The sequence below is a fragment of the Anolis carolinensis genome, chromosome 6 (genome assembly GCF_035594765.1).
Source record: "Anolis carolinensis isolate JA03-04 chromosome 6, rAnoCar3.1.pri, whole genome shotgun sequence".
NCBI lineage: Eukaryota > Metazoa > Chordata > Lepidosauria > Squamata > Dactyloidae > Anolis > Anolis carolinensis.
Window position 1 is genome coordinate 34,115,984 of NC_085846.1, and position 144,179 is coordinate 34,260,162.

At 41.0% G+C, this 144,179-nt stretch overlaps 1 protein-coding gene and 1 long non-coding RNA gene across 4 annotated transcripts; both read right to left on the reverse strand.

The window, feature by feature from the left end:
* Positions 1 to 2,212: 2,212 nt before the first annotated feature.
* On the reverse strand, positions 2,213 to 85,303 carry ppp1r1b (protein phosphatase 1 regulatory inhibitor subunit 1B). Of its 3 annotated transcripts, none has more exons than XM_062984062.1 (9): positions 84,769 to 85,302; positions 75,772 to 75,832; positions 67,774 to 67,793; positions 48,950 to 49,025; positions 22,733 to 22,891; positions 18,976 to 19,038; positions 16,950 to 17,021; positions 7,206 to 7,355; positions 2,213 to 3,928 (listed from the first exon to the last, which is right to left on the reverse strand). In XM_062984062.1, exons 1-9 carry the CDS (start codon positions 84,847 to 84,849, stop codon positions 3,825 to 3,827), a joined length of 786 nt encoding a protein of 261 aa, XP_062840132.1. In that variant the 5' UTR covers positions 84,850 to 85,302; the 3' UTR covers positions 2,213 to 3,824. The 3 variants fall into 3 exon arrangements, with proteins under 3 accessions (XP_062840132.1, XP_062840131.1, XP_062840133.1); XM_062984061.1 differs by having other exon boundaries at positions 67,774 to 67,796; positions 84,769 to 85,299; XM_062984063.1 differs by lacking the exon at positions 16,950 to 17,021 and having other exon boundaries at positions 67,774 to 67,796; positions 84,769 to 85,303.
* Positions 85,304 to 127,392: 42,089 nt separating this feature from the next.
* LOC134292453 (uncharacterized) lies at positions 127,393 to 133,378 on the reverse strand. The gene is made up of 2 exons (XR_009999703.1): positions 133,219 to 133,378; positions 127,393 to 131,677 (listed from the first exon to the last, which is right to left on the reverse strand). It is a non-coding gene; the product is annotated as an uncharacterized LOC134292453 (long non-coding RNA).
* Positions 133,379 to 144,179: the final 10,801 nt, after the last annotated feature.

The following is a 144,179-nucleotide window of genomic DNA, read 5'->3' on the forward strand; positions in this document are numbered from 1 at the left end:
TAAAACTCTCCCATTTACTGTGTTTGCACCCCCTTGGTAATACTGCTTACCCCTTTTCTTTGGATGTTTAAAATGTATTTCTAAGTGCTTAACTGAAGTTGAAAGTTATTGCAATGCTAGAAATTGAGGGACTGAAGAAAAAAAATCATTGTGGGACAAAATTCTTATTTGGTGGGACAATGCTGTCAATTTCTCCCCCTGCCACTATTTAAACCCAAATACTAAAACTAGAAAGGATGCTTTGAATCTCCCAACTTATCTAAGGAGAAGATGCTATAGATAAATACATTGAACAGGCATATGCTATGTTTAGCAACTGTTTTAGGTGTCATAATTGTCTGCACCAACCTCCTTATTTAAAAATATAGTTTGGTAAGTATAGTTTTATAATTCTCTACTCAATTCCCATCATTACACTACTAAAGTAAGTATTTGACACGCACTATGTTGCTCTTGAAATGTGGTTTGTACCTTCATTATATCCTCCCTATCAAAAAGTAGCATGTTACAGGTAACACTGTCACTCCCACACATTTCCTTTCACCTATGGCAATGGTTCTCAACCTGTGGGTCCCCAGATGTTTTGGCCTTCAACTCCCAGAAATCCTAACAGCTGGTAAACTGGCTGGGATTCTGGGAGTTGTAGGCCAAAACAACTGGGGACCCACAGATTGAAGAAACACTGCCCTATGGACAAAAGGCATGGGCAAGTTGAAACACATCAGTTTGCCTTCCATCCATGATTGTGCTGCATAATGAGAACAATTAATAAGCCAGTATTAGGCTATATTTCATTCTTAGGACTTTATTGCCACTTTATTACAAGGCACAGTGTGATGGCTAAATGAGAACAAGCTGGTACATGCTCTGACCGGCTCTCCTTGATAGGATCAAGAAATAAGGCAAACTTAATTAAAAGGAAAGGCATGATTGAAGCAGTTAAGAGAGGAATGAGAACAGCCCTTGTCTCCTCCAGTGAGGCAGATGCCAACCAGCTTTACTCACTTCCTTGTAGAAAGCCAAATAGTTGAATGCAAGCAACTCCAAATGCAGTAACAATGACACTCGTTGTGTACAGGGTCCCAGCTGGGAAATGGTGTAAGAAACTAGTTTTGGTAGCAACACAGAGTTGCCCCTCTAAGGAAAGATTTTTTTTTTGTGTACTGAGAGTAGAGCTGGGAAGAAATTAAGTAGAAGATTAAGTTAAGGGGGAAATCCAGATTTCCAGCAGGCACATAGTTCTAAAAATCACATATCTGATAGAAGAAACCAAAGGTGCTTGTTTCAAGAGAGCTAAATGAGTGATTCATAATATAGCTGCCTGCACATCTAATAAGCAAACTGCTTTGATGTGCAACAGTGCCATGCTTTGTTGCAGATATTTTGAAATGTTAATTTCAAAATGTAAATTTTCTTACCATGGTTACCCACGTTCACAATTCAGAACAGGAGTTTGCAAACATTTCATGTCGCCTCATTCTGAAAACATTCAGGTACTCAAGTTAACTTAGAAAATCAGTGAAATCTAATTCTCAAATGAAATTGGCACGACTGTCTTAGTACAAGTGGATTTAAATAAGCTGTGGGATAAGAATGTTTATTTCAAAACAGGCACTGTATGTTGGAATAATGCATAGGCTATTTTCACTTATTCTTTGAACTGAAAACATCAGTATATCACATAGAATATGGGTAAAAAGCCTGCAGCCCTAGAGATGTTGCATTGTATCTCCAACCAGCCGTCACTACCACCTGTTCTATACTGACTAGGACTAATGTGAATTGTAGATCAACAACAGCTGAAGTTGGTTGCCTAACTTTGATATAATTGGAAAAGGTCATTGTGACTGACTGTCCCAGCCCTATCAGGAGTTGCTGATCAAGTGGGAAGTACTCATCATGAAAACAAACCAATATCTTGATAGAGACATTTGAGAACTGGTTTAGCTGGGTTACTTTTTGGTGCCCAGAGTTAAGCTTCTAATGAACATGCAAAAGGGTGAGAACTGTAACCCGTCAATTGGGAGTAATTAGTGACCATGCCTCCTACTCATATGCTTTCACATCTGTGTTCATGCATTCTTGGATAATCTACCAAAAAATAAATCAGTGCCACAGGATTACATAAATCTTAGCTGACATGATAAGGACAAGCTGGCTTACATCATGATGTGGCCAACCTACACTTCCATAAAACACACTTTAAACACTGTTTTTATTTACAAAGCTTTAATAGAGCAGAGAGGCACATGAAGAGGCATTTTCCAATACACAGGAAGAAGGGTGGGGTGGGTAGGAAGTCAAAGGGCTTAGAGAAAAATAACAACTTGGACTGTACAGATTGATTGGATCCTGATTTTCAGCTTTCAAGGAGAGGAACATAACATCTGGGAGAATACAAGAGAGAAACGGACCACGCAGAGCTTTCTTCCAACTTATCAATCTGTGTCTCAAGTTGCCGGTTACTGGAACGACGTGCTTTCTCAAAATGCATCTCTCCCAATTCTAATGCCTTCAGGCCAGAAATGGTTCCATATGAAGCTTTTATTGTGCCATTTCCTTGCCTCATTCACAGAGTTTTACCAAAGATTGAGACAATGACCTCTGATATTAATGCTCTTCTTTCTTTTCCCACCACTTCTATCCTATTTCACACTCCATGACATCCAAAAGACATCTTTTGTTGGTAGCAGTACAACTGTTTTGGAGGAATGTTAGCATCTAAATTATGTGTATGAGAATGTATCCACTGGTCTCAAGTAGCACTGTGGCAAAATCTCAGATCTCAATGGATAAAAGGAGCTGTTAAAAACTAATATCTCTATTGGATGATAGGTGGCCATCTTCTGCAGATCTTGGTGCTACAACCAAAATTCAGCAACATAGAAACTTTGCCCCCATGACCCACGTAAAAGCATAATATATCTCTTAATACAAAACATATGGGGATGTGTATTTTTTTCTTAGCATGATTTTGCTTTAGAATAATTTGAGTACTCCCTGTGCATCCTATTTCACAACTCTTTAATGCCACTGCTAAATTGAAAAGATGCCTTTAAAAAACCCAAGGACAATTCAATTTCAGCAATGTATTGGCCAATTAAAGATGTAAATTGTACCTTTAAACCTGATGAGCTCATGGAGCAGGATGAACTCAGTCAATTTATTGGCAAAGGCTTTCATGGCCAGAATCACTGAGTTGCTGTGAGTCTTTCAGGCTGTATGGTCATATTCCAGAAGCTTTCACTCCTGATGTTTTGCCCACATCTGTGGCAGGCATCCTCAAATGCCACAGATGTGGGTGAAAGGTCAGGTGAGAAAGCTTCTGGAACATGGCCATACAGCCCAAAAGACTCACAGCAACCCAGTAAACTCAGTCAAACTGCACAAAGGTATTGGTTCTCTCTAAAAACCACCCCATATCCAATCCAGCAATGCTACTCTGATTTAGGTCAAGCTCTTCACATAGTGATGAACTTGAAGGGCCCTTCTGGGATTCATACAAGCAAGGCATAGTAGATGCAGCCATCTCGACCACCTGTCTTCAGCTCATGGCCATCAGAGACAGTCTATCTCTGAGTATAGAGGTTTTCTTCCAAGCTTCTCCACCCACCAGTCTTCCTTTCCCTCGTTCCTCCCTTTCTCTCTACTAAATAATTCACTGAACACAAACCAAACACTGCCAAAAGAAAGACAAATTTGGAACAGAAAGTAGGGTAAAAGAGAAAAATAGTTGTTAAAGGAAACAATCTGATGTGGCTTGGTGAAAAATGAGAGTTCTCCATCAAGAGGACAGCTCCCAGCTCAACCCTTCGCTTCTTGTGCTAGGTGGTAGTATGGATCGGAGGAGGGGAGGAACGGTTTTCCAGGTTAACAGCATGAGGAGGTCTCTCTTCCCAACTGGAGTGGCTCACTTCCATGACATGATCTACACCAGGAGAGGAAGGGAGAAAACACACTTTGAACATATTCTCTTCAAATTTAGCATATTTGAATCTCAACAAATGAAAACATGTATTTAATGACTTCAATATAATGATTTGCTTTCAAGAAGAACTTAGAACCACCATTCCATTGAGATATTGAAATTTCAATTGGAAAGATACTCTACCTTTGACAATGTTTCTTATGGTTCATTGATTTGGAACCATAACACTCAAAACTGCTTTGTAAACATGTTAAGTATGTAATTTAGCCTTGCACAGTCCTAGGTTCGGAAGAGTGAGATGGTTGCCATTAAATACAACTCCATTCTAGATTCCTTTACTGTGTCTCCTACCCTATCCAGACCACAAAAAGGTTAGAAGGAACAAATAAGACACACCACATTAAGAAGCTGATGATTTTTTCATAAATCTTTTGTGCAGATGAATTCAAGGCAGTATATGTGGCACTCTCCCTTTCCATTTTATCCATACAACATTCCTATTAGGTAGATCTGGTTGAGTGAGACTGACTGGCCTAAAGCTGGATCTGAAACCTGGATCTTCCAATTCACTATTAATTTCAAAATATAAATTCTGTTTCTGCTACATCCCATTCTAGATGGAGTAAGGAACAGAACCAAGTTCTGCTATAGAAAGAGTGAAGACCACTTCAGCTGCTTTAGTAGGGAGCTCTTTATACAGTAGAACCAAGACTTAAAGTGCGCTTAAGTTGGGAAGCTCTTCAGTTAAGAGCTGTTGGTCAGCCCAGGTTTCTCTTTGACATATGGGCAGCATTTTGAGTTAAGAGGGAGTGTTAGTGTCAGAGGGAGCGTTAGCACCAAAGTACAGGGTTTTAGGGTTTCAAGGGAGCAGCTTCCGTGCCTCAAGCCTCTGTGCCTTGTGCTCTTGTCCACTTTGGGAGATTGCTGTCTGCTTTGCTCTTGTCCACTTTGAGGAACTTTGGGTTAGTTGATTTTGTGTGGTTTTTATTCCTGGTCTGTTTGGCTTCATGAAGACAGAGAGGGAGAGAGAGCATGAGAGGACGGGAAGGAGGCTGGAATGAGTACAGCAGGGGTCCTCAAACTTTTTAAGCCGAGGGCCGGTCCACAATCCTTCAGACTGTTGAGGGGCCGGATTATCATTTGAAGAAAACAAACAAACAAATTCCGATGCACACTGCACATGTCTTATTTGTAGTGCAAAAACAATAACAACAACAATGAAAGAACAATACAATATTAAAAAATAAAAATAATTTTAACCAACATACATTTATCAGGATTTCAATGGGAAGTGTACTCCTGCTTCTGGCCAATGAGATAGTCAAGTTAATTAGGGTTGTTGTTGCGTGCCTTCAAGTCATTTCAAACTTTGGGCGAGCCTAAGTCTAAAATGTATTTATTTATTAATTATTTATTTACTGCATTTATTTACTACATTTGTATCACACCCTTCTCACCCCAAAGGGGACTCAGAGTGGCTTACAAATTATATTATATTATTGGCATAGCACAATATTAGCATTATGTATTACTATATTGAACTATACCACTATACTGTAATATTATTAGTAATATTATATGTAATATAGAATATATAATTAATATTATTATATGGTATTATTATTAGTGTTATATTGTATTATATTATAATATTACTAGCTATGCCCGGCCACGCGTTGCTGTGGCGTTGTCTGGTGGTGTTGGTGAGAACTTGTTGAGGTAGTGGTGGTATTGAATGTCTGTTGTATGGTTGTCCTTATGTTTAGTATGCATTTGGTTGTTTGTGTACTGTGAAAGTGGTGAGGGTAGAGGGGGTCTATGTCCCTGTGTAGTATTGTATAGTATTTATACGTTGTCCATGTGTTCCGAATGCTTGGATTGTGTCCTGCTGCATAGTAGAAAGGGTTGGGCTGGATGGCCCTTAGGGGTCTCTCCAAACTCTTGTGCCTGTCCCCTGGGCTGAGTGGGTTGCTAGGAGACCAAGTGGGTGGAATTTAGCCTTGTAACTGGCAACAACTGGATAAAAACAATTATTGCTCTCCCTCTAATTAGGACTTTATTTTTCTTTTCTTTTTGTTGTATCAACCTAGAGCCGTGGATGATGGGTTGTGTTGTCAAATTTCAAGGTTGGGGGGCCTGTAGTTTTGTTGTTTTGTCCGCTGCCCTGATGCCATCACTCTTTTATATATATAGATTATCAATATTATATGTATATACAATATATTCTATTATAAAACTGAGGGCGGGGGCCAGGTAAATGACCCCGGAGGGCCGCATCTGGCCCCCGGGCCTTAGTTTGGGGACCCCTGGAGTACAGTATGAAGAAAATGATGCTTCAGCCTCTTGTACTTCCTTACTGCAACTTCATGCTTCTCCCATTTTCAAGTTGATCTTTCTTTTTATTGTTACATGTGAATGTGTCTTTATACATTATTTGTTATTTATAAAGTACATTTTCTTATTTAAAGACACATAATAAAAAAAGGCGGGGGATTCGGGCAGCCGGAATAGATTAATAGCATTTCAATGTATTTTAGTGGGAAAATTTACTTTGAAATAAGAGCGATTTGAATTTTACATACAAGGTAAATGGCTTCTCCATATTCTTTTACTGTGTAAATAGCAAGAACAAAACCAAAAAAGGGGGAAATCAGATTGGCCTGCCCCACCAGCTCCCGACAAGTTGCATAAACACAGATCTTTAGATTCTGCCACCCAAAATGAAAATCATAAGAGAAGCAGAGGCTATTGAAAGAAAGAAAAAACCCTTGGATGTCCTCTGAAAATTTTCAAATTTTCTTAAGAAGACTCAAAATGTTTCAGCTTATTTATGCAAGGCTTTCCTGGCCTGGTAGTTTCATGTGACATGCAGACATTGTTAGTTTTGAATTAAAAGTTTCCAGAAACATGCTGATATGCTCCTCAGTTCTTTTGACCTCTGGTCTCAAAGTTTCTGTTAAGGAAGAAAAGCCCAGGATATACCTGTTTTGTTAACTGAGGTACGGTCAGCCGACATTATCCATGGATACTGCACCCCATGGATTAAATCATTCACAGCTTGAAAATATTCAAACAACCCCCCCCCCCCGCCCAACGATTTTGCCATTTTATTGAAATCACACTATTTTACTGTATATCATGGACATCCATGGATTTTGGTATCTATGGGGGCCCTGGAACCAAACCACAGCAGATATCTAGGCATCACTATATGTTTGTACTGGGTTACTAAGCAAGAAAATGATAGATCTCCAACCCCCCCCCCCCCCCAAATTACCTGCCATTGGTGGGTCTCCTTGTTCCCCTTCCACTGCTGCTGCTTGGTTCTGCTGCTCCTGGGATTCTTCTTCCTCGGCTAAAGTTTCTTCTTTCTCCGATTCATTGGGGACCTCCTCCACAGATCCAGCAAAAGATACTTTCTGCCCACCTGGCGGTCAGATTAAAGTTTCATAGTGACAAAAAACAAAGGAAAACATTTTGCCGTTCCAAGAAGCCTGCAGAGAGGACATTGCTGCAGACAGCTGAGGTTAAGCAAGGCCTGTGAGTCAGTATAAGAAAAGAGCTGGCACAAAAGTTCCTTTGTGGGACTACAGCTGCTGGCAGTCTGGGAATTGTAAACTGTAAAAGTAACTTTGCCAAGCTGTGGGAGGCAATCTCTCTTCTCCATTTAAGAGAAATGAAGCTACTTAAAACTGTACTCATGTCTCCAAGCGAATAAAAACGTTTTAAGTGCCAGCCTGAGGTTTTGCTTACTAAACACATTTATACAGATAAAGTTTTTATTTATTTATTTACAGTATTTATACCCTGCTCTTCTCACTTCGAAGGGGACTCGGAGCGGCTTACAGAACACACATACGGAAAACATTCAATTATACACTTATACATTTAACAAGGACAAGGACAAACATCAAAAATATTTCTGGCATCATAAAGGCTGTGTTTGAACCCGGCCACGTGGCAGGGGGCAGGGGGAGTTGCTGTCACTCCATCTTCCATGCCGAGGAGTTTTCCTCCCAATTGATGCCCTTAAGGGTGCCTCTATTACCTCCCTGCTAAAAGCAGTACCCATTTGTCTACTCGCATGTCTGCTTCTGATCTGCTAAGTGGGCAGGTGAACTGGGTCTAATGGTGGGTGTTGAACCCCATCTTGGGCTCAAACTGCCAATCTTTTAATTGGCAGGATTTTTTCGCAGCACAGAAATTAGCTTGCTGTGCTAAGCCTGGCCCCCAACCTTTTCCTGTTGTCAAATTTTAAACTATAGTTTCCATTGTTTTAATATAGTTTCCTTTTGGGAGGGTGTGAAAAATAGATTCGAGAAGTTCCATGGGTAGTTCAATACCCTGGGATGCTGTCCCAAAAGTCATAGAAAAGATTACCTCTCTTCCTCCAATATCAGAAATATCAAATAGCAGAGTTTAAGCATTGTTGGAGCATTCCCACGTTGCATTGTGATTGCCCAAGTCAACTCTCCCAAGTTCTTGAACCAAGAAATGCCTTTTCTTTTTCCTAGACCACCGTTTCTTATACTGTAGGCCAAATGTGATCCCCTTAACTCAATGTTGGGGTCACAAAAACGTGACACAGTAAAAGGTTTGTTGCTTTTTTGGACATTTACATGAATCTGTTGGCAGCCGTGTGCCATGTTTACAATGGACTCTGCAGAAAATGTTTCAGCTGTACTTCATAGAAATGAAAATCAGCCTGTTTAGCAAGCCTCACAAATGCTGAATTGTTATCAGTAAATGTTTGATTTTTATACCAACTTTATATACCCATATACCCGTTGTTGAGTAAAAAAATTATTGGTGGAAAGGAGTTGAGAGCAAGAGTTTAAGAAGCCCTGTCCTAGAAGAAAAGTTATTGGATTTCATAAGCTCGTGATTATTGTGAGTGTTTGGCAAAGTTTAACTTCAATGCAGCTCTGTAATACACAGCGTTGGTTGTGCCCTTTAAAAGCTGTATTCATGAAAAATTATCAAGAAAATCTTTACATCCACATTCTGCAGCAAGTTGTTATTACCACCATACGAATCCCATTTTGATTATCTTTGTCATAGATTGTCTCGTGGTATAAAAACTGTAAGGAACGAGAGACAGAATGGCCTACAACCTTTTTGGAAGGCACTCACTGTTTGTTATTATATAGAGTAAATCTGGGCAGAGATTTCAAGAGATGAAGCCAAAATGAGAAGTCAAAAAACTGAATCACAGCAGCTCTGCTCTCTCATATACACACATACTCTCTCATGCACACACACACACACATAGCAGGACTTCACATGAAAACACAATCCAGGCAGTCGTGATTCACACACATAGATACAGAGCTCCCGTCTCCACCTGCTGTCTTCTGCAGCAGCCAGCAACCTGCTTGGTGATAGCCACTTCGCTTTTGAAAATCTGTCTCTATCTAGCAAGCATTGAGCCTGGCAAGGAGCAGCTGCTCAATCACTTGTCCTCAATCAAATGTCAGAATAACATGGAAATGTTGATATTTGTATGGCAGATTCTTACAATCCAAAGGGGGGCCCACCTGCAATAACACTGACTTTGTAAAAATACAACCGGTCTTCCACATTTGCGTGTTGGACTTTTATGGATTTGATTATCCCCGGGTTTGAATTAAGATGTTTGTTCTCCAGTCTGAAGATGATAACGGCTGATGAAGATTTGTAAACTAATTGAGATGGACAAATTGATTAGGTTGATAAAGGAGAAATGTTTGCCCACCTAGAAATTAATTTATGAATTAATATGCCATAAAAATGACGAGGGGTATTCATCAATCATGGGATTTATGAGCAAGGAGTATGTTGTTAACTGTAGAAGTGTGATTACAGAACATTACTTAAAGACAGTAGATTAGTTAGAATTTTAAAAAACCCATCAGTTAGAGAATGAGAAGTCTGTAGATTAGTTTTATGTTTGTTAGTTCTGTTTCTATGTGTATATCTGTTTTATATTTAATTAAAAAAATAAAAAAAATTTGTTCTCTCTAGGAATCTGTAAGTTCTCTAGGTGGACTCTATGGCCAACTTCTGCCAGAAGTTAATCATAAAGTCTGACTGGAAGTCCTACACCAGGGGTCCCCAAACTAAGGCCCGGGGGCTGGATGCGGCCCTCCAAGGTCATTTACCTGCCCCCCGCCCTCATTTATAATATAATATTTTTATATCAGTTTTAATAATATAATATATTGTATATACATATAATACTGATAATAATATGATAATTTTATACAATATAATACTAATAATAATACCATATAATAATATTAATTATATGTTATATATTACATATAATATTACAGTATAGTGGTATAGTTCAATATAGTAATATATAATTGTGCTATGCTAATAATATAATATATTGTATGTACATACAACTGCTCTGAGTCCCCTTCAGGGTGATAAGAGCGGGATATAAATGTAATAAATAAATGTAGTAAATGACTAAATAAATAATTTTAGACTTAGGCTCACCCAAAGTCTGAAATGACTTGAAGGCACACAACAACAACAATCCTAATTAACTTGACTATCTCATTGGCCAGAAGCAGGCCCACACTTCCCATTGAAATCCTGATAGGTTTATGTTGGTTACAGTTGTTTTCATTTTTAAATATCGTATTGTTCTTTCATTGTTGTTGTTGTTTTGCACTACAAAGAAGACATGTGTGCATAGGAATTTGTTCGGTTTTTTTTCCAAATGATAATTTGGCCCCTGCACAGTCTGAAAGATTGTGGACCGGCCCTCTGCTTTAAAAGTTTGGGGACCCCTGTCCTACACAATCTTAGAGAGAACAATTTTCTGGAAATCTAGGTCTTTCTGTATGATTTTATGGTCAATGCTAGGTGGAAGAGAACTATATGAGATTTTGGCCTGCATAAATAGGAGTATAGTGTCTAGATCAAGGGAAGTCATGTTATCTCTCTATTCTGCCTTGGTCAGACCACACCTGGAATACTGTGTCCAATTCTGGGCACCGAAACTTAAGGGAGATGTTGACAAGCTGGAATGTGTCCAGAAGAGGGTGACTAAAATGATCAAAGGCCTGGACAACAAGCCCTAGGAGGAGCAGCTTAAAGAACTAGCATGTTTAGCCTGCAGAAGAGAAGGCTGAGAGGAGACATGATGGCCATGTATAAATATAGTAGAATCTCACTTATCCAACATAAACGGGCCAGCAGAATGTTGGATAAGCGAAAATGTTGGATAATAAGGAGGGATAAAGGAAAAGCCTATTAAACGTATTACGTTATGATTTTACAAATTAAGCACCAAAATATCATGTTTTACAACAGAAAAAGCAGTTCAATACATGATAACGTTATGTAATAATTACTGTATTTACAAATTTAGCACCAAAACTTTGCGATGTATTGAAAATCTGACTACAAAAACATTGACTACTAAATGGCAAACTGCACTGAATAATACAGAACATTTGATAAGCAAAGGTTGGATAAGCGAGACTCTACTGTATGTGAGGGGAAGTCGCAGGGAGGAGGGAGCAAGCTTGTTTTCTGCTGCCCTGGAGACTAGGATGCAAAACAGTGGCTTCAAACGACAGGAAAGGAGATTCCACCTAAACACTAGGAAGAACTTCCTAACTGTGAGAACTGTTCAACAGTGGAACTCTCTGCCCTGGAGTGGTGGAGGCTCCTTCTTTGGAGGCTTTTAAACAGAGGCTGGATGGCCATCTGCCGGGGATGCGTTGAATGTGATTTTCCTGCTTTTTGGCAGGGGGTTGGACTGGATGGCCCATGAGGTCTTTTCCAACTCTATAATTCTATAGAGTCACATAAAGATCCTAGAAATAGGTTTTCTTGGATTTTTTATTTTTACACTCCCTCCCCTTTTCATAGGGATCCTAGGTCCTTAAACCCATAGAAAGCGAAGGCCCTATTGGAGGATATAAATTGTTCAAATTAGAAATGTAAGGTATTTTCTAGATGCAAATGAAAAGAGTAGGAACTGCAAGATCCCTAGATTGAAACAAACCCAGTAATTAAACTGTTCCAATTCAGCTATTCTTCAGCAACATTTTCTGAAATTTGATGGTACTATTCTCCTCTGTCTACCCAATCCGGGAAGATTCTTCAAACCAAATTACATGCTGCTAGGAAAAATACACTTGACTAAAGCCTAAAATGTAGGCTTTATAAGAAAACTGAGAAAAGACAGCTGCATTAGCTGGACCGCCATTCTCAGGGCTATGTAAATCAATCTTTGACCTCCTCCGTACAATTCTTTGAATCAATCCATCCTTTTCAAATTGTCTGTTGTTGTTACAGGGCCACCCGCTGTGCTGCCATCATAGATGACTCAGTTATCTGTATCTACAGGGACTTTCTATATTTTCTTGTATCTGCTCCAGTTAAATCTCTGCCTCTATTTTACCTTTGTTGGGTGTTTTATTAAAGAGTCCCTAGGCCCTAACTGTATGTTACATTAAATTAGTTCCTGGCAGCACCGTGGGAAGTTTATTTATTTCAAACAAAATCAATAGCAAGCACTCGTGGAGAGTCGATTTTCAGAGTAAAGGAAGGGAAGCTTAAATCCATAGTTTGGAATGTTATTTTTCAAAATACAGCGTTACAAACTCCTGGGAGGATAACGCCAATTGGGGTGACGCATTACGTTGATTGCCTTTTGAGGGAGGACTGATAAGAGAATGGCATTACATTTGAGAAATCCACTCAAAATGTCTCATAAAATTCCCTTTAATACTAGTTTTGGCTAGAAAATATTACTTGTTACCCCTCTTGAAGAACATCATTCTTACTTGTTAAAATGTGCCCTTGATAAGCTTTCTTTGACAATAACAACTGGGTTGTTGTGCGTTTTCCAGGCTGTGTGGCCATGTTCCAGAAGCATTCTCTCCTGACATTTCACCCACATCTAAGCCAGGACATGAAGCTAGCAAGGCCATTAAAGCTAATCAAGGTGATTAATTACAACATTCACACTGGCCTCCAACAGACGAAGAGTTCTTTCTCCCACCCTGGACCTTCCACAGATATATAAACCTCCCTTGTTTAGTTTTTCCAATATATCTCACAACCTCTGAGGATGCTTGCCATAGATGTGGGAGAGAATGCTTCTGGATCATGGCCATACAGCCCAGAAATACCACAACAACCTAGTGATTCCAGCCATGAAAGCCTTCGACAACACAATAACAACAACAATATTTATCTGTTACTTGCTAATAGCTACATTATTTTTGGCTCCTTGATTTCCAAGCTCTCATCTATCCTTTCTCTTCTGTGTGATGAGCCTTGGAGCCCTTTCACACTACACAGTAATGGTGTTACGATTTCACTCTAAATGCCATGGCAACGTTCTATGGGATCTTGAGCTTGGAATTCGTAGGAGGTACTAGAGCTCTCCGGCAGAGAATCCTAAATGACCCCTTCTAAACTGGAAATCCCAGTATGTTGCCATGACAGTTTAAGTGGAATCATAGTGCTATGACTATGTAGTGTGAGATAGACCACCGAAGAACCTTTGGAATTCATCCCATCATACTGGTTGGCCACTATCTCTTTCAGGGCAGGAAGGTAATGGAAGGGCCTCTGTTCTTGGTTGAGCAGTGAGGGCTACATGGACTCCTGCTTGTTTTTGGTTTTTTCTGCATTTATTTTTTTTCATAAAATATCTGAGTTCTCTGCTTTTTATTAGTGCATTATCTCTCTGCAACCTTCATATAGTCCTCCTCCAGAATCATTAGGCTGTCATTCAGCTATGAGTAGGTGGGTGCAGGAAGTCCTAGAGCGAACTGAACTACAGTAATGTGCTCTGAAGTGCACTTTATGACTGAGCTGTCCATAAAGGACAGTGCTTGATGCCTATAGAATATTAGGGTAATTTTTTAAAAAGTACCATCAAGTGGTGTGGGTGAGGGCTATGTTGCTTGGATTGGGAAGAGAATGGCTGCGATTCCTTTCTGAAGAGTAGGCACATGGCAAAACATTGATGCCCCTGTTCCTTCTAGCTAGTTGAATGACTTTAAGTTTGGAAACGTGATGGGGTCGCTTCTGCCTATGTAGAGAATTCCATGTACAAAATGGCATTTAATTTTTTAAAAGTTAGAAGTCCCCCAAAATGCTTGAATGATCCAGGGCTTTTGATCTTCCAGAACGACAGGATTTTGGAAGTACAGAAATGAGAATGTTCAAATCATTGTCTGGATGGAGAACCTCAATGTTCATAATGAAAAGCAAAGACGGGAACTCCTTTTGTTGAAATAAACGTATTTTCTGTCATAGCCTGGATCTACACCACCATACAATCCAGATTATCAAAGCAGATAATCCACATTATCTGTTTTGAACTGGATTATATGAGTCTAAACTGCCATATAATCCAGTTCAAAGAAGATAATCTTGATGTTATATAATAATAACTACTACTACTACTTTATTTTTCTATCCCGCCTCCCCCCACAGGGACTCAGGGTGGCTGACACAGGGCCAAGCCCAAAAAACAAATAATCAAAGTAAAATAAATGTAAAAACAGCATCTTCAACCAAATAAACACATTAAAACCAAGTGATGCAATATAATAACAGTAAAAACTAATTTAAAACATAAAAAGTGACATAGAAGGACAGTGTAGATGTAGCTTCCATTTCCTCTTCCCCAATGCAGGCGTACACACATATACAGTACACTACTCAATAACAGATATGTTAAAATACTGGACTTTTTTTTGGTTTCTTGTAGACAGCTTCAATTTTTACCGTGGGGAGGGAAGGAAGTAGTCTAAAGAAAGTTAGACAAACTGTAGGATTTCTCAACGTTAAGTCTGTGTTTGTGAGAAAGAGAAGATGCAAGGACATGGAAAAAGCTTGAAGCCCTAACAGTTTATAATGCACTAAAGGAGAAATTCCCATGTAAGAATGATACAAAACATCCTATGGAAGAATCTACATGGAGCTGAAAAGTCCCACTGAAGTCTTCCAAGTAGAGGGTGCACAGAAATCAAGTGGAGAGAAGGCAGTGTTTAAAATACAATGCAACACATTACAAAGGAACAGTGTGAAGAGATATTTGAATCTTTGCATATCCATATGATATGTATCTCTCTATAAAAATCAAAGGATATATGCATGTTTATTTGTTGTTGGTTTGTATCACAAAGACTACTACATGGCTTGATAGATTTGGACCAAATTTGGCACACGTACCCTAACTTATCCAGTTAAAAATAACAGAGGGGTTTGAACTAAAAAAAAATTCCACACCTTACAGGCCTACAGACGCAGAAAAGAAAGGGAACAATGTAGATTGGCTGTGGCTAGGTGAAGTGGCCCACTGTCACGTGAAATGAAGAGAGTGAAGGAGATTGGCTGTTGCCCGGGTTATTTTAAAAAGTCACTCTTTTATTTTACAAAATGCATAAGGTTGTGGGTGAACTACAACTTATATCATGCCAGGTTAACCCCTTGAAACTCCATCAGTGGTTAAAATTTGTTATGTTCTGCAAGTGTGCTCTCTAGATGCATCATCATTAGGGTCTCTGTGGTCTCAGGATGTAGGTGAACTACAGCTCCCACCATAGTGAATCAGTTCCCTTCAAACCCCTACAGTAGGTTCAGTTGGCCATGGTGGTTCTGTGTGCCAAATGTGGTCCAGATCAATTATATCTGAGGGTCACAGAGCTCTGACTTGATACAGGGTGAACTACAACTTCCATAATGTGAAGTCAATGCCCCAAACTCCTCCAGTATGTTTAGTTGCTGCTCAGTTCTGCTCTGTTTGTTATGCAAAGAGTAGAAAAGAGTAGAAAAGGGTTAAGGGAAAGGCAGTGGGCAGGGCCATGCAAATTACATACCAATGGAGAGAGTAAGGAACGCTGGAATGTCTGTTGTGGAGGAAAAACCGGAAATCTAGGAGGAAGTTGTCCTTGTATGAAAGCCTTCACTTGGGTAGTGGGCAGTATGGTGTTTGTGGAGGACATTGGCAAGGCTTGGGCTACATGTTCATGGTGCTCGCTATAACCTGAAATGTCATTGGAGGGAGTGCTTTTGGTGGCTCCTCAGCACTATGGGTTATAGCTGTTTGTGGAGGAAATAGCCTGTCTGTGTAAGTGGACACCACCACCACATACACATATACAGATTTTCACTTTTATTATGTGTATAGATAGATAAGAATAAATAAAAAAGTCTCTGGAACATGTTACATGCGTGTGCAGGGGAAGTAATAACAACAACAAAAAACTCCGATTGTGTGATATGACAATACTGGATTCTACCCTAATAAGAAACATGCGTATTACTGGCATGATCCCTTACTGCAGTTTTACACTTGTAAGTGGCTCATAAGATTGGTTTGCTTTTGGACTCACAAAAACAAGTGCAACATGTCAGGGGTTGAACCGGATAAAAAATAAACTGAAGCAGATTCAGAGGAAACTTCTTGATTCTACCTATGACAATCGAACTTCAGACAGTTCTGACCCTTATTAGCGCTAATCAACTGGGGGATCTATTTTTTCCTACATGGTGTTTACTGCTAAATAGCATAGCCTTGGATGATTTCAGAATGTATGGAAATAAAAAGATAAGGGCATCTTCCGCAAGTCCCCCAAAGTGGTACGAGACTTAGATTCCTTTTCTGAGAGACGATTATAGACTGGGGACACATTGAAAAAAAATTGTTGAACAACTCTGCCTACATTTCTGTGTCCATGGCAACAAAAACTGGAAATAGACAAGAAATTTTATAGAGGTTAGAGGACAAAATGTGGTATGAATAGGTGTATTTTCATCCTTTCACTGCTTCCGTTTACCACTTTTGTGTGTTTGCGTAATAATTCAGAAAGCTGTACAATGGTTTGAGTTGTGAAAGCTATTACTGGGCAAATAAAAATGACTGCAACGTGTTGCTTCCGTTCGATTTCAAAACTCTTAAAAATTCTCTTCTGTCTTTCCAGCATTGGAATCCCTTATCTCCTGCCCAAGCAATAAATCCCTCAAAGTGTCACACTGTGACCCCCAAAGTTACCTTTCCGTTTCTGTGATTTGGAGAGAGACGGATAGACAGGACGCTCAGATTCTTTAGGCTTATTTTCCAAGACTTCTCAGAAAGTCATGACAAAGATTGGAAAAGGAAGGTGGGAAGACAGACAGAAAGAGAGGAAGAAGGAGGAAAAATTGAAAGCGCATCTTCTCTCAAACCAACCACTTCCTGTATAGGTAACAATTACACATTTCCTAACAACAGATAATGTGCCTTTTTTTTCTTGCTCTTCCCCAGAAGCATGTCATTTGCTCTCATTCTTCAGCCATTTCTGCAATGCATCCTACCTACAGGTTAACTTCACCGATCTGGATTTTACTTCAGTTTATTTTTTTATTTTTTTTTAGTTTTTCTGGTTACAAAATCCTGTGGCCATTGAGTTATTCTATATGATTGGTTCCCAACCTTTTTTTTTTTTTTTTTTACCAGGGCCCACTTTGACCATGGACCACATTGACTAGACCAGGAATCATTTGAACAGGGACTACTCTCCAACATTAGTACCAAAAGGGTTACGAATAAGTTTTGGGTCAACTTTAGATTCCGTTTCATTACTTGGGGTGCTGATTCAGAAAATTGCATGGGATAGACCACATCAGCTCTAGTTTACAGAACATATGCCATCAAGTAGTCGCTACCTACTCACCCACAAAAAACCACATTTACTAATCTAGAGCTGATATGGTCTATCCAATGCAATGGTCAGCTCTGCGGAAAGGAGCAGAAATTAAATAAACAAATCGAAAGGAGGTTCGCGGATTAGATTTTCATTCTCGTGGCCACTTCTGGGCCATGGTCCACAGGTTGGGAACCAGTATTCTATATCAACCTTTTCTTCTCTCTTGAACATTTTTTCTAAAACCTTAACGTGATTTAAATCCACCTTAAATATTCAAATGATCAAATCTTTTCCTTGACATTTGATACAAAGCTGGTGCCTTCCTTGCTACTGAACCATGTAATGTAGGCTGGGGAGCCTGTGCTGTTCCAAAGATTGTTGAAATATGACAGCCATCTTTTCCAACTAGTAAAAAGGCTGTCTAGAGACAGCATAAGGGTCAGCAACTACAGAGAAGGAAAGGGTCTATCCCCCCCCCCCAATTTTCCCTTGGCAGGTCCTATTGTGACGTTTCAGCATGTTGGAAGGGATGTAATGTTAGTTCTATTTTCAGTCTTTTGGGGTGTTGGAGGAAGCTCTCTGAAAAGGTAAATCACCACATTTGTGATCAGATTGGGGTGTCAATTTGGAATCCAACAACATATGGATGGGCACAGTTTCACAATCTTGATGGAACTCTTCAAAATAAAGCTTAAAATGACTAAATGTAGCAAAAGACAAGGTTACAATACCTTTTACAGTTGTATAGAAGTGGACATTTGAGCACATCCAGTTTTTTGTCTTTGTTTTTCGATCGGGGGTGAAAAGCTCTGCCTGTTGAAATGCTCTCTCTCTGTGTATGTCCTTTCAACCGTTGATTTATAGTGAACCCATGGATTTCATATTATTTTCTTGGGTAAGGAATACCTTAAAAGCACCAGATCCTGTCTGATCATAGCTACTATGCAGGCTCAACCTTGGTTAGTCTTGGACGGGGAACCACTAACAATTTGTAACTATAGCTGGGGATTCATTCCCAGACTTTTCACATAATAGCATTTTCACATAATCCGGAAACCCATTTTTCTCACCTGAAATGTCTTGAACTTCCAGATGAACCATACCATAGAAAGGCTCTGAAGGATTAGAAAATGCTCAGAGAAATGTTTTTTTCTAAGCCTCCAGAGAGATTCTATGGTCCAATTCAGGTGGAACATCTGGCAGAAGTTGACCATAGAATCATACTGGAGAACTAGAGAGAATACTTCTCAAAGCATTTTCTAGGTCCTCCGGAATGACTTCATAGTATTCAAAGCTCTTTGCATCCCATATTCAATAGCCTCATGAAATAAGTGGGTCTACTGTACAACATTAAAGACAACTTCTGTACCTGAAGTACTGCTATTTTCTTACCAGTGCATTGCCTGAGCAAGCCTGTCTTGGAAGCCGTGCCCAGCTGCTTCTGCCCCTGGGACACTGTAAGATAGAACAAAGAAATACAAACCAAGAAAGGATGTAAAAGCTAAGGTACCCATTTTCAAATCTGATGGTCTTAATAAGTGGTGCACTAAGGTGTTTTAATACAGCATTTTGGAGAAAGAAAAAACTCAACTATCCTAATGGCTGCACAGACCAGCATATTATTACAGGCTGAATATTCCTTATTGAAAATGCTTGAGACCATAAGTGTTCTATATTTTGGTTTTTCTTTTTGGATTTTGGAATATTTGCATATGCATAATGATATATCTTAGGCCCCTTCTACACTGTCCTTATATCCCAGAATATGATCCCAGGTTATCTGCTTTGAATTGGGTTATATGAGTCTCCACTACTATGTAATCTGGGATAAAAAGATTATCAGGGCTGTGGTGCAGCTGGTTAGTAGCCAGCTGCAATAAATCACTACTGACCAAGAGGTCATGAGTTTGAAGCCAGCCTGGGTTGGAGTAAGCTCCCGATCATTAATAGTCTAGCTTGCTGTTGACCTATGCAGCTCAAAAGACAGTTGCATCTGTCGAGTAGGAAATTTAGGTACCACTTTATGCGGGGAGGCTAATTTTTAACTAATTTACAACATCATAAAACCTTCCAGCAGCATAAGGAAGAATGAGGAAGTACTCCATCAAGGACTCGGTGTCACAAGTGGACGGTGAAGTGGCAGCTCCCCCTGTGGCCAGAATCGAGCATACCCTCATGAAGCTGGAAGCTGGAATGTTAAATTGCCTCTGTCTGTCTATGTCTTTCTATATATGTCGTATGTCTAATGGCATAGAATGTTTGCCATGTATATGTGCATTATGATCCGTCCTGAGTCCTCTTCGGGGTGAGAACGGTAGAATATAAATACTGTAAATAAATAAATAAATAATCTGGAATCGGATCCTGGGATATAAGGACAATGTAGGGGGGACCTTGGAGATGGGATCCATGTTTAAACACAAAATTCATTTATGCTACATATTCCACATATAGCCTGAAGCTAATTTTATATACAATAATTTTAATAATGTGCATAAAACAAAGCTTGTGTATATGGAACCATCAGAAAGACAGGTGTCCCTATCTTAGTCACCCACTTGGAGTATTTTGCTTTAGGAATGCTTGATCTGTGCTAACATTTATTTTGTAATCTTCCTGGGACTGATTATGGAGTATTTTAGATTCCGAAATTCCGGAAAACGGATGCTCAACCTGTACAAAACTTTCTGTAAATGTTTAAATGAATTCCAGCAATACCTGCATATCAAATTAGCCTTGCCCTTTTTCCCCCCCTCCCTCCAATTGAAAACAGTACACTAATCCTAAATTTCACACATCTCCCAGGAAAACGGTAAGGTTTATTTATAAAGTGCCAGGCATCTCTAGCAACCACTGCAAGTGTCAGCCCTTTGCTCCGGCACAGTAAGAAAAAGTGAATACATGGACAGGGTGACTGGGGGTGGGAGAGAAAAGAATGCCTTGTATAGATGCCATCTCTCCCATCTTGCAGCTTTTTTCCTGCTGAGGAAGAAAGCTAGTTTCCTAGGAGACTGGCAGCTCCCTGTAGTGGGGTAAGGAGCAAAATTGTATGTATGTGTGTGTGTGCTGGAAGGGGAGGAACATGTACAGGCTTCTCCTTGACAGCAGAGGTGCTAAATGAAGGGAAATATATTCAGTACACGCAGTGCACCCCCAGAGAGTGGGATCCGTGGCAAACAGCGGGAGAAAGCCCTTTAAATAGAAGTGCGTCACCACAGTAACAGCCCACCTGCCTGAGAACTACTTGACCTCAGGAATTGGCTCCCCTTTTCCCCGTAACACCTTTTGAGATCTCACCCCAGAATGAAAGCGGTGTACGTATGAGTTTGTTCTATCTATTTATGGTTTGTAAACACACATACATCCTAGGGATGCATCCTTTGTTTTTGTTTTTATCTTGGATTAGAACAACATTTGTTAGGGACTGAGAAAATTATTGGCATCACTATCAAGTAATACAAAACATCTCTACCTCGCTGTCCTTTTGTCCAGATTGGAGTTTCCTAATTCAGAATGTAACGTGCCTCTCATTCCTCAAAAAGAAATGATGGCAGAATTATTTAATATGTTCCATTGCTGAACAGCTCTCAAAGTGAGGAAGTTCTTTCCACCTGAAGATTAGAAATAACTTTCTCACTGTGGGAGCTGTTCAGCAGTGGCACTCTCTGCCCCGGAGTGTGATGGAAGCTCCTTCTTTGGAGGCTTTTAAGCAGAGGCTGGATGGCCATCTGTCGGGGATGCTTTGAATGAGATTTTCCTGCTTCTTGGCGGGGGTTGGACTGGATGGCTCTTCCAACTCTATGATTCTATGAGTCTATGATTAGACCATGGAACTGTTCAACCCAACATCCCATTTTCAACAGAAGATAGGCAGAGGCCACTTCAAATTCAAAATTGGGAGTGTGAAGGTAGTGTCCACTACTTGAGTAATCTGGCTGAGAATTCAAAATACCTCTATGTTGCCATGATTGTTAAAACTCAATCGTAATGCTATAATTGTGTAGCATGCCAAAGTCCTATATTTATTGAACAAGACAAGTACCTGAAAAGAATCATAGAGCTGAAGGAGACCTCAAATATCATCCAGTCCACTTCCTTGCCATGTAGGAATACACAATCAAAGCACTCCCCACAGAAGGTCATCCAGCCTCCACTACACTTTGAGACAGCCTATTTCACTGACGAATAGCTCTAACCACCAGGAAGTTCTTCCTAATGTTTAGGTGGAATCTCTTTTCCTGCAATTTAAATCCATAGTTCCATGTCTTAGTTTCTAGAGCAATGGTTCTCAACCTGGGGTCCCCAGATGTTTTTGACCTACAACTCCCAGAAAGCCCAGCCAGTTTACCAGCTGTTAAGATTTCTGGGAATTGAAGGCCAAAAACATTTTTTAGGGCACATAAAACAACTTCCCCCATTAAGTGTGACATCCTTCCAAATCTGTAAAGGTGGCTTTCATGTCCCCTCTTAACCTTCTCTTCTCAATGCTAAATATGCCCAGTTCCATAAACTTCTCCTCATAGAGCTTGGCTTCCAGACCTTTGACTATTTTGGTTTCCCTTCTCTGGACATCTCCTAGGTTATCAATTTCCTTCTTGAATTGTGGAGCCCAGAATTAATTCAAGTTGATGCTGTGCAGGCAGCAACAGGACAATCCTGGTTATTAGATAAACAACACGGAGGTCATGAAAGAAATTATAATGTAATGGCTTCGGTTGCAAGAGCCTTCTTGAAACTGCCAATTTCTGGAAGACCTAGTGCAAGATGGGAGAGCCCCCTGCTGGCTTCATTGTTTCTATCTATTACTACAGTAGAGTCTCACTTATCCAACGTTCTGGATTATCCAACGCATTTTTGTAGTCAATGTTTTCAATTTATCATTATATTTTGGTGCTAAATTCATAAATACAGTAATTACAACATAACATTACTGTGTATTGAACTACTTTTTCTGTCCAATTTGTTGTATAACATGATGTTTTGCTGCTTAATTTGTAAAATCATAACCTATTTTGATGTTTAATAGGCTTTTTCTTAATCTCTCCTTATTATCCAACATATTCACTTATCCAACGTTCTGCCGGCCCGTTTATGTTGGATAAGTGAGACTCTACTGTATTTCCATTTTTGCTTTAACTACCAAACTTACACAGTCCAGGCATCTCCCTCACGGTGTCATCCGAGTCCTGAGCTTCTTCTTCCTCTTCTTCCTCCTCTTCCTCCTCCTCTTCTTCCTCTTCCTCAGCATACTCTTCTTCCATCCAGGAACGGTTTGATTCCAAATGGCTTTGTGCTAAGCGCTGCACAGCTGTTAATGTATTGAAAGAAGAGGACAAAATTAAACCACGACCCCACTCTGGTTATCCACATGAAGAACGTCATCCATGACCGTCAAAATTTGGAAAAGAACATATGCAAAAGTTATTTTTATTGGGAGCTAATCCGTTTTGCTTTCAACTACTAATTTATTAATTCCATTTATATAATTCCTTCGCTTAAGTCAAGATGATGTGCCTAGCTTTCTTCTTTTCCACTTGATCCTCAATAAACATAGTATGGAAGAGCTCACCTTGTGTGACTTGAACCTTGATTAAGTCTAAATTCAATACCCTAAGCCAGAATAGCAGATAGAAAAAATGCTCAAAGAGCCATTTACAACCTTAGGGTCTTTGCATGTGCCAATAAAAGATCATAGTATAGACAAAACAGTTAAAATGTCTTTTCAAAGCAAGCTTAACTTTATGTTCCTACTACGAGTTAATAGATTAGGCGTTGCTAAGCACAATGAAGGAAATAATACTTGAGTAATCAAGGAAGGCAGGGGAATAATTGTCAGTTAAAATCTCAATCAGATAAAAGGAAACCTCATTTGACAGAATGATGAACATTTCTGGATTAACTTTTTAATAACTTTTCAACAGAAACTTCATGAAAAACTATTCTTAAAAGAACTTATTACCAAAGCCCACAAAAATGATGTCACTTTAAGAAATGATTCACTTTATTACAATTTTCTCCATTCTGTGTGCCCAGGGGGGAGTTTCTCATCTGGTATCAGCCACTGATTGAGGTTCTCGGTTTTAGCCTGCCACTTTTAGACTCTCTCTTGCTGAGGTGTTCCTGCGAGTATCTCTGTAGGTCTTAGGAAGTTATTTCTTGATTTAAGGTGTTGGTGTATTCAGCAGCAGAGTAGCAAAGCACAAGGGAAGACAGAAGACTGGGTGACTTGGAAGGTGCTGAACAGACTGCACTCTGGCACCATAAGATGCAGAGCCAACCTTAAGAAAGTGGAGTCCACGGCATGCGAGTGCAGAGAAGAACAAATCACAGACCACTTACAATGCAGTCTGAGCACCACCACATGCACAATGGAGGACCTTCTTACAGCGACACTAGAGGCAGTCCAAGTGGCCAGCATTGATCAAAGGACATTTAGTATAATGTCAAGTTTTTAACTTTGTTTGTGGTTTTATTTTTCATTTAAAATTGATTGTTTACTTCATCTTTTAATTTTGAATTATATTTATTAGAAGGTTAACATATATTCATATATATGTTCAAAGCAAATTAGAAGATCTATAGGTAAACCAGTGGGTTATAAATTGGGCATAGTAAGAAATGAATGCATGAATATAGCCACTTTGGGTACCAACCCTGGTGGTGGTGGTGATGATGATGATGATGTTCAGGTGAGGGAGAAAAGAAGAGCTTAATAAACAGGGCATCTTCCAATCTGGTCCTTACAATACATATCTCATTTGTTTCTTAATCTTATATGTATGCATGTAAATGCCTTGTAGAAGAGAAAATGGTATAGCTATCTGTACACTCTGCTCCCCTGGATGGCAGCTTACCAATGACCAAAGAAAACAGAAGAAAATGAAATGCATCATTAATATCAAAGACGATGGATTTGCATATGATGTGTGCATGACAATTAAATGAATGGATGTCAACTCAGAAATATAAACATCATAGAAGAAAGTGGAGAAATTTGGTATCATGTGATTTGTGTATATATGTGCTTGCTATCCAAGTCTGTTATTCATCTGCTAATTGTGGGCTGGCCCTGGAGCGCTAAGCTGCACTTGGACTGAATAGACCTTCAGAAAGAGGAAGTCTTACAAAGGAGCATCCTCTGAAAACAAGGACATACTGAATGTTCCTCCGTGTTTTCTTTAGTTTGTATATGGAACCTTGGCAGAGTTCCTGTTTCCCATGTCATCTCCAAGGCCTCAGGATGGAACCTTGTGGTGGGGCAAAATCAGTTTATCAAGGACAATGATGCAGATGGCCTTCCTTCTATGTTCTTGATGCCATTGGCTTATTCTTTGCAGAATGACAAGTCTGATTGGATCTCTTTGTTTTACAAGCCAAGAATGGCAAAACATGCTATAGATTCCCACTTGGCACCATACCCACCTTACTTCCTTTGCCTACCAAACTTTCCAGCCTGTTTTGTAAAACAGAAGAGTCTGCAGTGATGAATCTGGAATAGATTTAAGCTTGAATAAGAGTGATCCAAATTGATGAATCTATTAGAACTGGGGTGGGTGATGGTTTCAGCATATGGATTTAACGTTTAAATTAAACTCCAGACCAGATTCTTCACCCTACAGATATTTGAGTCCCTAGCCAACATTGAAAATCTGTTTGTTCAAATCAACTGGAAAAGGGAATGAAGGTAATGGGGCAACTGCTTCTGCATCATTTCTAGTTGCAAGTATCTTGAAGCCAAATGATAAATAGAATCTCTGCCCTCCTGTCCTCGCTGTTACCCCAAAATGCCAAGAGCATCCAAGTATTTCTGTTCCTTTGTTGTCATATATTCTCAATTCAAAACTGACTTATGGAGCCTCAACCATAGAGTCTTCTTGGCAATATATAACCAGAGGAGGGTTCCCCTTGCCATTTTGTGAGACTGAAGGCAAAATTCCTATGATTCCATAGCATTGAGCCATCGTAGTCATAATTAATAAAGGTAAAGGTTAAGGCAAAGGTTTCTCCTTGACATTAAGTCAGACTCTGGAAAGTGGTGCTCATCTCCATTTCTAAGCCGAAGAGCCGGCATTGTCTGTAGATGCCCCCTAGGTCATTTGGCCAGCATGACTGCATGGAGAGCTGTTACCTTCCTGCCTAAGTGATACCTATTGATCTACTCATATTTGCATGTTTTCGAACAGCTAGGTTAGCAGAAGCTGGGGCTAACAACAAGAGCTCACCCTGTCCCACGGATTCGAACCACCAACCTTTCGGTCAGCAAATTCTGGAGCTTAGCAGTTTAACCTGCTGTGCCACAGACCCCTAAATCCAGGGCCGGCCGGAGATATTTTTTGATGTAAAGCGGGGGTGCTGAAAAGCGCCCCCGCCACCGGCGCCCTGGCCCCGCCCAGCGTGCCCTGGCCCCGCCTCCCACGCTGCGTGGGAGGCGGGGCCAGGGCGAATAGTGAGGGGGCGGGGCCAGAGTTGGCCCCGCCCCCCGTGCCCTGGCCCCGCCTCCCACGCAGCGTGGGAGGCGGGGCCAGGGCACGCTGGGCGGGGGGGCGGGGCCAGAGTTGGCCCCGCCTCCCACGCTACCCCCGCTCGCCCGTCTGGCCTTTTGTAGCAGGCCAGACTCAGCGGAGGTTTCTCCAGGCCGCGATTGCGGCCTGGAGGAACCTCCGCTGAGTCTGGCCTGCTATAAAAGGCCAGACGGGCGAGCGGGGGTAACGTGGGAGGCGGGGCCAGCTCTGACGCCGCTCCCCCCCCCCCGCCCAGCGTGCCTTGGCCCTGCCTCCCACGCAACGTGGGACGCGGGGCCAGGGCACGCTGGGCGGGGGGGGCGGCGTCAGAGCTGGCCCCGCCTCCCACGTTACCCCCGCTCGCCCGTCTGGCCTTGTGTAGCAGGCCAGACTCAGCGGAGGTTTCTCCAGGCCGCGATTGCGGCCTGGAGGAACCTCCGCTGAGTCTGGCCTGCTACAAAAGGCCAGACGGGCGAGCGGGGGTAACGTGGGAGGCGGGGCCAGCTCTGACGCCGCTCCCCCCCCCCCCCGCCCAGCGTGCCTTGGCCCTGCCTCCCACGCAACGTGGGAGGCGGGGCCAGGGCACGCTGGGCGGGGGGGCGGCGTCAGAGCTGGCCCCGCCTCCCACGTTACCCCCGCTCGCCCGTCTGGCCTTGTGTAGCAGGCCAGACTCAGCGGAGGTTTCTCCAGGCCGCGATTGCGGCCTGGAGGAACCTCCGCTGAGTCTGGCCTGCTACAAAAGGCCAGACGGGCGAGCGGGGGTAACGTGGGAGGCGGGGCCAGCTCTGACGCCGCTCCCCCCCCCCCCGCCCAGCGTGCCTTGGCCCTGCCTCCCACGCAACGTGGGAGGCGGGGCCAGGGCACGCTGGGCGGGGGGGGCGGCGTCAGAGCTGGCCCCGCCTCCCACGTTACCCCCGCTCGCCCGTCTGGCCTTGTGTAGCAGGCCAGACTCAGCGGAGGTTCCTCCAGGCCGCAATCGCGGCCTGGAGAAACCTCCGCTGAGTCTGGCCTGCTACAAAAGGCCAGACGGGCGAGCGGGAGTAGCGTGGGAGGCGGGGCCAGCTCTGACGCCGCTCCCCCCCCCCCGCCCAGCGTGCCTTGGCCCCGCCTCCCACGCTGCGTGGGAGGCAGGGCCAAGGCACGCTGGGCGGGGGGGGGGAGCGGCGTCAGAGCTGGCCCCGCCTCCCACGCTACTCCCGCTCGCCCGTCTGGCCTTTTCTAGCAGGCCAGACGGGCCAGGGCGCACTGGGCGGGAGGCGGGGCACCGTCAGGGCGGTGCCCCGCCTCCCGCCCAGCCTGACGGCGCCCCCCCGGGCCTGCGCCCGAGGCGGCGGCGTCAGCTGCCGCATTAGTGGGGCCGGCCCTGCCTAAATCATATTTACTATACTGCATACATTCTGCAGTTTAGATGCATCCCAAAAAACCTACACTTAAATCACCTCCTGTTCCTCCTAGTCAGTGCAATATTTTCTTCTATTAAAACTGACCTTTCAATTGTCACAGAGATATTCCATTATTTGTTTGCATTATGTTGCTGACAACTTTACTCAAACCAATTAAACCATCTCTAAACATACGTAGCTTGGGAAGTATGCTAATCACCAAGGCATTGAAACATACACATACACTGGCTTATCAGGGCAGTTGAGACTCTGTGGGGAATCACATTGAACATTTCCTGTAATAAATACAACATAGCATTTGACAGACAAAAACACCACTGACAAGATGAAAAGATCATTAACAGAAGTTTATTTATAAACAAGAGACTAGCAGCTTCTAGATAGTGCAGGTGTTTAGAGGGTATGGCAGGAATTTTTCTCACAGCATTACAAACAGCTTACAGTTTGACTGAAATGTTTGCACAAAGGAGAAAAATAATTTCCTTGTTCAATAAATTTGGCAAGGACGTAGTCCACAGTGAGGAATGCAATTTGCCTTGTTTGAAGAAGAAGAAGAAAACCACAAAGGAGAGAGGGAGACAATATCTTTCTTGTTGAGAGGTCGTGATATATTTGATAGTGTCAACCTCTTTCTCGAATACCCTCTAGCCTCTCCGCAGCCACACCTTGCAAATAAAAAAGTCCCATTCTCCTTGTTTACCAAAGGTCAAATGTCTTTTAAATCTCATCTTTCACTCTGCTTTCAGCTTTATCTTACGTCAGCAAAGATTTTATAGGGAAGTTTTATGTCGGCAATTTGAAAGCAGAGCTTTATATGCATATTGAAGTATAAAGAACGCATAGGATTCTTTCAAATGGCACAATTACAATGCTATGATCCCACTTTAACTGCTCTGGCAACATCCTATGGCATCCCGAGGCTGGTAGTTTAAAGAAGGGGCATCTTGAATTCCGAAGCAGGGAGTTGCAGTGGCTCATCAAACTACACAATCTAGCATTCCTTAGGAGGCAAGCAATGCAGTTTAAGTGGAATCACACTGCTATAATTGTGCTGTTTGAAAGGGCCCCTAGTTATCAGAGGAGGTAACTCTTTCTACAAATCTTTAAAAAGGTATGTACAAGAATGGAGTTCTGTAAGCACCATTAGTAAGGTAAGAATGAAAGAAGTTGATGCTCTTGGAAATTCCTACTTTCGCACATTTAGCAAAGGGCACAAGATCCTGTCCTTGCTTTCACAACATTATCTTCTCAGCCCAAGACAATGTTCTACCTGAGGAAAAAAATAAGGTGGTGGTTTCTCCACTCTATACTTACAAGCTGACATACAGGTGAGTCTTGCTTCAATAAAGACATCAAGACAATAATAATAATAACAACAACAACAACCACCACCACCACCTTATTTTTGTATCCCGCCTCCATCTCCCCGAAGGGACTTGGGGCGACTCACGTGGGTACAAGTCCAAGAACACAAGTTAAACACATAGAGCCATCAATTTAAAACATTATAACTACATAAAACAATAAAACACATCAATGGAATTAAAACCAAGACAATAATAATAACTAAACATTCAGAGGGTAAAATTGTATAGAACTCTGAATAGGGCTCCTAGGAGGTATAAGGGCGATCAAAACTAGGGGCGGAGGAGCAATCTCAGTAAACACTAAAACCATAAAGAGTAAGGAACAGTGATAAAGTGCAATAACTCATAATGAGTTGTAAGAGGGCATAGTATCTGGTGGGACTACTTACTCACAAGTGCACCAGAACATCCACGTCTTTAGGTCTTTGCGAAAGGTGGGCAGGGTAGGTGCCAGTCTGATCTCCCTGGGGAGACAGTTCCAGAGCTGATGGGCCACCACTGAGAAGGCCCTCTCCCTTGTCCTCATCATTCGCGTTTGAGACAAAGGCGGAAGCGAGAGAAGGGCCTCCCCGGCAGATCTTAAGACCCGCGTGGGTTGGTAAGGGAGGAGGCAATTGCAAAGATAATCCCCCTTTTTTTGTAGAAGATGGAGCAGAATTTCCGAAACTCTGATCTTACAGGTATTTTGTACTTCAGTTCTTCAGAACTGAAGTCCAAAACAACTGCAGGATGAGAGTTTGGGAACAACTGGATTAGTGGTACGGGACAGGTTCTGTGATCCATACAGCTCCCGTCCTTCTTGAACCAACAATGGCTTGAGAGGAACAGGTTCACTATCGTTTTGCCCCAACATCTGTTGTTTAAGGCAGTTGGATCCTTCTGTCAAATGACAGGGATGGTCTTATAACTGTGTGAACAAAGCAGACAGCAGGATGTCAGAATCTAGCTGTTCTTTAACATCACACAATGAAAACACCCCACTATAGCAGTGTAGGTTCAGGAGAAATGTGTGTTCTAAATGGTACTCAGTGCACTCAGAGCCTGAACAAATAACATTTGTAGAGTGCAATTGCCAGAATCTCCCCCAGGCTCCAGTCCGGCTAGTTTCTAGTTTTAATAATATAAGGCAGAGCTTTCCTGTGGTCAGAGGGCTATTACATACTGGTCATCAAGGAGAAATCCCTGACCGTTCAGCAGCTCACTGTGAAGAATTTGGAAGGCACTTTGCAGATAAAGTCATTCAGATCAGTTCCGCCTTAGATGCTGTTATCGATACAGTTCCAATGGATGGAACTTTGGCTCCTGCTTGTCCAGTGTTGATATCTTTCAATTGTGCAGCCTGAGGATGTGGACAGGATCCTTGGAGAGGTGAGTTCTATTCCAAAGTATTCTAGATCCTTGCCCTTCCTGGCTGATCAAACAGGCCGGAGTGGTAGAGTGGGGGAATGTTCCAATGTCTCCTTGGAACAAGGCAAAATTCCAGCTACTTAAAGGAGGCAGTTGTATGGCCTATACTAAAAAAGCGATCCCTGAACCCCTGAACAATTATCAGCGAGTGTCCAGCCTTCCCTTTCTAACCAAGGTTTAGGAGCATGTGGTGGCTTCCCAACTCCAGAGATTTGTGGATGCAACAGATTATCTAAACCAATTTCAATCTGATTTCAGGCCTGGCTGTGGAACAGAGACAGCTTTGGTTGCCTTGATGGATGACCTACGCAAAAAGCTAGAAAGGGGGAGTGTGTCCCTGTTGGTTCTCTTGGATCTCTCAGCGGCTTTTGATACCATTGACTATGGTATCCGTCTGGATCGTCTTGCTGAAATGGGACTGGGAGGCACTGTCTTACAGCGGCTCCAATCTTTCTTGGAGGGCTGTACCCAGAAGGTGGTGCTGTTCAAACCCCTGGCCGTTGACCTGTGAGGTTCCTCAGGGCTCCATTTTGCCCTCCTGAGAGGTCATCTGATGTTTTGGAGTACGGTGCCATCTGTATGCAGATACCACCCAGATTTTCCACCTAATGCCAAGGAAGCTGTTCCTAAACCAGTGCCTTCATTCTCTGTCTAGCTGAAAGATCTTTAGCTGCATCAGCTTTGGAGTATGAGAAAATGGGCTGAAGAAACACAGAATTTCAGTGTCAGGTTGCAGCTTTCTATAGTAAACACTAAATCTTTTTTGGGAAAATCTGGATTCATCTCTAGCCAATCTTAATGTAGCTGATGTTTGTCTGCATCCAACAAGCCACACTAACAACAGTTGTCCCCAGTAGCACTTACTGAGCAAACATGATGAGCAAAACAGAAAGAAGAGAACAGAAAAGCCCACCTTCACTAGCTTGACCCAGCATATTAAAAACAAGTATAGAAAGTTTGGTCATCAAAATTGACATCTTAGGAAAATAAGACACTCATGAAAGAAAATTTCCCTTGTGCACATAGTTAGTTTTTTTGTAGTGCAGGAACCTTTCCCTATTTTTTCCATGTTCTTCTTGCCACTGGTGCCAATTTTCTCTCTCTTAAGGTCTCATCAACTGTTCCAAAGTATTCTAATGTTTTATTAAATTTTGGTCAACATGTTGGAAAATACAGAATTCTCGGTGTTCCCATAATCGTATGTGTGGACAGAAGTATTGTGTGTGGGGCTGAGAATTGCAGAAAATAATCCTTCAAATTTCTACCATTTCCATTATCTTAAAACTTCAGTTGAGGATTTAGAAATACAATTTAGGCATCTAAAGAGGAGTAGCTCTCAAAGTTCCCAAATAAATGTAAGCACAGCAAATGTAAGATTTCTAGGTGTTAATGATTTTCACAGTCTCGCTTCCTGCAAAACGAGAAAGTTGGAGAATGAAAGAAAATAGCATCCAGGAGGGCATATTAATTCTGATTTGTAAGAGTTATACCATCATTCTGCCTCTCATGGAACTACACTCCGCTGTGTACGTTTGAGCACGTTGACCATCAGTAGCTGTATCACTCAGTATCCAAGTTTTTGAAAATGGCTTAAAGTCAGCTTTTACCTTACAAGCCAAATAAATAAACATAAAACACACAGCTTTGGCTAAGAAACAAGGAAAGGGCGGTGGCAGCTTTGATTTTGCAAAGAACCAGTCTGTTTATGGAAAACATATTCTAGCAGAGGAGAAAAAAGGGTGCAGTCCAACAGTTTATTAACCCTGACAATGCTAAAATATATTTGCTGTTCTAGCAAGTTGAGGTCGCAGCCTTTTTCCCCCAAAGAGGCATGCTTATCTGAATGAATGTTTACAAGTTTAAAACTTGGATGATGGGAAGGCAGAAGGCTTGTTTGTGGATTAGACAGGAAGGCGAAGTCACAACTCAGCATTCCAATCCAGGGCTTCTTAAACTGTTTCCACTTGTGACCCCTTTTTGCTCAATACATGTTTACATGTGACCCTGGGTATATAGGTATGTGAAATAGGAATAAAAATCAAGCATTTACTGATAACAAATCAGCATTTACAAGGTTTGCTGAACAGGCTGATTTGCCTTTTTATGGAGTACAGCTAAAGCATTTTCTGCAGAGTTGACTGTAAACCCTGCAAGTTTTTGCAAACATATTCATATAAATTGATGGCATGCCTACTTTTTCAGGACCCCAACATTGAGCTGTGGGTCAGGAGCCACAGTTTGAGAAGCAGTGTTCTAGTTCAACTTATATTCCAACAGAGGGCACACATTGAACATTTATATTTTTATCAATCCTCTCACTTGCCTTTTTGTTCCTTAAACGTGGGGCGGATTTACAATTCAAGAAGATTATCACTAACAGTGTAGAATGAAATTAAGTTTAAAATTATTCAAAACCTGTGTGTACCAAAAGGTTTAATTTTGCTAACTGCTGTCAAGGAAATTTTAAAAAATGTGCAGCCATTTTAACACTCACATTACTGTGTACTGTTTTCATGACGATCAAAACAAATTGGGGAATAATCCAACATTTGCTTGATTTTGCTTGCAAATTCCAGGATATAGTTCCCAAAGAGCTTGGCCCCATCACTGACAACACAAGGAGAGTTGCTAGACCACATGGTATGAGTAAGAGCTATTTCTTACAAGTGAACGATTGTATGATTAAATGGACTCAAAATATAGATACACAGATTTGGTTGGAACAATGAGAGGAAGGTCCAGGTGAAGACTTGGAAATTTTGAAGTTCTTACCATGGCAGTAAGAACCATCCTGGGCCAATTAGCAGCTTGACATTCTGGATTGGCCTTGGAATAAATGTCCGCATAGAACCTCCCTAGCTTATCTGTTAAGCTCGAAGTTTTCTTATGTAATGGGACAGTTTAATTCATTTTTAAACTAAATTTACTATTTTGCATTTGGATTTCTGCATTGGGATTAATTAATCTATTAATTAATTTCTAATAACTGAAATGAAAGAAAAATATATATGAATATATTGCATCTCCCAAGGGGTACTTTATCCAAAATCCTCTTCTCAGATTTTTTCTAAGCAATGTCTGACTTTGTGTTAGCTAGCTACTCTAGGGTTGGGAAACTACAGTATTTAGGAAAACAGGATCCAAACTGCTTCTTTTATTTCACGATTAGAATGTTTATTTAGGTAATCCCACAGTCATTTTTTTTCATATCCACAGACTGTAAGCGCAGCTTGACATGGACTTTACACCCTGATATTCTCTTGTGTCTGCTACCAGACATCATGTTGAAACTCTTCATCTATTTTAGGAAACTGAATTTTGAAGCTCTTAACCTTTAAGCCATTGTAAGGACCCAAGTGGGAATCAGTAAACAAAAGAAAGAGTGGGGTAAGGAGAGAGATTAGAAGAAATGGAGGGAAAAGCAAGAGGAGAGGGAGGGGGAAGAAGAAGAGAAAGAGGAAGAAAAATAGGGGAAGAAAAAGAAGAGGAGAAGGAAGGCAGAGGAAGAACTGAAGAAAGGAGGAGGAGGAAAACGAGAAATTCACCATCTTCCCATAAAGTTTTCATTCATAACTAAAAATGTGCATACATTAAATGAGGGCCCTTCCACACTGCCCCTTTATCCTGAGCCCCTTTAGGGATAGAGGGCGGGTTATAAATAAAGTTTGTTGGGAGTTGTAGAAATAAATAAATAGAAGCTTTATCACAGTTTCTGAAGCAAGATAAACCCTGCAGTATAATAAAATGTCACCCAGGTTTGTGTAACAAGTAAGAGTATCTTTACTTCTGTTCAAAAGTTCAAACAGGTCAACAAAATATATAGCCGCCTTTCTGAATTCACACAGAGAACATAGGGAATAAACAGTCTTTAAATATGCCTCATTTGCCTTATAAATAATCAGGCTTCGGAGAGTATGACAGTCATTTCCTTCCTGACCATTTCCAGTCAGCTGCTCTCCTCCCTCTCCGAGATGAAAGTGGCAGTTAAAACTGTTTGTTTCCGCACCAAGCTAGAGACAGCAGCCAATCAGAATTCTGGCTCCTGGTTGGCTCAGCCAATCAGCTGTCACCACATGCCTTTTCAAGTTAACTCACCACATCATGGTGCCTCTATAACGAATCCTCACAAATAATAATAATAATAATAATAATAATAATAATAATAATTATTATTATTATTATTATTATTATTATATCCCAAGATCTGATCCCAGATTATCTGTTTATCGCAAGTTATCTTGCAGTGGGGACTCATATAATATAGTTCAAAGAAGATAATCTGGGATCAGATCCTGGGATAAAGAGCTGTGTGGAAGGGCCCTGAAACTACCAGGTCAGATAATCCATTCTTTATGACTTCAAGTTTTATTGCAATTTATTACAGATAATGTTTCTGCAACTTGACACTGAAAGCATGTGTTTCTCCAGCCCTACTTCACAATCTTCGCAATGCTAATGCTGCTAAGAACATCCAGCTCGACAAAGGAGAAGGAGGAAATGTGGAATGGGGCTGCTGGACAACCTTTGAAAAAGAGAAAATTTTCACTGACAAATACTACCGTGTTTCCCTGAAAATAAGACATTGATTTGCTTGGGCAGGAAGGAGGGCGTGCTGGTGTGAGCTGGTAAGTCGGCCGTGGCAGAGGGAAAGGGCAGCTGCTTTCTTTACCACTCCGTGCCAGCACGCTGCAAAGTCCTACTATCACTAGGTCATATTTTCAGGGTATGGGTTATATTGTGCAAATGCTTAGAAATCCTGCTACGGCTTATTTTATGAGTATGTCTTATTTTCGGGGAAACACGGTAGGTAACCAATACTGAAGTGATGCTGCCCAGCTAAAAATGCCCAAAATTGCTGTGACTTAATATCTTTTAAATCCATGCCTGAAGGTTGGTCAGTATATCTTAGAAAAAACACTTCTCTAGGCATTTTGTAGGCATCCAATGAAAGTCATGCTGGAGGGTCTACCCATTCTGAGGGATGGGTTTTCTAAGGGAAATGGAATAAGTTTTTATTAGCAGTGTTTTGCTTTAGTAGGGGTACCGTGCCCCAACTAAATCACAGTGAATGTAGAAAGCTTAACTGTAGTTGATTTTTTCTCCCTTCTATCATAAATACAACCCAACTAGATTTTTTAAAGTTTCTTAAAACTAGCTCAATAGGCAAACCTATGTCTACTATCCTATCTCTGAACATGGCTGTGGCAGTACCTGAACTAGTCCTCACTCATTGGGATTAGAGAACAGGCAGAAGTGCTTCATAAGAGACTTCAGGACCACTTTTTTCTCCTGCGATTAATCATTTATTTTATGTCCCCATGAAACTGCACAAGTAGTCAGTTCCAGCTGTGCACAACTGCAGCTCAACAGGCACACAACGCTCTCTTGGTTACACACGTATGAAGGAGAAAGAGAGAAAGAGAAACCCTTTAAAAGCAACAGCGATGGAACAATATAAAAGCTTCAGGCCTGTGTGGGAAGGCAAAGTGCCAACTCCCCCTCGGAAGATCAAACAGCTGTAGAAAAACAAAGAATTACAGAAAGACAGGTATGAACAATAGGTGCGGGGGCGTGATGATGAGCGCAAAACCTGACGGGGGAAAAAGAAGAGTGAAGAAGCAAGTGTGACAGTGAGTGTTACTGTTGGAAAAGGAAGATTGTTACTTTTTGCTAGCATGCATATGAGAAACTGAGAAACAGAGAGGACTGATTCCCTCATTACATGTGCCTTAAAAGACTGACACACATTGCTGATTCTCTCAAGGAAGGCTACTAGTCTTCTCCATCAGCTAGTCACATACAGTACAGCTCCCGTATCTGTAGGAAGGGGACCCATGGTTTGATTCACTCATGCCTGGCAAAATATTATTTTTTCAGGCATTATGGAGGTCCTTCTGCTGTATATTTACCAAAAAGTCATGCTGGAGGGCCTAGTGATACTTACCTACAGTGGTATCTTCTCTAGGCATTTCCTAGGTCATCCAACAAGATTATATGGCAGGATGTCCAATTCATTTTCATTGAGGTCCAAATCAGCCGTATGGTTGACTTCAAAGGGCCGTTGAATCCATGGATGGAGGATCCGTGGATACAGAGGGCCAACTATAATTTGTTTACATAGTGGTTAAAGCTCTTTAGCTTTTAACCAGTTTGAGTCCCCAGATGTTATTGAATGACAAGTCCCTTCAATTTTGATTATACACCATGTGGATTGGGAATAATGGGAATTACAAACCAAAAGCACTTGTGGCTCTAAGACAGGGGAAAGGTGAAAGGACATTTTAAAGTTTGACATCATATCCACAAGCCTTGTATCTAAATTCAAACCCCATCCTCCTGACTAAAAAGAACAAGGTGCAGCCTTCCAGATGTAGCTGTATCACAACTCCCATCAGCTCTAGTCATGATGTCTAATGATGAGAAATATAGGAGTTGTGGTTCAGCATCTGGAGGGTCATATAAAATGGCATAGTGGGCCAAATTCGGCTGGTGGACTTTGAGTTTGACACATGCACTCTAAGTTATGAGTCCATCAAAAGTCATTCATTCAATAAGGTTCACTATTACCTGCAGTTTCTTGGATCCATGCAAAATCCTGGAACATAACCATTTACGGATATGGAGGCCATACTGCATAAGATTTTTTTTCTTGTAGTGCTATAGCTTTATACTAAGAGTTTACTAAAGGATGAGTCTTTGCAATACTTGTCAGTGGTCAGGTAAAAAAGGTAAAGCTTTCCCCCTGATGTTAAGTCCAATCATGTCTGACTCTGGGGGTTGGTACTCATCTCCATTTCTAAGCCAAAGAGCCGGCGTTGTCTGTAGACACAAGGTCATGTGGCTGGCATGACTGCATGGAGCGCCGTTACCTTCCCGCCGGAGTGGTACCTATTGATCTACTCACATTGGCATGTTTTCAAACTGCTAGTTGTTAGTGCTGCAAAAAAGCATCTATAAAAGGCTGCACATCTATACACATAATAAGTGAAAATATGTATGTGTGTATGTGTCTGGGGTGTCCACTTCCACAGACAGGTTCCCACTTCCACAAATAGCTATAGCTAACACTATGCAGAAGACACCAATGGCCCTCACCCAATGACATTGCAGGTAATAGCAAGTGCCGTAAACATGTACAACCCCTGCCAGTGTCCTCCACAAACACAAGACTGCCCACTACCCAAGTGAAGGCTTTCATGCGGGGACAATTTAATCCTAGATTTTATGTGTTTCCTCCACCACAGACATCTCAGTATTTCTCAGTCTCGCAATTGGTGTGGAATTTGCATGACACCACCCACTGCCTCTCCCATAACCCTTTCCTACTCTTTTCTATGGTGCACAGAAATTGGGGCAGAATTTATCAGCAACTGAACATACTGGAGGGGTTTGGGGGATGAACTCAACATGATGGAAGCTGTAGTTCACCCTGCATCAAGACAGAGCACTGTGACCCCCACCAGCAATGGACTTGGACCACATCTGGCACACAGAACCCCCATGATGAAAAATACTCGATAGGTTTGTGGGCAATAGACCTTGATTTATAGGAGTTGTCATTCACCTACATTCAGAGAGCACTGTGAACCCAAAGAACAATGGATCTGGACCAAACTTGGCATGTATGCCCCATATGCCCAAATTTGAATACTGGTGGGTTTGGGGGGGGATTGCCCTTGACATTTGGGAGTTGGAGGTACTGAGATTTAAAGTTCACCTGCAATCAAAGAGCTTTCTGAACCTCACCAAAGATGGACCTGGATTTAATTTTGCACACAGAACCCTCACAGCCAACAAAAAATACTGGAGGGCTTTGGGGGGAATTCACCTTGATTTGTGGGGGAGTTGTAGCTCATCTATATCCAGAGACCACCATAAAATTAAACAACAATGCATGCAGGTTTATACACCCAATTTTGAATACTGGAGGGGTTTGGCAGGGACAGACCCCAATTTCTGGGAGTTGTAGTTCACCTACAACCTGAGAAACTGTGAACCCCACCAGCGATTGACCTGGATCAAACTTAGCACACAGAACCATCATGACCAATTGAATATACTGGAGAGGTTTGGGGGATGGAGCTGATCTTCATTTCTGGAAGTTGTAGCACACTGACATCCAGAGACACTGTGACCATCACCGATGATGGATCTGGACCAAACTTGGCATACAGAACCCCATGACCAACTGAACCTACTGGAGGGAATTGAGGGAGACTGACTCACCATGGTGGGAGCTCTAGTTCATCCTGCAGCCAGAGAGCACACTGAACCCCACCAATGATGCATTCATAGAAAACTACCCCAACACAACAAGCTTTAACTACAGGTTTCAGGGGGTTAACCTGGCATGATGTGAGTTGTAGTTCACCCACAACTTTATGCATTTTGTAAAATAAAAAAAATGACCCTTTTCAAATAACCCGGGCAAAACCGAGTACCCAAGCTACTGTTCGAATAAAACAAAGTTCCCTTTTCCAACAATGACACCTGCTGTATCACACCAAAGAGTTTCATACAGTACTTCTTTCAGATTTGCAATTTAATATTTAGTTCAATCATATTAACTTCGGGACAGATAGTGCCTCTCTGCTTAATTCTCCCTGAAGGGTTGATTTGAAGATAAAATGGTGTATTTGTTTATGAAAGCATGAATGTCACCCTCAGCTCCTTAGAGGAAAGACGGATTATGTAATGATGTAGTAACTACCTCATATATTTCATAGAAACAGAGAGCTGGAAGCAACTACAAGGGCCATTCAATGCAACCCCCTGCCATGAAGTGTACATTCATCTTTTCTGGCATAATTTCTATTAAGCAATACAGGCTCATTTATTTGTACTAAGAAAGAGTTTCTTTGTATTAAGAAAACAAAATGAATGATAGATAATTTACATAACTTTAAGGCAGATCACGGAAGACATCAAAATAATCAAATGGTTTCTATACCTTGACTCGGTTATTAATCAAAATGTCAAGAAATCAAAAAATGACAATGACTTTGAAGGACAACTAAAAAGGAAATCAATAAGAATCTCAAGTGTAAATAATTGAATAACAATGTCAGGATGGTAGATGTCTTAGTATGTCTTATTCTGATATATAGTTGCGAAAGCTAGACGGTGAAGAAAGCTGACAGCAAAACAAATGTATTTGAAATGTTTGACTGATAAGTATTCTCCTAATTCCACAAAAATATAAAACGACAAACAAATGGGTCTTAGGGAAAATCAAGTCTGAACTCTCACTAGAAGTGAAGACGACTAAACTGAGGCTGTCACGCTTTGGACATACCATATCATGAGTCAACGTGACTCATTGGAAAACATGATAACCCAGTGATTCCGGCCATGAAAGCAACACATTTTCCCCAAATTCCACCAGTGTTCACATTTGGGCATATTGAGTATTCATGCCAAGTTTGGTCCAGATCCATCATTGGTTGAGTCCACAGTGCTCTGGATGTAGGTGAACTACAACTCCAAAACTCAAGGTCAATGCCCACCAAACCCTTTCAGTATTTTCTGTTGATCATGGGAGTTCTGTATGCCAAGTTTGGTTCAATTTCATTGTTGGTGGAGTCCAGAATGCTCTTTGATTGTAGGTTAGCTATAAATCCCAGCAACTACAACTTCCAAATGACAAAATCAATTCCCCCCAACTCCACCAGTATTCAAATTTGGGCATATCAGGTATTTGTGCCAAATTTGGTCCAGTGAATGGAAATACATCCTGCATATCAGATATTTATATTATGATCCATAATAGTAGCAAAATTACAGTTATGAAGTAGCAACGAAAATAATTTTATGGTTGGGGGTGACCACAACATGAGGAACTGTATTAAGGGGTTGCAGCATTAGGAAGTTTGAGAACCACTGCAGTAGACTGTGATATTGGGTAGGAATTCTGCAGCCCTCTAGATGCTGTTGTGCTACAATTCCTAGCAGCCTTAGCCCACATAGCCAATTGTGAGGAATGCTGGGATTTACAGGTTAGAAATATCTGGAGGTCCACATGAGTCCCATATATGCATGCACACATGCAGAGACAAAACATACTATGTTACATACATCAACATGACTGACAAAATTACTACATATCATAGTGGAATATCACCTTAGCCTTCCTTGTTTTTAATATTTTGCATTAATACACTTTTGTGAAACTTGCAGCAAATCCGGAAATTATGTTCTGTATAGTGAAAAGCAGAGACATCACACTGGCAACGAAGGTCCGCATAGTGAAAGCAATGGTACTCCCCATAGTAACCTATGGATGTGAGAGCTGGACCATAAGGAAGGCTGAGCAAAGGAAGATAGACGCCTTTGAACTCTGGTGCTGGAGGAAAATCCTGAGAGTGCCTTGGACCACAAGAAGATCCAACCAGTCCATCCTCCAGGAAATAATGCCCGGCTGCTCACTGCAGGGAAGGATATTAAAAGCAAAGCTGAAGTATTTTGGCCACATCATGAGGAGACACGATGATTGGAAAAGATCACGATGCTGGGGAAAATGGAAGGGAAAAGGAAGAGAGGCCAACCAAGGGCAAGATAGATGGACGGTTTCCTTGAAGTGACTGGCTTGACCTTGAAGAAACTGGGGGCGGTGACGGCCGACAGGGAGCTCTGGCGTGGACTGGTCCATGAGGTCACGAAGAGTAGGAAACAACTGAACGAGTGAGACGACGACGATGTTCTGTATGAATTTATTGTGTTTTTAAGCACTTATATTTTGTCACTGGGTGGGCAAATGTATCTCTGGGGCACATGCAGTCTAACAGTGCTACATGTGGCTTTCAACCTATTTGGACTGTCTATTTTATAGGGAGAAAAAAGAAATTCCCTGTCCTGTAAGCCTTCAAGAGCAGCAATTCCAGGGTTTTTTTAAGATGGAAGAGGAATCATGTATTGTTCAAAACCAAAAACATTAGCAAATCCAAAAGTTGACTTCCAGCCTATTCTGGTTTTGTTGGTTTGTTTATTTGTTTTCAAGCACATTGTTCAGAAAAAAATGGTCCTTGGCTCCATCATAGTTTCTTATCTCTACTTCATGGGAAAATCTACATTCATTTCAGTCATCCTTTCAACTAGTTGTATTTTCCTGGCATACCACTGGTGGTCCAGAATGGAATGGATACAGTTAGGGATTGACAGAACATTAAAAATATTAGGAAAATGTTCAACATACAATATTATCTCAAATGTTGGAAAACCATGATGAGGAGAACTCTAGACTGAGGAGAATCTTTAGTTTGGAAATTGTGCTATGCAAAAATTGTACACTTTTAGTGCAGAATAGAGTATTTATGTTTATTAGTATTATTTCCTGTGTAGAAAATGCTTTTTTATATGCATCAACAACAAAATAATGTATACATTTTGCACAGAATAAATTCCACACTGCAAATAGATTTCTGAAACTTTTTTTGTGATTGTTTTCAAAGACAGTCTAGCTCCAGAAATAAAAATGCTAAAATTGCTTGTTGCTTCCTCTAAGAATGAAATTATATCCCTAGACTCAGTATCCCTGACGGAGCCTAAACTTGGTCTTGTTCAATAATACCAGTTCCCTCTTTTCTGCTCTTCTCTCAGCCCCTTTCAAAATGGTTTCAATTCCCATTACAGCTGCTGTGTTTTTGGGACAAAGTTGAGAAATCAGCTGTGGCTATTCCTTTTCTCCTTAGGAAGACCCTCCTTCTGTGGGCTGTCTTTCTCAAACAAACACTCCAGCATTTGGTAATAGTCACACAATGCAAACAACAGATTGTGGGAAATGCATACGGCAGGAAGAGGAGGACTTTGAATGGGGCTTTGTTGGCAAACACATTTGGTCTCCAACTGCCTTGGCACTTCCAACCTCCGTTTGGGAAATTACTCCCAATGTCATGGGGAGGGGGAAAAGGATGTTGTTGTTATCTGTGATGCTAAAATTGGAATATTTAAATAGGTGGATTCAAAGCACTGTATGTATGTGTGCTTATATATATGCATGTGGATGAACACATACTTTGGATCACTGTCTTTCATTTTTCTACTTAACATTGCAAAGCTGAAGAACAAGGATTTGGATTCTGAGCACAAGAGTAATAAAATGCTTGGAGACATCATCATAGCTATAGCTTCTGGAATGCATTAGTTACCATGGTCATGGCCCAAAGGTCTATAGGAAATGTAGTCCAAAAATAACATTTCCAAAATCTGGGTGAGATGGTTTGCTTACAAGGGAAATAATGAAAAATTAAGGATGCAAATGGTGACATAATATTGGGAATGGTCAACAAGGACAGGAGCACATGGTATTGGAGGCATAAGTCTCAAACTGAATGCAATGCTGGGTTGTAACATACTTCTGTAGGGTTTCTTGTGCTCAGCATCACAAACCAGAACATTCTTTTCTGTGTATGCAATATCAGCATGCCAGAGATCCATAGCCTGAAGTTGCTGCTGCTGCTGGTATAGTAACTTCATGTTCAGGTATCAGTACTTGTAAACTTATCATACCAAGAATGTGGAAACCAGGGCCAGCCTCAAGAGAGATCTTGCTGCTTGTGGCAGAGATCAGCCCTTGACTTATACATGATGTTGACCTATACACTGGTATATACAGCAATTTACACTTGTAAGCCTTTCATTATGTCCTAAATCAGCTGCCAGAGGTGGCAGGATGCATTGTACAAACAATGGAAACCTGCCTCGGTAAGTTTTTAATATACTCTGTACTATATTTAAATGGGAAGTTACTCCTATGGTAGTGATGTGGGATGAAAGTTTGGAAAGAACCGCATCCACAGACATGGGATGAAGCACTGGGGAGATCTGCTGGCTGACAGACAAGGAGCAGGAAGGACAACTTGAGCTGCCAAAGAGAAAGGCTCTGTGAACTGAAGCAAATATTTCCAGAAGGATTTCCCCTACATATTGTATTGAGTTGTTTAGTTCCTTAACATTGCAAATTTTTGATGTTAAGTGAGGGATTGTATTTATTAAAAAAAAAACATTCAGAGTTTACAGCTGTCATTCTACAACAGTGTAGACAAAAGGCTTTTAAAATGTATGTGTATTCATTTAAAAAGGGGAAAATATACCACATATACTCCAGAGCTTCCTGTTTGAAATAAAAAAAGTTTGAACTCATTTTGGGCCCCTTCTACACTTCCAGAAAAAAAATCCAGATTATCTGTTTGAACAGGATTATATGGCCATGTAGACTCATATCATCTAGTTCAAAGCAGATAATCTGAATAATTTGATTTCATAATCTGGGTTATATGACAGTGTATAAGGGTCCTTGGTCTTCAATCTGAAGATCAATGGACACATTTAACATATTTGCCTTCTGTTTTTCTCTCTCCTTTTTCTAGTAGTTTATATCTTTGCTTCCTTCTTGCTAATACTGGGTGGGATTTAATGAGTTGTGCGTGGAATTCATTTCCCTCATTTCCTTCATTTCTTTCGTGTCTTTCGGTACTTCAAGAGCACGTAATGGGAACCCCCCCCCTTCCTGGTACAAAAAACTGCTCATCATGAAAGCAAGTGAGAGCCAGTCACAGCTCCTTGGCTGCTTTTTGTGAGCTGCAGCCTCCTTGCCTTGGAAAGTATGTGTAGTGTGCAGGCCTGGAAAGCTCGCAAGTCTGCCAGTTCCTGTAGCCAAGCGCCTCCTCTAGAGTAAGAGGAGCTGCAGGCACTGGCAGGCGCACATGCTTTCTGGGCCCCCCATAATGGACTGATAGAAAATGGATCTTTTGGCGTCCCAGACCAGAAACAGATATCTGTCCTCGCAATTTCGGGAGGCTCCCCAAAAACGGATCGGGGCCCCCACTTAAAGTCGGGACAAGAAACAGGTCAAAGTTTACCTTGAAAGCACAATTCTAGCAGAACCTTGATTTTCACAAGTTTAACTTTAATTTGGATTACACACAAGATTTTTGGTCCTGGGTTATAAATGTCATTTTTTAATTGTTTCTATCATAAAAACATGGGAAAAGTTTATTAAACTGCAAAAACTTTGTTTTTGTGGGACATCCTGCAGCAAGTTTTGCTCTAGTTTTTCAATGAATATTTCATCGATTCTCAACCAATTCAACATAGTTTGTGGCAGCCACAAAAACAAAGTGCTTGCAGTATAACAACAAAGGAAGTATTGCACAATTAAACGGGAAATAACACTTTCAAACCAGGAATAGAAAAAATTCAAATTTTGTTACATAGTGAACTTGTTGTCAAGAATTAAGTATCAACAGTATTAAGACAATCTTAAGTATCAACAGTGTTAAGAGCTTTGAAGTCATATTCGCTGGTGCCTTTGTAACCTCCAACAGTCTCTAAGCCTTTCTGTCTCCAAAAATCTCATTCAATGTCCTCAAGATGGGCACAGTTATTAAATGAGAATTTTGCAGCAACTGGGATCTGTAGACTGTAGTTAGCATCTTTGGGGAAATTTGAGTTTTTTCCACTTTCATGGGGGTCCTGCAACCTTAGCTCCATGAAAGTTGAAGGCCAATTGTATATTGCGGGAGGACTTTCGAGCAAGTTTGAAAGTCATTTTCTAAGGAAACCAAGGAACTTGGTAATTATTAAGGAAGGAAAGTGTCTCTTTAATTTGGTCTATTGACATCAGTAGCAGAAGTAGCACGGGCAACTGGCAAGCATAATTCACTTTTGCATCTTCTGTTTTATGAAAACGTATTTATTTATTCACTTTTACACAAACAATTCAGAATTAAAGTAATGAATATTCAAGGAAAAGGGAAAACAGTAAGGAGAAAAGAAACACACACACACACACATATATCTGAAATTACCCTGTTTTTCCCAAAATAAGACAGGGTCTTATATTAAGTACATCAAACAAAATCTATAACTAAAATACAGTAATAAAACACTAAACTAAAACATGGAACAGTAGCTAACTAAAACACCAATTGACACCCCGCCCACACAGCTGAATAAAATCCCACATTTTCTGCTTTGAACTGGAATATATGACAGTGTGGACTCAGATAACTCAGCTCAAAACAGATATTATGGGATTTCCTGCCTTGATATTCTGGGTTATATGGCTGTGTGGAAGGGCCCTAAGAAAGACACAAAACACTTAATGCCAGGAAACTAAAATGTAAGGAAAGGAGGGGGGGGGGGAATCAAAAAGAATTTTTTTTTTATCATTACGCATTCAAATAAATAATCCTATTAAAATTACTAATAACCATAGTCACAGATTGTTAAATTGCTCAATTTCTTATTGCTCAAAAAGGTCACAAACGGCAAATGGTTTCCAATCTTTCAAAAATCTTTAATTGGTTTGTCCTTTAAAACCTCCCTTTCTAATAAGGGTGGTGGTGGAGAGAATTAAATTGGTTTCCTCATCGTCGTCTCTCATTCTTTATCAGTTTAGTCAAACTTTTATGATGTCAGGGAAGCACATAATATCTATCATTTCCCATCAAATACCCCATATTTTCTATATAACTACCAAAGGTACTTTGGCAGATTTGGAGGTATATGGCTCCCAATACATATCATAGCAAATCTGGATTTTATATGGCAGTGTCATTCCAGTCTTAGGCCCCTTCTACGCTGTCATATAAAATCCAGATTATCTGCTTTGAACTAGATTATATGGCAGTATAGCCTCATATAATCCAGTTCAAAGCATTATCTGATTTGATAATCTGGATTATATGGTTGTATAGAAGGGGCCCCGGAGAAAAGTTTCAAGACAAGACAACCTCAATCAGCAGACTGCAAAATAAATCTTGATCAAATAATCAGGCACATTTAAAGGTATCAATAAAATGTGTATATATGTATATAAAATAAAAATAGTACTTCTGAAGTGAGAAGCATGTGATCATTAAATATTAAAGTGTGAAATATTTTAATGATATTTGTAAATGCTTAATAAACATTATTCAGTGGGAAAGAAAAAAGACATTTCCTGACAAAAATTCCAAAAAATCAAACCTTGATCTTGCCATTTTATATAAGGGACACCATTGTACTATGTCACTGTATACAATATTACTTCATCATCATAGATTTTGGTATCCTTGGGAGATCCTGGAACCAAACTCCAGCAGATACCAAGGACCCACCGTAGATTTTGCTATTAGCAATTTTATAAGTATTTGCATAAAGTGTTTTAATATCCACAGAGGGAGATAGAGATTAATTAACCAGGGCAGCATCTTAATATGTTAGAAAGTATTGTAATTAAGATAACAAATTAATCAATTAAATGTTACATCTTGTTTTGAACTCACTGTTACTTAAATTAACTTTTTGGAAGAAACTAGACCTTTACATTCACGTCATTCCAATTAATAGTTGTATGGCTTGATAAAGAATGGAGGGAAATATATTAGACACACACACACACACTATACTGTGAGTCATCTCCCTAGAATCTTGCCACTTTCTAAAATGAATGTATTTAATGCAAACTAATGCAAAAATTGTTTCATGCATAATACACACCTACACATATCCACTCTCCCCTCCCCTTCTCTTCATGTCTCCAAGATCATCTTCGCTCTTGCAGAATGGCTAGCTTTGAAACAGATGGACTTTTCAACTTTATGAAAAAATATAAAAATAAGAGTGTAGGGCGGGAAGAGAGGGCACCTGACACATTCAAATTAAGTGTACGGAAAGTCTGTTTCCTTAGAATGGCAAGTTCCCAAAGAGCTGAAAAAATAGCAGCAAAGGAGTTTCATACAAGCGTGAGAAAGACAGGTGATGAAGATGGCGGCATTCGTAGCAAAGGTATCTGAGGGTATTGTGTATGCTTTGAAAAGCAAGGAGATAATGTTGCAACCAGAATTCTTTAATTAAAAGAAATTAAGTCAGTTTTCAATTTCTCGTGCGGGTTTTTGTTATCTTTTCTAGTTCAGCTCATCAATATGAGAGGGACAGTAAGTAGAATTTGGAGTTTTGGGGACAGATTATGGTATGGGGTGACTTCAAAAGGCATACAGATCTTTTAGGGGAAGTTGATGGATCAGTGGTACCTCTAGGAGTTTTGGGGCTCTTGGTATGGTTCAGCGAAGTGATGGAAACTATTCTCTGGTTTAATATGAACTTTAAAGGAAGCTTGACAACAGATCCGTCACCTGCTATTGCCTAAATTGGACCACTTAAGCAGAAGAGGCCAATATGTTGTCACCAATCTTGACTCTTTCATATCAAGGAACTCAACTGGCTCTTTATGACACTTGAATCCTCACTTGGGCCTTAGTAAATGACCAAGCTATCCACCAGTTAGAAATCAGTCAGGTCTTCACCAATGGGAAGAATTTGTGTAGGAACAGGATGAATAAAATGTAATGTGTGTGTGTGTGTGTGTGTGTGCTGGATCCTGATCATAAGGCAATCCATTACTGAAGGTGTTGAAGGCTAAAGCTCATCTGGAAACTGCCCCAATCGCTGGTACATTCTCTGTTTTCCCTCCACAATCTAACAAGAAATCGCTTCTACAGATGCTCCTGAAAATGGAGGATACAGGAACTGCAGAATCCATATCCCTGGTTTCACTTACCAATGCTTAGGATCTCATTAGGAATTTGCTAGGTCTTCCAGACAATTTGATGGCATACTTCCCTCAGATGTTATCACAAAAAAGCATTGGATGATCTAGCAAGTTTTTAGAGAGGATGCCTCTCTATGAATTTCTAGATCCTCCTATGCAACTTTATGGTGCAACTGAATATTAGATAATTTAATGGCATTGAGTCATATCCACAGTTTCACATAACTGTGGTCAAGATAATGTATTCCCCTTTGGATATGGCGGGGCTTACAGTACTTTCCTGATTCATGTATCTATATGCAACTCGTATTGGAGTATACCTGAACAGAATATTGGCTCAATATAAACCATTTATATGGAAAAGCAGAGATAGTCTGGTTGTCTACTTCTAACAATTTTACAATGACTATTTTAAAAGTCCATTGTACATTACTAGAAATTCTAACAAATGTCAAAGATAAACATACAATTTTTACTTCACACTGCAAGTTAATCTATAAAAGGAATTACTGTAAAGATATTCAGTGTGTTAACTGAGTTGTTGCTATTATCAAAATTTGGGGGGGAAATGACTTGTCTGGATTACAAATACAAAAATTAAGTAGCCAGCCTGGCCAGTGGTTATACTGAATAGGGATTCTTGAACTGTCATCTAAGGCTGGATCCAGGCCTGTAGCGAGGGGGGGGGGGGGGAGGGTTAGGTGTTCAACCCCCCCCCCCCCCCCCAAAATTTTTCAGGTTATAAAAAAAACCTGGTTTACTCATGAATTTTAACTGGTTAACCAAATCCCCATGCTAAGTCTATGAGACACAAAACATTAAGAGTCCCTCCAGGCACTATTTCAAGCAGATATTGAAAGGTTTGTAGTGGGGAGGGGTGTGTGCTAGGGGTTAAACCCCCCCCCCCAAATTTTCAAAACCCCTCCCAAAAATTTTTTCTGGCTACGGCCCTGGCTGGATCTACATTGCCCTATACCACAGGATCAGACTATGTTCTTTGAACTGGATTATATGAGTCTCAGATCTTGGGCTATAGGGCAGTATAGATCCATACTTAAAAGGAGATCACAGCAAATACTGTGAGGCAGATAAACCTGCCTGCCTTTCTGCATTACTGTATTACCTAAAAACTGGAAACCAATTTGAAAGGTGTCTTACCTTTAAGAGAAGGAGGAGTGTAGACACAGGGGGAGTTCCTTTTGTTTTTAAGGTGGTAGCCTTCACCCAAAGCTCTCTGGGGAGAAAAAGAAAAGGAAATAACAGCCAACAGTTCAAAAGTAGAACAGTTTTCCAAAGATTTCCCAGCAGACCTATGAGTGGGGAATGTGACTTGAAATATGAAAAACCAGGAAAGCAATTAGAATCACTTGTAAAATTAAAGCACTGGCTTTGATCCAAGGAAATCTTTTGTAAGTGTACATTAGGTTTTGTTCTATGCCTAGCCTGAGTTCTTTCTTCTTTTAACCTTCCCGTTCCTTCCCAACAGCTGCTCCCTTGCACCCCGACACTAGAATCGGCTTCTGAAACATGTGAGGTTCCAGGCAGGGCTCTAACCTAATTAAATAAATCTTTGCTAATAAACTGTATGCATTTGATTTGATTAATCCATTAATTAAATATGCATGCATTTGCAAATGAATAAAATGATAATTCTGGAAGAAGAAGAAAAATGACTCATACTCTATTTTCTAAATAATGCTCGCAATGTATCACAGCAGCAAGCAAAACCCTACAAGCGGCTTGTAGAGGGATAGAGGGATGAATAGAGGGAGAAAAACAACTTATGACAGTATTGTTTCAGAAGTATTTGTGTTACAAAATAATGCACCAAAACTACACTTAGTGTGCGTCTATACTGTAGAATTAAAGCAGTTTAGCACCACTTTAACTGTCATGGTTCAATGCTATGGAATCATAATAACTGTAGTTTGGTGAGCCATCAGCACTCTTGGGCAGAGAAGAATTAAGACCTTGTAAAATTACAACTCCCATCATTCTATAGCATAAAACTATGGCAGTTGAAGCTAAATTATTTCTATAGTATATATGCTCAATTAATAAGAATTAGAATAGATCCACTGATATCAATGGCACTGAAGGTTCAAGGTAAAGGTAAAGCTTTCCCCCTGATATTAAGTCTAGTTGTATCCAACTCTGAGGTTTGGTGCTCATCTCCATTTCTAAGACAAAGAGCTGGCATTGTCCATAGATACCTCCAAGGTCATGTGGCTGGCATGACTGCGTGGAGCGCCGTTACCTTCTCGCTGGAGCGGTACCTATTGATCTACTCATATTTGCATGTTTTCGAACTGCTAGGTTGGCAGAAGCTGGGACAAATTGTTGGTTTCTATAGATCTGAATGAGATGTGACTAAATCCGGTTCGAACACGTTGTATTTTTAATTTTAAAATTAATTCAATGGCAATGCTTTAGTCCATGTTTCAGGAAATTAGATTGACGCTTGGGCCTAATTTACTTTCTGGGATATTCCCAATGGCTAGTTAATGTCAGGGACAGGCCTTTTCTCTCCTGAACCTCCTCAACTAACAAACTTCCCAGAGTGTCATCCAGCCCAATTTTCCTGCGTAGAGTGATATTAGTGACAACAATGTATAAAAATGCATCACAGAAGGGGCGAAATATATGTGTACGCATTAATATAGGCATGTGGCAAAAACGTGTATCCGTATGTACATTGTATAAGAAATGTCATGGAAAAAGCATATTACTTTTCATGTAGTTTTCCAAAAAAATGCCAACTGACGATTAATTGGGATCAAACTAATATGAAAGTAGAAAAATAGGAAAAATAGGAAATGGAGCCAATCCAAAGCTAATGGATATGTCCACCTTCGCCATATCTCTGTTGCTTTCCATTGCTGCAGAATGGAATCGTGATGGCTTTGGTGAACATCATGTCAACATTATGGGCAACAGCATGATTCACTGACAAGAAGAACAGGACCTTCATTTCAAAAGACACTAAGGTTTCCAATTGAATATCCTCCCCCATACAAACACAGTAATTGGTTACATGAGTGGAAGCAAAGACCATCCTTAAAATCCCCAAATAAGCTTTTAAGGGTCAGAAGTTTACCCGCTACACCATCTTGTTGCTATGTGTAGGAGTTCTCAATGTCCCAATACAACGGAGAGCAAGGAGAACAGTTACAACACTATTTTTAGGTTTCCTCTGAGATCTCCGAAAGCATGTTAAGGTTTTCCTGAATGTATCATTCTTTTGTTTAGTGGTGTTTATTTTGGCTCTTGAAAAGACCTAAAAATGTTCAGGAATTTCTGGATGGTCAGGGAGGAAATGCATCCTTATTGCCCAGGTAACAAGGCTGGACTGTGGGTAGATTTAGTTAAATTTAGCAGGCTAATTAATTCAGTGGGATTTAAATTGGCTGTGACATTCTCATTGGTGGTAGTTCTATTAGAGCAAGTGTCAAACTCAAGGTCTGGAGGGCCAAATTTGGCCTGCCATGTCATTTGATGTGGCCCTCCAGATGCTGGACTATAACTCCTGTATTCCTCATCATTAGAGAACATGACTAGAGCTGATGGGAATTGTGATACAGTAACATCTGGAAGTCTGCAGTTTGTTCTGCTTAGTCAGGAGAATGGGGTTTGAATTTAGATACAAGGCCTGTGGATATGAGGCCTGACTTTAGAATCATAGAGCTTGGAAGAGACCTCATAGGTCATCCAGTCCAACACCCTGCCAAGAAGTAGGAAATCACATTCAAAGCACCCCCGACAGACAGTCATCCAGCCGCTGCTTAAAAGCCTCCAAAAAAAGAGCCTCCACCACACTCTGCAGCAGAGAGTTCCACTGTTGAACAGCTCTCACAGTTAGAAAGTTCTTCCTGATGTTCAAGTGGAATCTCCTTTCCTGTAGTTTAAGCCATTGTTCTTCAAGGCAGCAGAAAACAAGCTTGCTGCCTCCTCTCTATGACTTCCCCTAACATATTTATACATGGCTATCATGTCTCCTCTCAGCCTTCTCTTCTGCAGGCTAAACATGCCCAGCTCTTTAAGCCGCTCCTCATAGGACTTGTTCTCCAGACCCTTGATCATTTTAGTCGCCCTCCTCTGGACACACTCCAGCTTGTCAACATCTCCCTTCAATTGCAGTGTCCAGAATTGGACACAGTTTCCCAGGTGTGGTCTGACCAAGGCAGAATAGAGGGGTAGCATAACTTCCTTGGATCTAGACACTATACTCAGATTTATGCAGGCCAAAATCCTATTGGCTTTTTTAGCTGCCACATCACATTGTTGGCTCATGTTTAACTTGTTGTCCATGAGGACTCCAAGATCTTTTTCATACATACTGCTGTCGAGCCAGGCATCCCCTATTCTGTATCTTTGCATATCATTAAAATGTCCCTAACAGCTTTTAGGCTTCAATTCCCATTATCCCCAGTCTGCATGGTAGATAATCAAAAGTGGTGGAAGTTGTTTTTCAATAACATCTGGGACCAAACTGGGTAAAACAAACTAAACAGCAATGACCACAATGTTATATATATATATATATATATATATATATATATACACTAGTAGTGCCCGACCACGTGTTGCTGTGGCGAAGTATGATGGTATGGGAAATAAAGTACTGAAGTATTCGTGGTAGTTAAGGTAAAGGGTAAAGGTTTTCCCCTGACGGAGCTTAGCCTTCTAACTGGCAGCAATTGGATAAAAACAATTCTTCCTCTCCCTCTAATTAGGACTTTATTTTTCTTTTCTTTTTGTTGTATGAACGTAGAGGCATGGATGAGGGGTTGTGCTGCCAAGTTTAGTGTTTCTGAGATGTGTAGTTTTGTTGTTTTGGCCTAGGCCGAAATTTCATTACCTATATATATATATATATATATATATATATATATATATAAACAAGCCCTCTATATCAATGAATTTTCAATCCATGGATTCAATAGCCCTTTGAAGGTAACCATAAAGCTGCTGTGGGACACTATGAAAATGAATGTGACATCCCTGGTCTAGAGTATAATGTGGCAAGATATAGCTCATTTGGCTTTGGATCCCACCAATGGGAATGCTTTCCCACACACTAGTGGTTCCCAATCTTTGGTTCTCCAGGTGTTTTAGACTTCAGCTCCCACAGTTTCTAACAGCTGGTAAGATGGCTGTGATTTCTGGGAGTTGAAGTCCAAAACATCTGGAGGACCAAAGATTGGGAAATACTACCATGCACCAAAGATGTACAGATACTGAACTTGCAAAATTTGTTTGGCTTTTAAGTAGTACTCAGAAGAGAATCCATGTGGTGTAGTGGTGCAACTGCTGGGCTAGGGTTCTTGGAGGTGATGGGTTCAAATCCTTGCTCAGCCATGTAAATCTACCTTGCGCAATTCATATACCCTCAGCATTTGATAAAGGCTGAGTACATCTTGTCAAGAAAGCCCTATTAGACTCGAGGATCATCATAAGTCAGAGTTAACGTGAAAGCACATCGCAGCAACAAGAAGAACTCAAGAGATCAGCTAGCTGGAAGTGGCACAATAGGCATTAAGTTTTCAAGTAAACAGCAATGTTATCTTACTTCAACATAAGAACGAAACAACGGGAGGATAGGTCTTGCAGCATATTTGAAACTAAATATAATGGTCAGTCTCAAAACTATTGCTAAAACATTAATTCTCTCTTTTCTTTCAGCCTTACATTTCATTAAAGAGTCCCGAGTCCAGCAACGTATTCAAATCACCAGTAACTAACTCACAGTGTGTCCTACTAGGACACACTTTATTTTGGCTATATTATGGTACTTTTAAACTTTGAATTTTTTTTCAACTTGCTTTAGCTTGTTCATCCTATTGAATATTTTTAGCCTATTTAAATCAAGTGTATCCATCTGGAATGTGGTCTTCCTCTTTTCCTACTGCTTACCACTGTATCAAGTATTATCTACTTTCCAGTGGGTCATGTCAGTCTCAATTTAGTCATCTTGGCTTCTAGAGAGCGTTCAGGCTCTAGGATTCATTTACAGTAGAGTCTCACTTATCCAACATAAACGGGCAGGCAGAATGTTGGATAAGTGGATATGTTGGATAATAAGGAGGCATTAAGGAAAAGCCTATTAAACATCAAATTAGGTTATGATTTTACAAATTAAGCACCAAAACATCATGTTATGCAACAAATTTGACAGAAAAAGTAGTTCAACACGAAATAATGCTATGTAGTAATTACTGTATTTACGAATTTAGCACCAAAATATCACGATTTATTGAAAACATCGACTACAAAAATGCGTTGGATAATCCAGAATGTTGGATAAGCGAGTGTTGGATAAGTGAGAGACTACTGTATTTGTCTTTTTGTAATCCACAGTATCCATAGCACTTTCCCCCAGCATCATATCTTAGAGAAATTTGTTTTCTTCCAATCAGCTTTTTGAATTGTACCGCTTTCATAACCATACATAGAAATACATATTTGAAATTATAAAGATAACTTCTTTTTTGGTGTTTTCAGGGAGTTAAGAAAGGCTATGTAGCTGTACCTGGTTCTTTAGCATGGTATATGCACCCTGGGTTATCCTTGTGTATTGGGACATGCATGAAGATAAACGACATCATGAACGTTAAATTATCTATGATTAGCCAGGCTCTGCTCACCTCAATAAACCTCATGGTGAACAAAGGCGTACCAGGAAAGGGACAGGAGGTTCCTTAATTCAAATATTCCCATGAATTGTCAAAAGTGGAAGAGTGTACTGTTCTTTGAAGAAGAATCTATTTCTGCTCTTTCCTCTTCAGTCCTGACTCAAGCTTTATTTTTTGCCTGAAGCGAAGCTCAAATGCTGTCATTCTCCCCAACCCCCCAATTTGGATTCGCTGCCTCCATTTCTCCCTTAATCTTGTTCCTACACACACATGCTGCCAGTGTTGCCTGATTTGGGTTCACTCACTTGCCTCTTTCTTGCTTAACTGATGTACTTTTACCAAGCAAACCAAGTTAAACAGGATTTCTTAACCAAAAACAACACAAGGAAGTTTTAATCAGCCACTTTGAGTCTCCTTGTGAAGAGAAAAAGCAGGGTATTACAACAACAACAACAACAACAACAACAACAACAGCAACAACAGCATTTTATTATAGTCCAAAGACCATAATGTTTGTTGCATGGGCAGACTCTTTCATTGTATGGGGTACCCAGAAATCTCCCTTGTAGTAGTTCAGATGGGAGCACATTACACCTTGCTTTGGAAATCAGGCAACGGTATTTGGGCACAGTCAAATTCTTTAAATAGTTTGCTGTGTGGAAAGGCCCAACATAATGTATGGACAGGGCACTAGGGGAACAAGATACATAAGAACGAGAGTGCAGCTCACAAAGGATAATGTCCCACAGTCTCTGCTTGATTGATTTGAAAGCCATGTCAAAACCCAGAAGTGTTAGGAGGGATGAGGAAAGGCCGATGGAGGAGGCTTTCTTAGAACTGATCTTACACCAACTGCTTGTGTATTCATTCTGGGCTAAGTGATGAATCAAACTGGATTCTAGACTAAAAACTCTAGATGCCCACCACCAGGCTCTTGTTGACAGGGGTACTTCCCCGCATGGTGTCTTATTAATAAACATAAACAAATGCAATTAAGGCCAAGATTGAAAAATCAGCTGATGACCCAACATGCAGACTGTGCAAAGAAACTGACGAAACCATTGATCATATCCTCAGCTGCTGTAAGAAAATCGCACAGACCGACTACGAACAGAGGCACAACTATGTGGCCCAAATGATTCATTGGAACTTATGCTTCAAGTACCACCTCCCAGCAGTAAAGAACTGGTGGGATCACAGACCTGCAAAAGTATTGGAAAATGAGCACGTAAAGATACTGTGGGACTTCCGAATGCAGACTGACAAAGTTCTGGAACACAACACACCAGACATCACAGTTGTGGAAAAGAAAAAGGTTTGGACCATTGATGTTGCCATCCCAGGTGACAGTCGCATTGATGAAAAACAACAGGAAAAACTCAGGACCTCAAGATTGAACTTCAAAGACTCCAGCAGAAACCAGTGCAGGTGGTCCCGGTGGTGAGGGGCACACTGGGTGCCGTGCCAAAAGATCTCAGCCAGCATTTGGAAACAATAGACATTGACAAAATTATGATCTGCCAACTGCAAAAGGCCACCCTACTGGGATCTGCGCACATCATCCAAAAATACATCACACAGTCCTAGACACTTGGGAAGTGTTCGACTTGTGATTTTGTGATACGAAATCCAGCATATCTATCTTGTTTGCTGTGTCATAATAAAACAATAATAAATTATTGGTGGAATTGTTTTGAAGGTAAGGCTGAAATTTTAATTTATGGGGACATTTTGATTTTTCTGGTGTATTATTGTAGTAAAGATGTATTTTTGTTGTTGTCATTGTTGTTAAATGGTTTCCTGCAGAAGTGGCGGTCAGGGGTGCTTATTATCAGCTTTGGTTGACATGCCAGTTGCCCCTTCCTAGAATTAGAAGACCTAAATATGATAGCGCATGTGCCCCAAGATTGGACTTCTGCAATGTGTTGTACATTGGACTACCTCTGCGGCAAGTTTGGAAACTCCAGTTAGCTGAAAACATGGTAGCCTGACTGGTTATGGGCATATTATACCCTACACCTAAATCACTCCACTAGTTGCCAATTAGTTTCTGGGCAAAGGATGAGCATTGGTTATTACCTTTAAAGCCCTACATGGTTTGGGTTCAGGTTACCTACAGGATCACTTTATCCCATACAATCCACCTCAGATCCCTACATCCTCTGAGGGATGCTTACTTCAATCACTCTGAACCTGGATGGCAACTATCTCCCAAACCCAGAGGATCTTTTCATTTCCTAGACTGTAGAATGATCTGCCAGAAGAAATCCGTCAAATGAGCTGTCAGAACCTGAAACACAGTTAAAGACCTATCTCTTCCAGCAGACCTACCCAGGCAATTTTTAACTATGAATTTTACATCTACATTTTATTAGTATTAGTGTTTTAATCTTTATTCTATGTTTGTTAATATATGTATTTTACAACATTTTATCTATGTATTTTATCTATGTATCTAGGCAGGGTAGAGCTGTGAAGAGAGTTAGGTAACAAATAAAATGTAGTTATTATTGAACTGCTAGTTTCCATTTCTTTTAAGATCACTTCTAATATTTAATGTTTTTCAAAAGGTAATGTATAATATGTCAATTTTACAGTTAATCAGTTACTTAATTAATTACTCAAAAAGGTTGATTGATAATTGAACTAAAGACACCGTTATGTAGATTGGTTTACAGTGGAGAATTTGGAGAAGCTTACTTCCCATATCCTGAAAATTACTCTTCATCTATCCCCAGTGGTGCAGTGAGTTAAACCCTTGTTCTGGCAGGACTGATGACTTGAAGGTTGGGTTGCTGACCTGAAGGTTGCCGGTTCAAATCCTACCCAGGGAGAGCGCGGATGAGCTCCCTCTATCAGCTCCAGCTTCATGCGGGGACATGAGAGAAGCCTCCCACAAGGATGGTAAAAACATTAAATACATCCGGGCGTCCCCTAGGCAACGTCCTTGCAGGCAGATAATTCTCTCACATCAAAAGCGACTTGCAATTTTTCAAGCCACTCCTGACACAGAAAAAAAACTATCCAATTTCTCTGGGACACTCCAACTAGTCCTCTGTCATGCCACTTTTTAAAATGCTTTTATCTCGATTTCTCATTCTTCCTCCCACATTCCCCTTTGTCCTCAGCTTATTTCAATTGATGCAAACTGAGTTCAAAGTACAAAAGTAGTTTTGACACTCAGTTAACTAAACAGGGAGAAGGGGAGCAGAGGGGGTGAAACCTTCTCTTCTCTGTAGGTTCTGGCAAAAGCAAACTGATGCAGTCATTCCTAGCTTCGCTGTTCTATCTCATTAATAACTTTGCCATCTTTATACTTTATGATGTAAAAAATTAATGGTTCAAGAAAAATGCAAATAATATAATGTAAATAAATTAATGGCTGAAGAAAAATGTAAATAATATCCAAATATGCAAAATATATTATGCCCTACACTGATATTACAAGGGCTGACAATTAATAGTTGCATTGGACACCTATATATATTTTGTTTGTAAACCAATTTTTTAAAAAATTCCTACATTTATATATCCAGCATTTATCTTGAAACCCGCAAAATAGTTTGCTTTTTGTCCCTGAATGCTATTGTCTGTTGGAAAACTTTGCACAGCGAGCTGATTGAGATTGGGAAACAGGTGGAAAAGTTATGCATTCCATTTGACCTTTGCCAAGGACTTTTACCTTTTTAAAAAAACGCTGCCAAATGGGGAATGGGGGCAGGGAGGCAAGCATTCTCAGGGATTAAAGGGATAATCTGATAAAACAACAGACAAGTCATGGGGTGAGTTTGAAAAGCAGCCAGTCTTTCTCAAAGGCACTAAGCTCCTGGCTCCTGACTTTGCATCCCCAGGTTCCCATTCCAATATAGCACTTTGTCCTGTATTCAAGAGGAATTTGACGCGATTGAAGATCAAGGAGAAGTCATGGAAAAAGGCAGGCAAAAATAAATTCGCTCCACAGGCCTGCAGGGCAGTGAGGGTGGGAGACGTTAACAAGCCAGACTTTGCACCAAGTCCTTTTCGTTTGAGCCAATTCCAAAGTTTAGCACAGAAGAACCGCTTATTACATTGAAGTGAGTAGGCAAAAGGCTGGCAAAGTAGAAATGCAGATTTGGGGTGGAAAATAAGTTTGCTGGATTCTATCATCTATAACCTTTTTACACAAAGAAGGACTCAGTACAGAAGAAACATACCTTGCCTCAAGAATTTGCACATTGGTGAGCTATATGGGACATTTTGGAGAATTAAGGTATGCACAAAAGATGGTTACAAATAAGCACAATTTAAAAAATTGACCCCAAAACATACTGTACTTCAAGGATAGGATGCCTTTTCCTCAAATCCAAGTTTCTTCTGATGTGATAGAATTGGCCGTCTGCAAGGATGTTGCCCAGGGGACGCCCGGATGTTTTGATGTTTTACCATCCTTGTGGGAGGCCTTTCTCATGTCCCTGCATGGGGAGCTGGTTGCTCCTGACACGAAAAAAATTTTTTTTAAAAAAATGGGGAGCTGGAGCTGACAGAGGGAGCTCATTAGCACTTTCTCTGTGTTGGATTTGAACCGGCAACTTTCAGGTCAGCAATCCAACCTTTAAGTCAGCAGTCCTGCCAGCACAATGGTTTAACCCATTGCGCCACCGAGGTAATGTGGGGTAATCTGTACATTTAGTAAAATGAATAAATACATGTACTATATTATGAGGTACTTTGAGTCATAGAATCATAGAGCTGGAAGGACCATTGAGTTCAACCCTCTAGCTAAAGAGATTCTGTATCAGAAAACACTATGATTGGTTCTCCTTAGGCTCCCGGTGGTGGTGCAGTGGATTAAACTCTTGTGCCGGCAGACTGCTGACCTGAAGGTTGGGTTGCTGACCTTAAGGTTGCCAATTCAAATCCATCCCGGGGAGAGCGCGAATGAGCTCCCTCTATCAGCTCCAGCTCCATGTAAGGACATGAGAGAAGCCTCCCACAAGGATGGCAAAAACATAAAAACATCTGGCTGTCCCCTGGGCAACGTCCTTGAAAACGGCCAATTCTCTCACACCAGAAGCGGCTTGCAGTTTCTCAAGTTGCTCCTGACAGGAAAAAAAAACCCTATAAAGTTGAAATGACTTGGAGGTACACAACAATAACAACGTTGTTGTACTTTAACCTATTTCTCCTCTATACTCTCAGAATCTGTGAGATTGCAAGACCAGCTGAAGCCCCAAAATTAACTTTTACTTGCTATGATATACAATAGAGGGAGGATGTGTGGCAGTGTAGTTCTTTCCTTCCCTTTCAAACAGTTTAATAAGTACAAATGCTATGTCAGAGAAACCGGGAGTGATCAACCATCCCCAGAGAGTTAAAAGTGAGTTGTGAGGAGGCAAAATCTGAAGGTTAGCCACTGGGGTGTGGTGTTTGAAACTGATAATGGGCTTCTTCACTCTTTGTCATCTGACTCACTCATCCAATTTTTTTCTTCCTCTAGGTTAAAACTGGAGGCACACTCATCTATGAGCTTCCAAAAAAGACTGGCTGTCAAGAACACATAAGAGGATGATTGACTTGCTTTCTGAGGCACCCACATCCCAAGTTTTTGAATGAATCATGGACCTGAAAATGTTTCCGGATTGGAAGTGATGCACAAGCCTAGCATCAAAAATTGACACTTTCAGGCACTTGCTAGTAACCACAGCTCTTTTGGAGGACCAACAAAGCTCACTGGCCAACTACAACCTTAATAGCAATGCAGCTACATCATGGCAAAGCCCAGAAGCAGATGAAAAGTCCTCTATCCATCCCATCTGCCACAGAGAGAGAAGAAGACACAGACACAACATCATGCCTAAGTCCAGAAGCAGATGGAAAGCCCTCCATCCAACTGCCAGTGCCCTCACCACAGAGGGAGAGAAGAAGAAACTACAGCTGCATCATGCCTAAGCCCAGAAGCAGTTAAAAGGCCCTCAATCTAGCTGCCATTGTCCTGACTAGAGGGAGAGAAGAAACCACGCATGCATCATGCCTAAGTCCAGAAGCAGGTGAAAGGTCCTCCATCTAATTGCCAGTGCCCTAATCACCGAGAGAGAGTAGAAACCACAGATTCATCATGCCTAAACCCAGAAGATGAAAGATTCTCCATCTAACTGCCATTGCCCTGGCTCTGGAGGAAAAACAAAGAGCTCTATCACACTCAGGCCCAGAAGCAGTTTAAAGCCACCATCTCTATCTGTCATGATCTCCAATCTTTGGCATCTCCGGTCGGCTGACAAAGAACAAATGCCAGCCATAAAACGGGCCAGCCATAAAACCTCAATTACCCTCTGGTAAGCGAGAGCCCCTATATAAGTGGGCCAAAGAGAAGGTTCTGGTATTCGGTACAATAAAATCTGTTGGAATCTACCAGCGTGTGTCTTGGTGCTTTTTCCGGTGGAAGATTGAGAGAAGAGAACCCGACACTATCCCAAGGACCACTGCCCTGGCTGCAGAGGGAGAAATGAAGAGTATTTGCTGGACAGAATCCCTTCCCACACTGCCACTGCCTTTTCTGTTTGTGTCAAGTCTTAATTCTAAGCCATGGAACTGTTTTATTGTTCTTTTACTTGTAAAGTTCCATACACTGTGATGGCAATAAATAAATCACATTCACTGCCATGGCAACATCATATCAAATCCTGGGCTCTGGAGTTAAGGGTGAAAAATTACCAATCCCAGGATTCCAGAGGATATTGCCACATAAATTGAAGTGGAATCATAGCATTATAACTGTGGCAACTTAAAAGGGCTCAGCACTAGAGCCTGGATTACTATGATTGACATATGCCATGTTAATTTTCATATTTATGAAATATGAAATGACACATGTTTATTTCTATTAGGGTTGCCAAGTGAAATAAAGAACAGGGATCCTATCCCTTTAACAGTTCTGCAAGAAAAACAAATTACAGCAGGTGCTGCTTCATAATTATTTGTCACAGCAAAAGACAAATGGTTAGAGGCAACCCCAGAGCAAAGTAAGGCTACAGGTAGTGATGTCTTAGGGCAGATTCTTCTAAAATTCCTGTACACATGCCTTTGGTAATATGCAACCGCACCTGTTGCCAGGATGGGGCAAAATTATTCCATCAAATAAAGGCTGCTAGAAGAGACAGTCCAGAACAGTGGAAACATAGTGGGCAGTGCATGAACACTTTGGGCTCACAGGAGCCTCCAAAAGTTTAATTCATTCATTCTCTCACAGATCACTAGGGCACATACTTTGAGAATTCTTCAGCTAATTAGTTTCTGCTTCTTAAGGAATTCTTTCTTTTTAGGCCGCAACTGATCTTGAGGAGTTTAATTTACAGTTACAACCACCTGAAAATATTTTAATTCTGATGGCCCCATCCTATCAATCCTGGGATTCATAGCTTAGTGAGGTACTTAGACCAGGCTTGCCAGGCATCCCGGATTTAAAGGGACTGTTCTTATTTATTTTTATTTTCGTGTCAGAAGCAACTTGAGTCGCTTCTGGAGTGAGAGAATTGGCCGTCTGCAAGGACGTTGCCCAGAGGACGCCCGGATGTTTTGATGTTTTTACCATCCTTGTGGGAGGCTTCTCTCATGTCCCCGTATGGAGCTGGAGCTGATAGAGGGAGCTCATCCGCACTTTCCCCGGGTGGGATTCGAACCTGGCAGCTTTCAGGTCAGCAACCCAACCTTCAAGTCATGAGGCTTTAGTCCACTACGCCATTGGAAATGTAGGAAAGGGTCACAGAATTGTACTGGAGGATTTAAAAATGGTTAGAGCATCGTTTCTCAACCTGGGGGTCAGGACCCCGGGGGGGGGGTCACCAGGGGGGTGTTAGAGGGGTCGCCAAAGACCACCAGAAAACATTGGGTTCCCAGTGCTCTCTGGACGTAGGTGAACTACATCTCCCCTAAATCACTGTCAATTCCTCCTAAATAATTCCAGTATTTTCTGTTGGTCATGGGGGATCTGTGTGGGAAGTTTGGCCCAGTTCTATCATTGGTGGAGTTCTGAATGCTCTTTGATTGTAGGTAAACTATAAATCCCAAACTCTCCAGTGTTAAAAGTTTTTCCCAAACTCCACCAGTGTCAAAATTTGAGCATACTGAATATCCGTGCCAAGTTTGGTCCAGACCCATCATTGTTTGAGTCCGCAATGCTCTTTGAATGTATGTGAACTACAACTCCAAAACTCAAGGTCAATGCTCACCAAACCCTTCCAGTATTCTCAGTTAGTCAAGTTCTGTGTGCCAAGTTTGGTTCAATTCCATTGTTGGTGGAGTTTAGAATGCTCTTTGATTGTAGGTTAGCTATAAATCCCAGCAACTACAACTCCCAAATGAAAAAAACCAACCCCCCCCCCCAAACCCACCATTATTCAAATTTGGGCATATCGAGTATTTGTGCCAAATGTTGTCCAGTGAATGAAAATACATCCTACATATCAGATATTTACATTACAATTCATAACAGTATCAAAATTACAGTTATGAAGTAGCAACAAAAATAATGTTATGGCTGAGGGTCACCACAACATGAGGAACTGTATTAAGGGGTCATGGCATTAGGAAGGTTGAGAACCACTGGCCTAGAGGAATATTCTTTAACAATTTCTAGTTCCTCCAACAATAACATCTAGTCAACTTCAGGCAGAGTCTGACCACAGAGTCATGCTGGAAGACACTGGAGACTGCATTAATCATATCCACAAAAAAATAGACCTACAATTGTGAAGGACCGATTGTACTAGGAAATGTGGGGTTGACTGAAAAACTCCTGACAGTGTGTTTACACTTGGGAAATCTGCCTTACATGTCAGGAACAGTAACAAGCATGTACATTCTAAGAATATCTAAATAATCTTAATTACTAAAAAGTCACAAACTGTAATTATCTAGACTCCAAATGGGGCAGTATGGGTATCTACCACAAGGAGAATCTTTCCATTGGTAGCACCCTAGTTGTAAAATAGGGCTGCCAGGTGAGTAAAGGACAGGGTTCCCATCTCTTCGATGGTAGGGCAGATGAGGAAGTTTCATCAGATGGCAATTTTTTTTATACTTAAAGCAGTTTCTGAAATTCCTAATTCTACACCTTGCACCTGACACCTAAATTGTTGTCTTTGGGAGATAAAGATGCTTTTATCCTCCCAGGCCTTAGAAACTATTTTAATACTTCTCTACCTTTGTGTTATATCAGGCTGCTGGTATTCATTTGGTTTTATGTGCTAAAATGTTTTATTTTCCGTTGCCAGTTTTATCTTGCTTTTACATTCTCCTTCTGTGATCAGTGTTTTGTTATGTCAGCATTGCATTTTATGTTTTTAACAGACTGTAAACTGTGCAGCAAACTTTGCTTAGTACTGTAGGGCAGTTAAAAGTGTAATATATAATAATAGAATCATAGAGTTGGAAGAGACCTCATGGGCCATCCAGTCCAACTCCCTGCCAAGAAGCAGGAAAATCACATTCAAAGCACCCCCGACAGATGGCCACCCAGTCTCTTTAAAAGCCTTCAAAGAAAGGGCCTCCACCACACTCTGTGGCAGAGAGTTCCACGGCTGCACAGTTCTGCAAAATGCTGAACATTAGGAAGTTCTTCCTAATGTTCAGGTGGATTCTCCTTTCCTGTAGTTTGAAGCCATTGTTCTGTGGCAGAAGACAAGTTTGCTCCTCCTCGCTATGACATATTAATACATGGCTATCATGTCTCCTCTTAGCCTTCTCTTCTGCAGGCTAAACATGCCCAGCTCTTTAAGCCATTCCTCATAGGGCTTGTTCTCCAGACCCTTGATCATTTTAGTTGCCCTCCTCTGGACACATTCCAGGTTGTCAACATCTCCCTTAAATTGCAGTGAATATATATATATATATATATCCCATTTGCAGCCATTTCCCTAGGTAAACCTCATAGTTATGTTCATTTTGTCTTCGGTATTCATATCAACCCCATAATAATAATAGTAATAATAATAATAATAATTAATAATAACATGTAATATTGCTAATAATATTGCAATATAGTGGTATAGTAATATATAGTAATATATAATGCTTACGGTATATTGTGCTATGCTAATAATATAATATATTGTATGTACATATAACTTGTAAGCCGCCCTGAGTCCCTTTCGATGTGAGAAGGGTGGGATATAAATGTCACTAATAAATAATACATAATAAGAAGCTATTTCTTACAGAAAGTTTATTTTGGTAACAGCTATGGAAGTTTTATAATATGGACACCCTTTCCATAGACCAGACTATTATTTGAGAGCAGAGAAGTGATCAGGAAAATAGGTGTTTAGTCCTCTTCAAAGCACTTACTGCACTCTTCAATTTTTCCACTGGGATAGAGAGACAAAGAGTTTTTCTTTGCAAATTCTCATTTAGAAGCCTTAAATAACCTAGAGGCATCCCAGCCTCCAGATCTTGGAAGCTGAGCAAGGCCAGCTTTAGTTAGTTAGTACTTGGATGGGACACTGCCAACAAATACCGGGTGCCGAAGGCTATATTTCAGAGGAAGGAACTGACACAACCACTCCTGAATATTTCTTGCCTAAGAAAACCCTATGAAATGGGTTTGCCATAACTCAACAGGCACCTTGAAAGCACATACACACAAGCTCAAGATTTTACTAGGGGAATCATGGGAGGATTTGCTTTGCTATATTTGGTTTTAGTAGCAAGAAATTTTTTTTCTTCCAAAGCCTCTGCTAGCAAAATGAGTGAGAAATAAGCAATCTTCCATTTTGAGAAGTGTTATCCTCTTGTCAACTGATAACCTCTGTAAATAACTATGGCTGCTTCCACACAACCATTTAATCTGATTCGGGATATGGATCAAAGAGATATGGTTCATTTGGAAGCGCCAACACAGGCACCCCAGAAACCAGCTAGAAACTGAGGTGGAGTCCCCACAGATTTGTGGATTAATCTGTAACAAGAAAAACAAAAGATTTCCCTACTTCTTCTACAGCAGCCTATCCAACAAGGATCCACATTACAACATTTCAAGGCAAAGCTAGGAAAGGAAAGGTGGTTTCCTCTTCAGGGGGAAGGTGTTTCTTTACTTTGGTTTCTGTGTCCAAAAGTTCCAGTGCTAGGTCTGTCCTCACATGCACTCCACATGTTGGCCCCAAATTCCAGCTTCAATGGGGTTTGGGGTTGTTTTTTTGACTTTCTGGTGAGTTTTTAACACATTGTTTTGGGCTGGATGTATGTTGGAGAACACACGTACATTTGGTAGGTATCCCAACCTCGAACTGGCTTCAAAGTAGATTATAGTGGCTGTATAGATGGTGCCTATGATTATGTAGTAGTGAAGTAGAGTCTGTTTGGAAACTGCTGTTCAGAGGAACTCCCCTTTGTCAGCTGGAACTAGGATTTCCACATTAAAAACTGAAGTAAACTTATGTAACCTTGAGGGTTGTTTTGGACAAGGCTCTTGTTCATTCAGTGATTGCGCAGAAAACAAATTTCATTACTTGTATGCATGAAATTTCCTCTTAGGCCCCTTTTACATTGCCATATAAAATCCAGATTATCTGCTCTGAACTGAGTTATATGGTAGTGTAGTCACATATGATCCACTTCAAAGCAGATATTGTGTACTATCTGCTTTAATAATCTGAATTATATGGTAGTGTAGAAGGGGCCTAAGAAGGGCAGCAGCTCTGCCCCTTATTTGAATGGGTAAACCTATTATCAAGTGGTTTTCAAAGTATGTTGTGGGGAAATTAGGTTTTTTTCATAATGTTGTCACCATGTCCTCAATAAAATCAGTGCTGAGGAACAAGATTCTTTGAAAGACAGCTGTCCACCAGTCTAAGTTCTCCTTATGCAACATAGCACATTAAAAATGGTGAAGTTATTTATTAAATACCAAAGTTTGAACCATCTGTGCCTTAGCATTTCTGTTTTCTATGTATGGTTGTGAAAGCTAGACAGTGAAGAAAGCTGGCAGGAAGAAAATAAACTCATCTGAAATCTGGTGCTGGAGGAGTTTCTAGGGACACAATGGACTGTCAATAAATACATATATCCAAGAGCAAATTAAGCTTGAACTCTCCTTAAACATGCTTTTCTAATACGATAAAGTTGTCCAAAGAATGAGTCTATTATACTTTGGAAATATCTTGAGATAACATGTTTTATTAGAAAAGTCTATAATGAAGGTTAAAACAGAAGGGAGTAGGAAAAGAGAAATACCCAATTAATGTGGACTGGCTCCATAAAATAAGCCATGACCCTGTGTTTGCAAGATTAGCACCACTGGAAACCTTCAATTCATAGAGCTGCCATAAATCAAAGCAGACTTCACAGCAAATATCCATAAACTAAGTATGTTCTAGGTTGGGATGGTCATACTGGTAGATACAAATGCTGTTCAATATCTGGGTGATTTGCAATATAGCAGAAGGTCTTCTTACTCCCAATGGATATTGTCAAGGATCACATCCTCCATTTGATTTTGGTACGCAAAACAGATATCTGGCTTTCAGAATTATATAATTCAAACAAAGAAGAACTTCAACAGGCTCCTTACAATGGATTGTGGGATATATCTGTAAAATAGATCTACAATCCCAAAGGCAGTCCAATCTTAGATTATACTTTAAATTCCCTGGAATAATTGTGACATCTAGAAGAACTTGTTGCTTCCTCATGAGACATTGTGTGTACCCTACAAAAACCTTCATCAACCCAATGTGCTAGGACTGATAGTTATTGTAGTCTAATACATCTGGAGGACACAAGCTGAGAGAATGCTCAAAAACATGCATACAAATCTGCAGTGGAAAGGATTCTTCGGGAAAATATTGGGAAGAACAAAAACAGTGTGCTATTCTAAAAGCTCAGCACAATCCCCAAATCCATGGGCAAAACATGGACATGCAAAATCACAGAAAATAGCAAACTCTATTGAAATTAAATTGGGTGGATAATATCACAGATTTGTGCCTAGAGAGGACATATTTTGTCGGATCAGATAAATTAGTCCTGCGGATAGAAGATTCATACTATATAAAACATTTTGATTGATTTGTTACTCATGGTTGTCCACAAGGAATCCCAGGAACTGTAGTTTGTCGTATAAGCAGATAATGGTTAATTAAAGACCCTCCCTGTTGTTATTCCTAAACTAGAAATTCAATTTTTCTCTCATTTCTAAAAAAAGTTTCATTTCATTTTTCCTGATCCTTATTCTAAAATCAAATCAAAGCACATTAAATAACTGACCTATCAAAATTCCTGCCTGGCTCCATGACAAATCAAATGTGCTGTGTCACCCTGCCTAATAAAAGGGCCAGTTCTCCTTGCATTTTGCTACTAGGTGTAAGCAATAATACTGACCTGATATGGAGATCCTTCCTCTTCTTTAGTGGGGAAAGCAGGAAATGTGGAAGAAAAAGAAAAGAGAACAAAATTAGTGCAAACAGAATTTGAAGAATGCCTTTTATTTTAGAACACTGATGATCCAAATGATTATATTCATGTCCAGGGAAGTGTTCTATAGCACACTGGTTGGACCTACCTGAAACCAATAGGGATTCTACTGCAAGTTGAGTATACGTAATAGAGGTTGAATGCTTTGGACTAGAAGTATTTTGGATTTTAAAATTTTTGAATGAGTTATCTTGGAGATGAAACCCAAGTCCAAACACAAAAGCCATTTAGGTTGCATAGACAACATGCATAGCCTGAAGGAAAATTTGGCACAATATCTCAAAATGTTGATCATACCAAAGCATCAGAAAGCAAAAGTGTCGCTATCACAACCACCTTTATGGACAATTATGGACTTTGGAATACTGGATAAGGGATGATCTACCTATAGTGGGTTAAAGGGACTTATGATAGGACAGCCCTTACCATCACCATTCAGTTGCCATAATCAATTGGGGCTAAAAAGAAAAACTTGTTACCATTAGAATGCCTACCTGCTTTAAAAACCAAGTCCAAAGTGTGTCCAGCTCTTGGTACCTGGACACACATTGGACCTGGTTTTTAAAGCAGGTGAGGATGAAGGGATCGATGTGAACTTTTCATTGTTCCTTTGTCATGGACTGATCACCACCTGATCAGGTTTAGACTGACTGCGACTTCTAACCTCTGTAAGTGTGGAGGACTAATTAAGATGGTCCGCCCCAGGAGACTTATGGATCTGGATGGATTCTTGTGTATTTTTCTGTCATGGAGGAGGCAATCCTATCGAAGCTCTGGTTGATCTCTGAAATAAGGAGACAACCAGGGCAGTGGACATGATCACTCCTGAATGTCCCCTCTTGCTCAGAAGAGCCAATTCAGCCCCATGGTTCACCAGGGAACTAGTGGCAATGAAGCAAGCAAGATGGTGATTTGAGTGCCGTTGGCAGATGACTCGGGACTTATCTGACTGAGCATGGGCTAGAGCCTCACTTAAGGTCTACTCTGCAGTAATGACAGCAGCCAAGAAAGCTCACTCAACTGCCTGCATTGTGTCTGCCAATAATAGACCAGCAGAACTGTTTCGAGTGGTCAGGGGGCTTCTTCGCCCTGATTCTCAGAGCAGAACCCCTGACCACTCAGCGGCTGAACATGGCAATTTCGGCCATCATTTTGCAGACAAAGTTGCTCAGATCTGCTCTGATCTGGATGCCAGCATTGGGGCAGTACCAATAGATGTACCTGAGGCATCTATCTGTCCTATTTTAATGGTTTTGTTTCAGTCTGTTCAGTCTGATGATGTGGACAAGATTCTTGGAGCTGTAAGGGTAACCACATATGCACTAGACTCTCGCCCTTCCTGGCTCATTAAACAAGCCAGAAGAGGGTAGGCCGAGTGGATCACGAGGATGGTCAATGCCTCACTGGGACAAGGAAAAATTCCACCTTGCCTGAAAACAGTTGTTGTAAGACCAATTCTGAAAACATTGACCCTGGATCCCTCTGTGTAAAATAACTATTGGCCCATTTCCAATCCCTCCTTCTTAGGCAAGGTTCTAGAGCAATGGTTCTCAATCTTTGGGTCCCCAGATGTTTTTGGCCTACAACTCCCGGAAATTCCAGCCAGTTTACCAGCTGTTAGGATTTCTGGGAGTTGAAGGCTAAAACATCTGGGGAACCACAGGTAGAGAACCACTGTTCTAGAGTGAGTAGTTGCTACTCAACTCCAGAGATTCTTAGATGAAACCGATTATCTTGACCCATCACAGTCTGGGTTTAGGCCTGGTCACAGGACAGAGACAGCTTTAGTCACCTTGGTGGATGACCTCTGCAGGGAACTAGACAGGGGGAGTGTATCCCTGTTGGTTGTTTTGGATCTCTTAGCAGCTTTCAATACCATTGGCCATGGTATCCTTCTGGTCTATCTCTCCAGGATGGAACTTGGGGGCACTATTTTGCAGTGGCTCTGCTCATACCTGGAGGATCAGTCCCAGCTGATGGTGCTGGGGGATAACCATTCGGACCTCTAGCCATTGGCTTGTGGAGTTCCGCAAGGTTCTATTATATCCCCCATTTTTTTCAACACCTACATGAATCCGCTGGGCGAGGTCATCCAGAGTTTTGGAGTTCAGTGCAATCTGTACTCAGATGACAAAGAATCCTATTACTCATTTCCACCTAAAGCCATGAAAGCTGCCTAGGTCCAGGACCAGTGCCTGGCAACTGTGATGGGCTGGATGAGGGTTAACAAAACTGAAACTTAATCCAGATAAGACAGAGGTCCTCCTGGTCGTTTGGGAGGCTGATCAGGATATAGGGTGGCAACATGTGCTCGATAGGGTAATATTCCCCCTGAGGACACAGGTCCACAATTTGAAGGTCCTCCTGGACTCAACACTCAGGTGTCAGCGGTGGCCAGGAGGGCCTTCACACAATTGAAGCTTGTGCGCCAACTACACCTATACTGCGAAAAGTCTGATCTGGCCACAGTGGTCCATGCCCTGGTTAAATCTTGGATGAATTACTGTGTTGCACACTACGTGGGGCCATCTATGAAGACAGCTTGGAAACTACAATTCGTAAAAAGATCAGTGTCCAGGCTATTGACTAGAGCAAATTATAGTGCACATACCACCCCCCTATTAAAACATCTTAATTAGCTGCCTACATGTTACCTATAATGCTCTAAACGGTTTGGGTCCAGCTTATTTACGCGACCCCATCTTCCCCTATTAACAAGTTCGGGCCCTAAGATCTGCCAGGAAGGCCCTCCTCACGGCCCCATCTCCATCAGAAGGGAGAGGACCTTCTCAATAGAGGCCCATGGTGCTGGAGCACCCTCCCCAGGGAGATTAGACAGGCCCCCACACTATCCATTTTCTGGAAGGAACTGAAAATTTGGCTATTCAAACAGGCATTTGAAAATGGGAAAACTTAATGTTATCCAATGGTTGGAGATATGAGATAAATCTAAAATTGGATCTTACTGTTTCTTTTCACTTGAATAGTGGCTGGTATTTTTAATGAATGGTGTGTTATGTAATTTTAAAATGCTGCTTTATTTTTATATTGTTTACCTCATAATTAACTGTTGATTTAATTTAAATTGGATATATTTATGTGTGTTGTTGTCAAGATGATTTGTATAATTATATTGTTGTTAGCGCTCCGAGTCCTCTCGGGGAGATGGGGCAGGATACAAATAACAATTATTATTATTATTATTATTATTATTATTATTATTATTATTATTATTATCATCATCATCATCATCATCATCATCATCATCATTTTATTATGACACAGCAAACAAGATAGATATGCTGGATTTTGTATCACAAAATCACAAGTCGAACACTTCCCAAGTGTCTAGGACTGTGTGATGTATTTTCGGATGATGCGCGCAGATCCCAGTTTGCAATTGCAAATCATGATTTTGTCAATGTCTATTTGTTTCCAAATGCCAGCTGAGATCTTTTGGCACGGCACCCAGTGTGCCGATCACCACCGGGACCACCTGCACTGGTTTCTGCCAGAGTCTTTGAAGTTCAGTCTTGAGGTCCTGATAGCAGCTGAGTTTTTCCTGTTGTTTTTCGTCAATGTGACTGTCACCTGGGATGGCGACATCAATGATCCAAACCTTTTTCTTTTCCACAACTGTGATGTCTGTGATGTGTTGTGTTCCAGAACTTTGTCAGTCTGGATTCGGAAGTCCTACAGTATCTTTGCGTGCTCATTTTCCAATACTTTTGCAGGTTTGTGATGGGGCAGGATACAAATAATGAGTATTATTATTATTATTATTATTATTATTATTATTATTATTATTATTATTATTATTATTAGAATGTCTCACTGCAAAAATGAATGAATATGTCACCTAGCACATGCTCTGAGAAAATCACTTTCAGGGTCCAACCTCTTCAGTTTGAAGCACAGCCAGCCAATGGTAATTTCCAGTTGAAGTTAAAAAGAAATACACACGGCCACTGTTCATCCACCCGTCTGACTGTGAATGTCTCTTGGCAAAATAAACATAACTGGAGAATATATTATGGAATGTTCTTTGGAAAGGAACCAGCCTGTGAAATAGGTAGATTCTGTCCTGTACACCGAAGCCCTGCCCCTGGATAACAGAAGATATATTGTCCGGGAGAAGAGAGAGCAAGGGCTGGGAGACTACCCTCCTCAAACAGGAAAGACTCCGAAAAATAGTCTCCTTTCCAGCTCCTGGGACTAAACCTTTGGAATCAGCTCAGGGAATGAGCCTTCCTGGAAAGAATCTGCAATTAGCTTCAAGATCTAGGAGAGGTTTTGGGGGAGGACAACAATTCAGAATCTCCCAGGTTGCCCAGCCAAATAATATATTACCTTTTTCTAAAATCTGATTTGGCAAGGAAAAGAAATATGGCTTTTAGTAGTAGTTAGTAATTGCTTTTGCCCCAACCAAGGTAACATTTCTCCACTGTGGCTAGAAGGTGTTAGCTCCAAATGCTTTGAGATGCAGTTTTAATATTAGTTGTTTAAAATGAACTACTCATGATAATTCCAAAGTAATAACAGTTATTCAAAAAATTATTACATATATAAATTTCTTTTTATATAGTGTGACATATATAACTTTTCACATATTGAATATTTTGTGGGTTCACCTCCGACACTGTAGAATTATCGCAGTATGATACCATTTCAACTGCCATGACCCAATGCTATGGAATCCTGGGATTTGCAGTTTGTTGAGACACCAGCACTTTTTGCTAGACAATACTAAAGTCCTTATAAAACTACAGATCCCATTGTTCCATAGCACTGAGTCATGGCACTTAAAGTGGTGTCAAACTGCATTAATTCTACAGTGTGTTTACACCCCAAGTTTCCCTTTAAAAGTAATGTATTAAGTAGAGCAATATTAACTGTTTTGATGTATTATTTTCATGTCAGGAGTGACTTGAGAAACTGTGAGAGAATTGGCTATCTGCAAGGACATTGCCCAGGGGATGCCTGGATGTTTTGATGTTTTTACCATCCTTGTGGAATGCTTCTCTCATGTTTCCGCATGGAACTGGAGCTGACAGCGGGAGCGCATCCACGCTTTCCCCGGGTTGGATTCGAACCCCGGCAACCTTCAGCTCAGCAACCCAACCTTCAAGTCATCAGTCTTGCCAGCACAAGGGTTTAACCCGTTGCGCCACCAGGGGCTCCACGGTTTTGGTGTAATGAGTAATACATTGCAGTTAATGGACTGTTATTTTTAAAGTAATTTTTAGAGGGACATTAAAATGTGCTTTTTAAAGCTTTATGCCATTTTTGTCTTAAGTAATCTATGGTGTTTCAAGCAGGAGCGAACAGTTTGCATGTTTTGGGATGGAGGTGGTGATGGAAAGAAGCAAAGAGATGCTGGAAATTACTGACAAAATTCAGTCGCACAGGTTTTTAAGTACCATGCTTTAAAGACGCCTTCTCTAGCCTAGCATTTTCCAGATTTGTTGGACTGCAAATCCCACCATCCCCAGACAGCAATCTGGTTGTGGAGTTTGTGTGCATCTGGAAAATGCCAGATTTGGGCGGGCAATTTAAGTTCCCAAAATAACGTTTTTGAAGGAGACAGAAATAAAATGTGCCACTCGTAGGCAATGGTGTCAACTGAAGTATTATGCGCCGTTTTCTCTTGTCAGTCCTACGGTTTCCAGCGTCAATGACAACGTGTTAAAAAAAATGTCCCCAACAGAAACCAGATTAGATTTTTGAGCTCACTAATGGTTAACTATTTTAACATAATGTTCTAAAACTGTCTCCATGTAAAATTATTAGATTTTCAGTATCAGCGAACAAAATATTTTAAGCCTTTTCTATTAACATTCCAGTCTCTGGAATGCACAAACCTTTCTGTATCTGTTCAAAAGGAAATCCACTGAATTCAAGTAGGATTTGCCGTACTTAGGTGGAGGGCTGAACTGTAAATCTAAACCATATTTCAAAAGATTTAGATTTTATTTCCAGACAATTGGGTGGAGGACTGAACTGAAATTTTAAATCATTTTTTAAAAGATAGTGGATGCAGATATGATAACATGATTCCAATTGCATTGCCATGACTTCATTCTATGGCATTTTGGAGTTTGCAGTTTGTGAGGCATGAGAACTGCTGCCTGGGTGAGAAGTCTAAAAGTCCCCTTGTTAAATTACAAATCACAGAATTCCGTAGGATGGAGTCATGGTCATTGACTTATCAACCTGCCACAACTGCTCAGTGTTAAAGAAAGGAATAGTTGTAAGACAAGAGTCTCAAAAAATGGAAAAGTGCTATAATTGTATTGTGTGTTAGAGCCCAAAGAAAGCAGCAGCTCAGATGATGACAGAGATGCCCCATGTAGCTTTGTTCAATATTGGCCCAGATAAGCTGGTGTTTTGGCTTGGTCAAATACAGGCCTGCACAACTTGACCGAAATTAGATGGACTCAACCTCTTGGGTCTACAAATAGGTTTTTAGCACCTCACTTTCCAAGTAAGGTATAAGTAATGACTGATTTTCTGCCAACCTAGCAGTTCGAAAACATGCAAATGTGAATAGATCAACAGGTACCGTTCAAGCGGGAAGATAACGGCGCTCCATGCAGTCATGCCGGCCACATGACCTTGGAGGTGTCTATGGACAATGCTGGCTCTTCGGCTTAGAAATAGAGATGAGCACCAACCACCAACCAGACACGACTAGACTTAATGTCAGGGGAAAAGCTTTACCTTTACCTAATTATTAATTAGGATTGTTGTTGTTGTTGCCTTCAAGTCATTTCAGACTTAGGGTGACCATCACAGATTTTTCTGTCAAGTTTTATTCAAAGGGGATTTCCCTTTGTCTTCTTCTGAGGCTGAGAGAGTGTGACTTGCCTTGAGACAACAAGTGGGTTCAGAGCCATAGTCTGAGATCCCTTCTACACTGCCATATAATCCAGATTATCAAAGCAAATAATCCACATTATTTGCTTTGGATTATATGAATCTATACCGTCATGACCTAAATTTTATATGGCAGTGTAGAAGAAGCCTGAGGTTCAAACCACTACCTCATGCTTCCTGAATTCTAAAATTCCTCCCCTCTCTATTTCCTACCTACCTACATTTTTCTTTTCTTTTTTTCCCCCCTTTTCTTTTCTTTTCTCTTCTCCTTCCCTCCCTCCCTTCTTCCCTCTCTTTTTCTTTCCTTCTTTACTTTCCTTCTCATGGGTAGGCAGGAGAAAGAAGTAGAAGCAGCAGCAGAAGCAAGAGGGGACAGGGAGCTGGGGGCAGGGTAGAGAAAGAGAGAGCAAAGGCATGTTCGGTAAGCCACACCAAGGGCTTCTGTAGGGCACATGTGGCCCACCGAACCATATTGTGCAAGCCTGGTCTATTATAACGTAGCCTTTTTTATGCTTCATGTTTAGGCCAACCTGGACGACGTTGAGGAGTCTCAAGCGCCTTAAGATCAGTTCTTTGGCACAAGAGAAAGACTGTGTCTTCAAATATGCGCCATTTAGACTGAGGCTGAGGATTGCTCCAGCATTCACAGCCATTGAGAAAGAGGGACCTGGAAAAGCTTCTCAGTTGCAGAGCTCCTTGGACTTAAGACAACCAGAGACTGTAATGTATATTTTCCTTTACCCCTTTGAAACTTCCAGCTTATTGCCTTAAAGAGATAACCTTTTGAAACAATAAAACCAGTTTTGAGTTATCTACAGTGTTTTGATCCTTGGGAGTTCCAACTTCCCTAAAGGAGGGCAAGAAGCAATCCCCTGGGGAAAGATGTCATGTCCATGCCTCTTTCGCTAAGAGTTATAGCCCCAGGCACGACGGCACAATACCAGAGTTTGGAAAATTCACTTTTTGGACCATTACTTCAAGTATCTCCATTCTCCCACTCAGGCCAGTGTAAGAAGACTCATGACTCACCAGGTGAAGAAGTTTCCGACAACTGAAATAGCAGAGCTGGTGTTGGTCTTCGCCGACGGATCTAGGGCAGGAATCATAAGAAAAGGTGTGCTTAGTATTTCCCAAAAGATTGTGGAGAGAAATAGGCAAGTGTACATCTTGCATGTGTGTTTATCACTTTTGGCTATATTTTGACATTTTCCATTCATGCCTCTTATTACATGCTTAATAAACATGCGTAACCCAGCTGCTGAATGTATCCTTTGTGGGACTGCCCTTAAGTTGCCATAGGCACTTTACAGAAGCTGGAGGATCCATTAAGAACCTTATGACATCTTTTAGTCCTGTGAACACATTAAAGACACTCTTTGTTTTTGTTTTGGACTTGTTTCCTTTCCTCCAGGGTCAGTTCTCTTTACAGGATAGGACTCCACTTGAGCAAATGCCTTTGGTGTGTCACTCTCCAATTGTGCCAATGCCCTCAGGAGACACCATTTACCTGCCTGCATTTCAGGAGGAGATATTGGACTTGGAATATCCCCAGCATGACAGCGGAAAGAGGGAAGAAAAAGAAAAAAATCCTCCAAAGGCCGCAGGGTCTCTTTCACACATTATATAAGTATGATTCCACTTAAACTGCCATGGCAACCTCCTGTAGAATCGTGGGATTTTTAGCCTGATGAGGCACTAGAACTCTCCAGCTCAGAAATCTACATGCCTTACTCGCAAATGTCAACATTTCAAAGTATACTGCCATAACAGTTAAAGAGGACTCGTAGCCATGTAACTGCAATATGAAAATATCCAAGTCAAGTTTTTGCAATTTTACATATTATTATTCTATTGCTGGAACCACAGTGGTGCAATGGGTTAAACCCTTTTGCCGGCTGAACTGCTGACCTGATGCTTTTGCTGATCTGAAGGTTGGCAGTTCGAATCCACAAGACGGGGTTAGTTCCCATCTGTCAGCTCTAGCTTGTGGGGGCATGAGAGAAGTCTCCCAGCAGGATGGTAACACATCCAAGCGCCTCCTGGGGAACTTCTCTGTAGATGGCCAATTCTCTCACATCAGAAGCAACTTGCAGTATGTTCTCAAGTTGCTTCTGACACGATAAAAAATTATATTGCTCAGTTCCAGAGTTTTAAAATGTTCATTTGGGAGCTACAGTCATCAGGTTCTGAGTTCAGCTAAAGCCAAACATCAAAAAAAATTAACTTGTGAACACTGTAAGCCCCCAATTCCATAGTGTAATAATGTGGAGAGGATTTTCAGAATGGTAACCCTCCAAATATATTTCCCAAATACTGCTCAGCATAAGAAGGGTATGTTGCCTAGGACATTAAAAAAACAACAAAATACCTCTCTATTAAGTCTCAGGGTCTGCCTAGTCCCTCTTTTCCTTTTGATTGTTACCCCGTGCATTTCTCTTTCCTTAGTCCTTGCTGTATATCAACCACACCACTCAGTAACAAGTTAGATTGTCAATGTCTTTAAGCTTTCTATGAATAAGGAAGCATATACACTGCAGAATTAACACAGTTTGGCAACGCTATAACTGTCATGGCTCAATCCCATAGAATCAGGGGAGCTGTTCTCTCCTGGGCTCACAGAAGACTGGGCGACATGGAAGGCACTGAACAGACGGCGCTCTGGCACCACAAGGTGCAGAGCTAACCTTAAGAAATGGGGCTACAAAGTGGAGTCCATGACATGTGAATGTGGAGAAGAGCAAACCGCAGACCCCTTATTACAATGTAGTCTGAGCCCTGCCACATGCACAATGGAGGACCTTCTTACAGCAACACAAGAGGCACTAGAAGTGGACAGCTTCTGGTAAAAGGAAATGTAATATAATGCCAAGTTTTGAACTTTTGTGTTTTTTCTAAATATTATAGCTGTATTCTCGATTTGCTTCTGACATGATAAATAAATGAAAGGGAGTTGTCACTTTACAAAGTCTTTTGTCTCTCTGCCAAAAAATGCTGGACCCTCTCCAAACTGCAACTCCCAGGATTACATAGAATTAAGACATGACAGTTTAAAGTAGTGTCAAACTGCATTAATTCTACAGTGTAGATCAGGGGTCCTCAAACTTTTTAAGTGGAGGGCCGATTCACAGTCCCTCAGACTGTTTGGGGGGCCGGACTATGATGAAATATTCTAAAATTAAGATTGTTGTTATTGTGTGCCTTCAAGTCATTTCAGATTTAGGTCAACTCTAAGTCTAAAGTTTCGGACAGAGGCCAGGTCAATGACCTTGGGGGTCCCATGGGCCTTAGTTTGGGGACCTCTGATCAAGACAATCTCATAAGACCGTAGGTAAGCAAAGAGACCTCCAAAGGCCATCTAGATGGTCTCATAGGACCATAGGTAAGGAAAGTGACCTCCAAAAGCCATCTAGATGGTATCAAAAGGCCGTAGCTAAGCAAATAGACCTTCAAAGACCATATAGATGATCCCATAAGACCATAGGTAAGCAAAAAGACCTCCAAAGACCAGGTAGACTTAGATCAACCCTAAGTCTAAAAATTAGGGCAGGGGCCAGGTAAAAGACCTTGGAGGGCCACATCCGGCCCCCGGGCCTTAGTTTGGGGACCCCTGGTGTAGATGCACCCTGAATGCGACTCTATAAAGTGGCCGGTACACTGGTGGTAATAACAGTATGGACAGGGCAGTAAAGGCCACCTACTTTATACTCCTTGTTGTGCTTCAGTCTAGTGCTCGCTATAAATCATGACCTCAATAAGTGGATAGAGTTCATGTTGTGATGCATGAGATTTCCATAAATAAGCTTTTCCCTTTTTGGTCTCCCTCCATGGGAGGTGACCTTCATTCTGCATTGGGAATTGTTTGATGACTGGACTTTTAATTCAATTCTTTCACAGGGTACAAGTTTGGAGAAGACTGCCATAAAGTCTCAGTGGAATAAAAGCAGAACAAAAATTGGAAAGTCAGGGAGAAGGTGATATGAGCCATCTTGCTCCACCCTCATGATTTTATCTGTCAATTTGAGAAGAGGGGCCTGGAAGCTGCTTGGAGACATGTACTCTAACATTCCTGCTCATCCATCGTCATCCTGTTGAAATGTAAACATCCATTGGCTTGTTACCTGCACATGATAAGGAGAAGGTCACCAAGGGTTGCCAAATCTGCAGAATGAATGGAAGCAGAAAATGCAGCAAGGAGTCTTACAACACCTTGAAGACGTATATATTCCATATGGGATTTGGGAACCAGTCTAGTGCAGAGATAGGAGCACTGAACTATGATTCTGGAGACTGAACTATGATTCTACGTTTGATTCCCTGCTTGGCTATGGAAACTCACCAGCTAAACTCGGATGAATCACATACTCTCAGCCCCATAAAACCTCATGATAAAGATTTGAAGGCACATGTAAACAATGGGGTTTGAGAAATATGGGGTTTGGGAATGCCAAAACGATATCAGATGTAAGATGCATTTGGCAGTCTCTTCACATCCATTTTCCTCCATGTGTCATAACCTCCAGCATGTCACAGAGGAAAACTGGGGCATATGTAGCCAAATAACAAACAAGTATGGCAAAGATGTCAAAAATTATTAACGAGGTAGAAAATACAAGCTTCCCTCATGTCTCCAGTGAGTAATGGCTAACAATTGTTTTCTTTACACCAGATCCTTTTAAGATGTATATGTATTGTTATATGTGCATACACAGGAGCCCCCCAGTGTTGCAGCGGATTAAACCACTGAGCTGCTGAACTTGCTGACCGAAAGGTCAGCGGTTCAAATCTGGGGAGCGGGGTGAAGTCCTGCTGTTAGCCCCAGCTTCTGTCAACCTAGCAGTTTGAAAACATGCAAATGTGAGTAGATCAATAGGTACCACTTAGGCTGAAAGGTAATGAAGCTCCATGCTGTCATGCCGGCCACATGATCTGGAGGTGTCTATGGACAACACTGACTCTGGCTTAGAAATGGAGATGAGCACCAACCCCCAGAGTCAGGCACAACTAGATTTAATGTCAGGGGAAAACCTTTAGCTTTTATACATATACACAGATAAAACACACACACACACCTCTGTCCATGTAGAAATAGTGTCTAATAAATAAGTGTTGTCATTGCATACATCTACACTGTAGAATGCATGCAGCTTGGCACCACTATAACTTTCATAGTTCAATTCTATTGAATCTTGTGAGTTGTAGTATTTGGCAGAGAAGGCTAAAGACTTTGTAAGACTAAAACTCCCAGAATTCCACAGCACAGACCCATGGCAGTTGAAATGCTGTTGAACAGCATTAATTTGACAATGTAGACACAGTCAAGTTCAGTAGGAGGTCACAGGTAACCATGGGAAAGTAGTTCCACACTCAAAAGTATACTTTTGGTCAATCACGCCCCCCAAAATGAATAATCAGCAGTGTTGCAGGTTCAGTATGCAAATTAGATTATTATTCTGAAATCTTACACACATATATGTGGACAATAACATAAATACATATGCATTATACTCTGGAAGATCAAGCTGTTAAACATTTGCATTTTATATTTCATGATGAGAAACTGCAAAACAATAACCTGCTCGAGGCTCATCACCTGATGTTCTCTGGCCAAAGCTGGATACTATATCTATGTGCACTTGTGATTTAGAATCTCAATTTTGAATGTAGACAATTTCTGAAAAGTAATCTTCCAAAATGCGTATACATACACACACAGTAGAGTCTCACTTATCCAACATTCGCTTATCCAATGTTCTGGATTATCCAACACAGTGTGCCTCCTGCTCAGATCACAGCTGTTTCTCTAGGCAGCAAGGATTGAACTTTTTACAGATTTAATTTCCTACAATGTTTTCACCGTACATTCATTTTATGCAATTCTATCTTTATTTGTAGTCAATTTGTTAGTAGCCAATATTTTTGTAGTCAGTGTTTTCAATACATTGCGATGTTTTGGTGCTAAATTCGTAAATACAGTAAATTGCTACATAACGTTACCGTGTATTGAACTGCTTTATCTGTCAATTTATTGTAAAACGTGATGTTTTGGTGCTTAATTTGTAAAATCATAATGCAATTTGACATTTAATATGTTTTTCCTTAATCCCTCCTTATTATCCAACATTTTCGCTTATCCAACATTCTGCCGGCCCGTTTATGTTGGATTAATGAGACTCTACTGTGTATGTATATATATACTGTATATATTTTTTCTGCTAGTCGTGGACAGTCAACTCTTGCCATTTGAATACTATATATCCTCTTTCCAGTTTCAGAGAAATATAATAATACCCAAGGTTTTTCAAGATGTCAATTTCTGCATCTAGTGTGAACTGTCCTTGTCTGTACAGCTTGAGTGAGAAAACAGAGAAAGCAGACTGGCAATGGTGAGAAACATAGATTAGCACTGGAAGTGGAATCTCGGTTATAAAGACTTTGTATAAGGATAGGAAGAAAGTGTGCACACCTGCAGATATTGGAAGTGAGGACATGCAGGAATTATTACATACACACATTTTGGTGTGTGAATGCACAAGGGGGAATACAACACATTTGCATGTGTAGTCGTGCCTATGGAAGAAGGTGAGTCAGGTAGTGGATGTATTTTCCACTGTTCAGCTTCACAAATGTGTTCAGAACTTATCTGTGTGTTTGTGGCAACACTTTTATTATTTTTAATACATGGTTGCATGTGTAGTGTGTTGTGTAGTAATGTATTTGTAACTGACTTGATATGATTTGACTTATATTGGCCTCCAACACATTCCCAAGGCAGCTTGTAAAAAGTTAACAATGCAATAAAACAATAAGAAACACATTAAAATGAGGGCATGAATCACATACGTTATTTATAAGGAACAGTCACAGCACAATAAAAGTGTTATCTAAGACATATCTGAGACATATATAAACACTTAACTTTGAAATGAGTCCGGCTGCATTTCATCAGATCTTACTTTCACATAATGGATTGGATTTCGTCCTACCTGATGAATGCGTGCTGGTTTACGTACTTTCAAGTCATCTGTTGATTTACAGTGAGCCTCTGAGTTTAGACCCAACTTAGAATGCATCAGCTCTATACAACTGGATGCAGTTTGGCCCCAGTTTAACAACCATGGCTCAACACTACGGAATCATGGGAGTTGTAGTTTTGCAAGGTCTTTAGCCTGTACTGTCTAATTGCTAGTGCCTCACCAAACTACAATCCCCAGGATCCCATAGCATTGAGCCAAGGCAATCAAACAGCATTAATTCTACACCCGATATCCCGACCAATTTTAAATAAGGGTATATTTACACTGCATACTGAATGCACTGTGACTTTAAATTGCCATGGCTCAGTGCTATGAAATCATGGGAGTTGTAGTTTGTTGAGTGCTCTTGAGTGAGAATGTTCAAGACCATGTAAAATCACATCTCTTTTGATTCTATAGCATTGAGCCATGGCAGTAAATGTGGGGTCAGATTCCATTGTGTAGATGCACTAAAGACTGAAGCACATATAGAACTCTGTTGGTGGATCTACATTGTAGAATGAATGCAGTTTGGCCCCATTTTAATGACCATGGCTCAGTGCTATGGAATCACGAGAGCTGTAGTTTTACAAGGTCTTGAGCCTTAACTTCCAAAAAGTATTAGTGCTTCACCAAATTACAAAATGAATAATCAGTAGTGTTACAGGTTCAGTATGCAAATTAAATTATTATGCATTATATATATGTGCACAATAACATAAATACATAGCATGGAGCTAGTGCAGTTCAAGTGGGGCCAAACTGCATTCTTTCTTCAGTGTAGATGCACCCTATGTGTCTCTCTTCAATTGGATCTACACTACCAGATTGAACTTCTATATGCTTGGTGTAGACCCATATCATGCAATTCAATACATGCATGGTTAATGTAGACAAGTGTTTCCCAACCTTTGGTCCTTCAGGTGTTTTCGACTTCAGCTCCCACAATTCCTAAAAGCCATTAAACTGGCTGGGATTTCTGGGAGTTGAAGTCCAAAACACCTGGAGGTCCAAAGGTTGGGAAACACTGGTATAGACCCATATAATGCAGTTCAATGTGTGTATGATTAGTGTAGACTCATATAATGCAGTTCAATGCGTGTATGGTCAGTGTATACCAATATAATGTAGTTCAGTGCATGTATGGTCAGTATAGATCCATATCATGCAGTTCAATGCAGTGTAGCCAGTGTAGAAGCATATAATATACGGTAGAGTCTCATTTATCCAAGCTAAACGGGCCAGCAGAACCTTGGATAAGCAAACATCTTGGATAATAAGGAGGGATTAAGGAAAAGCCTATTAAACATCAAATTAGGTTATGATTTTACAAATTAAGAACCAAAACATCATGTTATACAACAAATTTGACCGAAAAAGTAGTTCAATATGCAGTAATGTTATGTTGTAATTATTGTATTTACAAATTTAGACCCAAAATATCATGATATATTGAAAACATTGACTACAAAAATGCCTTGGATAATCCAGAACCTTGGATAAGCGAGTCTTGGATAAGTGAGACTCTACTGTAGTTCAATGCATGTATGGTCAGTGTAGACCCATATAATGTAGTTCAGTGCATGTACGGCCAGTGTAGGCCAACATCATGCAGTTGAAGGCATGTACGGTCAGTGTAGATTACTATATGCAATCCAATAAATAGACCAATATCATGTAGTGGTCAGAGTAGACCCATATAATGCAGTTCAATGCATGTACAGTCAGTGTAGACCAATATATATAATGTAGCTAATTGCATGTATGGTCAATGTAGACCCATATAATACAGTTCGATGTGTGTAGGGTCACTGTAGACCAATATCGTGCAATTCAATGCATGTACGGTCAGTGTAGACCAATATGTAGTTCAATGCATGTATGATCAGTGTAGACCCAGATCATGCAATCCAATGCATGTATGGTCAGTGTAGACACATATAATGCATTCAGTGTTCAGTGAATTGCATGATATGGGTCTACACTGACCATACATGCATTGGACTGCATGATATGGGTCAAAACTGACCATAAATGCACTGAGCTGTGTTATATTGGTCTACACTACGTGTGTGGTCAGTGTAGACCAATACGTAGTTCAATGCATGTATGATCAGTGTAGACCCAGATCATGCAATCCAATACATGTATGGTCAGTGTAGACACATATAATGCATTCAGTGTTCAGTGAATTGCATGATATGGGTCTACACTGACCATACATGCATTGGACTGCATGATATGGGTCAAAACTCACCATACATGCACTGTGCTACATTATATTGGTCTACACTACATGTGTGGTCACCATAGACCCATATCATGCAGTTCAATGCATGTATGATCAGTATAGACCCATATCAGGAGTTCAAGGCATGTTTAATCAGCGTAGACCCATATCATGCAGTTCGATGCATGTATGGTCAGTGTAGACCAACATAACACATCTCAGTGTAAGTATGATCAGTGTAGACCAATGTCATGCAGTTCAATGCATGTATGATCAGTGTAGACCCATAGCAGGAGTTCAATGCATGTATGGTCAGTGTAGACCAACATAACACATCTCAGTGCAAGTATGATCAGTGTAGACCCATATCATGCAGTTCAATGCATGTATGGTCAGTGTAGACCAACATAACACATCTCAGTGTAAGTATGATCAGTGTAGACCTATGTCATGCAGTTCAATGCATGTATGATCAGTGTAGACCCATAGCAGGAGTTGAATGCATGTATGGTCAGTGTAGACCAACATAACACATCTCAGTGCAAGTATGATCAGTGTAGACCCATATCATGCAGTTCAATGCATGTATGGTCACTGCATGATATAGGTCTACACTGAACACAGAATGCAATTTGAATCGCTTTATTTGGCAGTGTGGCTCCAGCCTCCATAAGTATAGTAAAAAGAAATCCCTCAGTTTCACTTCGGAGGAGCTCGTGGGAAGACGCTCCCGAGAAATCCATGCCCACTCTGCTCCAGACCCCAACCCCATCCCCTGCTCACCATTTCCACGGCCCGGGGGTCCAGCTGGCTGGGAGGAGCGGGCACGGAAAACTGGATCTTCTTCCTGTCCTTGGGGTCCATTGTAGTAGACTCAAAAACTCTTCTCTGCTCCGGGGCGAGTGGCGGGTTCTTCGCCTTCTTTTTTCAGCCTTTTTGGGCTCTTCCCGGCTTTGGGGGCTCCCTGGCAAAGAGAGGGCTCCGATGCCCCTGGTTGCCAGACTCAGCGGTGCCCGGCGGTGCCCGCTTCTTCCCCTTTGCCGGCAAAAGGCGAGTGCTGTGGTGTGCCACCGCCGAGCGCCAGCCTCATTCCCTGCCTGGATGCCTTTGGGAGCGATGTGTGGGTAGAAATGGGGCGGAGGGGGGGGGGGAAGGGGGCAGGGAAGAAGAGGAGGAGGAGGAGGAGGAAGAAAGAGGGGAAGTTGTTGTTGGAAGGGGGCAGAAAGGAGGGGAGGGGCTCTTGGGAGAAAATCTGAATTATTCAGTCCTCTTTCTTGCCAGGCAGGTAGAGAAAAGCACCTTAGCCTCCTTCCAAGCCTTACTTTGCTAGGAAGAGACCCTAGCCGCCTATCTCTCTTTATATATCTGTGGGATGTCCAGGGTGGGAGACAGAACTCTGCTTGAGGCACGTGTGAATGTTGCAATTGGCCAGCTTGATAAGCATCGAATGGCCTTGCCGCTTCAAAGCCTGGCTGCTTCCTGCCTGGGGGGGATCCTTTGTTGGGAGGTGTTAGCTGGCCCTGATTGTTTCATGTCTGGACTTCCTCTTTTCTGAGTTTTGTTCTTTGTTTTCTGTCCTGATTTTAGAGTTTTTTAAACTCTAAAGAAACTCTATAAACTTTTTTTAAAAAAAACCCTCTCAAATCAGGACAGTCAATAAAGAACAACACTCAGAAAACAGAGGAATTCCAGACATGAAACAATCCAGGCCAGTAGAGTCTCACTTATCCACATTTCGCTCATCCAATGTTCTGTATTATCCAACACAGTGTGCCTCCTGCCCGGATCCATAGCGGTTTCTGTAGGCAGCAAGGCATAATGGGCCAACACAGGTGACAACAACACAAGTGTAGCCACGCTTCCAAACAAGTGGCAGACTTGTTATAAAACATGATGTTTTGGTGCTTAATTTGTAAAATCAATTTGACGTTTAATAGGCTTTTCCTTAACCCCACCTTATTATCCAACATTTTCTCTTATCCAATGTTCTGCTGGCCTGTTTATTTATTTATTAGACTTGTATACTGCTACTCCCAGTTTGGTTTGGAGCGGTTTACAGAAATAGATTAAAACAATACACTTAGCTTTAAAATAACAATAAAAACAATAAAAACAACAATAAAAACAGACATAGCCCCGAGTTTTTCACCCATTGAAAGCTTGTCAGAAGAGCAAGGTTTTGCAGGCTTTCCGAAAGGCAAGTAGGTCTCGGATAGTTCGAGTTTCAACTGGCAAGGCATTTCATAAATGAGGGGCTACAATCGAGAAGGCTCTCTGCCTAGTAGAAGACAAATGATAAGTCCATATGTTAGGGACTTCAAGCAAATTCGATAAGCGAGGCTCTACTATAACACCTTCCAACAAATGATTCCCCCAGGCAGGAAGCAGCCAGGCTTTGAAGCTGCAAGGCTATTCAATGCTACTCAAGCTGGCCAATCGCAACAGTCACACTTGCCTCAAACAGACAAAAGTTCTTTCTCCCACCGTGGACATTCCACAGATGTATAAACATCGCTTGCTTAGTTTCCAACAGACCTCACAACCTCTGAGGATGCTTGCCATAGATGTGGGCGAAATGTCAGAAGAGAATGTTTCTGGAACATAACCATACAGCCCGGAAAACTCACCGCAACCCAGTGATTCCAGCCATGAAAGCCTTTGACAACACAGTTTTACAGTCCACTCTCAGGCTGAATCTACACTGCCCACTGGATTATATGAGTCTACACTGCCAAATTATTTTGGGACAAGTAGATAATCTGGGATGAGATCCTGGGATATAGGGCAGTGTAGATCCAGCTTCAGTTAAACAGCATCCATGGGGACTGGTTGATCATGGACAAATATAATTTCTGGTTGCTTGAGAGTTACTATGAAAAACTAAGCCTAATACTGTACTCCATACTTGCTGTATTGACTTCATATTCGTCTTGAAATCCAGTCATTAAAAGCAAACTCAAACAAATAAAGGCAAACTTATGTAACACAGTGTTACAAAAACAGCTTTGTGAATACAGTAGGAAGTTTTAATTAACTGGCATTCAGTAAGCTGTTCAGCTTAAGGAACTTCACTAACACAATATTTTTCACCATCAAGTAACTAAGAAACAAAGACTCAAAACTGTTACAGTCAAGGTCGAGAGTGTACTTGGTTGGCGTCGCATCAGGGTTATCAGAATCCGATTTTCATTTAAAGTATTATTTCTTCCATTTGTATGTCAGTTGCTTGAGTTCCAGTTAACGGAGTTCCAGTTAAGTGTGTAAGGGATTAGGGGTACATCTACAATGTTAAATTAATACAGTTTGACAGCGCTTTAGCTGTTCTGGTTCAGTGCTATGGAATCATGAAAGCCATACTAGACTTCTCTGCCAAAGAGTTCTGGTGTCTCACCAAACTACAAGTCCCATGATTTGATAGCGTTGAGCCATGGCAGTGGAAGTGGTGTCAAACTTCATTCATTCGACAATGTCTATGACCCCTCAGGCAGCCAACTATGCTTTCTTGAAAAGGCTTCTTCCAGGATATAAAAGATTCCAGCAGATTCACCCCTTAAAAATATTAAGCATGCACCCAAGCTTTGCGTATGTATGATTTCATTGCCATTAAGGCAAAGTTTGGAAAACTTAATTTTTAGGATCACAACGCTGTCCCTTCTACGCTGTCCTTATATCTCAGGATCAGATCTCAGGTTATCTGCTTTGAACTCGATTATATGAGTCTCCACTGCCATATAATCTGGGATAAACAAATTATCTGGGATCAGATCCTGGAATATAAGGACAGTGAAGAAGGGGCCTAAGACTCTGGAGACCAGGGTTTGGAAATCCACTGGATAACTTTGGGCAAGTTACACTCTCTCGGTCTCAAAGGAAGGCTATGGCAAACCTCTAAGAAAATCTTGCCAAGTAAAACCTGTGATTCATTTCAGGGTCACCACAAGTCAGAAATGACTTGAAGGCAAACAACAACAAACCATCTTAAGACATTGAGAGATTTTTAAATTAAGAGTGGTGTGGAAGTCATAGTTACAACAGCAAAAGGTTTTTTTGTATTCATGCCAGAGCTGAATGAGAGACATTACTGTTTTAATTTTTTTATTTACAGTATTTATATTCCGCCCATCTCACCCCGAAGGGAACTCAGGGCGGATCACATTGCACATATAAGGCAAACATTCAATGCCATAACATAGAACAGAGACAGAGACAGACGCAGGCACGGGCTGGCCTCGAACTCATGACCGCTTGGTCAGAGTGATTTGTTGCAGCTGGCTGCTAACCAGCCTGCACCACAGCCCGGCCTGTTTTCTAATTAATTTAATCTGGAGGAACTTTGTCTTTCTTCAATTTGCCACATTTCTTTTATTTTCCTTTTTTTTTATTTGTTCTGTTCCTTTAATACAGCTACGCCCCACTTTTCCTAAACAGAGCTATAGGTGGTATATGTGCTTCTCTTCTTCCTCCTAACCTCACATGCCTGAGATGTATGTTAAGAGTAATTGATTGAGTTTAATGCTCAGTTCAGGCTTGACTACTGCTTTCCCAAATCCAAAGTTGCATCCATTATAGAATACACAGTTTTAGACCATTTTAACTGCCATAGCCTGATGCTATGATATCATGGGAGTTGTAATTTTATAAGGTCTTTAGCCATCTCTGTCAAAGAGTGCTCAGGTCCTCACCAAACTAAAAATCCCATGCTTCCATAGCATTGAGCCATGGCAGTTAAAGTGGTGTCAATATTCATTAATTCTACAGTGTAGGTGCACCTGCATTGAAGGTAATTGATTTTATTGAATATACGCTTTTACCATGTTTTTACCTTTGTATTGATATTTTAATATTTTGATTGTGTGTTTACATGTTGTAAGCTGCCTTGTGTCTAATGTGTTGTCGAAGGCTTTCATGGCCGGGATCACGTACCTCACAACCTCTGAGGATGCCTGCCATAGATGTGGGCGAAACGTCAGGAGAGAATACTTCTGGAACATGGCCACACAGCCCGAAAGACATACAACAAACCTGCCTTGTGTCTGCTTGTGGAGAAAGGAAGGGTACAAATACCTTAAATAAATAAAAGAAATAAAGTTTGAGCATCACATTCTTTTTTCAGGTATAGCCTTTCCTTCTTTCTTTGCCCTTTTTTGTGACAGAATAAGAAGAAAGCTCTGTTGTAGCTCAGCAAGCAGCTGAGGATTTTTCTGATTTTCTCAAGAGAAACTAGATTAGACTTGAGAATGGAGGGAGTGAAAAACAGACCAGTTAGACACTGAGAGAATCCGCGAGAAGACCTTGAAACCCAGATGTATTAGGCATGATCTCATGGCTACTTGGTCGGGCTTAAATTAAGGAGTGCTGACTTCATGCCTTTCAGAGGAAACAACATTGCCATAGAAATGACTCTCCTGTCTTTGCTCTCAAGTTCATTATTCAAGTATTCTCAAGTTCTCTGGTTCATGTCTTTGTTTCCTTGAAGGATGTACTTTGGAAAAGTTCTTACTTTCTGATTTATGGATTTCTGGTTAACTTACTACTGTGGATTTTGGTTCTCTTGATTTTATGCATTTTTGGATTTCTACTATTTTGTATTTCCTATTCTGCTGATCCTTTTTGGAAATGCCCCTTTCCCCTTTTTACCTGCGTTCTTCAATAAACATGTTTAGAGTACAAAATTGGTTTGGGGTTGTTCTCAATGAATAGCTGGAATGGTAGTCTGATCTCACTCTGTGTTGGTTGCCGTACATTTAAGGGACTTGCTTTGGTTGCAGGCCAAGATTGCCAGAATTAAGTGTTCTTACAAGCGTTGAAGCAAACACACATACAATTGTCTCACAGCTGGATCCAGGGTGAAAAAGAAGAGAAAATAAAACATAGATGCACCTACTGAGCAGAAGCAATCAAAGCTGCAATCTTATAAACAATGCAGAGTCAAATGAAAAAAAATGCTGGGCTTAACTTTTAAAATCCTAAATGGCTTGAGACCAGGTTCTCTAAAGGGCTAATTTTCACTCATACAATCCTGCCTTTGTGTTAAGATCTTGCTCTGGGTATGAACATTAGTCTTTTAAGCACAAAGACTTCTCAGTGGTTGCCCCAAAATTGTAAAAGTGCTATCGTACTGACTTGATTTTTGTATCTTTGTACAATTAAGGCAATGCTGGAAAGGCTTCTCCCTTAGTGGTACCTTGAAGGTAACAATGTACCATAAGTGTTTCGACATACAGTAGAGTCTCACTTATCCAACATAAACGGGCTGGCAGAACGTTGGATAAGCGAATATGTTGGATAATAAGGAGAGATTAAGGAGAAGCCTATTAAACATCAAATTAGATTATGATTTTACAAATTAAGCACCAAAACATCATGTTATACAACAAATCTGGCAGAAAAAGTAGTTCAATATGCAGTAATGCTACGTAGTAATTACTGTATTTACAAATTTCACACCAAAATATCATGATATATTGAAAACATTGACTACAAAAATGTGTTGGATAATCCAGAACGTTGGATAAGCGAGTGTTGGATAAGTGAGACTCTACTGTACTTGTAAGCAGCTCTGGGCACCACAACTCAAGAAGAATGTTGACAATCTGGAATGTGTTCAGATCAGGGTGACTAAATAATAAATAATAACTTTATTTATACCCCGCCTCATCTCCCCGAGGGGACTCAGAGCAGCTTACAACAGTGTAAATTACACAACTATAATCAAAATAAAACAATGATAGTAAAACAATGATCAAAGATTTGGAAACCAAGTCCTACAAGGAGTGGTTTAGGGAGCTGGGGATATTTCACTTGGGGAAAAGAAGGCTGAGAGGAGACAAGATAGCTATGTTTGAATTTGAAAGGATGTCACATTAAGGAGTGAGAAAACTTTTTTTTTTTTTTTTGCTGCTCTGGAGACTAGGACATGGAGCAATGAATTCAAATTGCAGGAAAAAAGATTCCACTTAAGCATTAAAAATAACTTTTTGATGATAATAGCGAAATATGCTGCCTTGGAGTCTGGTGGAGTCTTCTTCTCTGGAGGTTTTAAGCAAAAGCTGCATGGCCATCTATCAGGAGTGCTTTGACTGTGTTCATGTTTGGCGGGGGGACGGGGGGGGGGGGGACGGGGACTGGATGGCCTTTGTGATCTCTTCCAGCCCTACGATATTATGATCTTCTTGATGTTTTTTGTGTGCTTAGGAGTGTGACAACTTGTATTTGTACTGGCTCCCTTTCCTCTCCAGTGCACTTCAATTACCAAGGAGGAAGTCCTGTTGAATGCAATTCCACTGCCAACTGTACTGTAAATTTGCTTTGTGTTGTAATGCTAGATAAGAATGCCTGTGTGCATATTCACGAGACAGTTCTATGTTTTCATTTCAAAAACCAACCTGACATATAGCCTTCCTAACATATAATTTTCAACGGGGGGCAAGAAAAATGCAAAAGATAACTGTAACATATTAATCTTCCAGGAACATTGTGTCCTTCTGCTTTCACCACAAAACTTGATGCATACTATTTCTGCCTAAAGTTCAAACATCCGCTAGAGCCCTGCACACACTTTTGCAGTGTGGGAGGAGAGATGCAAAATAAAATTCTAATGCAAGATATAGATTCAGGCATTTCAGCTTCTATAGTTCACTCATTGTACTGTCCTGTATTACATTCGATTTCAGTGCTGGGCACAACATAAGATACAGAGCGCACACACACACACATGCTCCTCAATGGCAGATAAATCAAATGTCAAAGCAGGCAAAAAGTTGATCAGCAGGAAACCTTAAATGTAGACTAAGCACAACAAAACTGCTTTTTAAAGTGTAAAGCTTAGATAGTTGGGAGGATAATAATAATAATAATAATAATAATAATAATAATAATAATAATAATAATAATACGATCTGCCAACTGCAAACGGCCACCCTACTGGGATCTGCACGCATCATCCGAAAATACATCACACAGTCCTAGACACTTGGGAAGTGTTCGACTTGTGATTTTGTGAAATGAAATCCAGCATATCTATCTTGTTTGCTGTGTCATACAACGTCGTTGTGTCATTAATAATAATAATAATAATAATAATAATAATAATAATAATTTATTTATAACCCGTTTCCATCTCCCCAAGGGGACTCAGAGCGGTTCACATGGGGACCAAGGTTGAATTCTTTTTTGTATCAACTGTTGTCTTTGTGTAGTATGATTGCTGAGTAAGTATACATGCCAGGCGGTAGTTGGTTACTCCTAGGCCGTATGGTAATGAATCCATTCTGGGTTTTAGTTTTAACTTTAAAGGACTGGCCAAGGTACTTCTCAGGCCCCATCATCTAATCCAATGTCTGAATTCAGATTATCTGCTTTGAAGTGGATTATATGGCAGTGTAGACTCATATAATCCAGTTTAATGCAAATAATCTGGATTCAGAAACTGGATTAGATGGCGGTGTAGATCCAGCCTCAGTGGTTTCCCCTAACTGAAAGTCTTCTACTATTGATTTGGGCTTTGTTCCTTGTATAGATGGCAAGGCTTGAAGATCTTCCTTCTGAATGCTGCCTTGAATTGAACAACAAAGGCCAATGTTCTCCTTGGGAATTATGTCTTCACAAATGGCCTCATGTGTGTACAAAAATGAATTAGGTTAATTAGTTTCACTATATCTATATTCACCTATGGGCTGCCATGGTGTTACAGTGCACAGGTGACTATTGGCAGTGGTAGTCAGTGAAGTGACTGATGCACAATGGGCACCAATGTGGGTTGTGGTATTTATTTATTTGCAGTATTTATATTCCGCCTTTCTCACCCCGAAGGGGACTCAGGGCGGATTACAATGCACATATACATGGCAAATATTCAATGCCGTTAGACTTACAACATATAGACAGACACAGAGGCAATTTAACATTTTCCAGCTTCTGGCTTCATGAGGGTATGCTTGATTCCGGCCACAAGCGGAGCTGCCACTTTATCATTCACTTGTGACACCGAATTCTTGATGGTAGTACTTCCTCATTCCTTTCTCCACGCTGCTGGCAGTTTTTATTGTGTTGTTAATTAGTTAATTTAGCCTCCCTGCATAAAGTGGCACAGTACCTAGAATTTTCTACTCAAGAGATGCAACTGTTTTTCGAGCTGCTTAGGTGGGCAGTGAGCTAGGCTATTAAGAGTCAGGAGCTCAATCTGTCCCAGGCTTCGATCCCATGACCTCTCGGTCAGTAGTGATTTTTTTGCAGCTGGCTACTAACCAGCTGTGCCACAGCCCGGCCCAACATACCAGCAAAACAGGAGCATCCACTGTACATCAGGAGTGCTCGCTGCACATCAGAAATGACCAGTTTGCATCAGAACTACCCATCATAATATACTTCATACGTTGGTGCCTACACAGGAAGCATCCATCCTAGCCTTCCTAGGAATGATGTTTCAAAGCCTGGTGCAACTACTGAGAAGGTCTTATTTATTTATTACAATATTAATTTATTTATTACAATACTTATATCCTGCCCTTCTCACCCATAAGGGAGTCAAGGTGTCTTATAATGTGCCTCCACCAGCCATACTTCTGAAAGTGATGGGACTGAAAGAAGATTCTCAGAAATGAACTGCACAGGATTAAGTGTCAAGTAAATGATCACCAGATTAGTGCCTTTACAGTTCATTGCTTCCCTATGGTTGATGAATCATAGAGTTGGAAGAGACCACATGCACCATCCAGTCCAACCCCCTGCCATGCAGGAAAAACACAAGCAAAGTACCCCCAACAGATGGCCATCCAGCCTCTGTTTAAAAGCCTCCAAAGAAGGAGCTTCCATTAAACCCTGAGGCAGAGAGTTCCAGTGTTGAAGAGGTCTTACAGCTGGGAAGTTCTTCCTAAAGTTCAGCTGGAATCTCCTTTCCTGTAATTTGAACCTATTGCTCCAAGTCCTGGTCTCCAGGGCAGCAGAAAACAAGCCTACTCCCTTTCCTTAATGGCATCCTTTCAAGTACTGGAGATTGCTATCCAAAAGTGATTTTTGACTACAACTTCCAGAATCCCCAGACAGGTATGGTTACTAGTTGATTGGTGGATTCTGGGAAATGCTGTCCCAAAGTCACTTTTCCAAGCTCTGCAAAGTATTCCTTGATTAGCATCTTTCCCTTAAAAAGCCTTCCAAGAGGCAGACCACCATGGACATGGTGTATATTGACTGACTTCTTGCAACCAAGAAGTGCAGAGTAAACGATAGAACATTGGCTCCAGAAGAAGCTTCCATAAACAAGTTTAACCAGCTTGCTGGCTCCAGTGTAATCCAGGTAGCCCCTTCTACCCTGTTTGGCCTGTGTATTTACTCAGGAAGTACCTGGAGGATGAAAATAAGCACCAGGAATTAGAATCTGAGAAGTCAGAGTAACAGATTGATGGTAGTGAAAGAACATTTCTCATTGCAAATTATTAATTTTAGTTTCTTAGAAAAGAAATTTCTACAACTTGGTAAATATATATAAAGAAAATTAAATCAAATCGCCATTTTAGGTAAAAAGAGACCAAATTTTACTACATCATTGTATATAATAAGATTTGAGCATCCATGGATTCTGGTATCCACTGAGGGCCCTTCCAGATAGGCCATATATCCCAGGATATGATCCCAGGTTTTGTTCTTTAAACTTGATTAAATGAGTCCACACTGCCAGATAATCTAGGAGAAACAGAAATCCTGGGATCAGATCCTGTAGTACAGGACCTATCCGGAAGGGCCCTGGGGGTCCTGAAACCAAACCCCAGTGGATACCAAGTCCCACTGTACTAGGTGAGTTTAGGTTTTGCACCTTCTTCTGACAACTAGAGAATTTTCATTTTCCCCCCTCATAACTCAAAGTAAAGGTAAAGGTTTCTCCCTGACATTAAGTATAGTTGTGTCTGACTGTGGGGGTGGTGCTCATCTAAGTTGAAGAGCCGGCGTTGTCCGTAGACACCTCCAAGGTCATGTGGCCAGCATGACTGCATGGAGCACTGTTACCTTCCCACCGGAGCAGTACCTATTGATCTACTCACATTTGCATGTTTTTGAACTGCTAGGTTGGCAAAAGCTGGGGCTAACAGTGGGAGCTCACCCCGCTTCCCAGATTCGAACCACTGACCTTGCAGTCAGCAAGTTCAGCAGCTCAGTGCTTTAACCCGCTGCGCCATAAGGGTCTCCTAACTTGAGATGACCCCCCAAAAACTGGGGGCTATGGTCCCTTCTACACTGCCATGTAAAATCCAGATTATCTGCTTTGTACTGGGTTATATGGCAGTGTAGACTCATATAATCCAGTTCAAAGCAGATAATGTTGATTATCTGCTTTGATAATCTGGATTATGTGGCAGTGTAGAGAGAGCCTAAGAGTCAGGCCCTGAGATCTGGAAACCTTTGTTCCCCATTCACATTTCTATTCAGAAATATCTAGCATATATCTTGGCACGCTTCAGTATGGGAATAATGAAAATATTCATTTTTCCCCACAGCGGGAATAAACATAAAGTAATTATTCATCCTTTTGTGCAAGAACAAAATAGTCAAATTACTTCTTTAGACCGTATGAAGAAAGAAGAAGATCAAGTTGGAACAGAGAAGAGACTAAGAGTTACCTAAAGTTTAGAAAAAGGTGGAGTCCTGGCATTGAATAGGGGATTCAAGCATTTCAGGTCATGATCAGAAGTGACATTAAAGGGCAACAAACTATTGGTTATCTATGACATATTTTATTGCCAGACAAGGGGGAAAGCAGGATTTTCTGCTCAATGTGCCAAAATAACTTGGCTGCGTTTTGATACTGTGCACTTCATTTGAGAGACTGTGGTGAGTGATGGGGCTGTCATTTATTCTTAAAATTCAGGCAGCAAAATATATTGAGCCAGCCTTGAGTTAGAAGCATACAGATCGTCACTTCCTGTCACAGGACAGTGGGTGAGTGTATTACTTAGTTAAGCATACATGGTTGCAATAGCGTCTGCTTTCGTCCACTTCTGTTCCACTTGTATATTTATAAAATAAAGCACAACTTGCAATGATGTATATTTCCATTGTGCTAAAGGGAAAAAAAGCTGGGTCAGGCTGCCCCCACATGTTCGCACTGATATGCTTAGGAAAACTAATCCGTTTGGGGCACATATTGGTCAGGCCACTTTTGCTGAATGTTTTGGATAGATTTATGGAAAAGACAAAATTTGTGATTGCCGTTCTCGCTTTAAGAAACTGAAGAAGAGTATTTAAGCCTCCTTAAGTCTCACCCCTGTTCTTAGTTAGGAGACATTTGTAAGTCAGATGTTTGTAACTCAGGGACTGCGTGTATTTTGGATGATAATGTCCTGAACTCCCCCAAATTATATGCAACCATGGTAACTGGGGGATTGTGAAAGTTGTCATATAAAAATAATTATTTTGAGTTATGTTTAGAAGTATTCAAAACAAGAACTGTGATGCATTTCTTGTTCAGTGAAGTCAATGAATTTTTGGCCTGGTTGTAACCTTTGGTATCAGATGAAAACGGAATGCAGAAGGAGGAAGGCAAATAGGAAGAGAGAGAGAAAGATGCAGTGGAGATAAGAGATAGAAGACAGACATGTTAATGTAAAGATGGCTGAATCAGAAAGGGTCTTCTGAAGAACTCCCCACTTTGACTTTTTCACATTTTTTTGTATTACACCTTAGAAGTCAAGTGATTTTATTTGGCATTATTGCCATTTGCAGAATGCAGCACTGTCAAGATGCAAAATATTTTCATTATATCACAAATGTTAATGAAATGAGATACTTATGCTTTACCTGCTTTGCTGTGACATGCCTAAAGAAGATGCCAGCACCTTCCTGAAGTCACATAACTATTTGAATGGCATTCACATGTATACAGTTCTGGTACCACATGGTCCCAGATTGAATCCTCCTGTCTCTGGAAGGCTTCAGACTTTGTTGCAGAGCATATCCAAACCAAGAGCATCAAGAAGACCAAAGAGCTACCCATAGAAGTCTGGAATAGAGTTGTGTAGAAGCCCCAATCAGGGGGCGAGATATAGAAAAAATCCCAAAGTATGAACATCTACCAGAGCATTGCTAAACCATCATTACAAACAGGAAATAATATGGCTGACTTAGTTAAAGAATCGTTACTGAGTAAAGAGGGAATTAGATAAACAAACAAAAGGCCAATGCGAAATCTGAAGGAATTAGAGAGATATAAAGTTGAGATAGATCAACAATCAATCAGATGCTCCTCAAGTTGAGCTTTATGGATTTGTAGAAAGAATAAAGACTTTGGTAAAACAAGCCCGTATCAAAGTTTATTTGAAGCGAGTTCCTTCAAGCCAGGGAGAAAACTTCCCACGCAATGTGGGACTGAGAGTGACCCAGCAAATTTTTGTCAAATTGGGTCCAGTAAATAAAATACATCCTGCATATCAGACATTTGCATTATGATCCACAACACTAGCAAAATTACAGTTATGAAGTAGCAATGAAAATAATTTTATGACTGGGGGTCACCACAACATGAGGAACTGTATTAAGGGGTCGTGGCATTAGGAAGGTTGAGAACCACTGCTCTAAATAAAACCTGTTTCATACATCTCAGGCCCCTTCTACACTGCCATATAATCCAAATGATCAAAACAGACAATCCACATTATCTGCTTTGAACTGGATTATTTGAATCTACACTGCCATATAATCCAGTTCAAAGCAGACAGTCTGGATTCTGTATGGCAGTGTAGAAGGGGTCTCACTAAACCAAAAATGGAAAAGAAATTTGTCCCATTCATATTTCTATTTGGAAATATCCATATTATGGATCTCAAGATTGACAATGAATTGGGAGTATGACAATGTGAAAGTCTATGCACCCTTGCAGTCTGAGATACACTGACAAAATTGAACACACTTTCAGGCAGAAAGGAGGAAAGAGAGGAGGAGGAAGAGGCAGAGTTTGTTCTTTATCCCAGCGTGGAATCATCGCAGGATAAGAGTGTCGCTATGATTCTGAGCAATGAGAATGAGATTGATTTTTTTTCCAGTTGTACTACACTTTGGAAGTAGCAAAGCAACTTATGTACCTGCTCAACCAGCAGTCCAGGTGCTATCTTCTATCTAACAGGTACCTGTAAAACACTTTTTATGGCTCTTTATCTTTTAAGTGGACTTGGACCAGACAGCTCTTCAAATAGAGCACTGTATTCTGTGACATCGGAGGTATGCTTCCCCTCCCCAAAGCAGGTAAGGAATAAGCCAGGTTGTGCTCAGTTCAAATTCCATCACAACCACCAACTCACTGGGTAGACATTTTAAGCAAAACTGTACCTCTCGGCGTCAGACTCAATCTCTAAATGTTTGCAGCAAAGGGGCAATAGGGTAGACTGTCTTACTGGGCTACTCTGAGAACTATTGAGAGAATTAGCAAATTTAAACCTGGCAAGGAAGGGGAAAAAAGGTCTCTAGGGTGGTTGGAACACTTTGGGTTAGAAATTTGGTGCTGCTTGGCAAGAATTTGGCCAGTTTGATATATATGGTTGAATTAATGGTGAGGGAGTTCTTAAAATGCTTACATAACAACACTGGCATGCATGGTGTCTATGATGCACTGAATAGCGTGGTGAAGGTGTGGACAAAATAGTTATCTCTATCATGAAAGACAGGGGCCCCGGTGGCACAGTGTGTTAAAGCACTGAGCTGCTGAACTTGCAGACCAAAAGGTCCCAGGTTCAAATCCTGGGAGCGGAATGAGGGCCCGCTGTTAGCCCCAGCTCCTGCCAACCTAGCAGTTTGAAAACATGCAAATGTGAGTAAATCAATAGGTACCGCTCCGGTGGGAAGGTAACAGTGCTCCATGCAGTCATGCCAGCCACATGACTTTGGAGATGTCTATGGACAATGCCGGCTCTTCGGCTTAGAAATGGAGATGAGCACCAACCTCCAGAGTTGGTCACGACTGGACTTAATGTCAAGGGAAACCTTTACCTTTACCTTATCATGAAAGACACCTACCTTTCAGCAGGACACCTTTCACTCTCCTGGTGCATCATTCTGAAAATTGCCCTATGCTGGTGCTAAAAAATACTCTGGGTTTATTTTTGCCAGTTTAATTCACCAGTTAAGAGTCAGGTTCCTGAAGAGCAAGAGACAGAGGAAAATGCACGTGTGTATGTTTGTGAGAGAAATAAAGTGAGAGAATGCAAGAGAAAAAAAGTTTGGATTGAGAGAAAAGTTTTAGATGGGGTCTACAAAAACCTTGAATGGCCATGGCGTTTATTTTGTGAGGGGTCCTATTTGATCTGAAGATCAAATTTGATGTGACACCTTTATTTGAAGGTTGTTGGAAAGGCCCATCAGCCTGGTTCAGGTGTAAAAATAATTCAAGGGACAACAGGGTGCTTGAAGTTGCTTTTCACCAGCAAACATATAGAAGGCAGACCAACGGCCTCCCAGATCATCTGGTCATAGTCTTTCTACCACAATGAGGTGTATTGTATTTCTGTTTTCATTCTTCCCCTGATTTCTAAATTTATATACTCATAAAGCTAAATCTGTGCTCCCTTTTGCAATCATTTTGGTGACGTATTCCTCCTCCTCCGCCACCTCCTCCCTCAGCTGTATAGAAAGTCTGATGTAATATAGAATATTTCCTGCTTATCATAGCAGTGCTGGACTGCTTCCACTACACTATGCTTATATACTTAAAAATAAGCAGACTTTACAAAAACACCAGACGTTTCCTGTGCAAATGGAACTAAATTCAGTACAATACTACCCTTAAATGTTCTCACTATTTAGTGTGGTATTCCGTATGACTGTTGAAAAATGCATCTTGCTTCCATCAACAGCCTATTCCTGTATAGTTAAACCAAATTAAGTTAGTGCTGGAATTTTTTGAACATGAAGTGAAACTTAATAATATTTATTTATTAAAATAAAGTTATTCAGTTGGAACTTCAGCAGTTCACTTTGTTCCAGAATCAAGTTATTCATGAATTAAACGGGAGATAATGCTAGGCAACCAACACATTCTACATTTAGCAGCTGGATCTTTATGCAAAGCTTCACCTTGGTTTTTTGCAAAACTACTTCTTGCTTTTGATTACTTTTGATTCGGCTTTGGGAAATATAATGTTTAAGTCATAGATTCACAATGCTGACGATGGTGCCATCACCGCCCAAGCAGGGAGCTTTGAAATGTTTGAAGAGAAGTTCTCCGAAGCTTGAGGTGCTCTTACTACTTATTACAGGGGAAAACAGCTGATCCCTAATCCATCTAAAACACAGATGTGTGCTTTTCGCCTTAAGAACAGACAAGCATCTTGAGCTCTGAGGATGACCTGGGAAGGAATCCCACTGGAGCATTTCAGCACACCAAAATGACTGGGAATTAGCCCGGACCATGCTCTAACTTACAAGAAACACTGCTTGACTACCAAGCAAAAAGTGGGTGCTAGAAATAACATTGTATGAAAGTTGACCGGTGCAACGTAGGGATCGCAACCAGATACAGTGAAGACATCTGTCCTCGCGCTTTGCTACTCTGCTGCTGAATATGCATGCCCAGTGTGGAATAGATCTCACCATGTGAAAACAGTGGATGTGGCTCTTAATAAGACATGCCACATTATCACAGGATGTCTAGGCCCCACAGTATAATGTATAATGGAAAAATTATACTGTATAATGGAGAAATTATACTATTTAGCCAGAATTGCACCACCTAACATCCACTGGGAAGTAGCAGCCAGCAATGAAAGGACCAAGGCATTGACATCTCTGGGCCATTCTCTATTTGGGTATCAACCAGCATGCCAATGCCTTAAATCAAGAAACAGTTTTCTAAGATCTACAGAGATACTTACAGGAACACCTCAGCAAACAAGAGTCCAAAAGTGGCAGGCTAAAACCTGGAACCTCAATCAGTGGCTGACGGCAGATGAGAGACTCCCTCCTGGGCACACAGAAGACTGGGTGACTTAGAAGTCACTGAACAGGCTGTGCTCAGACACTACAAGATGCAAAGCCAACCTTAAGAAATCGGGCCACAAAGTGGAGTCCACGACATGCGAGTGTGGAGAAGAGCAAACCACAGACCACATACTACAATGCAGTCTGAGCCCTGCCACATGCACAATGGAGGACCTTCTTACAGCAACACCAGAGGCACTCCAAGTGGCCAGCTACTGGTCAAAGGATATTTAGTATAATGGCAAGTTTTAAAACTTTGTTTGTATTTTCAAATACGTTACAACTTGTACCCTTGGTTCGCTTCTCACACAATAAAATAAATAAATAAATAAATAGTTCCAAACCACATTTTTAAGTTTATGATTTTTTTTTCATGTCAGGAGCATGAAGTGAGAGAATTTGCCGTCTGCAAGGACGTTGCCCAGGGGATGCCCGGATGTTTTGATGTTTTACCATCCTTTTGGGAGGCTTCTCTCATGTCCCCGCATGGAGCGGGAGCTGATAGAGGGAGCTCATCCGCACTCTCCCCGGGTGGGATTTATATACTCAGCCTTCAGGTCAGCAAACCAACCTTCAAGTCACGTGGCTTTTATCCCCTAGGCCATCGGAGGCTCCTAAGATTATGATCATAGTATGAGAATTTGGTTAATTTTCACATGAAAAGTGTTAGAAGGAACCAATAAATAGGAAAATAATCTTTGAAGGTTGGTGGTCTTATTTGCATCCAAAGAGTCCTCCAAAAACCACACAGATTCCCCTTATCTGTTCCAGAAAACCAAATTTTCTAAAACCTGGGAATTTACTGGGAATCACAGAAGAATTAATAAAAGATAAAGAAGTTGGGGTTACAATGAAAGGAAAGCAGTAGAAAACATTTTATTTTGGGGTGGGGGGTGTTGGCTGAGAAATGTCATTTTCAAAAATCATGCATCCATTTCCTAGTCTCTGGAGCACATAAGATCGGGAAGAGCTAGTATTTTTGCGCACCATATTAATAATGTTTTAAATGTCAGCATTTGACTTAATTTCAAATGGCAATGAAACACACATTTAATAGTTATATTTCTCCTCTGAATTAGATTTTTAAACTAATTAATGATTAACCAAACACATTAATCCCTTTCTACAGGAAAGGGATTCCACCTACAGAAAAGAGAGTCCACTTAAACATTGAGAAAAACTGTTTGACCATGGAATATGCTGCCTTGGAGTGTGGTGAGATCTTCTACTTCGGACCTCTTTTAAAACAGAGGTAGGATTTGTGTTGTCGAAGGCTTTCATGGCCAGAATCACTGTGTTAATGTGAGTTTTCTGGGCTATATAGCTATGTTCCAGAAGCATTTTCTCCTGACGTTTCACCCACATCTATGGCAGGCATCCTCAGAGGTTGTGAGGTCTGTTGGAAACTAGGCAAGTGTGGTTTATTTATCTGTGGAATTTCCACAGTAGGGGTGGGGGAAAGAACTCTTGTCTGTTTGAGGCAAGTGTGAGTATTGCAATTGACCAGCTTGATTAGCATTGAATAGCCTTGCAGCTTCAAAGCCTGGCTGCTTCCTGCCTGGGGGAAGCCATAGCAGAGCACTTGATGAACCAGCCTGGATACAGCATATTACTTGAGAACACAGAAATGCTGGACCACTCTAACAACCACCATGCCAGACTACACGGAGAAGCAATTGAAATCCCCAGGCATGTGAACACTTTCAACAGAAGGGAAGAAACCATGAAAATGAACAAAATCTGGCTACCAGTATTATTATTTTTTAAAAAAACTCTAAAATCAAGACAGCGAATAAAGAATAACACCCAGAAAACAGGGGAATTCCAGACAGGAAACAATTAGATCCAGCTAACACCTCCCAACAAAGGATTCCACAGATATATGAACCCCACTTGCCTAGTTTCTAACAGACCTCACAACCTCTGAGGATGCCTGCCACAGATGTGGGCAAAATGTCAGGAGAGAATGTTTCTGGAACATGGTCATTCAGTCCAGAAAACTCTCAGCAATGTTGGATTGTTCTGTTAGATGTACTTTGTGTATTCCTGCATGGCATGGGTTGGACTAGATGGTTTTTTCCAACGCTATGATCCAATGAGTCTAATAATGTTCTTGTGTCTGTCATATTTGGTATCTCAAAAACATCCTTTCCTGTGCATGGCTCACAAGGTGTCAATATGAGCAAGGGCCAGGAAAGGTACTTTTTGGGCCACAGTTTCCAGAAGCCCTTAGCTGGACTAACTGGGTAGATTATGAAGATCAAAAACAAATTCTTACAGACTGCGCAAGCTCTGCCAACAACATTTTCACAACAGAAACATCAAGGAGCTGCACAGTGGGTTAAACCCTTGTGTTGGCTGGACTGCTGACCTGAAGGTTGGGTTGCTGACCTGAAGGTTGCCGGTTCGAATCTGCAAGATAGGGTGAGCTCCCATCTGTCAGTTCTAGCTTGTAGGGACATGAGAGAAGCCTCCTAGCAGGATGGTAACACATCTGGGCATTCCCTGGGCAATGACTCTGTAGATGCTTAATTCTCTCAGACCAGAAGTGACTTGCAGTATGTTCTCAAGTTGCTTCTGACACGATTTAAAAAAATAGAAACTTCACTGGGGCAATGAGTTTGCAAGATGTAGCTATGGAGGGCTCAAGGCATTTCTTCCTGTCATAGACATTCTGCCTCCTATAGACTTTTCCTTCAGTCACCACATTTCTAGCATTGCACTTTTCTTAAAACTTCAATATTGCATTTCAAAATGAAGTTTAGGTACCCATACAGAAAAAAGCAAAGACAAAGTTATTGAGGGAATACGGACACAACAAATAGAGTGAATTGTTTTCATTGTCTCATTTCTTGCAATATCAGAAATTTGAGGACTGGAGGAAAGTCATCCCCTGCCCATAGTGAAATCTTTGTGTCTGGGGCAATGTTCCAGCGGTGACTGTTGCTGGTACCGCGGAGAAAGCAGATGAAAGAAAGAACATTTGGAGGGTTAAACTATCTCCTACCCATGGCTCCATTGTCAGATGATTGACATCCAAATGACATCCACATTATTTTGCTTTTAGAAATAAGACTGGTTCTGGAGGCTCCAGAGATGCCTATTTCTTTCTAACTTGCTTGTGTGGATCAGTGAGAAAATCTGGTAATTTGGCAAATTGAAGTCATTACAGGACGTTTAGCCTGGCTCAGGAAGCTTCCCTCTTCGACAGATGAAAACGCTGGGAATTTCAAGGCGGCTCAGCCGCCTCCATGGCTGCCTTCCAACAGTTTGAGAGAGAAGAAGAAAAATATTTACCCTGACAGAATGGCCAGCCAGCAGTAGCTCAATCCTGTCTTCATTATACCTGGATTGCTGACAGAAAAGAAGTTTGTGTGTGTGGGAGCAAATCTCTCTGTTTCCATTTCCCATATATTTAGAAGAATGTGGGCAAATCAGAAAGGATTCCAAGTCACAGATTTTTTTTTTCGTGCTGTCTTGTAATTTGGCACCTACTATATCTGGGCAAAATGGGAAACATCCAGCTGCTGCAGTCCTGACGTCACCTCCCCAAATCTTTCTGACAGCTTTTCCTAAACCTGGTACTCTCCAATATTTTGGATAACATGTCCCATCACTACATGCCAGTATGCTGACTGGGAATTAGGGCAACTGGTGGTAAACACAGCTGTGGTTGAGAACTTTAAGTTTGTAAAATGTATCTAAACTTCGTGAGACTTGTCATTACACTTGCCAAGCACATGAAAGTTTTCTTTCTTTAATCAGAACAGCCTTATCACCATACCCTCCAACTGCCCTATATTGACAGAGACAGTCTCAATTTAATCACTTTTCAGCTACTTTTAAGTTGTCCCAGTTTTTTCTTCACCTCTTTTCTCCCTTTGTTCTCAGTTTACTTCAATTGCTGTAGATTGAATTCAAAGTGCAAAATTAGTTTCTTCTCAATGACTACTCAATTAATTCAGCAGGAGAAATGAGGGCTTGAAAGCTTGCCCTTTCCAGTAGGCTCAGGCAAAAGCAAGCCGCTGCTTCCTTATCTTATGTGTTCCTCCTCATTAGTAACTCTGTCTATTTTAAACTCATTCTGATGCTGCTTATCTGCATATAACTTATAATAATAACTTTATTCTTGTATCCCACCACCATCTTCCCGAAGGGACTCAGGGCGGCTTACACACAGCACAAAAGAGCCTAAAAACGGAACATAAAATAAAACACAATATAAAACACAATAAAATAAAACAAAAAAGCATGTAAAACAAGCTACTGTAAACATTGCCAGGCTCTAAACAATGGGCAAGGGAATGGATAAGTGCAAAAGTGCAACCATGGGGCAAGGGCATATGATATAGTGCAAGACTATAACAATTGCATAAAACAACTAGGAAGCTGGTGTTCTGAAAAGCTTGTTTGAACATCCAGGTCTTTAGGTCCTTACCAACCGTGCTTGTGACGGTGGCGGGACTGAGAGTAGGGCCTCCCCCGCAGATCTTGGAGCCCATGCCGGTTTATAGGGGGGATTAGGTCACGAAGATAGGCAGGGCCTGAACCATTTAGGGCTTTATAGGTAATAACCTGCACTTTGAATTGGGACCGGAAACTTATTGGCAGCCTATGGAGCTGCTCTACTAGGGGAATTGTGTGCTCCCTATAGTTATCTCCAGTTAGTAGCCTGGCTGCCAATATCTGTTCCACAGAGAGTGCATTGCAGTAATCCAGTCTAGATGTAACTAAAGCATGGACTGCCGTGGCCAAGTCAGGCTTTTCGAGATACGGTTACAGCTGTTGCACAAGCTTTAACTGTGCGAAGGTCCTCCTGGCCACCACCGACACCCGAGCTTCAAGCATCAGTGCTGAGTCCAGTAGGACCCCCAGACTTCGGACCTGTGTCGTCAGGGGGAGTGTAACCCTGTCGAGCTCAGATAGCCACCCTATACCCCTAACGGCCTTGTAACTGACCAGGAGGACTTCTCTTTTGTCTGGATTAAGCTTCAGCTTGTAAGCCTTCATCCAGCCATCACGACTGCCAGGCACTAGTTCAGGATTTGGGGAACTTCCTTGGATTGCAGTGAAAATGAGTGCTAGAGTTATGTGTCATCTGCATACAGATAACACTGAACTCCAAAACTCTGGATGACCTCACTCAGTAGTTTCATGTAGATGTTGAAAAGCATCGGGGAGAAGAATGGAACCTTGCGGGACCTCACAGGTCGATAGCCATATGCTCTGGTTTTTATCATAAAATGTTGGAAGATACATTTTACTCTGACCATTCTCTATATATTATTGCACCTGCAAGACCAAATAATGCGTTTTTCTTCACGCTGCCAATTGACTGTAATATTGTGCCATGTTCTTGTGTCTTTAGCAGCTTGTTGATGCTTAGAAAGCAGTTCTCCACCGCATAGAGAGAAATATAACCACCTGCTAATATATAATCAACAAGACATTGTTAAAAGGATGTGAGAGGTTTCAAATTCTCCAGAGTTCTTCAGACAGTGAAGTGGTTGAAAAAAAGTGAGAAAACAATGGGGTACAGAAGAAAAACATACAAAAACTAGGCCAAGTTAAGAGACCATGAGATGTGCACCTTGAATACGTTATCAAGTTGCCCACAGAGCCAAGAAAGGATAAGTGTTTTTGCTGATTCTGGTCCTAACTAGGATTTAGCTATGGGGCTAAGTGGGCAAAAGTGGCAAAATAGAAACTTTGCCCTCCCAAAGGAATTCTGACCCCAGGGAAATTTTCCTTCAGTTCTCAAATGTATAAGGGTAAAAGTTTTCCTCTGTCATTAAGTCCAGTTGTGTCCGACTCTGGGGGTTGGTGCTTATTTCCATTTCTAAGCCAAAGAGTCGGCATTGTCCGTAGACATCTCCAAGGTCATGTGGCCGGCATGACTGCATAGAGTGCTGTTACCTTCCCGTCAGAGCAGTACTTATTGATCTACTCATGTTTTTGAACTGCTAGGTTGGCAGAAGTTGGGGCTAACAGCAGGTGCTCACTCCGCTCCTCGGAATTGACCTGTGACCTTTTGGTCTGCAAGTTCAGCAGCTCAGCGCTTTAATACGCTGCGCCACTGGGGGCCAATAAATTTAATAAATATCACCCTTTCTCTTTATTCTGTACTCACCATCACCAAAGACTATAATCTCTCATATGTTGTGTCAAACAGTTTAATATCAGTACCTTGATTATCGATGACACATTGGTAACTTAACCTGAGTAACAGCTTAGATATCCCAAGAAAAGTGGCAGGCAGCGCTACCAAGGGAATGTGAATGTAGCAAATATAAGAGCTCTAAATATGAATGACTCTAAATAATATAAGAGTTTTAAGTGTGAATTATTTTAAGTGATTTTCTAAAACTTTGGGAAGTGAAGGAATATTTCACTGTGGAGCAGAATTCCTTTGTGTGTGCAGGATATCATTGTATACGGGTTTTAAAAATTCACACATTAATATTAAAATGGGACAGAACAAACTTATGAACAAACACATTGAATTTGACACAGACTGGAGATAGATGAAGCCATGAATTCTTCATTAGGTATTAGGCTGGATGGTATGATAAGTAATCCTACAAATTTGCATTCCAGGATGACATTACTGAAGCCCAACTTGGATCAGGAAATCAAATTCAATAAATATCACTCTTTCTCTTTATTCTGTACTCACCATCACCTAAGACTATAATATTTCATGTGTTGTGTCAAACAGTTTAATATCAGTACCTTGACTATCGATGACACATTGGATGTTTCATAGGCTGTTATTTCAGATGCACTCAAAACATGTTTGTGATATTTGCTTATCTTTCTCGGAAACAGAACCAGGAACACATCCAATTGAAAGTGCTTCACAAAATGAAAAATCAAAAAGCCAGAAAGAATGATAACAGTGTGCCAGCCGCTGTGAACTATGATACATTAATGAAACACAAATTGCTTTTCTCTCAAGGTAATTTGTCTTGACCTGCATTAAGCAAAATTAGTGGAAAGAGTAAAATTTCTTGTTGATTATTTGGCTTTCAGGCCTAAATAGATATGCAGATACAGAATCTTATCATATTATTATTCTACTTTAGCAACCATGGCAGCATCCTATGGAATTTTAGAATTCATGGTTTAGGGAGTGACATTTAGAATTTGTGTTGTCGAAGGCTTTCATGGCCGGGATCACAGGTTTGTTGTATGTTTTCCGGGCTGTATGGCCATGTTCTAGAAATATTCTCTCCTGACGTTTCGCCCACATCTATGGCAGGCATCCTCAGAGGTTGTGAGGTATGGAGAAAACTAAGCAAGGAAGGATATATATATATATATATATATATATATATATATATATATATATGTATATACACACACACACACACACACACACACACACACACATACACACACACATACACACACACACATTTAGAATTGTCAGCCAGTGAGCTCCTGAGCCTCACAAAACTACAAAGCCCAGATTTCCATGGAATGGTGCTATGTAATTTAAAGTCATCCAAATGAATGGAAGCTTTTTCTTGGGCAGAAAATGTCACATCAAAGCAGAGATTCTCAGCCTTTGGGGACAAACGTTCACAGAATCAGCAAAGATAACATAAGATAGCTCTCATAAGCATGGTTAGGTAATACCTTAGATATTGAACATTGCAGTCTGAGCGAAACATGGAGGAATCAACCTGTTCTTGGTGAAACCATAAACCACCAACAGTATCAGAGCTGGTTTTTGCAGCCCCTGAAGCAAACTCTCTAGGGTACCATTTCTCTGGCCAAAACCAAATTATTTAGAATAAAAAGTTTGCGGAAAACAGGATGAGATATACTTGTACTCAATGGGAGAAAAAATTGTGTTGTGGCTGGCTACTGCTTCTCTCCTTCACTGTCATCTCCCAGGTCAGGACTCCTCAAGACTTCTTTGTTTTTTCTCCAGCTTTCAATGTCTCCTTAGAATGTCCTCCAAACATCCCTCAGTTGTCTCTTCTGCAGCTGCTTGGGGACAAGGAGGATTGAACCCTGGCATTTCTCCAAGAAGATGCAATTTTATTTTAAATGGCTTGTTTGCTTCTCAGGGCGAGAAGTTCTCAGGGTGAGCCACCCTGAGAACTTTATTGTAGGACAACCTACAGGCACTGGTAGTAAGTCCATAAAGGTACAAGCAAGAGCAACAGCCACTAGCAGCCCATGATCCTGTAGCAGAATGAAAGACACATCCCGTCTGGTGCCTGGACCAGTGTGAGAAGGGCCTCTTTTTGAGATTTGTCTACTGCACTGCATTATCTTTTGTTAGCTTTCATCTCAAGGGTATGTGAACCTAGGAGTGTGAGGGGAAGGTATCCAGACCACCCCCAAAATGAGGGGTTGCCATATGTTATGTTGCCATACGTATTTATAAAAACAGCCTGGATTTCTTTCCAAGTTTAATATGTATATAATGGGTTTTGTAATACACGCACCTCCCCTATTTATTATTGGTTTTTTTGCATATCTCTGTGTCTGTATATATGTATAAAGAGTCGAACTGGGGACAAAATAGGGAGCAACAGTTGCTGGCCTCATAGGTAAAGGTAAAGATTTTCCCCTGATATTAAGTCTACTCGTGTCCGACTCTGGGGATTGGTGCTCATCTTCATTTTTAAGCCAAAGAGCCGGCATAGTCCATAGACGTCTGCAAGGTCATGTGGCTCACATGAGTGCATGGAGCGCCACTATTCACATTTGCATGTTTTCGAACTGCTAGGTTAGCAGAAGCTGGGGCTAACAGCAGGAGCTCATCCCACTCCCGGGATTCAAACCGGTGACCTTTCAGTCAGCAAGTTCAGCATCTCAGTGGTTTAATCCGCTGAACCATTGGGGGCTCCTGCTGGCCTCATAGAAGGAAGCATTGAACAATGACCCTACCAGTCTAGTGATAGCTACCTGCCAAGGCACTCATTTTTTATAGCATTCTCCTATATATATCAGTTGTATTTTGTTTTCTTGCAAGCATTTTCCTCTTTTGTTCCAAAAGCTAGTATTTGTGGTCTTCCTCTTACAATGAAGGAATTTTTGGTACAGACCAGGCCTGGTTCTCTTTGTGTTTGTGGGGATTCTTGGGCACAAATACATTTTAAGCCCACGTTTTCTTTTGACATAGATTTGTAAAAATCCTGGGAAGGTGTTCAATTTGAAAGCCTACCAGTGTACTAACAGTGCTAAGGTGAGGAGGGATTCCCAAGAGACATCACCAAGGTCCCTGCCCATACAGTGAGGGTTCATAAGAGTTGAGTCCAGCATTAAAGAATGGTATGTGGCAACATCCAGTCCAGTGAAAGAATAACTCAATAAATGAGCTGACACTTTAAACCAATAACTTCTGCCTTGATTGACTGGTTGTGAAATTACAGTTGAGCATTTAGAAATATACACTGACCATCCAAAGAAAAGGGCAGGCAAAGTTACCAAAGGAATGCAAACACAACAAATAAAAGAGTTCTGGCTGTGAACAATTGTCAGTATCTGTTTCTGCCTTGCTAAAAAATTGGGAACTAAATTGGAGGCAGGCAGAATGGGGGTGTGGGGGTGTGAGAATGCAGCATCCCTAGTCATTTAAGATTTTCTCTTTTAAGACAGGTGCACTCCAGATGTGTTGGATTACAGCTGTGATTGGTTCATGCCAATATGGCCATGGAACAGCCTGGAGGAGAGTGATACAAGTTGTAATCCAACAACATTTGGAGAATGCCAAGTTAAAGAGAGGTTCTAACATTTGAAAATGTCAAAGGATGATCCACACAGTATTCCATGAGATAAGGGGTGATGGTTGTTGAACTGCTCTTCTATCAGCCCCCATTCATATAAAGCTTTTTTTTTTTTTCATTTTAGCAACTTGGGAACATACTGCAAGTCACTTCTGGTGTGAAAGAATTGGCCGTGTATAGAGACGTTGCCCAGGGGATGCCTGGACGTGTTAGCTGGGAGGCTTTTCTCATGTCTCCGCAAGCTAGAGCTGACAGACGGGAGCTTACCCCGTCTCATGGATTCAAACTGACAACCTTCAGGTTGGCAACCCAACCTTCAGATCAGCAGATCAGCCAGCACAAGGGTTTAACCCATTGTGCCAACGCAGCTCTTTCAAATAAGCTAAAGTTAATGCAGGAGGGGTTCAGTCCATCAAACTCTGAAGACGCTACATAATTCCCACTCTTCCAGGTAAGGGGTGGACAACTGGACTAGACAGAAGACTTTCAGTTAGCCGGAACTCTGGCAACCCGAATTCTCAAGAAGCTGCAAATGTTTATTGCCTGCCATTTTACTAAAAGGCATACTGCATCCACAGAGCTGTTTTTATATACAGCAAAACTCTTATATTAAGTGTATTTGTCCTATTTTGATTTTAATTACTGTATTTCAAAATTAAAATCAAGCCAATACAGAGTTTATGGTATGGTAGAGGAAGTGATATAGTATTTTTAATAGTAACTCTCAAGGAAATAAAAACATTTATATATACGAATTCCTATGGGAGCCAGTTAACCGAGAGTCTACTTTATGTGTCAGCATTCCTCACTTTTTGGCCCATTCTACACTGACAGATAATGCTTTGAACAGGATTATATGAGTCTACACTGCTATATAATCCATTTCAAAGCAGATACTTTGAATTTTACATGGAAGTATAGAAGGGACCTTAGTTATTATTATTATGCTGGTCAGGGCTACTGGAAGTTGCAATCTGTCATATTCCCACGTCTGTTCTGTGTGTCTCTTTTTTTCTTCCATTTCTTTGCAGGGACTGTGTGTGTGTGTGGGGGGGGGGGGGTTGATTTCCACAGGACAGTATGCAGAATGAAGAATGAAAAACACTCTTTTCAAAAGAGAGTCCCATCACTTGTGGCCAAAGCGTTTGGTACAGGTGGGCACCGCAGCTCTTGCTGCCACGGTGAGCCATGAGTCACCCAAGGCCCTCTGGAGACGCAGGCTTTGCCCACGTGTTGAGCTGGAGCTGTGGGTGGAAGAAAGAATGCCTGCTGATTATACCTGGTTACACAATCTTCCCAGCCTTGGAGAGGAGCTTGAAATAGTGCATCTTCTCAAAGATTGAAGGTTTCACAGAATGAGGAAGGATAGTTCAAGGCCTTGGTAGGGCGGGATGTTACCATGATTTTCTTTCACATATAAGCAGCAGCATTGAACTTTCAGGTGCTTATAAGGAGGCCTCTGAGATTTGGATTGCTTAAAAATTTGGATTGCTAGACTTATATTTTTATGTAGGCTCTGAATTGTGTATAAGTTGCTCATATATTTAAAATCAAGCTGGAACATGGAGAGGAACATTTGTATCATGTAAGTGTGCATATTTGAATGGTTGGTATATTTTATACATGGGTCTGGACAAATCAAGTCTCTCATCAGCTTGCAAGAGAAATAAAAATAAATTTGGATAGATTTTAATGCAAGTTTCTTAATACAAACTTTTTTTTACACATTTCAACATAATGTACAAAAATGGGGAGCAATTTTCCTCAATAAATCATGTTTATGCACTTTTTCTTCAGTAATATTATACGTGATTTTGTGAGCTCCTTCCCATAATATAAAGAAAAACAACGACAACAAAATGTTTTGTAGGATAGGATGAGTCTCTCTTATCCAGAAATTTGAAATCCAAAATACAGAAGAAGAAGAAGAAGAAGAAGAAGAAGAAGAAGAAGAAGAAGAAGAAGCAGCAGCAGCAGCAGCAGCAGCAGCAGCAGCAGCAGCAGCAGCAGCAGCAGCAGCTACACTTTTTGCTGCCAGCCACCCACTTCTACCTTTGGAGAAAGGGGGCTAATCACACTTACAAAATCTGCTGAATGTTTTCTCGAGGAGCCCTGATAAGGAGATGAAAAAAGAAGCAGTGAAGCATAGAATCATATAATCAAGAGTTGGAAGAGATCTCATGGGCAAGAAAATCGCATTCAAAGCACCCCCGACAGATGGCCATCCAGTCTCTGCTTAAAAGCTTCCAAAGAAGGGCCTCCACCACACTCTTCCATTGCTGAACAGCTCTCACAGTGAGGAAGTTCTTCCTAATGTTCAGGTGGGATCTCCTTTCCTGTAGTTTGAAGCCATTGTTCTGCATCCTAGTCTCCAGGGCAGCAAAAAACAAGCTTGCTCCCTCCTCCCTATGACTTCCCCTCACATATTTATACATAGCCCTCATCATGCCTTCTATCAGCCTTCTCTTCTGCTAGCTGAACATGTCCAGCTCTTTAAGCCGCTTCTCATAGGGCTTGTTCTCCAGGCCCTTAATCATTTTAGTTGCCCTGCTCTGGACACATTCCAGCTTGTCAACATTTCCCTTAAATTGCTGTGCCCAGAATTGGACACAGTATTCCAGGTGTTGTTTGACCAAGGCGGTATGGAGAGGCAGCATGACTTCCCTGGATCATAGAATCATAGAATAGTAGAGTTGGAAGAGACCTCATTGGCCATCTAGTCCAACCCCCCGCTAAGAAGCAGGAAATCGCATTCAAAGCACCCCCGACAGATGGCCATCCAGCCTCTGCTTAAAAGCCTCCAAAGAAGGAGCCTCCACCACGGCCCCGGGGAGAGAGTTCCACTGTCGAACAGCTCTCACAGTGAGGAAGTTCTTCCTGATGTTCAGGTGGAATCTCCTTTCCTGTAGTTTGAAGCCATTGTTCCGTGTCCTAGTCTGCAGGGCAGCAGAAAATAAGCTTGCTCCCTCCTCCCTATGACTTCCCTTCACGTATTTGTACATGGCTATCATGTCTCCTCTCAGCCTTCTCTTCTGCAGGCTAAACATGCCCAGCTCTTTAAGCCGCTCCTCATAGGGCTTGTTCTCCAGACCCTTAATCATTTTAGTCGCCCTCCTCTGGACGCTTTCCAGCTTGTCAACATCTCCCTTCATCTGCGGTGCCCAAAATTGGACACAGTATTCCAGGTGTGGTCTGACCAAGGCAGAATAGAGGGGGAGCATGACTTCCCTGGATCTAGACGCTATTCCCCTATTGATGCAGGCCAGAGTCCCGTTGGCTTTTTTAGCTGCCGCATCACATTGTAGGCTCATGTTTAACTTGTTGTCCACGAGGACTCCAAGGTCTTTTTCGCGCACACTGCTGTCAAGCCAGGCGTCCCCCATTCTGTATCTTTCATTTCCATTTTTTCTGCCGAAGTGAAGTATCTTGCATTTGTCCCTGTTGAACTTCATTTTGTTAGTTTCGGCCCATTTCTCTAGTCTGTCAAGATCGTTTTGAATTCTGCTCCTGTCTTCTGGAGTGTTGGCTATCCCTCCAGTTTGGTGTCGTCTGCAAACTTGATGATCGTGCCTTCTAACCCTTCGTCTAAGTCGTTAATAAAGATGTTGAACAGAACTGGGCCCAGGACAGAACCATGCGGCACTCCACTTGTCACTTCTTTCCATGATGAAGACGACGCATTGGTGAGCACCCTTTGGGTTCGTTCGCTTAGCCAATTACAGATCCACCTAACCGTAGTTTTGTCTAGCCCACATTTTACTAGTTTGTTTGCCAGAAGGTCGTGGGGGACATTGTCGAAGGCCTTACTGAAATCCAGGTACGCTACATCCATAGCATTCCCTGTATCGACCCAACTTGTAACTCTATCGAAAAAAGAGATCAGATTAGTCTGGCATGACTTGTTTTTGGTAAATCCGTGTTGACTATTAGCAATGACCACATTTGTTTCTAAGTGTTTGCAGACCACTTCCTTAATGATCTTTTCCAGAATCTTGCCTGGTATTGATGTGAGGCTGACCGGACGGTAATTGTTTGGGTCGTTCTTTTTTTCCCTTCTTGAAGATAGGGACCACATTCGCCCTCCTCCAATCTGCTGGGACTCTCGAAGATGATTGCCAGTGGTTCTGAAATAACTTCCGCTAGTTCCTTCAATACTCTTGGATGTAGCTGATCTGGCCCTGGCGACTTGAATTCATTTAGAGTGGCCAGGTGTTCCTGGACAACTTGTTTCCCTATTTGGGGTTGGATTTCCCCCAATCCTTCGTCCATTCCATGTTGCTGAGGTTGAAGATGGCTTTCTTGTTGTGAGAAGACCGAGGCAAAGAAGGCATTAAGCATTTCTGCCTTTTCCCTATCCCCTGTCACCATCACCCCATCTTCTCCTTGCAGTGGCCCTATCGCCTCCTTTTTCTTCCTTTTTCTACCAACGTAAGCAAAAAAACCTTTTTTGTTGTTTTTTATGTCCCTGGCAAGCCTGAGCTCATTTTGCGCTTTAGCCTTGCGAACCTTTTCCCTACAGGTGTTGGCTATACGTTTGAATTCTTCTTTGGTGATTTCTCCCCTTTTCCACTTCTTGTGCATGTCACTTTTGAGCTTTAGCTCAGTTAGAAATTCTTTGGACATCAATTCTGGCTTCTTTGCATTTGTCTTATTTTTCTTCTTTGTTGGCACTGTTTGCATTTGCGCCTTGAGTATTTCACTTTTGAAAAACTCTCATCCATCCTTAACTCCCTTGTTTTTTAATATTGGCGTCCATGGAATGCCGCTCAGTAATTCCTTCATTTTTTGGAAGTCAGCTCTCTTAAAGTCCAGAATGCGTGTTTGACTTGTCTTAGTTTCAGCATTCCTTTGTATTGCAAACTGCAGGAGCACATGGTCACTTGCCCCTAAGGATCCAACCACTTCAACTGTATTGATCAGGTCTTCCACATTTGTTAAGATTAGATCAAGAGTTGCTGATCCCCTTGTTGCCCCTTCTACCTTCTGTACCATAAAATTGTCTGCAAGGCAAGTGAGGAATTTGTTGGACTTTGTACTCTTGGCCGAGTTTGTTTTCCAGCAGATATAATTGAAATCGCCCATGACTACTATATCTCTTCTTTGTGCCTGTTTGGTCAGCTGTTGACAGAAAGCTTCATCAAGTCCTTCATCCTGACTCGGAGGTCTGTAGTAGACACCCACGACAAGGTCTTTTTGAGTTCCGGTTCCCTTGATTCTTATCCGGATACTTTCAAGCTGATTTCCCGGATTACAGTCTTGCATTTCTTCTGCAACGTAACTGTTTTTGACATATAAAGCTACTCCCCCTCCTCTCCCCTTTGTTCTATTTCTGTGAAAGAGGTTATAGCCCTCAATGGTTAAATTCCAGTGATGGGAGTCATCCCACCAGGTTTCAGTGATGCCTATGACATCGTATGCGTGGTGCTGTGCTAAGAGTTGGAGTTCGTCTTGCTTATTTCCCATGCTCTGAGCATTAGTGTAAAGACATGTAAGCCCCTGTGACCTCCCCTTGAGCTGTTTATTTGGGATTATTGTGCTCTCTGTACTTGGTCCTTGCTGTGTTTGTGCAGCCCTCCGTTTAGCCTTTTGGCGGTTCCCTGTAGTCGTGTGTAATATAGTGTTCGCCAGGCTGTTGTTCCCCTCCCCCAGTGGATCTAGTTTAAAGTGCGCCTGATGAGGTTTGTGAGTCTGTGTGCAAAAAGATGTTTTCCTACTTGTGTGAGATGCACCCCATCACTTGCCAGTAGTCCATCCTCTTGGAAGAGTAGACCATGGTCAAGGAAGCCAAAATGCTCCTCTTGACACCATTTTCTGAGCCAGTTATTGACCTGTACTATTTTTCCGGCCCTTGTAGAGCCATGTCCTACAATGGGGAGGAGCGATGAAAAGATCACATGTACATTATACAGTTTTAGCTTTGTTCCCAGAGCTCAAAAATCATTTGTGATCTTTTGAAAAGTATGCCTAGCGGTGTCATTGGTACCTACATGAATCAACATAAGGTGGGGAGGGTGATGGGGCTTTAGGAGCCTGCTGAGCCTCTGAGTGATATGAAACTAGAAACTATATTCCTATTTATGCAGGCCAGGATCCCATTGGTTTTTTTTTTTTTTGCTGCTGCATCACATTGTTGGCTCATGTTTAACTTGTTGTCCACGAGGACTCCAAGATCTTTTTCAAACATACTGCTGTTGAGCTAGGAGTCCCCCATTCTGTATCTTTGCATTTCATTTTTTCTGCCTAAGTGGAGTATCTTGCATTTGTCCCTGTTGAGCTTCATTTTGTTAGTTCCGGCCCATCTCTCAATCTGTTAAGATCGTTTTGAATTCTGCTCCTGTCTTCTGGAGTGTTAGCTACCCCTCCCAATTTGGTGTCATCTACAAACTTGATAATCATGCCTTCTGGCCCTCCCTCTAAGTCATTAATAAAGGTGTTGAACAGAACTGAGCCCAGGACGGAACCCTTTTGGTACTCCACTTGTCACGTCTTTCCAGGATGAAGACTCTAGTTACACAAGGTCACTGTAGTAGCAGAGAGGCCAGACATTAATCCATTAATTACTTAAGTACTTAAAAGGTAGATAGTCAATTGGATGAAGAATATCTCTACATAGATTGGTCCACAATGAAAATTTTAGAGAAGCTTATTTCCTATGTCCTTAAAATTATTCTGTCAATTTGTCCTAATTCAGCTGGGCCAGTCCAATTAATCCTGTCATCCCATTTTTATGCTGCTTTTAAAATGTCACAATGCCTCTTTCTTCCACTCAGTTTCCTCTTTGTCCTCTGCTTACTTCATTTGCTTTGAACTGAATTCAAATCACAAAAGTAGTTTGCATTCAGTTAACTAAATAGGACAAGAGCAAGGGTGGAGTAGGGGTGTTGGTAAAAACTTGTCCTTCCCTGTTGGTTCAGGCTAAAGCAAACTGCTTCGGCCTCTCCTAACATCTGTACTGTTCTCTATTAATAATTTTTATCATCTTGACCACACGTTGTTTGGCCACACACATCCTGGTCCGTTGCCAAGCAACATTTGTGAAATATTAGATAGGGTGCAGCTGATTCTATTGCTTGACCACTTTATTGGAATGGATTTTGAGGTTCAAATTGGATGTGACAGGGCAGCTGTTTTGGTTTATTGATGTGCCAAAACATTTTTACTCTGCTTCTTTCCTTGCCTTCTCTCCTTGCGCTGCTTCACTTCACATATTTTTAACTTCTCTGTCACTACTGCTTTGACAGGCAGTCACTAGTGGCACAGGTTAGGTCTTCAGGATATTGTCATTATCAAGGCTAATTTTACCATTAGAGCAAGTGAAATGAGCACCTCATGCAAAGGATGCAGCAGAGGTAGATTCCTGTCTGTTCACTTGGTACCTGTAATGGATTGGCCTGCCTTGCAAGGTTGGTGTGTGCAGGAAGGTCAAGGCTTTGCTTGAAAAAACTAAACCAGGCAGGGGGGAGAAGTGATAAGGCAGCTTCATGTATAGAAGTGTAGTCTGATTGGCTGATGAAATTGGAGGGAGTTGCTTAGCAACAGGGGGTAGGCGGAGCCAGAGAGACAGTAAAAGCTATTCATTCAGAAAGTAAGTCAGATAGGGTTTGGTTTTTGAAGAGTTAGGTAGTGGAGTTTAGAAGAGGAAGAAAGAGTTTGGGAACTGTTGGTGAGAAACCTCTTTGAGGGAAAAGTTTAATTAGCCTTCACAGAGAAGTGCTAAGAATTGTAGTGAGCCTCTAAAGGTTAGAGTGCTTGTATTTAGAACCCCTAAAAGAGAGGACTCAAAGGTTTAAAAAGCCTGTTTATATTCCTTTGTGAGGGAACATATTTTCAAGAAACTCAAGTTAAAAAAAACCATTCTCTGTTTAAGCAAAGCCTGTTATTTTATTGAAACCAATATGCAACATTTTTATTTAAGCACAAATAAACATCATATTTTTCAATTTTACTTCACCTCAAGTGTTTGTATGTCTTTCTGTTCATCATAATAAAGAGGCAGCCTGTCTGCTTATTTAACCATCGCTCTACAAGACAGAATTTCCCTCTATCTTTAGGTCTCTCTGTGTGCTGGCTGTGGTGAGCGGTGGCACATATTTGTTCTAAACAGTGGCAGCAAAAGTACATAAATCAGAATTGGTGGCAGCAAAGAAATAAGTAATATATTTTGGTGGTGGCTCAGCCGCATCCTCCGCAGTACCCCATTGATTTGTGTATATCACAAATCATGTCCTGGACCTCCTGAAGAAATCTCAGATATGGTGCAGGATGCAATGTTTGACTAAAATTCAACTGTTGATCCCATCAGCTTTGCTATGAGGACAAAAATGCTGTTGCCCTTCACTTCAGGCATCAAAATATCTCAGACCAGTTCTGACCTTTATATATCCTGCAAAGGCCGAAGATTGGAAAAGGCTCTGAGACTTAAGTTCACCTTGGTGAAGCTCAGCTGATGCTCAGTCTGATGAAGACTTCAGGTTTTCCGAAGAGCCATTTTGAGGGAAATGTCACTGAAGAAGCAAGAGATAACAGGACTGGATGGAGGACCAAATGTCAGGGGCAGAAGAAATATCAAAGATTCTGCAGAAGCAGAATAAAGATTGTTAGTAAAATTGGGCCTGAGATCAAGAATGTGACGCAGGAGAGCTACCATCCTGGTAGAATATAGAGAAACAGAACAGTTTCCAAATGGCAGGGGGTCAGCCAAGGCTGCATTTTATCACCCTATCTGTTAAACTTGTATGCTGAACATGTCATACAAAAAGCAAGATTAGATTCAGAGGAAGGAGGTGTGAAAATTGAAAGAACGTCAATCATTTAAGATATGCTGATGACACCATGCTCTTAGAGAAAAAAGGAAAGATTTGGAAAGATGACTGGAAAATGTCAAGAAAGTGCAAAGGCAACTTTACAGTTGAACACTAAGAAAATGACAGTAATGATGACCATAGATGCATAACATAGCTTTAAACTAGACAATGAAAAATAGTTCAAGCTTTTCCATGCCTTAGTTCAGTCATTAATCAGAATGGAAATCGTAGCCAATAAATCAAAAGAACTCAGAACTAGACATGGTTCTGATCTGCAGAGATATATAATTGAATACTGAAGTTGGCATTGTCTGTACCATTATATTTCCAACTTCTATGTATGGCTGTAAAGGTTGGACAGTAAAGAAAATTGATAGGAAAACAAACTCATTTGAGATGTGGTGCTGGAGAAGAGTTCTATGGCTGCCATGGACTGCTAAAAGGACAAATAAATTGGTCCTAGAGCAAAATTGCTGGAAGAAACATTAACAACCTTAGATATACAGATGATACCATTTTGATGGTTAAAAGTGAGGAGGAGCTGAGAAGCCTTATAACCAAGGTAAAAGAAGAAAGTGGAAAAGCTGAGTTGCAGTTAAACATAAAAAAAACAAAATGATGGCAACCAGACTGATTGATAACTGGCAAATAGAGGGAGAATACGTGGAGGCAGTGACAGACTTTGTATTTCTAGGCACAAAGATTACTGTAGACGTAGACTGCAGCCAGGAAATCAGAAGGCGTTTACTTCTTGGAAGGACAGCAATGACCAATCTTGATAAAATAGTGAAGAGTAGAGACATCACACTGGCAACGAAAGTCTGCATAGTTAAAGCAATGGTATTCCCTGTAGTAACCTATGGATGCAAGAGCTAGACCATAAGGAAGGCTGAGTGAAGGAACATAGGCGCTTTTGAACTGTGGTGTTGGAGGAAAATTCTGAGAGTGCTTTGGACCGCAGGAAGATCAAACCAGTCCATGCTCCAGGAAATAATGCCTGACTGCTCACTGGAGGGAAGGATATTAGAGGCAAATATGAGGTACTTTGGCCACATAATGAGAAAACAGGAAAGCTTGGAGAAGAGAATGATGCTGGGGAAAATAGAAGGAAAAAGGAAGAGGGGCCGACCAAGGGCAAGATGGATGGATGGTATCCTTGAAGTGACTGGCTTGACCTTGAAGGAGCTGGGGGTGGCAACAACTGGCAGGGAGCTCTGGAATGGGCTGATCATGAGGTCATGAATTGGAAGCGACAATGAATAAACAACAAAGAGCCAATCAATCCTGAACTCTCCCTGGAAGTCAGGATAACTAAACTGAGATTGTTGTACTTTGGACATCTTTTGAGAAGGCATGACTTAATGGAAAAGACAAAAATGTGTTACAAGGTATAAGGCAGTAGGGGAAAAAGACGACGGTATTCCAGATGGATCAACGCAATCAAGGAAGCCATGGATCTGAGTCTGCAAGGCTTGGCTAGGGCTGGTGAGATTACGGTGAATTGGAGGCCTCTCATTCACAGGGTTGCAATAAGTTGGGATCAATTTGACAGCAGTTAGCAGCAGCAGCAAAGTTCTGTAAAATCAGTGGAAGGAATAGATAAAGCCGAGGATTAGGTGGGAGAGCGCAAAAGTTTTTTATTAAAAACTTAGGACAGAACTGTTATATGAGATGCTGCTTGAACAGTGGAGACTGAGAAGACCTCATGGTTGTTATAGCAACAAGTGGTGCATGTGGAAGCACGTGTATGTTTTAAGTACTATTAGATAATATTTCCTTCATTTTTAAAATTGCAGGAAAAAAATCCTTCTCCACTGAGATTACTCCCCCAACTTTGCTTTGACAGGATTTTCTGCTTGATGAGTATGTATCCAGCACGATCTCCCACCATCTCTTTCCCCTCTGAAAATGGGGCTTATCAGCAGCCAAGATCATGACTAATAATTCAGTTTCTCCCTATCCTGCTATATCCTCCTAGCATCCTCTTCTCAGATCTTTGAGAAGGGGATCTACTTTATCAGTGAAGTCATATATATATTTACTCAGATGTAAGTGGGGATTTTTTTTTTCATGTCAGGAGTGACTTGAGAAACTGTAAGTCACTTCTGGTGTGAGAAAATTGGCCATCTGCAAGGATGGTGCCCAGGGGATGCCCGGATGTTTACCATCCTGTGGGAGGCTTCTCTCATGTTCCCATATGGCAGTGGTTTTCAACCTGGGGTCCCCAGATGTTTTTAGCTTTCAACTCCCAGAAATCCTAACAGCTGGTAAACTGGCTTGGATTTCTAGGAGTTGTCAGCCAAAAACATCTGGGGACCTCAGGTTGAGAACCACTACTGTATGGGGAGCTAGAGCTGACAGACAGAAGCTCACCCCGCTCCCTGGATTCGAACCGCTGACCTTTCAGTCAGCAGTCCTACCGGCACAAGGGTTTAACCCATTGCACCACCGAGAGCTCCGTAAGTGCAGAATTTATGTGGTTTGAGGCTCTCTAAACATTCTGCACCTGCTAACATACCTCAGACATTCACAAATGTATTGTGAATGTCTGAGGTAAGGCCACCTTACCTTAGATATTCACAAATGTATTGTCTTAGGTTGCATTTTGAAGAGACGAAAATGTATTAAACTAAATGTATATTTCTAAAAATGTGAATGGCTAAAATTCGTATCTTTGAAAATGCACCAAAAAATGCATATACAATTCCACGAAGAAAGAACGAAGATAATACTGCTAGCAAAAATGAATAAACATTTGAACGTGTGCATGTCAACCAAGAAATCAGAAAAAGACTAGGTCTTGGAAGAGCAGTTATGAAGGAACTAGTCAAGATCCTGAAGTCTAAAGGTGTAAAACTGAAAGCTAAAGTTAGGAAAGCCCAAGCCATTGTTTTCCCCATGATATGGCTGTGAAATCTGGACAGTGAAAAAAGGTGATAGCAAGAACATCAACTCATTTGAAATGTGGTGCTAGACAAGCATTCTGTACATACTGCCAATTGCTAAAAAAGGAATAAAGAATCGAGTCCCAGAACAAATGGACCTGAATTCTCCCTAGAAGTGTAGATGCCCGAGAAGAGATCACTTACTAGAAATGATGGTATGTTGGATAAAGTGGAGAGCAATAAAGAAAGAGGAAGACCACAATCCAGATTGATAGACTCAAGCTGGATCTACACTATCCTATATCCAAGGATCCAATTCCAAATTATTTGCTTACCACAGATTATCTGGCAGTGTAGACTCATATTATCCAGTTCAAAGTAGATAATCTGGGATCAGATACTGAGAAACAGGGCAGTGTAGATCCAGCCTCTGCAAGACCTGGGTAAGGCTGTTGATAATACAGTGACTTGTAGATTATCATTATTAGGGTTGCCATAAACTGTAGTCTCCTTAGAATGTGTTTTAATGGAGATGTCAGTGGGATTAAGAAAAACTAAAAGTTTGGAGCAGCCTTAACAGTCCTATTGAATTCAGTGAAGCTTATTTCTAAACCAATGGATATTGTTTTGGGATTGTATTGGCCTTCCACCATTATTTCCAAATATTGGGAACCCAGAATGGGGTGAGAGCACTTCCCCAGAGACTTTTAAAAATACTTTTTAAAATAAAAAAATGAAAATTATTATTTTTAACATGAAGTCAGCCCAGTTTGTAGGAAATGTGGGTATTAATGCTCACAACAGAACACTGAAACACCATGTAGCACATGTATGCTGCAGTGGAAAGATCCATTTTGAGCTGTTTTTAGCAGGATTAAAGGAATCGTTTTTAGCCCAAGGTCCAAATTCCAAATTCTAATTCTTTGCAGGGGCTGGATTCCAGGAGTGCGCTCCAAAGTAAAGCCAAAGTGGGCAGTGCCAGGTTCTTAAAAATCTGGATATTTTCCTACCAAATATCAAAAGAACTACGAAATGCAACCCTGGTAGCAGTTTTGTGGCTTTCAGGGGTATCTTTTTAAGAATGCCCTCTACAGTCTTTTTGATGGTGTCTTTGAGACATTTTTGCCACCATTTGGTGAAGAGGTAGACTATTTTAGTCCCAGAAAAAAACTTTTTGTAAAACAGGAAGCAGACAGTAATAGATATTTTAGAACATTTAAAATAATAATAATAATAATAATAATAATAATAATAATAATAATAATAATAATAATAATAAATTTATTTATTTCCCGCCTCCATCTCCCCTGAAGGGGACTCAGGGCGGCTTACAGCAAAATCAGATACAAAACAATGATAAAATAAAATATGAAACATCAAAGAACAATAACAAAAACCAATAATAATATATACACAGCAACCGAAAAAACACAACGCGGTATTAAAACATCGAATTAAAAACAATGAGGTTGCAATAGTGGATAAAAACAAAAAGGAGGGCATGGGAGGCACCTTTGGGTAAAAATGTTTGGGTTTTGTTTGTTAGTTAGTTTGTTTTTTTGCAGGAGGGGTATGTATGGTGATGTAGCTGCATCTTCCCAAAGTTTCCTGATGGGTGGCATGCAAACTCCTTGGTTCCCATAGTTGTTCATCCCTAGTCTAGAGGATAACTATATTCCACTACAAGAACAACCACAATGTTGCTTTTCAGTAAATTAAGGCTGTTATAGATTAAATAGATACACCATGTGGAGAAGAGGCTGAAGTAAAATATAGTACTGCATGTGTCTGTAGGGAGGTGGGGGCATACAGGCAGTGATCCAGTGCATTGTGAGAATAGAACTATTATATAAGTAGGCTTTATTTTCCAGTGAGGAAAAAATACTAGTTGTCAAAGCCGGGATTAATGTGAATGGAGCCTTGGAGCAATTTCAAAAATGGGGTGCTGTTTATGCAAAGGCATAGGCTTCTTCATGGGTGGACCATTTCAGTGCCTCCAGCATTTCATGAGTGAACATTTGGTTGGCTCTGCCTTGGATGCACAAAATAATGGAGTGCAGTGGGGTCTTCTTATTCCACTTCACAGAACTTCCAGAACAGGAATAAAGAGATTTGTTGCAAAGAACATAAGCTAATCAGGAGACACTTACTGCCTGCCTCTAGATCAGTGGTTCCCAACATGTGGTCCATGGTCCACCAGTGGTTTGCAAGAACTAAAATATGTTCCATGGCCTCACCGTTACTACACCGCTGCAATGAGACTGACTTATCTCGCAAAACCTTCTTATTGTGTTGAGGCAATGGGGATATCGGGAGGGGAGAGGCTGACTACCCACAAAATGTACTACAACAAGCCTCCTGACTGCTGCTTCTCCTCCTCCCTCCCTCCCCCTGAGCCGATCCATTCCATGTGACACCTGGAAGTGGGAGTGTCTTGGTGTTTTTGTTTTTAGGGCTGTTCCTGAGGTTATTTAAAGCACTGATTCAGAAAACTGTATTAGATAGACCACTTCAACTCTAGATAATTAAATATGGTTTTCTGTGGGCGAGCAGATGGTAACTACTAGATGGCATATGGTCTGTATCAGCAACTAGAGCTGATGTGGTTTATCCAACACAATTTTCTGAATCAGCATCCCAAATAACCAAACCAAATCTAAAGTTGACCAAAAACTGATTCGTAACCCTTTTGGTACTAATGTTGGAGAGTGGTCCCTGGTCAAAGTGGTCCTTGGTCAAAAAAAGGTTGGAAACCACTGCTCTAGATATACGTCTCACCTCACTGACCGTTTCCTTTGACTTGGAAGTTACTTGAGGAGAATGGCAGAAATATAGGGAGGAACCAAAGGTGTTCAAAGATCGATGCTGCTTTTTCTTGAAAATAAAAATATTTGTCCTCAAAGATGTAACCCTGCTAGTCTTCTCCTGCAGAAGGAAAGAAGGAGAGGGAGAAAAAATAGGTCAACTACCCCTTTAAAGCTAACTGGTTTATATCTTAACATGAGCTGTTGCGAATACCAATCCACTCCCTCAGTTGCAACAATTGAGGAATATAATAATAATAATAATTATTATTATTATTATTATTATTTTATTTTTATACCCCGCCTCCATCTCCCCCAAAGGGGACTCGGGGCGGCTTACATGGGCCAAGCCCGGATAAAAACAATAACAATATAAAATACATCAATAGACAAAAAACATACACAATTATAAAATTTAAACATTAGCCAATAAGGATAAAACAAACTTAATAAAACATGAAATTAAAAACGGCAAGATTGTAATAATAGACTGGGGTAAAGTGCACCTTGTAAAAGTTGTAAACACGAGGTAACTGATAAAGTGCTGCAGATTTGTGGGAGAGCGATTTGGAATGGGAGAAACCCTGTGTCAATGTCAAATTAACCAGGAAAAAGTGCAATCGGTGCAGAAATGGTCATGGAAGTGGATAATGTCCCCAAAAGCTCATGCTAAAATATAAATCAGTCTCAAAGAGACTATAGGTTCCCTTTTCAACCTTTTCCCTCCTCTTTCTTTCCTCTTTCTTCCTCCTCAAATATGAGTTATAATTTTCTGTCTTCAGCACCTTTTCTTTCTTGCAGAATGGTGAGTTCATTGGAGATTTTAAAAGAGGGGAGTCTCATTGTATAGGGTTCTCATATGACCGGAGTGGTGAAATTAAATGTAGGTTTGAGGCTTTGTACTTAGTACGTGTTAGGGCCTTTGGCTGACCTAGATTCTAACATTTAATTTTTTAAAAGTGAGTCTCTGGCTCATCTGGAAACAAAGACAGAATGCAGAAAAACAGAGCCATCTATCCCAAGGTGGAAGAGCTTGCATTTGTTATTCAAACATGAACCTCTAAGTCAGCGTTTCTCAACCTGGGGTTCGGGGCCAAAAGCAATCAGAAGACACATATTTCTGATGGTCTTAGGAACCCAAATCCCTCCAGTATTTTCTGTTGGTCAAGGGGGGTTCTGTGTGGGAAGTTTGGCCCAATTGTATCATTGTTGGGGTTCAAGGGGCAACTACACTCCCAAATGTCAAGGTCTATTTTCCCCAAACTCCACCAGTGTTCAAATTTGGACATATTGAGTATTTGTGTCAAGTTTGGTCCAGATCCATCATTGTTTGAAATCCACTGTGCTCTCTGGAATAGGTGAACTACAACTCCAAAACTCAAGGCCAATGCCCACCAAACCTTTCCAGTATTTTCTGTTGGTCATGGGAGTTCTGGTGCCAAGTTTGGTTCAATTCCATCATTGTTGGAGTTCAGAATGCTTTTTGATTGTACGTGAAATCCTAGCAACTATAACTCCCAAATGACAAAATCAATCTCCCCCCCCCCCCCCCAACCCCACCAGTATTCAAATTTGGCGTATCGGGTATTTGTGCCAAATTTGGTCCAGTGAATGAAAATACATCCTGCATATCAGATATATACATTACGATTCATAAGAGTGGCAAAATTACAGTTATGAAGTAGCAACAAAAATAATGTTATGGTTGGGGATCATCACAACATGAGGAATTGTATTAAAGGGCTGCGGCATTAGGAAGGTTGAGAACCACTGCTTTAAATTATATGGGTCTTTAAAGTAAATTGTCACAGCAGATCCCTTCCTCTACTGGCTTCTGGAATAAATGTCACTATGGGGAGGGCATTTAAGTCAGCTCAAGAGGCGTCTAGCTATTCCTGTCCTCCTGCAGCCGGCACATCTTTGAGTTCGTATTGTTCTGTTCCATTCCCTATGTCAATGTATTCTATTGCAAGGAAACAAAACGGCAGCTATGAGGTGGGTTCATGTGTAGGACTGAAAGAATTTATTTTTAAAACTGGAAATAAAATATGGGAGGATAGTGTTAAAGGGGAAACAGGTCTGCTACATAGCATTGTTATTTGCTTTAAATGTGTGGGTGTTTGTCTGCATTTATCCGTACACAAAGGAAAACAGGCTTTTCAGGTACTTAAGTCACGTTAGTCTTTTGCAGGAAAAATGCCAAATCTTGAAGTAGCTTAAAGATTTTATTTATTTATTGTGTCAGAAGCGAATTCAGGATGCAGTTATAATGTATTTAAAACATAAACAAAGTTAAAAACTTGGCATTATGCTACATGTCCTTTGACCAGGAGTGGCCACTTGGAGTGCCTCTGATGTCACTGTGAGAAGGTCCTCCATTGTGCATGTGGTAGAGCTCAGGTCGCATTGTAGTAAATGGTCTGTGGTTTGCTCTTCTCCACACTTGCATATCTTGGACTCCACTTTGTAGCCCTATTTCCTAAGATTGGCTCTGCATCTTGTGGTGCCAGAGCACAGTCTGTTCAACACCTTCCAAGTCGCCCAGTCTTCTGTGTGCCCAAGGGGGAGGTTCTCATCTGGTATCAGCCATTGATTGAGGTCCCAGGTTTTAGCCTACCACTTTTGGACTCTTGCTTGCTGAGGTGTTCTTGCAAGTATCTCTGTGGATCTCAGGAAGTTGTTTCTTGATTTAAGGCGTTGGCATGCTGGCTGATATCCGAACAGAGGATGGGCCAGAGATGTCAATGCCTTGGTTCTTTCGTTACAGGCTGCTACTTCCCAACGGATGTCAGGTGGCGCAATGCCGGCTAAACAGTATAATTTCTCCAGTGGTGTAGGGCGTAGACATCCTGTGATGATGCGGCATGTCTCATTAAGAGTCACATCCACTGTTTTAACTTGGCGAGATATATTCCACACTGGGCATGCGTATTCAGCAGCAGAGTAGCAAAGCTCAAGGGCAGATGTCGTCATGAATCTGGTTGTGATCCCCAGGTTGTGCCAGTCAGCTTTCGTATGATATTATTTCTAGCACCCACTTTTTGCTTGATTTAAAACAGTGCTTCTTATAAGTCAAAGCACAGTCCAGAGTAACTCCCAGTATTTTGGTGTACTGCAATGCATCAGTGGGATTCCTCTGAAGCTTTAGGTGCTCTGATTATTAATCCACCTAAAATACAGACATGTGCTTTTCATCTTAAGCTTAAAGATTAATACATTTTATTTGAGATTATCTTTCATTGATAGTACTAACCACAGTGTCCGAGTACTTCATGTGGAAATAGAGGTACCAGATCCACTGGAAAAAAATAATCCAGATCCAGCCACAAAAAAAGAATCATATAAACTATTTTTTGGATCTCTTCCAGGTAAAATATCCAGGAAAAAGGCCAAGGATGCCAATTTTTCAGGAAGCAAAGGACGCAAAATCAATCAAATGCACAAAGCTAGATGGGAGTGGTGTTACAAGTCACATAAATTGTTCAGGAATTACTGTCTGTTATCAATTCCAGGCAAAGCATCTATGTTATGGAAGATAGTACACAACACAAACATTTTAGACAACTGTGCTTACCAAATTCACACGTTACATTTCTGGCTTGTTGAATCACTCCTGTTATTTTAAAAATAAATAAGACTAATACAATACGCTAGGGAAAAAAGAAATCAGAGTCAAAGTCTCTATTCTAGAACATGGCTAAAAACACCAACTTTTCTGCAAGCCATGTCCAGATTGGTACACAAGGAGATGGTTCCTGGAAAATTTTTGTGGGCTTTTTTGCATCCACCTTCTAAGTTGTGTGTGTTTGATAAATGGATAGGTATGATTTGTTATCACTCCCATCCTTTACAGAATATGCATATTGTTGTTTACAAATAGACTGTTGCATAGTTGAAAGCAGAAGATGGAGAAGCTCCATGCTCTCTACAAAAACAAGACTAGAAGCAAACCGTGGCAAAGACCATGGACTATTAATCAGAGTAAAGTTCTTAAAAAAGAATGTAAATTCTAAAGTAGAGCACTATATGAAAATGCAATGTGAAGAAAGTCTCTTCAGGTTACATGTGAGGACAGACAAGAAGCAAAAGGAAAAGGTGAGAGAAATGGGATAAGAATCCTAAATGCAATTGCTTAGTATCTCATGTGCCAGAACAAAGAGAAATATGATAATAACCAATGCAGAAAAATGGAAAATAACAACAAAAAAGGAATAACAGGAAGCCTAACCTTCAAGATCAAAGGAATCAAAGGGAAATTTAAACCAAGAGTGGCCATGCTATTTGACCAGCAGAACACACTACAGAAATAAAAGATATGATGGAAACAATAAATTGATCAATTGTGTACAAGAAATTTAATGAAGTCAGATTTATTAAAGGAAAAATCATCTGAAGATGGGCCCTTAATTTTAGAAAGTGGAAATTGCACTTAAAGCACTTGAGAGAAATAAATTGCCAGCAACAGATGACATAGCAATAGAGCCATTTCAAGCTACAGAGATAGAGTCCACTCAAATTCTAACTAAAATTTGCCAGCAAAAACAAAAAACAAAAAAAATGGCCTACCTATTGGAGACATTTAAAATATCTTCTCATCCCCAGGAAACAGCACACCAGGTACTGCAATCGTCATTGGGCAACTGGAGTAATGTCTCATGAAAACAAAAAGATGGTCCAAATTTTACAACAAAAACTTTCATCACACACACACACACACACACACATATATAGTAGAGTCTCGCTTATCCAACCTTTGCTTATCCAACCTACTGGATTATCCAACACAGTCTGTCTCTCGCCTAGATCCACAGCTGTTTCTCTAGGCAGCAAGGACTGAACTTTTTATGGATTTAACTTCCGATAATGTTGCTACTGTAAGTTCCTTTTATGCAATTCTACCTTTATTTGTAGTCAATTTATTAGTTACCAATGTTTTGTAGTCAATGCTTTCAATACATTGCTAAATTCATAAATATAGTAATTACTACATAACGTTACCGTGTATTGAATTGCTTTTTCTGTCGTTTTGTTGTAAAACATGATGTTTTGCTGCTTAATTTGTAAAATCATAACATAATTTGATGTTTAATAAACTTGTCATTATCCCTCCTTATTATCCAACATTTTTGCCTAACCAGCGTTCTGCTGGCCCGCTTATGTTGGATAAGTGAGACTCTACTGTGTGTATGTGTATCTATATATATAAAAGAGTGATGGAATCAGGGCACCGGACAAAACAACAAAACTACAGGCCCCCCAACCTCGAAATTTGACAACACAACCCATCATCCACAGCTCTAGGTTGATACAACAAAAAGAAAAGAAAAATAAAGTCTTAATTAGAGGGAGAGCAATAATTGTCTTTATCCAATTGCTGCCAGTTAGAGGGCTAAGCTCTGCCCACTTGGTCTCCTAGCAACCTACTCAGCCCAAGGGATAGGCACAGTTTGGCCTCACAAGAGTTTGGAGAGACCGCTAAGGGCCATCCATCCCAACCCTTTCTACTATGCAGCAGGATACAATCCAAGCATTCACAACACATGGCCAACGTATAAATACTATACAGTACTACACAGGGACATAGACCCCCTCTACCCTCACCACTTTCACAGTACACAAACAACCAAATGCATACTAAACATAAAGACAACCATACAACAGACATTCAATACCACCACTATCTCAACAATTTCTCACCAACACCACCAGGCAACGCCACAGCAACGCGTGGCCGAGCACAGCTAGTGTATATATATATATATAAGCCTAGAAAACCAAGATGAGTTAAGAAAAGGATACAAAGGGGACGGGGCCTAAAGGCAGGGGGGGGGGGCTAAAGGCAGCAGAGCCTACCTTTCTAACTGGCAGGGGGAGAAAGGCTTTTCCTCATCCTTTGTAATTTGGACTATTTTTCTAGGGTTTTTTTAATTGAAAGACATATTTTGGATGACTGTCTTTTGTGGTCAAATTTGGTGTGATTTGGTTCAGTGGTTTTGTTGTTTACTCCACAGTAAAATGAACATTACATTTATATATATATATATATATATATATATATATATATATATATATTCATTTTATTGGTGTGATTATGTATACAAAGTTCAATATGGGAATTTTCACTGTTTGTTTGTCTTTCTGGCCATTGTTGTTGTTTATTCGTTCAGTTTATTCCTTCACTCCAGTGAGCAGTCGGGCATTATTTCCTGGAGTATGGACTGGTTGGATCTTCTTGCAGTCCAAGGCACTGAGAATTTTCCGTCAACACTACAGTTCAAAAGCACCTATCTTCCTTCGCTCAGCCTTTCTTATGGTCCAGCTCTTGCATCCATAGGTTACTACAGGGAATACCATTGCTTTAACTATGCGAACCTTCATTGCCAGTGTGATGTCTCTACTCTTCACTATTTTATCGAGATTGGTCATTGCTCTCCTCTCAAGAAATAAACGTCTTCTGATTTCCTGGCTGCAGTCTGCGTCTGTAGTAATCTTCTCACCTAGAAATATTATAAATATTAAATTTATTATAATATTTATAATATATTGATATATTAATAAATACAATAAACATTTATTCATACCATAGAATCATAGAATCATAGAATAGTACAGTTGGAAGAGACCTCATGGGCCATCCAGTCCAACCCCCTGCTAAAAAGCAGGAAATCGCATTCAAAGCACCCCCGACAGATGGCCATCCAGCCTCTGCTTAAAAGCCTCCAAAGAAGGAGCCTCCACCACGGCCCCGGGGAGAGAGTTCCACTGTCGAACAGCCCTCACAGTGAGGAAGTTCTTCCTGATGTTCAGGTGGAATCTCCTTTCCTGTAGTTTGAAGCCGTTGTTCCGTGTCCTAGTCTGCAGGGCAGCAGAAAACAAGCTTGCTCCCTCTTCCCTATGACTTCCCTTCACGTATTTGTACATGGCTATCATGTCTCCTCTCAGCCATCTCTTCTGCAGGCTAAACATGCCCAGCTCTTTAAGCCGCTCCTCATAGGGCTTGTTCTCTAGACCCTTAATCATTTTAGTCGCCCTCCTCTGGACGCTTTCCAGCTTGTCAACAGCTACCTTGCCACCATCTCCCATAGGGACTCGAGTTGGCTTACAAATAGCACACAATGGTGCCATACAACATATAAAATACATTATATCAACATTAAAACCAATAACACATTTAAAACCAGACATATAAAATTCTTATTATTCACTACAGTTCCTGATTATTACTAAAATAATTTTTGTTGAGGAAGGGGGTGTTTAAAAAAATGATCTTTACCGGGTTTCAAATATGCTAGGAATGCCATGGGACGGAGGATTATTCAGGATTGTCCCTGCCAAATTGGAGTAGTTGGAGGATATACCAGCTTTGTGTTGCAGATTATTAGGAAAGTTAGTTTGTTACTTTCAGCTTCCCAAATACTCACTGAAACCTGTGAGCCTTCTGGGAGTTGTAGTCCAAAACTTTCAGTAGTTCTCATATAACAGTGGTTCTCAACCTGTGAGTCCCCAGGTGTTTTGGCCTACAATTCCCAGAAATCCCAGCCAATTTACCAGCTGTTAGGATTTCTGAGAGTTGAAGGCCAAAACATCTGAGGACCCACAGGTTGAGAACCACTGTCCTATAGTTAGGAGAACCAATGGGCTTTAAACTGAAGATACCAAGTGACCAGTGCTGAACATCTTTCAATGCTGAAACGTTCACATCAATTGGGGTGCCAGGTTAGAACTATCCTAGACCATGAGATTTCAGGGGCCCTTGGGAAGAAATTCTTATGATATCAATAAATGGGAAGATCAGGATCCTGCCAGGCCTTGGTAATGTTGTATAGAAAATTATGATACATTGAGCATCAACTAAGGACAACAAATGATGAACAGGCACACTCTCTCACACACATACACACACAGCTTCCAAAGCAGTGCTCTCACTCTCATATTCTTCCCCCTCTTTCTGAGAATGAGAGGCCCAGGACCTGAGATCTCCCAGATCAAACATCCACACAGTCTCCACCCCCTAACATCTTCTTTTGCAAATGTTTACCGTATTTTGTTTTTTCCTTGTCGCTTGCTTATGGCCCCTGCTGACCCCCTCAATCTCACTGACCTGGGCCACTGGAGACATCTAAACAGTCGCTCCCCTGCTCCCCACCCCTGTTCTTTCGCTGGTAGGAAAAGCTGCATTTTGCCGCAGTGGCAATTTCACTCCGTGAGCAAGCGTGAGAAAGAGTGTTAGCATAAAAATAGAAGAACATTTGCGATAATTACCACTTACAGCCTCACCCTCCTCAAGGAATTAAATTATATTTTATGACTTTAGGTTATTTTGATGGAACATAATGTCTCTCTCCCTGTCTCTTTTGTTACAGAAAAGTCATCAACTTTGGTGATAGAGAAGGGGAGATGATTTGAGGGGAGAGGCACCGAGACCCAGCATGCCCCCCACCCCATCCCAACAAATGCAATTTGCATGCCAAAAAAACGCTCTTGCATGCAGACCAGCTGTATGGGTTGCACAGAAGCCTGCAGGGCATGGGGAGTCTGAAGCTTCATTTTACTGATTTTAAGACTATATTCTGCTAAACCCACATCTTTTTCCAGAAGCCTATCATCCATAACTGATTTTCCTTTGTAATGTGCAGTTAGAGAAGTATGGGTGTCAGTTGAGAGAATGCACTCTTTGTTTGTGATATATAACAATGAGGTCCAAACAAAACTTTGAAAGGATGGACTATACAATGTTGTTTATTCATTCAATTGCTTCCGACTCTTTATGAAGAGTCGCCAGAGCGTCCTGTCGGTTGTCGCCACCCCCAGCTCCTTCAAGGTCAAGGCAGTCACTTCAAGGATGCCATCCATCCACCTTGCCCTTGGTCGGCCCCTTTTCCTTTTTCCTCCTTTCCCCATCATCATCATCTTCTCCAAGCTTTCCTGTCTTCTCATGATGTGACCAAAGCACTTCATCTTTGCCTCTAATATCCTTCCCTCCAGTGAGCAGCCGGGCATTATTTCCTGGAGTATGGACTGGTTTGATCTTCTCGTGATCCAAGGCACTCTCAGGATTTTCCTCCAGCACCAAAGTTCAAAAGCATCTATCTTGCTTCACTCAGCCTTTGTTATGGTCCAGTTCTCGCAACCATAGGTTACTACAGGGAATACCATTGCTTTAACTATGCGAACCTTCATTGCCAGTGTGATGTCTCTACTCTTCACCATTTTATCCAGATTTGTCATTGCTCTCCTCCCAAGAAGTAAACATCTTCTGATTTCCTGGCTGAAGTTTGTCATACAATAACTGGATTATACAATAACTGGAGCAAATGTTACTTCATCCTTCTTCTAGGACTGCAGATAGTAGAAACATGATTTTGAAAAGTTGCTTTTTTAAAAACCAATTACTGGTTATGCTGGCTGGGAGATTATGTGAACTCTGGACAGAAAAAAGTAGCTTTTCTAAGCTCTGGTTTGACTAACAGAGTCAACAGCTGAGAATTACAGCCATACTTCAGTTAACAAAGCCTCTGATTTTATCCTCCTTTTATCCTTAGATACAGTAGAGTCTCACTTATCCAACATAAACGGGCCGGCAGAATGTTGGATAAGCGAATATGTTGGATAATAAGGAAAGATTAAGAAAAAGCCTATTAAACATCAAAATAGGTTATGATTTTACAAATTAAGCACCAAAACATCATGTTATACAACAAATTTGACAGAAAAAGTAGTTCAATACGCAGTAATGTTATGTTGTAATTACTGTAATTTACGAATTTAGCACCAAAATATCACAATATATTGAAAACATTGACTATGCGTTAGATAATCCAGAACATTGGATAAGCGAGTGTTGGATAAGTGAGACTCTACTGTACTTAGGAAAATACACTTTTGGCTTTAAATTATTTCTAATGAATGAATAGGAAAAAATTGTTTGCCATCCTATGAGGTTCTGTGGAACAATAAAGGTGATTTTTTATTTTAATGCCTTTTTTCACCCTTTCTTCATTTGCTAACTTTTTAGCTGGACCAGCATTGGGAGCATGGTGAAGGGCTGGAGAAATACAAAATTGCAATGTCAAGTTGCAACTGAATGTTTTCAGTAAACAATGCAATGAAGCTTAAAATGGGGAAAAGCAGGGTTTTCTTCTAACCAGTCCTACTGTAGCTGTGTGAACCTGCCTATAACACAGAAAGTAAAGAACAGCTCATTCTAGATTCTCTTACTGAGGGCCCTTCCACACAGTCCTATATCCCAGAATATCAAGGCAGAAAATCCCACAATATCTGCTTTGAACTGGGTTATCTGAGTCCACACTGCCATATATCCCAGTTCTAAGCAGATAATGTGGGATTTTATTCAGCTGTGAGGAAGGGGCCTGAGTATGCATGAATAGCCAAAGTGAGAGAACAAACAAGACTGCCTTTAGCTCCCCCCACTATTTTTTTTAAAAGGGGCACAGATCTATTAGTTTGGTCACCAAAATAGGAACCATTAGAAGCTGGTGAAGCTGGGAACTGGTGAAAGGAAAAACAGTGTTCCTCAATGAATTTTGCAATAAGTTTTCAAGTGAACATGAGAGGACCTAACAACATTTTTGTTTGCTTCTGCCAGGCCTACATGAGCTAGTTGTTTCATTTCACAGGTGTATATGATTAACCATTTGCTGAAACATATTGAACTGCTGTTCTTTTTTTGTGGTGTAGTAACTTACCCCCGGAGCCCCAGTGGCAAAGTGTGTTAAAGCACTGAGTTGCTGAACTTGCAGACTGAAAGGTCGCAGGTTCAAATCCCGGGAGCGGAATGAGCGCCCGCTGTTAGCTCCAGCTTCTGTCAACCTAGCAGTTCAAAAACATGCCAATGTGAGTAGATCAATAGGTACCGCTCTGGCGGGAAGGTAACAGCACTCCATGCAGTCATGCTGGCCACATGACCTTGGAGGTGTCTACGGACAATGCTGGCTCTTCGGCTTAGAAATGGAGATGAGCACCAACCCCCAGAGTCAGACATGACTGGACTTAACATCATGGGAAACCTTTACCTTTTACCTAACTTTTCCCCAGTGGTGTCACTAGCAGGGTGCAGAAGGTGCAAACTGCACGAGTGACATAATCGGGGTGGGGGCGACACCAAAAAGATTGTCTATGTAATGCATTCTTAAAGCAAAACTTAGGGAGCCCCTGGTGCCACAGTGGGTTAAACCACTGAGCTGCTGAATTTGCTGACTGAAGGGTCAGTGGTTTGAATCTGGGGAGCGGACTGAGCTCCCACTGTTCACCCCAGCCTCTGCCAACCTAGCAGTTCAAAAACATGCAAATGTGAGTAGATCAATAGGTACCGCTCCTGCGGAAAGGTAATGGCGCTCTATGCAGTCATGCCAGCCGCATGACCTTGGAGGTGTTTACGGACAATGACAGCTCTTTGGCTTAGAAATGGAGATGAGCACCACTCCCAGAGTTGGACAAGACTGGACATAATGTCAGGGGAAAACCTTTACCTTTACCTTTAAAGCAAAACTTAAATGTGTGGGTCCCCCTATAGTTACATACTACAGGTAGTCCCAGAGTTATAAACACCTGACTTACAAATGACGCATAGTTAAGAACGGGGGTGGGACAGTAGGAAGTGAGAGAAATCTATTCCTAGGAAGGGAAATTCATTCCTGAAAGAGTTATCATGGGAATAAGGTGTCTCAATTGAAGGTTTATCACCAACCCTTGTTTCCACGATAAACCACATTTTTCAAAAGTCAATTATGAGGTGAAATCTTTTGAACAGGGGACGAGACTGCAAAACAAACACCACAGAGGTATTAACCCTTCCCTATGTTAGCCATACGAAGCCACTGGTGGAACAGCAGATTAAATCGTTGAGCTACTGAACTTGCTGACTGGCGGTTCGAATCTAGGGAGCAGGGTGAGCTCCCACTGTTAGCCCCAGCTTCTGCCAACCTAGCAGTTCAAAAACATGCAATGTGAATAGATCAATAGGAACTGCTTTGATGGTAAGGTAACAGCACTCCTTGCAGATGCCAGCCACATGACCTTGGAGATGTCTACAGAAAATGCCGGCTCTTCAGCTTAGAAATTGAGATAGGCACCAACCCCCAGAGTCGGGCACAACTGGACTTAATGTCAGGGGAAAACCTTTATCTTTACCTATGTTATCTAAAACTTATATATCTGGAGTTACACTTTAAAAATGTTCCTGCTCTGACTTATATTCAAATTCAACTTAAGAACAAACTTACAAAACCTCTTTTGTTCATAACTTGAGGACTGCCTGTACTGTGTGGGTTTTTTTTTATAGTCACCGATTTTATCAAATTTTCTAGTATTTTAGCCACAATATTATTGTCTGGTTGGTATGGGAAGAGGGCTATGGAGATAACACCATGCACTGGATGACATTATCTCTAGTGACAGCACTATCTGTTTTATTTCTGCCTGTGAAACTAAAGTAAAACCCAAGGATATATTTAGTTTTGTTAACTGAGGTATCCTTTTATAGGGGCAACACATGCCATGATTCCCAATGGCTCCTCTTAAATCAGATTGCAATCTGTATGTTGTGTCTCATATAACAAGGATATAACAACTACACCCTTTCTGTATTTAAGGTGTAAGCTACTTCTTCCTGTATTATAGGTTGGCAGATACTTTTGCAGTTATCTAGTCTCCCCTTGTTTGCACAATGCAAAATGGAGGTCCATCATCTCTGAGAAATAGCTTTCCCACTTCTTAAATATGCCAGGCAAAGCAGAAACTATTTGCTCTTTCTTTGGCTGTAACGCTTTATCACACCACCATCCATGAAGCTAACACTAAATAAAAATGAGCTAACCTAGAGTGTGATATGTGTATGCTTATTATTAAAAATATTGTTTTTACTAATAGGAATCCTTAATCTGTGGCAGGTGCTGACGCAGAAAGGGGTAATGCCAGTACATTTTGAATAGTCATTGCTAGTTGACAGTTTGTTTACCCTATCATGGGATTCAGTCTTGGGACACATCACATGGGTTAACCAAGCAACAGCTGTTAAGGGCAAATACTAAAGTCGGAATGTTCTCCCTAACCCAAGCATGCACTAGTTCCTGGCATCAATTCTTGAAGTGACATATTTCACAACTTTCGACAAGTCTTTTGTTGAGAGCTTAGTTTGAGCCAGATCTCACTCTTGGAGACACGTGACATAAATTGCATCCAAACGCAGCAGGAGCCTCCAGAGTTAAGTGCCTATGCACATAAATGCAGGAGAAGTGTTAAGCGAGCACTACATGTGATCTTCTTGCTTGGATTTTTCATGCCCTGGTTTGCATGCCCCTAGTTCTCCCACTCTAAATTTATGGAGTGGCCCTGAACCCAAAACAATCAAACCTAGAGCAGAAGATTTGTTCACATAGTTTTCTCTGTGTTTTTCTCATCTTGTTTCACATAAGAAAGGAGTCAGGAAGATATTTTGGAGCTACACTCCCTGCAGCATAAGCAATGCACGTTCCCTGATCACAGCATAAATACAACCAGTTATATGTTCCTATTCTTACAAGATATATTGGTAGCAGTTGATTTCCAGGAGGATTGTCCCTTATGTTGTTCCAAAGAGGAGGAATCGCATCACACATACCCGAAGGCAGAGGTTGGCAAAATTTGACCCAGGGACCATAGCTGGCCCATGGGTTGATTTTTCTGCATCAGAGTTTCTATTTTACAATCTTTCTGGTGTCTGCAAAGGTTCTCAAATGCCTTCTAGAAGGCATGGATGGCAATATTGCCATTTTTTGCCCCCCTTAGGTCATTTTAAAGCTTAGATTATGTCTTTTTTTGGAAACAAGATATTGGTTTCCGGTGAGCAACAGGACTTTTTAAAAGCAGCTGAAAAAAGTGACAGAAGATGAATTGAGACTGCCCCTGTCAAATCCAGTTGGAGGATATGGCATTCTGTAGGGTGCGCCGTGAAATCAGTCATGGAAGGCAGATGATGATTCAGTTATAGTTACTATTTCAAACTGCAGCTGCCTTATCGATCCATCAACGCATGTGCCATTCTGCCATTGGTTGGTCTTGATTTAGGATTTATCTAGAATGCTCTGGAAGAGAATGAAATAATTCAGATGTTGTATGTGATTGGAAGATGAATCCTACTTGGTCTCCAGTTCCATTCTGAGCTTACACTTCAGGTTTATCAAATCTCGACAAAATAGTGATGACTAGAGACATCACACTGGCGATGAAGGTCCGCATAGTTAAAGTAATGGTATTCCCTGTAGTAACCTATGGATGAGAGAGCTGGACCATAACGAAGGCTGAGCGAAGGAAGATAGACGCTTTTGAACTTTGGTGCTGGAGGAAAATCCTGAGAGTGCCTTGGACCACAAGAAGATCCAACCAATCCATACTCCAGGAAATAATGCCCGGCTGCTCACTGGAGGGAAGGATATTAAAGGCAAAGGTGAAGTACTTTGGCCACATAATGAGAAGACAGGAAAGCTTGGAGAAGAGAATGGTACTGGGGAAAATGGAAGGAAAAAGGAAAAGGGGCCGACCAAGAGCAAGGTGGATGGATGGTATCCTTGAAGTGACTGGCTTGACCTTGAAGGAGATGGGGGTGCTCTGGTGTGGGTCCATGAGGTCACGAAAAGTGGAAAGCAACTGAACAAATAAACAACAACTTCAGGACTAGCTTCACTTAACACTTGTAGCTTGAAGCAGCAACTTATTCAATCTTTTTAAGGTTTGGGATCTGGCGAATCCTCCCCCACAACACAGTCTTGAGGAAGACTGGCTCTTTTATTAGGCATAATGAGATTACCATGTCAAACGCAGTTTCTGAGGGTCAGCAATGTCACTTTGTTGGTTGCTCCTCCTCTGTATTTCTGTTTATTCATTTGGGAAAAGATCTCTATGTGCCACATGATCTGTTCTATCCTTGTATCAGTGGGGTGGAAGTACTCTTTCTTCTCCAGTCAGATCCTGAACATGACATGAAGGAGGGGGCACCACATTGTCCTTCACTTTAGGTAACAAAATATCTTGGGCTAGTCCTTCGGATTTAGACAATCCTAAGGCTATGATCCTTGCTGGGGCAAGCCAACCTGATTTGAAGATTTTTGCCAAAGCAGTGCCTGTGGGCCCAATTTTCTGCAGCATGATCATTAAGCGAAACACTTCTATCTGTACAAACTGAATGCTACTTTGTGTTCTCAAGTCTTACAGATGTGGAGGAGGCAGAACAATATTAATAAAGGGAAGGGAGGCGGAATGGATTAAAAGCGGACCGACAACGAGTCGTAGGCAGCGAAAGGACTACTCTTGATTCAGAAATGACAGTTTCTTAACTGCCTGCGTTATTTGAAGAACTATCTTCTATTTGTGTGTGGTGTGTGTGCATATGTGTCTCCGTGGAAAGAAACAGTATTTGGGCCACCATTGCCCCCTGCTGGATCCATCCTATCTGACATGGATTGGATTGAAACATTTATGATACGCATAAATCAGAAAGATCCCAAAGATTAGTTGTCAATAATACCTGATTTAAAAGCTACAGACCTGCGGATGCCTCTACATCAATATGGGAAGAACAACAATGAAACAAAATCGCACTCCCACTCAGAAAACTGAACTGGCACATTTCCCTTCATGTTATGAAATTCATGTTTGCTAGCAACCTAAAACAAAGTAAGCCAGATAAAACCAAGCTTCTTGAAGGACGAATGACAATTAACAATGCAATTCTCTGTGTGTTTACTTCAAATGTTATAAAATCCTATGGAGATTTCTCCCAGGAAAATGAGCATGAGATTTAAGTAGAGGCAGATTTTTTTTTTTATCTGCTTGAAGCTGATGTCATCAAGTACAGCATATATTGTCAGCAGATAGATGTATTCACAATTTTTCAGTTCTATTATGATCTCTGGACATACTGCATTAGTGGATTTTTATGTTGGCATAGTGGAGTGCTTTTAGAGCTGGCCCTATCATTGGATAATGCATTGGATAATCCAGATATTTTTGGCATACAATGCCCAGAAATCCCAGCCAGTTTACCAGCTGTTAAGATTTCTGGGAGTTGAAGGCCAAAAAGTTGGAACAGGTACATTTTAAAGTGTAATTCCAGCCAGAAATGTGGTGTTTGTTTTGCAGTCTGTGTCCCTGTTCAGAAAATTCCAACTCTTTCTGTCCCTGTGACAAAAAGATTTTGAAAATGTGGCTTGCTGTGGAAACAATGATTGGTGATAAAGCTTCAGCGGAGACATTTTTTCCCCATGATAACTCTTTCAGAAGTGAATTTCCCTTCCAATGAGTAGATTTCTCACACGTCCTGTTGTCTCACCCCTGTTCATGACATTTGTAAGTCAGGGACTGCTTGTACTGGAGAACTCTTCTGTTGCCAGTACTGAATTAAGACTGAATCTGAGTCAACCTCTGTACATGAAATAGGGAGGGAGAGGCCTCTTGTCTATCTCAGGCAGTAAAATGTCTTGAACCATGACAGTGATCTTTTGAAGGGAAACATAAGCTGTGAAACAGGAGCCACATACCAGCCAGTAGTCAGGACAGAAGAATAAATGTGTTTCGTGGGACAAAACGGGGGTCTTTCAGCCTATAGTAACACAGCACTATAATTCCATTTTAATTGTCCACCCTATGGGATCCTAGGATATTTAGTTTAGAGAGGGATATGCAGGATTCTCAACCAGGGTCTCTAGTGCCTCATCAAAACCACAACTCTCAGGATTACAAAGAGAGTTGTCATAGCAGGTGAAGAAGAAACATGATTTTGTGATATGAAAGGGTCAAAACAGATCCAGTGAGAATAAAGAAGAAACTAGGTGATATTTTTGAAAGGCAAGCTGAGAAGCAGTTAAGAACTTGTTGCTTAACAAGGCTCAAGTGGGATAGGAAAGTCAGTTGGCTTTAGGAGAACCAAGGGTTCACTGCTGAAGGAATCTAAACACAGACTCAGCTGTTCTTGTCATTGTGAGACAAAAGAAGTATGATTGTTGTGATGGCTTCCTAGCTAAGGAATAGGGTTTCCAAATTTCGGGGCCTGGGCCCTCTTCTCCAGGAGGAATCTCAGGGGAAAAACACTGCCTTCAAGCTTGCATGCATGTATATTTTCCTCATTTGTTAGATTTGGTGACTATTCTTGAATGACATTATTTGTAAATTGTAGTTGGTTCTTGAAGTGCAATGCTTAAGAACATTCCTCCTATAACATCACCATGGGAGCAGCTTAAAGAGCTGGCCATGTTTAACCTGCAGAAGTGAAGGATGAGGGGAGACATGATAAAAAGGTAAAGGTTTTCCCCTGACGTTAAGTCCAGTCGTGACCGACTCTGGGGGTTGGTGCTCATCTCCATTTCTAAGCCGAAGAGCCGGCATTGTCCGTAGACACCTCCAAGGTCATATGGCTGCCATGACTGCATGGAGCGCCGTTACCTTCCCGTTGGAGCAGTACCTATTGATGTACTCACATTTGCATGTTTTCGAACTGCTAGGTTGGCAGGAGCTGGGGCTAACAGCGGGCGCTCATTCCGCTCCCGGGATTTGAACCTGAGACCTTTCGGTCTGCAAGTTCAGCAGCTCAGCGCTTTAACACACTGTGCCACCACCAGGGCCGGAGACATGATAGCCATGTATAAATATGTGAAGGGAAGTCATAGAGAGGAGGAAGCAAGCCTGTTTTGTTGGAAATAGCAACCTCCCAAGCCTCTCACTATTTATTTGTTAATATATATATTTGCTAACCTGTATTCTATGTGTATGTTGATTTGACAGTTTGACTTTACCTCTTTGGTGTGAGAGGGGTTATAGATATGTGATTGTATTGAGCATGTTCAGACTCAGGAATCCATTTTGTATTCAGTGTCTGCTTTACACCTCAGTGGAGGTGGATGCCTGTTTTGCATCACACCTCAGTAGAGGTGGATGCATGTACTGTATGTTGCTGTTTGGACTTCAGTAGAGAAGTATGACTTATGGATTTCAGTGAGTACAATTATACCTAAATACTATTAAGAATGATACCCTGTGTACTCAACACACAGGGAACTAGATACTATCTATAACTGGACTTTAATAAGAAATGTGCTTATATGTTGAATTAATACAAGATGTTTATAAGTAAACAAGATACACTATTTTTCAAAGAAGACTTTGTTTTTTTTAATCTCTGAGTGCATATTTTAAACTAAAAGGTTTTAAACAGAGTGTATATATTTTGGGCAAATGCAACTACAATTTCAACTTTAAAGAAACAACCATCCTTTGCTAGCCAAATATATTTTGTTGTGGTATGTCTTTGTCCTTGACAGTTCAAAGACATGGGTCTTCAGTTTAACAGCTGAGTTACCTTTGTGCCATTACATGAATGCTTGTGAATATCACTTGTTCAAAGAGTTGACTTCTAACAAGGTCATGCTTTTCTTGACTAGTGGCTTTCAAAAGATGGTCTCCACATATTCATGGAGATTCACATTTGCTAAATGGATATGTACCTAGAGACTGGGTGCAGTTATTATCCGATATGTTTTCTGCTGCCCTGGAGACTAGGATATGGAATAATGGCTTCAAGCTGCAGGAAACATTAGGAAGAACTTCCTAACTGTGACAGTTGTTCAGCAGTGGAACTCTCTGCCCCAGAGTGTGGTGGAGGCTCCTTCTCTGGAGACTTTTAAACAGAGGCTGGATGACCATCTGTCAGGGGTGCTTTGAATGCGATTTTCCTGCTTCTTGGCCGGGAGTTGGACTTGGTGGCCCATGAGGTCTCTTTCAACTCTATGATTCTATTATTCATTGTACCATTGTACCATTGAACCAGTGGTTGCCTTCTGTGACATCACAAAAGGTAATCCCTAAGTCTCCAGTTTTGGCCTTGAAATCTTAGGGTCTGGGATAGTTCTGAGTCTGAGTTCTATTACAAAAGGTGACAGCCTCTTTACAGCTCTGGCTTGTGCCTTCTATAATATTTGAATCCTATCTGAAGCAAAAGACATGGGGTTGCAA

Bases quoted from the DNA above. Each gene is read 5' to 3' on its own strand.
- ppp1r1b (XM_062984061.1), bottom strand. From the start codon at position 84,849: ATGGACCCCAAGGACAGGAAGAAGATCCAGTTTTCCGTGCCCGCTCCT. The intron at 49,026-67,773 runs GTCAGTATTATT...TTTTCTCCCCAG, and splicing joins AGGAAGGATCTCCATATCAG to AGAGCTTTGGGTGAAGGCTA. The intron at 19,039-22,732 runs GTAAGTTTGGTA...TCTATCTTACAG, and splicing joins GAGGGAGATGCCTGGACTGT to TGTCCCAGGGGCAGAAGCAG.